At 36.6% G+C, this 144179-nt stretch overlaps 5 protein-coding genes across 10 annotated transcripts in view; 3 read left to right on the top strand and 2 right to left on the bottom strand.

Annotated features, from left to right (window-relative positions):
• Positions 1–1451: 1451 nt before the first annotated feature.
• hspa4a (heat shock protein 4a) lies at positions 1452–28467 on the bottom strand. The gene is made up of 19 exons (XM_048165698.1): positions 28148–28467; positions 23802–23859; positions 23569–23709; positions 23342–23464; positions 20954–21053; positions 20528–20661; positions 16737–16981; positions 16517–16593; positions 16271–16422; positions 12181–12287; positions 11964–12097; positions 11559–11740; positions 10820–10912; positions 9002–9154; positions 8793–8918; positions 8591–8698; positions 5837–5956; positions 5369–5530; positions 1452–2553 (listed from the first exon to the last, which is right to left on the bottom strand). The coding sequence occupies exons 1-19, from the start codon at positions 28252–28254 to the stop codon at positions 2356–2358; spliced, it is 2520 nt and encodes an 839-aa protein (XP_048021655.1). The 5' UTR covers positions 28255–28467; the 3' UTR covers positions 1452–2355.
• Positions 28468–29755: 1288 nt separating this feature from the next.
• zcchc10 (zinc finger, CCHC domain containing 10) lies at positions 29756–32831 on the top strand. 2 transcript variants are annotated; one of them, XM_048167130.1, is made up of 4 exons: positions 29756–29954; positions 30124–30285; positions 31854–31898; positions 32060–32831. In XM_048167130.1, exons 1-4 carry the CDS (start codon positions 29914–29916, stop codon positions 32283–32285), a joined length of 474 nt encoding a protein of 157 aa, XP_048023087.1. In that variant the 5' UTR covers positions 29756–29913; the 3' UTR covers positions 32286–32831. The 2 variants fall into 2 exon arrangements, with proteins under 2 accessions (XP_048023087.1, XP_048023086.1); XM_048167129.1 differs by having other exon boundaries at positions 29760–29954; positions 32048–32831.
• A 2045-nt stretch (positions 32832–34876) lies between these two features.
• On the top strand, positions 34877–87452 carry aff4 (AF4/FMR2 family, member 4). Of its 4 annotated transcripts, XM_048167340.1 has the most exons (22): positions 34877–35198; positions 51320–51496; positions 56472–56508; positions 56786–56912; positions 62099–62818; positions 65506–65550; positions 69316–69405; positions 69725–69755; positions 69844–69910; positions 70362–70454; positions 72216–72363; positions 73120–73941; positions 75111–75190; positions 77037–77256; positions 79400–79488; positions 79578–79641; positions 79989–80125; positions 80242–80313; positions 81365–81458; positions 81918–81961; positions 82871–83088; positions 86109–87452. In XM_048167340.1, the coding sequence occupies exons 4-22, from the start codon at positions 56790–56792 to the stop codon at positions 86234–86236; spliced, it is 3285 nt and encodes a 1094-aa protein (XP_048023297.1). In that variant the 5' UTR covers positions 34877–35198; positions 51320–51496; positions 56472–56508; positions 56786–56789; the 3' UTR covers positions 86237–87452. The 4 variants fall into 4 exon arrangements, with proteins under 4 accessions (XP_048023297.1, XP_048023295.1, XP_048023298.1 ...); XM_048167338.1 differs by lacking the exon at positions 56472–56508; XM_048167341.1 differs by lacking the exon at positions 51320–51496.
• A 6315-nt stretch (positions 87453–93767) lies between these two features.
• Positions 93768–140721, top strand: shroom1 (shroom family member 1). 2 transcript variants are annotated; one of them, XM_048166895.1, is made up of 8 exons: positions 93768–93922; positions 122921–125463; positions 125598–125650; positions 126903–127349; positions 128060–128566; positions 131569–131689; positions 133920–134192; positions 137490–140721. In XM_048166895.1, the coding sequence occupies exons 2-8, from the start codon at positions 123007–123009 to the stop codon at positions 137742–137744; spliced, it is 4113 nt and encodes a 1370-aa protein (XP_048022852.1). In that variant the 5' UTR covers positions 93768–93922; positions 122921–123006; the 3' UTR covers positions 137745–140721. The 2 variants fall into 2 exon arrangements, with proteins under 2 accessions (XP_048022852.1, XP_048022853.1); XM_048166896.1 differs by having other exon boundaries at positions 123002–125463.
• An 807-nt stretch (positions 140722–141528) lies between these two features.
• Positions 141529–144179, bottom strand: part of LOC125253115 (ankyrin repeat domain-containing protein SOWAHB-like) — a 3401-nt gene continuing 750 nt past the window's right edge. Inside the window, exon 1 of the mRNA XM_048166897.1 lies at positions 141529–144179. This exon is cut by the window's right edge and continues 750 nt beyond it. Coding sequence (XP_048022854.1) covers positions 143575–144179 — 605 coding nt within the window. The 3' untranslated portion in view covers positions 141529–143574.

Genomic DNA, 144179 nt, shown 5'->3' on the forward strand with positions numbered 1-144179 from the left:
CATTTTATCTCAACTTTTTTCTCAAAATGTAACGAGTTTTTTTCTCGTAATTTAACAAGTTTATTCTCAACATTTTATCTCGACTTTTTTCTCAAAATTTTATGTTTTTTTCTCGTAATTTAACGAGTTTATTCTCAACATTTTATCTCGACCTTTTTCTCGAAATTTTATGAGTTTTTTTCTCGTAATTTAACGAGTTTATTCTCAACATTTTATCTCGACTTTTTTCTCGAAATGTAACGAGTTTTTTTCTCGTAATTTAACAAGTTTATTCTCAACATTTTATCTTGACCTTTTTCTCGAAATTTAATGTTTTTTTCTCGTAATTTAACAAGTTTATTCTCAACATTTTATCTCGACTTTTTTCTCGAAATTTAACGCGTTTTTTTCTCGTAATTTAACGAGTTTATTCTCAACATTTTATCTCGACCTTGTTCTCGAAATTTAATGATTTTTCTCGTAATTTAACGAGTTTATTCTCGTAATTTAACGAGTTTATTCTCTTAACGAGTTTATTCTCGACTTTTTTCTCGAAATTTAATGAGTTTTTTTCTCGTAATTTAACGAGTTTATTCTCAACATTTTATCTCAACTTTTTTCTCAAAATGTAACGAGTTTTTTTCTCGTAATTTAACAAATTTATTCTAAACATTTTATTTCGAGTTTTTTCTCTAAATTTAACAACTTTAATCTCGAGATGGTTTTATTTTTTTATTATTGCTTGGCCCTAATCCTCTTTCATAATTCCATCATTTTGCGCATTGCAGTTTCTCCCATTTACAACTAATATGAGTGAACCATCTGTCCAAATCTGTATGATTTTCTTTCTGTTGAACACAAAAGATGATATTTTTTTAAAAATGTTGATAATACAGTTGACGGTAGCCATTGACTTCCACTGTATTTTTTTTCCTACAACAGAAATCAATGGCTGCCGTCAGGGCATCAACTGTTTGGATGACCAACATTTTTCAAAATATCTTGTTTCGTGTTCAGAAAAAAGAAACTCATACAGGTTTGGAACAACTTGAGATTGAGTAAATTATGACAATTTTCATTTTGGCGTGAACTATCCCTTTAAGACGCATCATTACCTGCAGCACTGCATGATGCCCAAGTCCAAAACAATCATTAAATAAATTTAAATTAAGTTTTTTTTTTTAAGAGAAATTTTCACAGAACTCCTCTAACATTGAATCTGCATTTACATTTGCATGTTATAAAAAAAAAAAAAAAAAAAAAAAAAATCACCATCATGTTTACATTATATACTGACAAGTTGGTCTTAAAGAGGATTTGGTGATACAGAACTTAATGTTTCAGAGGTCCTGCTCAACATGCATACTCTGCGTAAAGGAAGGACCAATAATTTCATACAATGTCTTAAAATTCAGTCGTTGACAGTATAAACACACATTTGACTGCTTTAAGACGCATACATTTGGACAGAGTTATAAATTGATTACAATTTTATTAATATAAATTAGTTTAGTTATTCAATATATGTCATGTATAATTACGTATTTGTACCTTTTGCATTTCCACTTCAGCAAACAGCTCAGCAGATGTGATGGTCAAAATACCCTCAAATGATTTTATTTCACCTCAGTAAACTGACACTATAATTACACTAACAGTAGACCAGTATGTACATCCAATATCTCACAAGAGTTACACATTCCAATAAATCCTTGTCTGTATACCAAAATGAATGGTTTATTTATAATTATCATCATCATTTATGACTGGATGGACACCAAATTAGTCTCCATCATTTCCACAGGTTGCAGAGTAGAAAAAGTAAAAGTAAAACAAACATGGCTAAACCCAAAAGCACCATGACGCACCTCTCACAACGAAATACTGCATAACAGTAGCTCAGCTCTACTTCCACATACAGTGACGCTCATTGCCTCTTCTGTCGGCGAATATTCAGTCTCTTCCTCCTCCGATTCGGTGCTTCTTCACCAACATCCGGCGGTTGGAAACTTTCAACAAGAATCTCACGTGTGAAGCAACTAATCTTCAATGCCAATTAACTCTCCAAATAGAACACAAATCCAGTAAACAGCACTAAACCAGTCCATCTCACTTTATAATCCCGTCAGGGGAAAAAGCAACAAAGACCAGGTTCTCTTCCTATACCTGTCACATGTTATTTCCCGGTTGAAGAAACAAACGAACAAACAAACAAAGTAGATTAGATCTCTATGTATCCTGTGAAACAGAAAGAAACATGCCACCAAGAGCAAGAGAACATTTGCTGAATTGAGTAATTTTTTGTGTGTGTTTTTAATCCGAACTCAGAGGCGTATAAGAGAGGCTGGTGCGGACACAGAAGAGCGCCAAGCTAAGTTAGTCAATGTCCATTTCAGGAAGTTTGGCCTCTGTGGTTTCTGGGGCGGCTCGGCCCTTCTCTGGACTGGCCGGTTGATCCTCTGAACCCTCCTGTCCGTTAACAGGCCCGTTCTGTTCGGCTGGCGTCTCCTCTTTTGGAGGCTCCACTTTGGGCTTAGGTTTGCTGACAACATGATTGCAAGCAGAATACAGCTCCTGTGATTAAATGGTAAAAAGTCGCAGTTAGAAGATTCATTTCTACTTTTTTTGGTTTTCAAGGACTACAATCAGAGATCTCACTTATATCTTTCAGATTCTAAAAAAGGTAAATAGATAAATAAAAATAAACTAATAAAACAAAATGGTACAAATAAAGTGCAGCACATGCAATGACTGTGGTAACTTTAACCACTGAAAGGATACTACGATAAAGATATCGCTTTCCTTATTTCAAACTGATTTCTCTTCATATATTCCCATGAATATATGATTGACCTGAAGAATGTAAGCTGGATTATATACTTGGATATTTGAGCAATATCACACACATAGCCATGCAAAATGGCTCTATATGTGTATCAGATGGGTTGTTTAATCGATAAAATACTAAACACTAACTTCAGATGTATTATCTTTCAATTATTCAAGCACTTTCCATCAGTGTTAATTTTGACAGCAAATTTTGATTTAGTTTTAGTCATAGGAAATTGTTTTAGTTTTAGTCTAGTTTTAGTCGACTAAATATCATAAGATTTTAGTCGACTAAATCTACAGTAGAAGTAGTCGACTAAAATCTAATTTAGTTAAATTGTAATGCATTAAGCATTTCCAATAAAAATGCTTCCATAGATCCAATACACTGATATAGGTACATCTGATATTCCCCAAACTGTTTATGTTCACCCAACTGTACTTTGCTCACCAAAGCGGACGGTTTTTGACCGTTCAAGTGCAAAAACACGTGAAAGAGCAAAATTCAGTACTTTTCAGGGATTGACACACTTATTATTGAGGTAGGCTACTATTATAGATTATTTAAAAATTTTTATTAGATTTGATTTTTAGTTTTTCCTGCTTTCATTTTAATTTTAGTTAAAACTTTTAGTAATTTTTTGTGTTTATGTCTTTTAGTTTTTGCTTTTAAATGTCTATAAGTTTTTAATTCTGTTTATTTTAATACCTCAGGTTAAGCTAAAGCTTAGAAACTATGAAATAAAATAAGTTTACATTTTTATATATTTATCTTTTATTTCAGTTAATGTTTATTTCAAGTAATGAAGATTTCTTTGGTTTAGGTTTAGTTAACTATAATAACCCTTATACTTGTAAAATATATTGAATAATGTGTCAAATAATGTTCTTAGTCTTGAAGTTCCTTCCTGTGACAGAAGATACAGTAGTTTACTATGAATTAAATAGAAATTAAATTAAATACAGTTTATTGTTTAAACAAAATAACAATAATGTCCAGGAAAAAATAATAATTATAAACCATCCCGAAATACACCGTGACTCTTATTCTGAAATGTCTGTGGTCTGCACTGTAGCAGGCTGCTCCTGAGGGTGATAAATATGCATTCTTACAACCGTCTAAAACATGCTACCATATAAACATCGTGTAGTAAACATTGTCATAATTCATCAACATTACAATCGCATGCCATAAATATGCGCTATTCATTAATTGCGCAGCAGTCAGATGTGCTGCTGCGCGAGCCTGTAGAGGGCGCAACAGCGCTGCGTTTCCCGCAGTTAGATAAGCACGTTACAATTCAAATGTGCGCATCTTCCACACAGGACAGCAGTTCTGACTGGATATCTTCCCAAATTGTCCCTCTCTTTCATTTTCATCTCGTTTTTATTTGTTGACAAAAATTAGTGTAGATTTTAGTCAGTTTTAGTCATTCAAAACGCATTTTTATTTAGTCATCGTCTCGTTTACGTCCCTGAAAAAAATGTCAATGAAATTAACACTGCTTTCCATAAATATGGCTGTTTTCAAGGTTACTCACCCCCATGTCATCCAAGATGTTCATGTCTTTCTTTCTTCAGTTGAAAAGAAATGAAGGTTTTTGATGAAATCATTCCAGGATTTTTCTCCATATAGTGGACTTCACTGGGGTTCAACGGGTTGAAGGTCCAAATGTCAGTTTCAGTGCAGCTTCAAAGAGCTCTACATGATCCCAGATGAGGAATAAGAGTCTTATCTAGAGAAACCATCGGCCATTTTCTAAAAAAATAAATAAAAATGTATGTACTTCTTAACCACAAATGCTCATCTTGCACTGCTCTGAGATGCGCCACGTATTACATAATCACGTTGGTCACGCGTGATGTAGGCGGAAGTATCGAGGTAGAGCGATTATCTTTTCCATGTTAATCTGAGTTTTTGCCCTAACAAGCCGCGGCGGCAACACGCGACGATTCTATTTTAGAAACATTTAATTTCCACTCACACTCTCTTCTGATTGGCTGTGGTTTTTGATTGATTTTAGCGCTTCGTGTCTAGTGTGGACAGTCAAATCGCTCATGGCTGGAATCTTATCGCATCGCATCTGGTTAGGACATGGTGTTAGTCTTTGCACGTTCGCTTTGTAGACACTGGATCGGTACTTCCGCCTACGTCACACGTGACCTTTCCAACATGATTACGTAATGCGTGGCGCATCACAGAGCAGTGCAAGATGAGCATTTGTGGTGAAAAAGTATATAATTTTTTATTTTTTTTAGAAAATGAGCGATGGTTTCTCTAGATAAGACTCTTATTCCTCGTCTGGGATCATGTAGAGCTCTTTGAAGCTGCACTGAAACTGACATTTGGACCTTCAACCCGTTGAACCCCAGTGAAGTCCACTATATGGAGAAAAATCCTGGAATGATTTCATCAAAAACCTTCATTTCTTTTCAACTGAAGAAAGAAAGACATGAACATCTTGGATGACATGGGGGTGAGTAAATTATCAGGACATTTTAATTCTGAAGTGAACCCTGATCTATAATCCAAGCATCAAGCATTTTGTGAAGTTTGTACCTTCGTTTTGGCCTGGATCTCTTGGGCTTTAACTGCTGGGTCCTGGCTGAGACTCTGTTTGCTCTGCAGGTTCATTTTGTTATTCATCCAGGTCATGGCTTCGTTCACCTGCTTCTCCACCTTCATGATCTCCAGCTCATCCAGATGATCATACAGCTCATCCTGAGTTTAGAGAAACGTGATCGATCCAAAAGTTACTTTGTGAATGAAACAACAACTGGGGTTTAAAAGACAATGAATATGCACTAACACTATAAGATGAGCTGAATGACACTAACTTTACAAGATCAACACTTTAGTTGAATCTATGTTGAGCTGAATCAATGACACTATTGTCTACTGTAGAGCTGCTTATAGTTTCATAACTGATGAATTCTGCAACATTAACACTTATTTTGCTGTTTATTACTGTGAAGCTGCTTTGAAATCAAGCGCTATATAAATAAAGTTGACTTGACAGCTGATTACCTTTGCCTTATAAGCTTCTACGACTTTCATGTACTGCTGGATTTGCCTTCCGAGCTCTTCGAACGCTTTTGGCCGCACCTCGTTCTCAATGTATCGGGCTTGAATAGGATCTCCCAGTTTCTAGGAGGAAAGGATTTTCATTGATTCATTCATTCTTTTCATTGCTTTGATGGCTAATGCCTGGTTCAGACCACATGATTTTAGCCCAATTCTGGCATGCTTTGCTTGACATAGGGTGTTGTGGGGATTTGTAAACTACAATGGGCATCAGGATGCAAGAATCATAGTTTTATCTCATAGGCTCTGTTTACGCCTGGTATTAAGATGCGTTTTGGTCGATCGAATCACAAATAGACGACACATTCCCGTTTACACCTGATATTTTAATCCGTCTACTTTCAACCTCTGATTTCTTCAAGGGGAGGGTCTATGGGAGGGTAAATGTATGGGCTTTTTCAGGTCTTTTGATCTAATGGACAAAATAAGCTCACGCAATTAACATATAAACGCACCTGAAGTCGATGGAATAACACACAGAGAGCATCAGCTTTGTTTCTGCTCTGACAGACCTCTGAAAGTGGTCGAAAGTGGACGAGCTCAAGACATTTCAGACCCCGTTTACACCTGTATTTAGTGTCATCCACTTGTGATCCGATCAATCAAAGACGTATAGTGTGTGATAGTGGACGACAACTGAAGCTGCGCCTGTGATGCTTCATGACAGAAAGACTAGCATGATTAATTATTTTCAGACTTCCACGAAGGGTTCCGTCACATCTGTGACACTGACCAATAGGAGCACAGAAGCTCTTCCGTACACCGCTTTCAAACATGCCATAACGAAAGAGAGATGCTAGTATTGGTGTAATGGTTTATGATGTTTCCTTTGTTTATGGAGGTGCTTCAGCAACCTGGTGAGAATATTTATTTTTACTAGTGACTAAAAATAAAAATAAACTATATATTTTACCTCAAGTTCACTTTGAAGGATTCCATACTCTCTTGGTGAATAATATTTTTTTTTCCAAATTATGTTTTTTGCGTTCAAATTTTTTTGGGACTATTTTAATGGTTAATTAAATTTTAGTAAACAAATGCATGTCTAATTAATTAAAATCATGAAACTTATACAATTTAACAAAAATTTATTAAAATTAATTTTTTTTAGGGCCCTATGAAATGTTTTTTTTTTTTCCCCTCAAAATCCATTTAATTTTTACCAAATTCTGTGTTTTCTGAATTCTGGATTCCATTTTAATGGTTTAATTAAATTGTAAAAAGCATATTTAATTAAGTCAAATTCATAAAAACAGCATTTATTAAATTTCATTTCAACAAAATGTTTTTTCAGAAATTCTGTAGTGTATTTTAATTTTTTGGCAATCAAATGAAGGTATTTATCTTTTAATCATATGACATTAAACAAACTTTTTTGTCAAACAAAGTGATGTACAAGAGCTTTACTGTTAAAATTAAAACATGGAAGAAAAATTGTGATTATTCCTTAAAATAAATTTAATAATAATCTATTATTATTATTAGTGTTAGTATTATTATTCAATTAAGACATGCTAAATTTCACTGTACAACAGTAATATATTTCTGTCACGATTTCTTCAAGTTAAACCGAACTTGTATTTTTGACGGGTTGCAGTGAAGACCTTTGTGTTTGTGTGTTTATGATATGACGGTAGTTTTTCTCAAATGAAATGGTAAAAGAGAGGATAGATTAAAACTAAAGGTTTAATGAAAGGAGCACGTTGCACATCATGGGACTTTTTGATTTTTGTCTATCAATTGGCTTAGCAAGTTGCAGTATCGTGACTAAGAAAACTGTGTTTTTGTATGAACAAGCATGTGGCGGTTCGACTCAAATGCATTAGTAAACTCTGCACCCTCTGACTAAGATCAGAACTGGTGAGTTTGTGATCGTGAAAGGCACTCAACGGCCGAAGTGACTTTTCTAAGCGATATGGGTCCGTAATGAAAGAATAATTGAAAATATGAGATACCCAGAATAATCAAATATGTAAATTAAAGGTGCCCTAGAATCAAAAATTGAATTTATCTTGGCATAGTTGAATAACAAGAGTTCAGTACATGGAAATGACATACAGTGAGTCTCAAACGCCATTGTTTCCTCCTTCTTATGTAAATGTCATTTTTTTAAAATGACCTCCAAGGAACAGGTGAATCTCAACATCTGGAGATGAAGTTCATGTGTTCATGTCCTCATATAGTGAGGCGGAAGAGGCTACAAAGACCGCAAGCATCACGCGTGCTTCAGTATGTGTGTGGTAAATGAAACCGCGCGTCTGTGCCATTCATTCACAGAGACACGCAGGATTCGTATTTAGATAGTCTTTTTGTGGTTTAATATTCACAGACAAGTCTTTATCACGATTTGATTTAAGTGTACTGACCTACTTTTTATCATAAATTTGACAAATTCCGGGTTCTACAGTAAATTCCGTTTTTATTACTGGATTCTGCGATGTCGTCCTTGTTTTCTGCATCATGGAAATCAGAGGGCCCTAAAATCACACCGCTTCGGGAGCCATTATTTTTTAACACCTGCTAGTCTTCTCGATATCATCACACGTCGTTAAAGACAGCAAGCAATAATTGGTCGGGTTTGTATAAGTTAAGATAAGTTTGATAAGTCCACGACAAGAACTTAGGAGTCAAAAATATTGTGCAGTCTGAACCCGGCATAACAGTTTCAAATTTCAACAAATCAGCATCCATGTTTACCTTCAACTCAGCCATTTTGTCAATGTATACTTGCTTCTGTTGGTCCTCTCCTTCTTCATACAGCCAGTTTTCAGTGTCCTCCAGTTTTAAGGAGAAAGAATCTCGATCCTGAATTGAAAAGCATTGCTTAATTAATAAAAATGCCACTTACTATTTGCATAGGTGTCTTTATGAACAAAACCAAACACATGCAGACACTCACAGCCTCACTGACAAAGTTCTCCAGCACTCCATGCAGTTTGTCTCTCATTTCATAAACATACTCCTCCACACAGTTCTTTGCATCATTCCTTTCCTTCTCCAGCTTATCCTGCATTATCATCTTCCCCTGTACGCGAGAACACAATGTCAGAACTCATTTCTAGAAGACAGAAGCTGAATACTGTGGTGTGGTTTGTACATTTCTGGTACCTCATTCTCCATGAACAGATTGAGCATGTCGCTGGCCAGCTGCCAGTGCAGACTGTTCTCGATGGGCAGATCCACCGTCTTTGTTTTCACTTTGGCTTTCTTGGCCTGTGGAGGCTCATTCTTCTTCTCCTGTTTGTTGTCCTCTGGTGAAGTCTAAAAGGGATTATGATCACAGTGAATTTCTAATTTTCCAAAGGAAACAGAGTGTTGTAGAGCAGCGGTTCTCAACAAGGATGGAAAATGTTCCCATATCTTTTGTCATTGACGTCAAATCGTACTTTTGTGGAAAGCAGTGTTAATTTTGACAGCAAATTTTGATTCAGTTTTATTCAGCGTTTTAACTAAAATGCCATTTAGTTTTAGGGCCCGTCCACACGGATACGCGTTTAGGTGTATACGCAAAAATTTTGTATCGTATTGGAGTTTTGTCCAGACAGATCCGGCGTTTTGGGAGCCTGAAACCGCTATTTTTTTGAAACCGGGTGCCAGAGTGGATAAATCTGAAATGTATACTACAAAGTTTTGAGTCAGTTTCAGTGGTTTCATGTGTACACAGATATTTCTTGAAACGAGGAAAAAAAGAAAAGATCGGATAGGGAAAGCTCTGGCTTCGTGTGGATGTGGCCTTGGTCATCTGAATTGTTTTAGTTTTGGTCTAGTTTTAGTCAACTTAATATAATAAGACTATAATAAGTAGATTTAGTTGACTCAAATCTAATGGGTTTAAACTGTAATGCATTAATTAAGAATCTCTCTAAAATGTCCAAACTCACTATATACTCCTGGAGAGAAAACATCTATTAACCTGTTAATATGAATGATATTAAAGTTTGAACATGCGATAAAGACACAGATTTAACTACTGTGATATATAACATGTCTTTATTTATCTTAAAATTAAATAAAACCACTTCTCCTAAAGAAGAACATGTGGTCTTTTTAATTAATGATTTATGCATTCATAACAGCTTGCATACAACATTATTATTTCAAGCAGACATTTTTATTTGTATAAATTAAATATCATTAATCCTTATTAAAGCTATTAAGGAGTAGTGAATGGATTTCTCTTCGTCTTTTGTGGTTTGATTAATATTAATGAGAAGACTGCAGCAGGTTTATTAGGCTGCTGTCACTTTAAGACCGAATGCTGGGATCCAATATACTGATACACATCCGATATTCTCACAGCTGTTCACGTTTTCTTAAGACATAAACGACTCTGGTTAAGTGAATACTCTCCAAAACAGACATTTTGACAAATGTTGTGTGTATTTTTTCATTCAGACAAAAAAGACAGCTTAATTCAGTAATTATTGAGAAGACAATATTAATGCCCATCAGGTAGATCAGCACGTTACAATATAAATGTGCTCATCTACCGCGCAGGACATCATTCTGACTGGATCTCTTCCCAAATCGTCTTTCCCTAACATCTTATTTTTATTTGTTGACAAAAAAAGTCTAGACTTTAGTCATAGTTTTTGTCAATTAAAACTGCTTATTTAGTTATAGTCTCATTTTCGTCTGTGAAAAAAATGTAGTTGATGAAAATAATGACGAAAATTATTCGTCAACGAAATTAACACAGGTGGAAAGTTATTACTCATTTTGTGTGTTCATATAAATTATCCGCAATTAATCTGCCATATTTTCCAATATTATTTATCTTATGGGCAAAATACTACAATCAATCGACCTCTACTGAATATGCAACAAGAAGCTGACAATGCGCTCAAAAGGAAATTTGAAATGCATGCTTCTGTATTTGTTGTGATTTTGTATATTTGGTGTTGGTGTGCAAGTGTATTCACACACCTCCATGTCTTCAGTGTCTGATTTCTTCTCAGCTTGTTCTTTCTGTTCATCACCTTGAGCCTTTTGTGCTTCTTGATCCACGTGCATCTTGTTCTTTAGGGGGCAAACACAACGAATGTTCGGTCACACTTTAAATTAGGGTCCAATTCTTATTATTAACTGTGACTTTTGCCTCAAACACATAATTACGGCTTATTAACAATTAGTAAGGTAGTTGTTAAGTTTAGGTATTGGTATGACTACAGGATTTAGAATAAGGTCATGCAGAATAAGGCATTAATATGTGCTTTATAAGTGCTAATAAACAGCCAATATCATAGTAATATTATTGCCAATAAACAACTAGTTAATAGTGAGAATTTGACCCTAAACTGAAGTGTTACCGAATGTTCTCATGGCTACCGTCACATACATGCTGAAGACTTTTAGGAGGCAAAAGTTATCGTTTAGCATGTATACAGAAACAAACGGTAGTTTCTACTTTCTACTAACCCAAGCTCGCAATGATTGACATTTAGATAACCTTAGAAACCTTTGTTTTTGCATTTCACGAGTGTAAAAGAGCTGAAAGACAGCAAAACATTGCTATGGTTATCACCATCAACTCAATATCAGGAGTGACTTCTGTATTCTGTACACACAGAACGATAATAAGGGGATTTAACTACACATTTATAATTAAATGTAAAGTTTTTTTTTGTTTTTTTTTTGGCAATCCCATCCGCAGTGATGTCTTTACCTCGTCCTCTTTGGCTGGCGTGTCCGTCTCCATGGGTTCTTCTCCCTCAGCAGTTTTCACGACCTCCACCAGAGAGGCGCTGGACACACTGAAGACCCCATGTACATTCACACGTACCTTCACCTTCACCTTAGCGCTTTCGCCTGACGGCTGAGGAACCACCTTCTGGACGTTAAACTGGCCTGTGGACAAGCAAACATTAGTCAATCTCATGATATACACTGCAGCATCACCTCAAAAAAATCTGAAAAGCGTTTGAAGATTCAGTGTCTCTAAACCTCTGATTGGTCAGATGGCCCAGTCTGTTGTGATTGGTCTACTTGCTTGTTTAAGGACATGTGTGGACTGTAAGGTATTTAATGAAATAGTACTGTGCTAAAATCCAGTTAAAGAAAGCCAACATACCTATGGTAGGATCGGGATACGGCAACTCCTTTGGATTGCTGTAGTAGGCCTCCAAAGTGAAGGGCTCTTTCCGGAAGAAAGTCAACACTTTAGAGAATGGTGCGGCATGGTTCTTTGGAAAAACTTCGCAATCACTGCAGAGTAAGAGAGAATGACTATTAAAACAGTGAACTAACAGAGTCAAAAATCCAGTGCGTGCCAAGAGACAAGAACACACCCGACGCCTTCATCCGCTGCTGAGGTCCACTTCAGAGAGACGGGGTACGGCACCACATCTGTGATGGAAAACTCGCGCACTTTAAAGGCGGGAGACAGGATTGCACACTGAGGAAAAACAAATATTCAAGTTTGTTGGAATTACTGGGAAACACAGTGGGTGGTCATTATGACAAGTGGAAAAATAAAATACAAATACGCTTTGTCTTATGTATAAAATACATAAGACAAAGCGAGCACAATAGTAGTCATAAGAATACAGTTTATAGTATTATATTGCGAATCAATCAGAAAAATGTGTCAACGGTCCAAAGCGATTTAAAAAACATCACTTTTCCAGAACCTAATGAGCTTCGCCCTTAACAGCAGCACCATCAGTGACAGACAGCCAGAGTCGTTATTTTCACAATGCTGTGGTGAAGACATTACACCCCAAAGCTGTAGATTATAAAACGATACAGTCTGATGGTTATACATCTGAAATGATACTGCCCTCTTGAATAGCTTTAACGTAGCTAGTTACTCTTTGTTAGTAGTGTAAGCCAGGAACCCCGCATTGGCCCAAAAACTGAATCCGACGGCCTGGGCAAAAGTTAATTTCACTCGTTTAATCTGACTCCAATTTCAAATGATTAATACTCTTGGGTTGTGTTTCCAATTAGAAATTAATCATTTGTTATGTATTAAAGGTGCCGAAGAACATGTTTTCAAAAGATGTAATATAAGTCTAAGGTGTCCCCTGAATGTGTCTGTGAAGTTTCAGCTCAAAATACCCTATAGTTTTTTTTTTTATTAATTTTTTTAACTGCCTATCGTTATAAATGCAACGATTCAGGGTACGCGGCCCCTTTAAATCTCGTGCTCCACGCCCCAAGAGCTCGCGCTTGCCTTAAACAGCATAAACAAAGTTCACACAGATAATATAACCCTCAAAATGGATCTTTACAAAGTGTTCGTCATGCAGCATGTCTAATCGCGTAAGTATGGTATTTATTTGGATGTTTACATTTGATTCTGAATGAGTTTGATGGTGCTCCGTGGCTAACGGCTAATGCTACACTGTTGGAGAGATTTATAAAGAATGAAGTTGTGTTTATGAATTATACAGACTGCAAGTGTTTATAATTAAAATAGCGACGGCTCTTGTCTCTGTGAATACAGTAAGAAACGATCGTAACTTTAACTGCGTTTAACAGTACATTAGCAACATGCTAACGAAACATTTAGAAAGACAATTTACAAATATCACTATATAATGATATCATGGATCATGTCAGTTATTATTGCTCCATCTGCCATTTTTCGCTATTGTTCTTGCTTGCTTACCTAGTCTGATGATTCAGCTGTGCACAGATCCAGATGTTAATACTGGCTGCCCTTGTGTAATGCCTTGAACATGGGCTGGCATATGCAAATATTGGGGGCGTACATATTAATGATCCCAACTGTTACGTAACAGTCGGTGTTATGTTGAGATTCGCCTGTTCTTCGGAGGTCTTTTAAACAAATGAGATTTATATAAGAAGGAGGAAACAATGGAGTTTGAGATTCACTGTATGTCATTTCCATGTACTGAACTCTTGTTATTCAACTATGCCGAGGTAAATTCAATTTTTGATTCAAGGGCACCTTTAATTTAGATATTTGATTATTCTGGGTATCTCATATTTTCAATTATTCTTTCATTACGGACCCATATCATTTAGAAAAGTCACTTCGGCCGTTGAGTGCCTTTCACGATCACAAACTCACCAGTTCTGATCGTAGTCAGAGGGTGCAGAGTTTACTAATGCATTTGAGTCGAACCGCCACATGCTTGTTCATACAAAAACACAGTTTTCTTCACTGTACTGCAACCTGCCAGTTGACTCCAATAATCTACTGGTCATAATGACTTCAGAAGAATCCAGAGTAAATCAAATAAAGTTAAAATGTATCATGTCAATTTCATAGTTGGACAATTAGAAGCCAATTCAGAAATAATAAATGCATAACATCCGTTGAAATGCACATGCACACAGTGGTGGATTAGTGTTTGAAGACACTTGTCCATCTCTGTGTGGGGGTCTCTGACTACAGAAAATCCCTCATGACTGCTTTGCAATTTACCTTATATACAGACCAGAACAAAAGGGTTATAAATATTTACTACACCAACACCTGTTTTGGGGGAGAGGAGTGGGTTTTCACAACACCACCCAAAAAGAGGACAGAATTTTCCTTAGTTCTTCTTCATAATACCAGTGACTGCTGTGAAATTGAGACCATTTTACCAATCGCACTGAGACATTTAAAATGATACCAAACATAAAAAGGGAAAAACAATAGATACACAAGTTACATTATACGCCTTGAAGAGCTTTCAGTGACTTGCGTCAGGGGGAAGGGAAGGTGTGTGTGTGTGGTCGGGGAGGCGTTGTCCTTTTGGGGTTAGGGCAAGGCGTCGTCCTTTGCTACTTCTTTGAGATCTTCTTTCCAGATGAGTTTTATTACTTTATTGCAGGATGCTTGATCTCAGTTTTTGTCAGAGCAGGAAAATCAAGTCTTACAGTAGTTTATAGGGCTGCACGATATATTGAAAATATTGAAATATCACAAATGGACATATTGCGATGGCTTGCTTTGGGCAGTTTTGGGCAACTTTTCATGCAACAGTTACTTGCGCATGACTTGCTTGATGTTAAAAACAGTTATTAGGCTGTTGGAAAACAACTCATTGCTGTACTCATTGAAAGACGCCTCTTAGAGACAGCGTACAATTCCAAACTCAGTTTTCTTTCATGGCTTATTGCACTGGAACGGTCAAATACACACACGGTTATGTCAGAATGTCGTTTTGTCATTTATAGAAATAAAAATTATAAATTTTCATTCGATTCAGTTGAATAACGGTCACTTCAATTCCACACCGGATGTGTATTTTTACATTTGATTATTGCATTTCTGTACTAATTCTAACTAAATAAACCTACTGTACCTGAAAAACTTAATTTGTTTAATCAATATTTTTGTTACATTGTATGTGTCCAATTTTTTGCAATTTGCTTTTAAAAATGTGCTTTAATTTTTTTTTTTTTTTTTTTTCCTCATTTAAAAAAAAAAAAAAAAGAAAGAAAAAAAAAAAGATAAAATAACACAAACTAACTATATCGTGATATATGGGTCAATGACGTGACGCTATTTTTTGTGTCCACATGGTTTAGTTAAATTTAAAAGGGTTAAAATTTCTAAATAAATTTGCAAATTACCTGCATACATTCTCTTTTTTGCGGACAAAGTCTAAAATTTCAGGTTTTAATTCATTTTGAGAGAATATTTGGGGGATGATTGCAAAAATGTCAATGTGGTGTAACTGAAAACTTTGTAGCAAATAATTGATCTTATTTAAAAAAGATGAAATTCTCAAATACATTTCTGAATAATAATTCTCAGTAAATAAAAGTAAATTTAACACCATTGTTCTGGATATTATTATTAATTTGGGGAATCATGTGAGACAAGTCAAGTTCCTGAAGTGTCAAGGTGGTGTAACCACCTTTCAAAGAGCCATTTTGTTAAAATTGTGCAAGAAGATCATGTGACATGACAATATTCCCACCGAGGCCAAGATCAAAGTTTTTACGGTTACACCGCATTGACATTTTTTAAATCATCCTCCACAAATGAATTAAAACAGATCCTCAAAAAAAAAGAATGTATGCAAGTAATTTGTTAATTTATTTAGAAATTTTAACCCTTTTAAATTTAATTAAACCATATGGGCACAAAAAAAATTGTCACGTCATTGAACCATATATCGTTATTGTGAAATAAAATATGATTACACTTTATTTCAAAGGTGTCTTTGTTACATTGTAATTATACATTTAAGTACTGAGTAATATCAAGTAACTACATGTACTTATTATAGGGTTAGGATTATGGTTTGGTTTAGGTTTAGCTGTATGTAATTATGCATAATTTATATTTACAACCATTGTAACTACATGCAAATCTTACCTAAAAGTTCTCATATCGTGAAATAAGAATTTGGACATATCGCCCACCCCTACACCCATCCCATAGAGTGACAAAATGGCTGAAGCACTAACCTGCAGCGCACATCCTCTGGCCACAGCTTCATCTGCATTCAACGTCGTGCTCAGCTCCTTCCCGAAGAATTTGCTGATTTTGTCTTTGATGGCTGGAATCCTGGAGGCGCCGCCAATGATCTCCACCGCATAGATGTCCTCTTTCTTCAGTCCTGGTTGTAGGAGGAAATAAACAACAATAGAGTTCCATCAATGCTTTGCGGGCGGGACAGCCGAGGTGCAAGAAGGAAAAGTGTTTACACTCACTGGTCTGTTCCATGATGCTGCGCAGAGGACCCTCCACCTTGGCCAACAGCCCTGCACAGAGCTCCTCAAACTTGGCTCTGGAACACAAGAGTCATCAAGATATTATTAGACGTGGTATTTTAACAAATTAACCTCACATTTCCCCGTCACTGCCTATTTTACGCCGCTGACATCGAGCACCCAGTTTAGCTATTGGCATGCTGTCAGTGTGGATACTGACCTGTTGAGTGTGCTGCTGACATCGATGTCATTCATGAAGCATTCAATGTTGAGCGGCAAGTCCGAGGAGTTGGCACTCATGAGCTTTTTCAGCTTCTCGCACTCCTGGTAGAGTCGCACCAGAGCGCGGGGCTTCGATCGCACGTCCAGCTTGTACTTCTGAGCAAAGTCCTCACAGAAGTACTGGACCAGCACCTCATCAAAGTCTTTACCGCCCAGCTCAGGGTCAAACGCAGAACCCAGAACCTGCGTTAATCGGGTATTAGAGGGCCAAACAGAACAATCGTTAGAGGCATTCACACAGCATGTGTACTGTACACAGATCAGAATGAAGCGGTCTCTCAAGCAACTTTGTAATTATAAGATTACAAAGTCATAAAAATCCAATACTCATGGGACTACAGAAAAAACAACAACAGCAAGACACTAGAGCTGCACGATTAATACTTAAAATATCGCAATCTCGATTCAAACACCCACGAGATGGGATTCACCTGCGTCTATTCAACCTTTGACAAGTACGATCACAGCGAACATTCAGATCTTTGTTGGCGATGCTGCTGATCGGGAGAGAGCAGTTATCATGTATAGGCATGAAACAGCTTCACAAACAGTCTTTTCAACCACACATTATCACTATTTCTGTGTAATTACAGTTCGCATATAAACACTGTCTACAATAGCGATATAAATAGAGCAGATCAGCTTTAGAAAGTAACTTGATGCTTCAAATAAAGATCAACATCAGTATCAATTACATCGTTACACCAGTAGGAGGCGACAAGTGACTGTCAAATAATGTATTTGTCATTGAATCATTGTTTCAAGAGATTTGTTCAAAAACGCTGATTCATGCAGTAATGAAACAAGTGAAGTCTTTATGAGTGAGTCACTGAATCATTCATTCAAGAAATTCGTTCAAAACACTGATTCATCCAGTAATGAAACAAGTGAAATATTTATGAATGAGTCATTGAATCATTCATTCAAGAAATTTGTTCAAAAACACTGCTTCATGCAGTAATAAAACAAGTGAAGTCTTTATGAGTGAGTCACTGAATCATTCATTCAAGAGATTCATTCAAAACACTGATTCATGCAGTAATAAAACAAGTGAAGTCTTTATGAGTGAGTCACTGAATCATTCATTCAAGAGATTCGTTCAAAACACTGATTCATGCAGTAATAAAACAAGTGAAATATTTATGAGTGAGTCATTGAATCATTCATTCAAGAGATTTGTTCAAAAACACCGATTCATGCAGTAATAAAACAAGTGAAGTCTTTATGAGTGAGTCACTGAATCATTCATTCAAGAGATTTGTTCAAAAACGCTGCTTCATGCAGTAATAAAACAAGTGAAGTCTTTATGAGTGAGTCACTGAATCATTCATTCAAGAGATTTGTTCAAAACACTGATTCATGCAGTAATAAAACAAGTGAAATATTTATGAGTGAGTCATTGAATCATTCATTCAAGAGATTTGTTCAAAAAAACTGCTTCATGCAGTAATAAAACAAGTGAAATATTTATGAGTGAGTCATTGAATCATTCATTCAAGAGATTCTTTCAAAACACTGATTCATGCAGTAATAAAACAAGTGAAATATTTATGAGTGAGTCATTGAATCATTCATTCAAGAGATTTGTTCAAAAAAACTGCTTCATGCAGTAATAAAACAAGTGAAATATTTATGAGTGAGTCATTGAATCATTCATTCAAGAGATTTGTTAAAAAAAACTGCTTCATGCAGTAATAAAACAAGTGAAATATTTATGAGTGAGTCATTGAATCATTCATTCAAGAGATTCTTTCAAAACTGATTCATGCAGTAATAAAACAAGTGAAATATTTATGAGTGAGTCATTGAATCATTCATTCAAGAGATTTGTTAAAAAAAACTGCTTCATGCAGTAATAAAACAAGTGAAATATTTATGAGTGAGTCACTGAATCATTCATTCAAGAGATTCTTTCAAAACACTGATTCATGCAGTAATAAAACAAGTGAAATATTTATGAGTGAGTCATTGAATCATTCATTCAAGAGATTTGTTCAAAAAAACTGCTTCATGCAGTAATAAAACAAGTGAAATATTTATGAGTGAGTCATTGAATCATTCATTCAAGAGATTTGTTAAAAAAAACTGCTTCATGCAGTAATAAAACAAGTGAAATATTTATGAGTGAGTCATTGAATCATTAATTCAAGAGATTTGTTCAAAAACACAGATTCATGCAGTAATAAAACAAGTGAAGTCTTTATGAGTGAGTCATTGAATCATTCATTCAAGAGATTTGTTCAAAACACTGATTCATCCAGTAATAAAACAATTTAAGTATTTATGAGTCAATAGGCTTGTTCGACTTGATGCAGCGCCGCACAGACCGATCGGTGGCTGACTTGAAGCAGTGCATGCCAGTAAGAAATGTTGTCCGACTTGAGACAGCGCTGACGTGATGTGACTGTGACGTGTGGCTTTAAAGTACCGCGAGAGCGATACGAGATCAGCCGCCTGAGTTAGCCAGCGCAGTTTCTTAAGAGGAGCTGCACGAGTGCTGATGACGACACAGCTGTTTCATGATTGGCCGGATTCACCGCATGACAACGATCACGTGTGTTTCGTGTTTATTGTTGCCTTCAGCTCCACTAATGCTCAAAAATCTGTTTTTATTACAGTTAAAGCTCTTTTCATGTAGTCGCGATGTTGTATTGTGTCATGTTTATCAAAATAAAAAGGATAAAAAAAACGTAGATCCCACTACATTGTTATTTAAATAATATATGCTTATGTTGAACTTTATTCTTGCAAAAACAGACGCTGTAAGCAGTACTTAAAGTTTTGAATGAAAAGGTCTCTGAAACATCAGTGTATTAGTCAAATATTGCATTTATTTCACTTCAGCTGTGATAAAGTATGCAAACCGATGCAAACGCAGCGCGAGCGTCACTACGGGAAGCAGAAAGTGTCCGACTTCACGTCTCCGTTTTCAGATCCTCCCCGCCTGCACGCGGCTAATCTCGCCGATCGGTTACATCCAGCCGCAGCCGATGTCGAACACACCTAATGAATCATTTATTCAAGAGATTCATTTTTCAAAACGCTGACTCATCCAAGTTTCATCCAAGTATCCAAGATTCATTCAAACAGGTGAAGTATTTATGAGTGAGTCACTGAATCGTTGTGAGAACCTCTAGTAAATTTCATCTTAGTGAAATAAGATGAAATTTGAAAGATGAAAAATAAGGTGAAATTTACTAGAGGTTCTGACAAAATGTTAATTTAAAACATTTAAACTGAATGATTTTTTTTTTAAACTGTGAAATTAGTTATCTGTTCAGAATAGTGGAAGAATTGTGATCTCTTTTTGAAACCAAAAAAAACAAACAAATGTGATTCATCAATTCATCCAGATTTGTGCAGCTGTGTAAATTGGTTAACGATCTGGAGTCAGAAAATACTTCTTTTTTTTTTAAATACACTGCTGAGTTTGATACAGAACCAGTTTTAATGGCTGCAGCAACAGTGTTTTTAAAAAAGAAACTGAGATGCAACTTCTCACAGAGTCCAACAATTACTTTTACACATTAAAAAAAAAATGACATTCACATTCATTCAAATGAACTGAACTAACAGAGCAATCGCACCAGAGTTCATTTTAATCGAACCAAACCCGCCAATAGAGAACACACCCTTAGTTAACAATGCTCTGATTATAAACATGTTGTGATCGGTTAAAAACTACCACTAAAATGTGTATTTTAAAGTACGTGGACAAAAAACCCTTACCTTCAACTTCCCCTTGTTAAAGGCACACGCAGAGACCTGGTAACTAGCATGACCAATATCCACAAACACCACAGTCCTGGGCTTCTCCTCAGGAGCGGGCAGGTCCTGTTTGTAGATCCCATATGCCAGTGCAACTATAATTACACATGAACGCAATAAACTGTTAGAAGGAACAGTGCTTTTTCTGTCACTCTTGATGGTTCACCTAAAATTACAATTTTGTCATCATTTCACACCCTTGCTCGTGTTGAACCACTAGGCAAATTGGATGTATGAGTCATACGGAAATACTTAAATGCAGTTGTATTTTTGAACTTTTTGGGGGTCTGACCGTGTACAATCCATTATGTAGGTCAGGCGTAATTGGAAGGGGAGCAAGCAATGACAGGTGGCTCATTTTTGGGTGAACTGATCCCATTATTTTACCTGCTGTGGTGTCATTCATGAGTCTGAGACAGTTAAGGCCTGCGATCTGTGCAGCATCAATGACTGATCTTCTCTCAGCATCAGTGAAGAAGCTGGGGACCTATGTGAGAGCATGAGAAAAACAAGAAAGCTTTAACTAGTCTGATTATTCTCATTCATTACGTACTAACTACAACAGCCACACACACACACACACACACACACACACACACACACACAAAACAGGTAAAACAATGCAATATTCTGAAAATAACACAAGTGATGTTACTGAGGCGAGAGTTTGTGGAACTGACAATGAAGAAGCATGAGAATTAAAAAAAAAAATGACAACTTAAAATCAAATCTTAGGCCAAAAATGCCAATGTGACGTGAAGGCATTGAGGTCTGTCATAAGTATTCAAAAATCTGCCAATAGTGCGGGAGTTTCAGTAAACTCAGTGCACTTTCACTGTGGTTAGATTATGTGTATTAAACAGATGCCATACGATTACGTTGGGTATTCTGGGTCCAACTGCAATTGTGCATTTATATATTAGGGTTGCACAATAGTGGGAAAAACATGATGATATTACCCCAATGTCATCCAAGATGTTCATGTCTTTCTTTTTTTTTCAGTCGAAAAGAAATTAAGATTTTTGAGGAAAACATTCCAGGATTTTTGTCCATATAGTGGACTTGAATGGGCATCAAACAGTTGAAGGTCCAAATTACAGTTTCACTGCAGCTACAAATTGTTCTACACGATCCCAGATGAGAAATAAGGGTCTTATCTAGTGAAACCATCGCTCATTTTCTGAAAAAAAAATTTAAAATTATAATCATCATTTTAATCATAAATGCTCATCTTGAACTAGCTCTCTTCTTCTTCTTCTCTATTTGAATTCCGGAAGTGTAGACACTGCTAAGTGTATTACTGCCCTCCACAGGTCAAAATTTGAACTAATTGTTATATACTGGCTTATTGCATATAAAATTTAGTTCAAACTTTGACCTGTGGAGGGCAGTAATACACTTAGCAGTGTCTACACTTCCGGAATTCAAATAGAGAAGAAGAAGAGAGCTAGTTCAAGATGAGCATTTATGGTTAAAACTTACGAATACTTTAGCCATCAACCGTATAAAATGCACAACACCACTGTATTCTGCGTCAAAAGAACACGCGCTCAGATGTGAACAAGCCCAGCATGCATGAGAAGCACATGGCGGAACGAGTGAAGGAGACGCACTGAATGAAAGTGCACGTTCACTCTCTGACAGCAGAGGGCGCTGATGGAACAGCAGAAATGCAGCGGTTACCCCGGAAACCACGCAAACAAAGCAGCTGCGCTAGTGAAGTTTTTAAAATGCCTCAAACATATATTTTAATCTGGACTACAACATGCCCTAATGATTAGAAATGTTCTGATTATGTGTTATTGTTCAGTAAAACTTTGAGACATACGGCTTCATTAGTTAACATGTTAATTCATTATTACCAAACTGACAATGAAAAATACTTATAAAGCATTAATTATTCTTAGTTAAAGTTAATTTCTTAGTTACTGTTTAATAACATTACTAAAATCAAAAGAACTTTAAAATTTAATGGACCTGAGATAAAACTAACAATGATCAGTTGTGTTTCTTAACATTAACAAAAAAATAATACTTTCTGTAACAAATGTAGCTGTTGCTTAATCTTAGTTAATGCATTAAATAATGAGACCTTATTGTAAAGTGTTTCCTGTTGTTCTTTATAGCCTAATATTATATAATTTTCAATTTTTTTCAGAAAATGAGCGATGGTTTCTCTAGATAAGACTCTTATTCCTCGTCTGGGATCATGTAGAGCTCTTTGAAGCTGCACTGAAACTGACATTTGGACCTTCAACCCGTTGAACCCCAGTGAAGTCCACTATATGGAGAAAATCCTGGAATGTTTTCCTCAAAAACCTTCATTTCTTTTTGACTGAAGAAAGAAAGACATGAACATCTTGGATGACATGGGGGTGAGTAAATTATCAGGAAAAGTTTATTTAAAAGTGAACTAATCCTTTAAACTTTGCAATTAATCTTTGAATCACATGCTTTTTGAACAGCTCATGGATCAACTACGATCCCTATGACATCTCACAACCTGCGATGTGACTATCACGGATGCGTACATCATGCAGCCCTAATATATATATGATGACTTTATTGACTGTGTCATTCTTCATAGCTCTTACTGAAGATGACTACACTGCTCTTTGCATTTTGCAGACACATCACTCGAATTTCATCTATGAAGAGAATTTCTTTGCACCAAGGGCCACAGACAGTAACAATACAGTGAGCATAAATGATTACGCCAGTGAACTATATTTTAAGTACGTTTAGAAATGGGTATGTAAAAGAGAAAGGGCGTACAGAGATGACGCAGTCCGCCACAGGTTTTTTGAGCGCAGCTTCAGCGGTCTCTTTCAGTTTGGTCAGCAGCATGCCAGTGACCTGCTCAATGCCGAACACCTTCTCTTCCTCCATATACATGACCTGTGGGGACGGACAGCATAAAGACCAGTGATTTAACAACATCTGATTCACAGAACAGAATAAAGCAGCTTTTAAAACATACTCGATTATTACTGCTGTCTTACCTTAATGCCAGTGGTTCCAGTCGGCATCTGAGCAAGATCATAGACCAGGCCGGACTTTGCCGCCTGGACATAAGGGTCACTGAACGCCCTGCCATGGAATCGCTTAAAACCCTGCACAGTGTTCTTGCAGTTTGTGACCACCTTGTTGTGAGAGCAGAAATTATAATTAGAACTTCCATCCATCCATCCATCCAACATGTTATCCTGCTTATTCAAACTCATCTAATGTTTACCTGGCTTTTGGCGGCTGCCCCAATCGAACGATTCCGAGGACCGAATGATACAAATGACCTGAAAAGAGATACTACATCATTAGATACTACAATACTAACCAGATTCGCACATTTTCTTCGAGCTCTTGTGCTAGACTGACGTAATACATTCATGCATAAAACTAATACTAATACAATGTCTATGGCAGTGGTTCCCAAACCTTTTCTGCCGGACCCTCTTTTGTATATTTTTCATATTTTCAATTTTCAATTTAAAATTGGATAATATTTAGAGCTGGAAAAAGTATGAAGCACTTCAATAAGTGCTTGAATTTCACACTCAAAAGTTTGCATGAAACCTGAAATTAATAATGTAAAAGCATTCAAGTAAGCAATTTCAGTAAGCGTTACTACATTAAATCCATGGTGATTTGTGGACTGGAGATTAGACTTGTGCCGATATTCGGTAATGCAATATATCACGATAATGAATATGCACGGTATTGTTATCGTGGGCATTTCAAAATACCGTAAATAATAATTTATTACCAATTATTAAAATTTTAATAATGCATATACGAATACTTTAGCCATCAACCGTATAAAATGCACAACACCGCTGTATTCTGCGTCAAAAGAACATGCGCTCAGATGTGAACAAGCCCAGCATGCATGAGAAGCACATGGCGGAACGAGTGAAGGAGACGCACTGAATGAAAGTGCACGTTCACTCTCTGACAGCAGAGGGCGCTGATGGAACAGCAGAAATGCAGCGGTTACCCCGGAAACCACGCAAACAAAGCAGCTGCGCTAGTGAAGTTTTTAAAATGCCTCAAACATATATTTTAATCTGGACTACAACATGCCCTAATGATTAGAAATGTTCTGATTATGTGTTATTGTTCAGTAAAACTTTGAGACATACGGCTTCATTAGTTAACATGTTAATTCATTATTACCAAACTGACAATGAAAAATACTTATAAAGCATTAATTATTCTTAGTTAAAGTTAATTTCTTAGTTACTGTTTAATAACATTACTAAAATCAAAAGAACTTTAAAATTTAATGGACCTGAGATAAAACTAACAATGATCAGTTGTGTTTCTTAACATTAACAAAAAACAAATACTTTCTGTAACAAATGTAGCTGTTGCTCAATCTTAGTTAATGCATTAAATAATGAGACCTTATTGTAAAGTGTTTCCTGTTGTTCTTTATAGCCTAATTCTTTTGCACTTTAATCTGTTTGAAAATTTGACTTTATATTTTTTATGTATTGTATTTAAACATTCAGTTCTTTTTGTTATTACTAAAAGAGTTCTTAAACCTGTTATACTATGACAACACTTTTTTTTGCAACTTATTTCAATATCGTGATAACACCGTATACCGTGACAAAAGCTTCAGCAATTAATCGCAACATGAAAATTTGATATCGTCACATGCCTACTGGAGAGCCTTAACTTCTTGTTCATGACGCAGTGTTTCTCCTGGTTTTCACACCAGCACTATTTGATCTGATATCTGTGGTCTAAAGCAGAGAATTCTGAATTTGAATATGCTTCCCACTAGATCTCACAGCGATGTTATTAATTTTGTGGTGAATTCGAACACTTTCTCACTGGATCTCCCAGCAGTGTGTAGTAAGAAGTGTCACGTGATCGAGATCGGCGCGTACTGAGCTTACGTTGTCTATTATTGCTCAGTGCTGATAAATGGTCTGTGCTGCACAGCTCAAATGAGTAGCGCCGTTTCATTTCACTTTCGTTTTGTTTGCCGGTTTGCTATTTCTCATATGAAACAGAAATGGCAGCTCTTATCAGCTCTAACAAAATTTAGTCGCACTGGCAGAAAAAAGCTTTGGAGAGTTATGAATCTTTTGTGTCGAATCAGCGGTTCGGAGCGCCAAAGTCACATGATTTCAGCAGTTTGACAGTTTGACACGCGATCCGATTCATGATTCGACACAAAAGATTCATAACGCTCTGAAGCTTCCTGAAGCAGTGTTTTGAAATCGGCCATCACTATATAAGTCGCTATTTTGTTTTTTTTGGTGCACCAAAAATATTCTTGTCGCTTTATAATATTAATATTGAACCACTGTACTCACATGAACCGATTTAAATATGTTTTTAGTACCTTTATGGATCTTGAGAGAGGAAATGTCATTGCTCCCTATGCAGGCTTCACTGAGCCATCGGATTTCATCAAAAATATCTTAATTTGTGTTCTGAAGATGAACGAAGGTCTTACGGGTGTGGAACGACATGAGGGTGAGTAATTAATGACATTATTTTCATTTTTGAGTGAACTAATCCTTTAAGTTTCCACAATTTGGTCTTTATACCAGAAACCCCATTGATTGAACTTCTTAGGATGTTGGTCCCTCACACAAGGATGGTTCATGGCATCCAAACAACTGAAAAGCCCAAGGGCTGGATGCATGTACTGAGAAGACTAGTTTTACAAGTTAATCATCATTTTGTTCATTACTGTAAGTTTCCACACACACACACACACACACACACACACACAAAAAACCAAAAAAACGTAGATTTGTCTAATTTGATAACGAAATAAGATTACCCATAACTAACTACTATTTGGTCATTCCCATTCATAACTGGCCACTGGACTAACAAATTAACCTTAATTTGGCTTATTTTAGATTGATTTCTGTTATCTCATTTCTTCAGTGATGCATCAGAAACTACTAACTTCTATTAAAAGGTACAATATGTAAGATTTCTGTCCGCTAGAGGTCTCTAGAAGCCTATTCAAAACAAAGGCGTAGCTTGATGACGCCAAGTTTGAGAGCGGAATCTTGGGACATGTGGTCTCCACCTCAACGGACGGTGCAAAAGAATAGGGATTGGACTTGGGAAGAAATCATGTTCATGGATGTGATTATTAACGTTACTGTAGTATGAAGCAGAGCAGGAGCGAGTGTTGTGGAGCTGAACGAGGAGCTGGAGCGATTGATCAACACACGCCTCACGAGCAGCGGGACTTTTATTATGACACAGTCGCCGGCGCCGCTTCCGCTTTTCCAGTCATGAGTATGAGGTAACACAGCTCTGTTTATCATATTAGATACATTTGAAAGTGTTGAAAATGATGTTTTAACGTAACTCTGTGCGTTCACTCGGCGGCTGCTGTGAGACACTGTTACACACTGCAGTAAGATAGACCGCTTTTACAATATCATATTAAATGCTGGATGGCTTGTGTTGATAAATGGCATGCAATTAATTTTAAAACGTATTGTATGATGGCGAAAATGCTGTATTACTGTTACTAAAAATAAAGCTGCATCTGATTATGCTATGTTAGCTACTTCACAAAATAGTGTTTTTCTCTGAGGCATGGTAAAGCATGATACTCGCAAAAAAAAAAAAAAATCAAGAAAATTAGATTTAAACAATAAGACTAAATGTGTTGAGCTATATAACAATAATTAGTTTTCTGTCTATAAATATATCAAAACAGTTGTTCCCTTTTCTATTAAAATGTGTAATATTTTAAAGCGTCTCTGGTGTTTCCATGGTTTCTACAAAATAAAACCGGAAACCGAGGGTAACGCAGGTATGACGCAATTGAGAGGCGACTCCTCACACGTCCCGGAGCCTTGGTTAAAATTGCAATTTTCTCACGATTTACAAATAGTTGGAAACATTTGAGATATTGTCAGTACTCAAGTGAAAAAAATATATAACACTGGCCTAGTGGTTTTTGGATATTTCACTGCAAAAATATTACATATTGTACCTTTAACAGCAGCCAATTTTTTATTTTTTATTTTTTTTTTTTTTTTTTAAACACGCTAAAAGTCATTTTTCATCGTTAAAGAAAAATACGAGCATTCCTCAATAAATAGTTATGTAGTCCGAGTTAAAGAGAGACTGTCAGTTTTCCGATCGGCCTTAAACATGCTAGAATGTTCCTGCGGCCGCCGGTGTGACGTCACGGCAGAAGCAGCAGCAGCGCGAGCCACGCTGTAGCATGCGGCTAACTGTCCGTTCATCAAAACACTCTCCGCAAAATTAAGTCATAGATATATATATATAATCTAAAGACTTTGATATCATACTAGTCTGGCGTGAAAATAGATCGTCACAATATTAACTGTCAATCAAGGCAAGGGAACAAAGAGCACGTGTGAACTAATTTTACATTAATATTTACATCAAATGAAATGACATGAAATGAAGAGAAAGAAAACACACTCCACACTTCTTAATTTTGCTGTCATTGTGTGAATTGGTTGTGACACGTCAATTTTACAGCAGAGAGAGAGAGAAATACACGCAGTCCCTAAAGATCGGTGAATAGTCAGTGTAAAGCAGAAGTAAAGTTTGACTTACGGTGTACATCTGTCGCTGTATTCGTTCGCCACGGTCTCTATTCCGCCGGCGCGAGCGACAGCAACATAACAGCTCTGGAAGCCCACATCAAACCCCACCACTGACATCTTCACTGGAGATCACAAGCACAGCCCTGCTAAAATACTCGATACCAGAAACAAGCGTCCTTTTAAAACATATATGACAGTCACGGAGAGGTTTAATTCATAAAACTCGGGTTTAACGCGATTTCATAGTTCTCGAATGACTGTAAGTTGATGCAGACCGGCTGACTGCTGGATGTAATGGGTAAGCCGGAGTTCACGCTGGAGTCAACGGTTTTATCGCGAGAGTTCCGGAGTTCTAGATGGCTCTGGAGCTTTCCTTGTGTGACGTAACCATGACGACAAATCCATCCAATCGATGAAGAGCGATAGATGAATGTTTAGGAAAAAAGATGTTAAAGTCTTAAAATATATACAATTTGTAGATTTTAATTAGAATATAATTTTAGAAGAATTCTCTATTCATTTCACACGATTAAATAGTAAAATCTGCTTACATTCAAAAATTAGAAAGGCAAAGAAAACTGTTTTTCGATTATTTAATTCTAAAAAAAAAATATATGTAATGGAATATGTTCAGTTTCTGTTTTGGTACAGGCTTTTTTCATACTTTCATTATTGTCTAATTTGTTTTTATTGTGCTCAGTTTGCTCAAATTTATCCAAATAATGGATACGGGTACTTCCTGGTTGTCGTTAAAGGGTTAGTTCACCCAAAAATGAAAATAATGTCATACTCTCCCTCGTGCCGTTCCACACCCGTAAGACCTTCTTTCATCTTCAGAACACAAATTAAGATATTTTAGTTGAAATCTGATGGCTCAATGACATTTCCTCTCTCAAGATCCATTAATGTACTAAAAACATATTTAAATCAGTTCATGTGAGTACAGTGGTTCAATATTAATATTATAAAGCGACAAGAATATTTTTGGTGCGCCAAAAAAACAAAATAACGACTTACATAGTGATGGGAAGCTTCGGAGCGTTATGAATCAGTGTGTCGAATCATGATTCGGATCGCGTATCAACCCGCCAAACTGCTGAAATCACGTGACTTTGGTGCTCCGAACCGCTGATTCTTTATTTATTTATTATTTTATGCTGTCTTACGTTTGAATAACTAAATTAATGCTCTTCCTGACTATTTAAGTGACTATATTCTGATTATAAACTAAGTATTACACTACTGATGCTCAACACACACCAGCAAATGACATTTTACCGGAAGTTTTCGAGCTGGCTTATATTATTGCTGAAGTTCTAAAGAACGCTCCATTGATAATACTGTAATTTTTAGAATGGAATTCACAAACATTATTCTAATCTGAGTGAAGTAGAGGTGTATGGAAACCACAGCCTTAGAAGTGTTTGCGTATTTGGACCTTAAAGGGACAGTTCACTACAAACATTCTTCCAAATATCTTTCTTTGTGTTCAGCCGAACAAAGAAATTTATACAGGTTTGGAACAACTTGAAGGTGAGTAAATGATTACAGAATTTTTATTTTTGGGTGAACTGTCCCTTTAAATTTTATAAGTTTCGCGGTTTATTAACGTATTACGTGCTGTACTCTAATTCACATGAACAGATAGATAAATAGACAAACAAATTAAACGGAATAAATCAGAAACTGAAGCCTCTCCCAAGCTTTAGATGGCACACTTTATTCTTCCAGGCTGGACGTTAAACCGGACCACAGACGCACACGATCGCATTCAAAATGGCGACTCCCATGCATAGACTGATCGCACGAAGACAAGCGTGAGTTATTTGGCACATTAAACGATTTTGGACTTGTAAATTATATTTGTTATGTCTTCATTGTATTTTGTTTATCTCATCAGTCGTCTGTTTGAGTTTTTGTTGTTTCAAGTCGTCTAGTTATACTATGTATTGTTGAATATTAGTATGTGGCTTCACGTTTCCACAGGGAGGCAAACAAACAACATGTTCGCTGTCAGAAATGCCTGGAATATGGACACTGGTCCTATGAATGCACTGGGAAAAGAAAGTATCTTTATAGACCTTCCAGGACAGCTGAGTTAAAAAAGAAGCTGAAAGACAAGGAGAACAAACCTTCAGATGATTTGGGGTAAGAAACACAACAACACATTCACATACATGAGTTGTGTTATTGAATGAACGGATTACTGGTTATTAAGTATATTTCAAGTTCAGTAATCTAGTTGTGTTGCTTTAATATTAATAATAGCATTTCAATAGAGCTTTTTAAGTAGTGATGGGCGATTTCGAAACACTGCTTCATCAAGCTTCGAAACCTGTACGAATCTTTTGATTCGAATATTTGATTCGGAGCGTGTGTCAAACTGCCAAAGTCACGTTTTTCTTTTAATTAATCTTTATTATTAATGTTTGAACAATTACAAAACCGAAAACAATGCCAGAGTTAATGATACAAAAATATAAAATACAATATCAACCAAACAAAGTCTGCCAAAGTCAAGTGATTTGAGTAAACGAGGCTTCGTTACGTCATAACTGAATCGAATAGTTTCGAATTGAACAAGAGTCTGATCTCTGATCAGTTTTACACTTTAGATGTATACATTTTAATTAGACATTAGTATAATTAGTAGTTAGTCTCTTATTGGGCTGTTTAGCTGAGCCATCCATGGAACAAACAAAACAATCCCTTAAAATTGATAAAAGGACACATTATACAGACACTTGGTATATAGTCTAATTAGATGATTAGTTAATTGAATTCTATAGATTTTACTTTGCAATCGGTTTGTAAAAGTTTTTTTTGTTTCATTTCCACTGTTCTGACCAGCAGGGGTCACCAGCGTGTCGCGTTTCGAACGCTTCGAACGGTGAATCATTTTGCAAAGCAATTGATTCGAATCTTTGGTTCGGAGCGTGTATCAAACTGCCAAAGCCACGTTTTTCTTTTAATTAATTTTTTTTTATTAATGTTTGAACAACAATTACAAAACAGAGAACAAATGCAGGGTTAAAGATACAAAAATATAAAATACAGTATCAACCAAAGAAAGTCTGCCAAAGTCTAAACGAGGCTTCGTTACGTCATAACTGACTCATAAGGGTCTATGGGTTTTACCTGATCTCTGATCAGCTTTGCACATTAAATGTAGATGTTTTAATGATACATTAGTATAATGAATAATAGTTGCTAATAGTCTCTTATTTGCCTGTTTAGCTGAGCCATCCATGGAACAAACAAAACAAGCCCTTAAAATTGATAAAATAACACATATTATACAGACACTTGGTATATAGTCTTATTAGATGATCAATAAATAGATTTTACTTTTAGTAAAACATTTGCAATGTGTTTGTAAAAGGTTTTTTGTTGCTTTACACTGTTCTGACCAGCAGGTGTCACCAGCGTGTCGCGTTTCGAACGCTTCGAACAGTGAATCATTTTGCGAAGCAATTGATTCGAATCTTTGAAAAGCTTCGTTTCTCCTATCACTATTTTTAAGGCAGACAACGCCATCTAAAGGCGAAAGAGCAGAATGCAGAACTGGACACTGCATGTGTTGATAGTATAGATTGGACAACCACATTATAGACAACTTCATTACTTGTTTGTCGATCATTCATTCTCATTTCAATTATCATGTTAAACACTGGAAAGTCACATGATGTAAACTGTACTTTCTTTACCTGTTTTAGACCTGGAATAACACAGCGCACCGAGAAAAAAGCTAAGAAAAAAAGGTGAGTCATTGCCTTTCTGGGAATGCTCATGTTACCAGTATAAACATGTTATTATGACCAATATGCACTAAGATAAAACATCCTAATATTTCACTTTATTATTACATAATTACAGTGAGGAAATGTGTTCATGTGCTGTTTTCTTTGAGGTCCTCCTCCAGCTCCAGCAGCAGTGATTCGTCGAGCTCTTCCAGCGACTCTTCCTCAGACAGCAGCGACTCCTCCAGCTCCTCATCCTCGTCTGAAGACAGCAGCAGTGACAGCGAGGACAGCTCCAGCCCTTCCTCCTCGTCCTCCTCCTCGTCTTCCTCCAGCTCTGACTCAGACTCTGATTCCTCAAGCAGTTCTGATCAAGGCCCTCCGAAGAAGAGAAAAAAGAAGAAATGAGGGTCCAGCTGAATGATTCAAACACAGAACTTGTATCGTACGTCGACAGTACGTGTGTGAGAAGGCTGGGAAGTGATGAATGTGAAGAAACGGAGATATATTGTCATCCTGTTTTGTAAAATGTAAAATCACACACATCCTCTGTCACATTCACTTTTTTTACCTTGAAACAAATGCAACTTTTTGTTTTCCCTTCCTGCCAGAGTGTAGTGGCGTCTCAAACCTATGAATTAAAATACTATAACGATTTATTCATTCATACTGATATTTTCCGTCTTTTTTAATGTAAAGATCCATTTTTGCTTCTTTAGTTTGATTTTGAATTGTTTTGTTTTTTTTAAAGTAGGGATGATGGCATAAAAAAGAGGCTGTTTTTACATTTTAAGATGTAATAAACTGATTTCTTACAGAGAGAAATGTAGCTTCTGTCAGATAATAATGTTAATACTGCATTTAAATCTTTTGAAAGGAAGCATGTCTCATTCGTCACATTCGATTCACAGCCATATATTTGTACACATCGCTTCATAAAATATTTATAAAGCGTATCGTGTTTGTAGTTTTTTTTTTATTTTATGATTTGTGCTGAAATTAAATAATATATTATTATTTAGATACACTACTGGTCACTGTAATATGAAATATTTCAACAATTTAAAATGTTTCTATGTGAATATATAGTGAAAAATAATTTATTCCTGTGATCAAAGCATTGTTACTCAGTCTTCAGTGTCACATGATCCTTCAGAAATCATTCTAATATGATGATTTGATGTTTAAGAAACATTTCTGATTATTATCAGTGTTGAAAACAGTTTCATATTTTTGTGGAAACTGATTTTTCAGGATTATTTGATGAATAGAAAGTTCAAAAGAACAGCATTTATTTGAAAATGAATCTTTTGTAACATTATAAATGTCTTTACTGTCACTTTTGATCAAATTAATGCATAATTGAAGAATAAAAGTATTTAATTATTAAAAAATATATATTTTCAACACTATTAATGATCAGAAATGTTTCTTAAAGGGACAGTTCACCCAAAAATGAAACTTCTGTCATCATTTACTCACCCTCAAGCTGTTCAAAACCTGTATAATTTTCTTTGTTCTGTTGAACACAAAGGAAGATATTTTGAAGAATGTGTTAAACTGAACAGTTTTGGGGCACCATTGACTTCCATAGTGTTTTTTTCCTACTATGTAAGTCAATGGTGCCCCAAAGTGGCCTGGTTACAAACTTTCTTCAAAATATCTTCCTTTGTGTTCAACAGAAGAAATGTATACAAATTTGGAACAACTTGAGGGTGAGTAAATGATGACAGAAGTTTCATTTTTGGGTGAACTGTCCCTTTAAGCAGCAAATCAGCCTATTAGAATGACTTCTGAAGGATCATGTGACACTGAAGACCGGAGTAATGATGCTGAAAATTCAGCTTTTTTTTATATAAAAAATGTAATTATTCTAGAAATTTTGACTAGTAGTGTAATATAAAATTAATAAACTAATAAAATATTGAATTACATAACAAATATTGGCCTGGGCAGGGCTTAGATTAAGCCAGGATTAGGCTTTAGTTTAATTAGGACATTTAAGTAGCTTTTATAAACGCATCTTGAGACAAAACAATAACACTAACATATTTTAAGCTAAGTTGGTGGATAAAATTCATCCTCAAAATCAACATTATTGAAAAACTTATTTTTTTTTAGTACAAACAAATGCTAAACTTTGAAAAAAAGTAATTTTTATTGTTATAATTGTGATTTCATAATATTTAGATATGAATCCAACTGAAAAATACTTGTGAAAAGATGTCTTTAAGTTAGTAAAACAGCAAATAGTGGAGCTCAGCAGCATCTACTGGTAAAAGTGATTGTTTTTTACTTTTAAAACTGCGTTTTCCAAAAGATTGGGAAAAATCTCACACTAAACCATGTCAAATTATCCATGTTATCCCCATGAATGAAAGTTAGAAATATGGGTCTTTTATAAAGTGAATTTTACATAAAAAGCTGTTTTTGTATAAAAACCTATTTAAAAAATGTTTTTTAAATGTATTTATATAAATTTTAAAAATATGATAAACACTCTAAAAACTGCACAAATGTGGAGTAAAAACATTAATAAACAGAGTAAAATTACATTAGTTTTTTAAAAAACATTTATTTTGTTACAAAATTATATTTTGTTGCCTGGGGTCTCTGGAGACCCCAAAGACCCTGAGTGCGACTTTTTTCGACACTAACATAAAAACAAGATATCACTCCAATTTTTTTTTTATTTGTAGATCTAGAAAGTGTTAACCACTGTACAAAGTTTCATGTCATTTGGACAAAGAGAACGTTTTTTTTTTTATTACTTTTACGTACTTTAGGGTCTAAAAATACCCTATAAGGGTTAAAACAGCTCAAACATGTATTGTAACAAGCGAAACCGGAGGATAATTTCGTAGAAATAAGCCATAATTAAAGTAGATATCTGCGTATCAGTTATTAGACACATAAAACTGCAAAATCATGAAAAAGTCTACTTCTGAGTTGCCTGAGAGCGCTAAAGACGCTGTCTATCTAGGCTGCGCGCTCGCATTGAGACACCACCGCGCTGAGAGGACGCGCACTCGTCACGTGACCACGTTAGTTTACGAAGCCGAAAGCAGCCAGATCCGCGATGATCTCCTAACAAAATGACCGTGATCTGCTGGAAAAATCTGTCCGACACCATCATGACGAGCAGACGAGCCTCGGCGGCATGGCTCACCTAAACGAGCGGTGTCTTTCAGAGCAGGTACGCGTTTCTCGCCGGCGGCTGACACATTTATTGGGACGCGACAGCAGATCAGTGGACGCGGACAGAGACAAAGGGAAAGGCTTTCATAGCTAGAATGCTTCGGGCCTAAAAGAAGCCAAGAGGTAAGTGGGCCACAAATCGGGCGATTACATAATTGAAATGATCTGTGTACGCACGCATACAGTAATGTTTGATTATTTATTCACGAGATAAATCGTTACAAGTTGTTAATGTTGGAGAGCTAGCATTGTTTAGCCAACATGCGAACTGATATCTCACACTCACATGCCATCGACTAGACAGCGCATTATTAGGAATTAACTATCAATTTTATACTTTCGATCGGAATCGATCGTGGACAGTTTATTGTTGCTAACGTGTCGTTTGAAACATCCCCCCCCCCATGTCTACCCCCTTTCAGATGCAGAGTTCATATTTAATGCCATTTTTTGGCACCTTAATTATTAGAAGTGGACATTTCTGCTGATGGACAATTAAACGACGTTCAAATTCAGTTGGCGTTTGAGTTTTAACTTCCAAATATCGTTAAATGCTAATGGGAGAGTCACGTGAACACATTACTGACCGTTTCAGGAGCTCAACTGCTTGTTTATTTTAATTAATTTATATATTTTTTTAAAAATAATTCATATTTTATATATATATATATATATATATATATATATATATATATATATATATATATATATATGCTAGTGACGTCACGACGTAAAAACGTTGAAGTATCTTTGCGTCACCAACTTGACAAAATGTAAACACGGTCAAAATGGCAGTTGCTTGGCGAGTTCAATTCGGTTCAGACTAGTTACAGTCGAGAATACGTCGCACATTTGGTTGTAATTTAGCCATTTTAATCGGAATTAACTAGAGCAAAAGAAAACAAGTGATATTTTTAAGATTTTGAGCTTGACAGTTGTCAGTATTCTTGTTTCAAACATGTTTTTGTTAATGTATCAACATGTAGGCCTTAATTTTAGGGCAGATCTACTGTTCAATCATAATAACACTTACTCCATCATGTCTTCCTTGCAGTTTGCATGTTTGGAGGCCATTTTAAAGTCAGCTAGAGCAGGAACAGGGCTTTGTTTGGAGTTGCATACTACTATACTATTCCTTACTGTGGTGTATAGTTTGTGTGCTCTGCGTAGTGTGCAAATTTGCTTTGTGTTTGCACCATTGCATGTGTGGCCCTGAAAAGTAGACTTCATAGGGTGTTTGGTTATCTTAAGTGATTAGGGAGTGTGTATTCTCAGTCCGAAGGGCAATGCAAATGGCATGGGAAACAAGTGTGCATCGGTATATCACGTTACAGGAAGTAGAGAGGCACCAGTGCTGCACAAAGTTGGGTGAGAATCAATTTTCAGCTTTGTAGTGGCTACTAGGCTGTAGTGTGCGAGTATAAAGTGCACATGAAAAGTGAATGATCTCTGTGAGTCAAGCCCATTCTTTTTAAATAAAACTGAAGTAAACTTCTACAGATGTCCCCTAGTTAGTGAACACTGTGAAACGGAACAGAATGCACTGTGCTGACTACTGTATCCCATAATGCAATTGTTTAATCTCACCTTCCAGAGTGCAAGAGTCACGTTAAAGTAATAATTCTGTTCTTTTTCTCCATAGAAGTACTGCTTTTATCACTAACTTATAAACCTTTAAAGATAAATCCACTGTGAGCTTTGAAGATAATGATATTTGCTTTTTTATATATATAATAATCGTGTTTCAGAGCAGAATTTCTGGTGAAAACTACATTACCCATGATTCTGCAAAGAAATCTCCACCAATCAGAGATTCTAAACAAGCTAATTGCACCAACTAACTTTTTAGTACCAGTCCACTCCCTTTTCTTCGCTATTGTGACATATAACTGCGTAAAACAGCTTTTGGAACAAGAACAAATGTAGGGCGGGGCTTAATTTTGTCCATAGGGAATTGATTGGATGGTTGTGGTTTGCTATTGGTGGATCTCATGTGAGTGACAGGTTGCCCCGCCCTCGTCATCAGAGTTTAGATGTCGCTGAAAGAGGGAGGGAAAGATATTCTGATTCAAGATTACAAGGGACATGAATTTAACAAAATGATGTGCTCAGAACGATATTGAAGAAAAATGCGATAACTTGTTAATAATGCTATATTCGATATGCGATACAGTTATGCTTTAAATTATATTTAAATATATGAGATTTGTGATCGCACGCTGTCTGAGAGGCGGCTTTCTGTGCATGTGCTTCAGGTGTGTGTCAGACAGTTCAGAGCTGATTTCCGCAGCTCATTGTGCTTAATATCTCTTTTTAACATCAAGAAAGTTAGACGCAAGTAACAGTCTTTTATCTGCTATATGCGTCGATCTTAAACTTTGACTTTTTGCCACCTTTTGAAGTAGCCTGTTAGCACCATTCAGATAATCATGTGTGTATCGCAATTTGTACATTTGCAATATTTCGATAATTCCTCTTCATCGTTCAGCCTTAGCCCAGATAAATCATTTATAATAGATACTGCAATATTCTATTAAAAAAACACTGTCCCTTTTGATTTCATGGTGACTTTAAATATTAGAGTGTATATAAATATATGCATATTCTTTAATAAACTTTTAATGTTGTTTGTTTCTATATAGATGATCAACATCTATGAATTAATGTTTATATGTAGATGTCATTTTTTTAATTCGCTAGTCATTTGCAATGCTTCATGGGATTGTAGATCTTTCCCTCACTAAAGTTGTTAAAGGATTAGTTTACTGTAGCATTAAAATGTCCTGATAATTTATTCTCCTCCATGTCATCCAAGATGTTCATGTCTTTCTTTCTTCAGTTGAAAAGAAATGAAGGTTTTTGAGGAAAACATTCCAGGATTTTTCTCCATATGGTGGACTTCACTGGGGTTCAACGGGTTGAAGGTCCAAATGTCAGTTTCAGTGCAGCTTCAAAGAGCTCTACATGATCCCAGACGAGGAATAAGGGTCTTATCTAGAGAAAGATGGGTCATTTTCTTAAAAAAAATAAACATTTATATACTTTTTAACCACAAATGCTCATCTTGCACTGCTCTGAGATGCGCCACGCATGGCGTAATCATGTTGGAAAGGTCACGCGTGACGTAGGCGGAAGTACCGATCCAGTGTCTACAAAAGCGAACGTGCAAAGACTAAGTCAGACGCCCTTTACAAAAAAAGGTAAAACAACGATGTTGGGCGATTTTGAAGTTGGAGGAGAAAATGAGATGGAGTTTTTCACTCTATCGCGGTACTTCCGCCTACATCACACATGACCTTTCCAACATGATTACGTCATGCGTGGCACATCGAATAGCAGTGCAAGATGAGCATTTGTGGTTATAAAGTATATATTTTTTATTTTTTTAGAAAATGAGCGATGGTTTCTCTAGATTAGACTCTTATTCCTCGTCTGGGATCATGTAGAGCTCTTTGAAGCTGCACTGAAACATTTGGACCTTCAACCCGTTGAACCCCAGTGAAGTCCACTATATGGAGAAAAATCCTGGAATGTTTTCCTCAAAAACCTTCATTTCTTTTCAACTGAAGAAAGAAAGACATGAACATCTTAGATGACATGGGGGTGAGTAAATTATCAGGAAATTTGAATTCTGAACTGAACTAATCCTTTAAGTTCACAGTCTTATATCTTTGTCTATTTGTCTCAAATGGCTTCAAATCAAAGGTTGTAATGTTGTGGTTCTCATCGTGGCTGGTTGGTTTGGTTCCTGGTTTATAACTCTCTGTAATGAAGACTTTTTAAAAAATCCCTATGGGAAAAATGAATGGAAAAAATAGCTCTGGAACCAACACCACTGAATTAGTGTGCAGAGATGCTCTATTTTCAGAGTGATGGATTAAAAGCCTTCATGTCTTTGACTTATTATTCGATCGAACAGTCTAAACTAAAGATGTCACAAAGTTTTACAAACCTGGATTAAGAATGTAAAATATCTGCCGAGTTCACTGTTTTCACATACATTTTTAATGGGTAGTAGTAGGCAGTTTATAGTATATACCGTGTAGTATGCCATAAAATGCCACCCAAACGTTAGCTGCTCTATTGCTTAAATGAAATGAATAATTACCCAGCTAACTCATGCATGCCTCCAGGCTCCTGGCACAGATGTAAATCTTGAGCCGGGACAGACCTTGTGCTGCTTATGTAACCAAACTAAACGCACACACTCTCACACGGTCTCTGACTCCTGCCCCGTACACTGGGATCAGAAGATGAAGCGCACAGAAGACCACGTTCCTACCCAGAGTTCATGATGTTCATTGATAATCCAGTGGCAAACTTGATCCCAACACCGCTCGTGTGTGTAAATAACATGATAGGTCTTGACACTTCCTGTTTTAGTTGTGGTCCGTGGCTTGAGTTGACTATTTCCTCTGTCTGTGTTTATGACTAGAAAGAATGCGGCTGACACTTGTTTGCCTTTGTTAGTTCATAAAAGCTTCTACAGCTTGTTGGCAAGGGCTCTAACAGGCCGTGCAACTTGTTCTTCTCTAATTTTGAGGACAACTTTTGTTGTTGTTGTACTTGCAACTTCAGCAGGGCTGGATGAGGTCAGAGCTGCTCGAGGCATTCATTTACTGCAACAAATTCCTAGTCAGTTAAAGGAGTAAAAGCCTGTTTTCCAAGATACAATTGACCATTTTTGTTGCTGTGCCTAAATACGGTTCATATTACTCACGGTTCGGTTTTTTATCACAGTTTTAGGGTCACAGTTTCGGTACGGTTCGGTATGTGCTATGTTCAGGGGGAAAAGAACTACTGTCAAATACAAATAAAGAAAATAAGAACAAATAATTGAACTTCAAGCACAAATAAAATAAAGAGTGCTTTTCAGGTAGTTCTAACAGCAGTTTTGAATTAAGTAATCAAATGTAAAGTTGCATTGCATATAATCTTCACTGTATAAATTAAATAACGATGAATTGTTATTATTAAAGTTAAAGAGGAGTTATTAAGCCCCCATAGATCCCCATAGAAAGCAACATAATTAACACTTTCGAGGCCCGGAAAGCTACTAAAGACATCTTTAAAATAGTCCATGTGACTACAGCGGTTCAACCTTAATGTTAAGCGACGAGAATACTTTTTCTATGGAAAAAACAAAACAAAAATGATGTCTCTCATGCAGAAGATCAACGCTTACTTCTACATCATCACGTCTTTGGCCCCGCCCACTGGCACATTAGTGAGATGAGACAACAAGGAGAGAAGAGACATGCAGGATCACTGGATTAAAAATATCCAAAGAGTGAAGCCAGATTTTGATGTTTTCAGAGAAAATATCATATCAAGATCGTGAAGGGAAAAAAAAAATAAAAAATTACATTAACGATAAGCTCGATGGACATATTCACTCTATATGGATTGATCTAACAGCATATCACACAGCAGAAACAGCCAGTCAGTGCATGTCGTGATTTCTGCGTGTCTCTGTGTGAATGAACAGCGTGGTTTCGTCTGATACACAAACGTGACGCTCACTGTGATTTCAGCGTCTGCCGTGTCTATATATGAGGACGTGAACACATGAACTTCATCTCCAGAGCTGTTCTGAGAGTCACTTTACAAGATTTGTTTAACTTCAAGAAATTATGACTGAAAAATATCACTAATGTATACTAAAATATACTTCTCAAAGTAATAATAATATTATTACTATTTCTAAGTCATATCATACAACCAAGATATGTTTTTATTAGGGCTGGGTAAAAAAATATTGATTTCTCGATTTTAATCGATTTTCATTTTTACGAACCGATATCAATTCTTAAATCCCAAGAATCGATTAGTCTAGTCTGTTTTCAGTTGATGAATGAGCAGAATATGTAGCGCCTCCCATCCAATAAATCGCAATAATCTTTGTGCTTTGTTACTTTTGATATGAATCAAAGTCTCAGATTTCAAATGACGTCCATCTTATTATGAGATTCAAAAAAAAAAAAAAAAAAAATACAGTTTTGGCGCTGTTTAATGTGGCGTGACGGATCGCTTTAGCGCCTCAGTTAAAGAGAAGCATGTGATCATCCTCTCCTCCGCTTTAATACCAGTTACAGCGAAATAAACATGCATGAACATCTGAAGGTATGTTAAAATATACAGTACAACTTACTGAAATCCGTATCATGTCTCGTGTAATCGCTCAATCAGTGCTTCAACCTCGGAAAGACGTCAATAAAACAGCTTTAACGTCACATTTACCTCAGAAAAACATATTCAGTGACCATAAACTCATTAGTCAGCTAGAAAAATGAACTCTAGAAAGCATCATTCTGATAAATATAGATATGCACCGTTACATATTCATTATAGTTTTTAATGTTCTTAAATATTTAATGCATGTTTGAATAAATCAGTTATGACAGCCACGATTTAAATGTTTATATTTCAAAAAAATGAATTGGAGTAGAAATATGATTATGTAATTCTAAACTTTATCATTGAGTGTAATTTAAGTGTTTGTATATAAATGGGTTAATTTCAACCTTCAATATTATTATAGTAGTACCAACTGACTCCATGTGTAGTTTACAGCATTAGTTGAGATTTTTTTTCTTCTAGAAAATTTGCCATGTACTGCAACTGAAATACTACATCCAAAATAATCGATATCAAATCGAAATTGTAATCGAATCGAAAGCATGTGAATAGTAATCGAATCGAATCATGAAAATTGTCAATACCCAGCCCTATTTTTATCCATGTTTTAAATGTATACAGTTCTCTTGAGCAGCATCTTATTTGACAAAAAATAAAAATGTTTACATTCAATAGAGAATGGTTTAGTATATGTGAATAAGTAAAGCTGGGGACACACTTAACAATTATGCTGATTATGAATGTGATTTGATACTTAAGACTGATCATGCCCAGGGTCTGTGCCAGTTGTGTTTAGTCGGTGTTTACAGTCAGTATTTAAAATCATATAGGCCTAGTTTCACAGACAGGGCTCAGCCTAAGCCAGGATTAGGACATATTAGTTTTCATAAACGTTCACTAGAAAAAAACATTACTGGTGTTCATCTTGAGACAAAACAATGGCTGTGACGTATTTTAAGATATATCAGTGCAAGTTGCTTTCAGTTAAAGCAGCTCAAACATGCATTTTACTCTAGGACTAGTTTAAGCCTTGTCTGTGAAACTGGAGGAACGTGTTTTTCAGTTCAGTCTTAGAATGTTTCAGCTACTCGTTAAGTGTGTCCCTGCCTTAAAAGTAGCTATAATTGCTTTCTCTTCCCTTCAAATAAATTTTTTTTTTTTTTTACCAAGAGGCATTTTTGTACTACAGTTTTTTGCAAAAATGTCTCTAGTCAGAGAGGAAGCCATGCAGGATACTAATTTTGTCATTATATCATCATCAAATTAGAAACATTATTTCTTTACATGTAATTATTTAGCGTCAACGCCTGGTTAATCCAGATTTGAGGTAAATCACTCGAGTGATCGCTTCTCGCTCTTTGTTTGACCGAGGCAGTACAAGCGCAGGCAGGTGTGCTACAGGTAAACGTGACAGCGGGGCACGGCCGAGGGTTCGTTCCACATAACCATTCAGAAATCGTGAGCCTTCAGTACACAAAAAGAACCATCACTGAATGGACATGAACCTGCGGTTCATTAAGTGAGTCAGATGTTGATTCAGTGAAGAAATGATCTAGCTGATTCAACCCAATAACTTAAATAAATCATTAAAAAAAAGCTGCCCAAATGAATCCTTAGTTTGTGAATTGGACTGTTTGTTTTTGTGTGCAAAGACAGGACAACTTTTTTACTTCGTATTTATCAATATCCATATAACTGGAGAAAAATGCTTTATGCCGTGGGACTGTAGCTTTGCAATAAATACTGGCATAACTAGTGTTGTCAAATATTGATATTTCGATGTGTATCTGAAACTGTTCCAATACTCCTTTTCTGCAGTATCAATACACTGATACCAGCTGCGCGTTCTCGCTCTCTCTTCTCTCCGACGGTGAATTGACACACCCGCCTCCTCTCACTCACTCGTCTTATTCACTCTGTTTGAATAGTGCTTGTATTGCGCATAATTTTACTCATTCCCGCAGTTTTCGTGCTCACGACAATAGCATGCGCACCACTGATCTATAGAAGTGCTGCGCACATAAAGCCGCTTCTCAAACAGCGTTCATGAGTACCAAATTAACTTCCTTTTTCCTGGCTTATTGCGCATAAATGGTCAAATGCGTACTAAATGATGTCAAAATGGCCGTCTTGCCGAGTATTCAGGAAGATACAGTCAGTTTTGTAGAGTAGTTGAGAGAATACGCATGTTGTGTAACACAGGGTTCGTACGGTCATGAAAAACCTGGAAAAGTCATGGAATTTTAAAATGGCTATTTCCAGGCCTGGAAAAGTTTTGGAAAAATTAATTAACCCACAAAGTTTTGGAAAAGTCATGGAAATTTGTTTCACAATCTCCGTATATTCGAATATAGTTGATAATATTAGTTAAATTACAATAGTTAACGTTCGCACTATCCGTCACGTGATGTTCTCTGCGTGGGGTAACGCAGTTTCAGCTAATAGTATTGTGTAGCAATGCCAGGGAAATGCAGATTTAAAAATGTATGGCTTCATGATGAAAAGTATGCAGCTGCGTGCTCGACTGCTTCCAACCCAATCGCTGGCTTTTTCACCCGTGCGACTGACGTGACACCCGCTCCCAGCTGCGGTGCTTCCCTCTCATCCACTGTAAAACAAGGGACCATTTTGAGTGCTTTATCCCGAAACGAAACCCTAACTGCAGAGGTAGGCTACTGTGCAGGAACAGTGTTGCTGGACACTTTTATTTATTTTTTAGTTTAACATTGTTGCTTCCCCTTGATTTATGTTAATTTTCTCCCATGGATTACGTTAATCCATTTCTAAGCGGTTCTCAGGGTTTTATGTAGCCTATGTTATGAAACTTTGTTGGGGCCGTTCACACAGAATGCGTTTTTCTATTCCAATGCGCTACTTTCCTATTGTTTTTCTATGTAAACACGCGCTTGACGGACGTGCATGCGTCTTTTGCAGCGCCTCTCACATGAGCGCCGCGTTTTTAAGACGCCATGTCAAGTTAAAAGAATTTCAACTTTTACACGCAGCGCCGCTCATCAATGTCAGTTCCAAAACAGTGGGCCAATCAGAAGAACTCGGAGGCAGGGCAAGCGTTGCGAGTTGGCATGACAACTGTTTTATATAACGGCAACATGGAGGAGGCGCTCATTATTATCTTATTTTCTTTTTTTCCATGTCAAAACTTGTATCTGTAAATTCTGCAGTTTGCCTATTTCTATTATTTCCATTATTGCATCACGTCTCAAAGGCTCTCGCGTTCTATGCTGCGCTTTTTTAAAAACCACTCCTGAGCGCCGCGTCTCACGTTTTTAGACGCAAAGACGCGTTCTGTGTGCAAGCGTTATTTAAATAAATATTTCATATTCTACTGTACACTACAAAGCTTGTCATTTATTTTAGTAAAAATATGCTGGGTGTAACATGGATTTTCTTCTTATTTAACATGTATACATAGACATTTCATGAAACATTAGGTCATGAAATTTTACTTAAAGTCATGGAAAAGTCATGGAAAAGTCATGGAATTTTATTGGTAAAAATGTGTACGAACCCTGGTAACGGTATATTGGATCCGTGCATCAACTCTTAAAGTGACAGCAGCCTAATAAACCTGCTGAGAAAATCACTCGCTGCTCTTGACTGAATAACTTTCGTAACTTTAATTGTAAGCATTGATCTGTATTTAATTTTCACAAATAAAACTATCCAGTGTTATTTTACATTTAATTACTTTCATTTCTGTAGTATTTCTTACCTGAAAACTACTGTTAGACCCACCTGAAAAACTATTTCATTTGTCTCTTTATTCTGTTGTATTTATTTGTGCTATCGTTTGCAATTTTTTTTTGTTCATATTTTATTACTGACTGTTTACTTGTCTTTTTTATGTAAATGTAGTTCAACGATTCTAATAAAGCCTTCCTGTGCTGTGTGTAAGCTATTAAAACAAAATTAGCTCAAATTATCAAAACAATTATGAGAACAAATTATCTGTATGGCAGTATCTCCATGGTATCTACGGAAGAGGATTAGGGCCAAGCGATAATAAAAAATAAAAAACATCTCGAGATTAAAGTTGTTACATTTCGAGAAAAAATTCAAAATAAAGTGTTGAGAATAAAGTCATTAAATTACGAGAAACTCATTACATTTCAAGAAAAAAGTCGAGATAAAATGTTGAGAATAAAGTCATTAAATTATGAGAAAAAAGACGTTAAATTACAAGAACAAATTCGTTAAATTGCTTTTGCTTTGAAATCTGTTTTAGGTTGATGTTTTGGTTTCTAGTTTGTTTCATTTGTTATCGTCATGCATTGACGGGGACTTGATATGTTGAATATTTTTTTTTTTTTTTTTTTTTTTTATTGTTGAGGGGGCAGGAAATATAAGATATTCTTCACCCTGCCTCCTTTTCATCATGGTTTTATAAATTATATATATGAAGATGATGAAGTAAGATTTGTTGGGAAAAAAAAATATCCATGAATGAAATAAACATTTATCTATCTATCTATCTATAATTTAACTTTTTTCTCGTAAATTAACGACTTTTTTTCTCATAATTTAACGAATTTGTTCTCAATCTAACGACTTTTTTCTTGTAATTTAACAACTTTAATCTCGAGATGGTTTTATTTTTTTATTATTGCTTGGCCCTAATACTCTTCCGTAGGTATCGAATATCGATATTTTTCAAGATATCAAAGTTGGAAATTCCAGGATTTTGACAACATTTCTGCCAGTTTGTTGTTTTAATATATTGCCCTCCTCTATTTTTAGGTTTCTTTCATGTTATGGTTTACTATCAACATTAGATTGAGTTTGCTCTGGGAAATGAGCAGTTCACAGATTTCCTTTTCCTCATGCTGTGTGACAAGCAACAATCGTAAATAACGGGAAAAGAATCGCACCGTGACCCAGGCTTTATTTTGGTTGCTTGTGTTCGTGACTGAGCACACAATCCTGAGAGATACTGTCAAAGTGAAAAAATCCCTCGCTGTCTTTTTACTTCATATTAATTCACAAATACAGGGTGGAATAAACATGGAATGACCAGTGCCTTCTGAAAAATTGTTAATTTTTTACAGTTGATTACATTTTTTTTTTTTTTTTTTTTTGAGTTCAAAGGGCTTCTTTAAGAAAGTTAATATTGCACCAAGGCAAGCTTGTTTTAGACATGTTGCGTGTGTGTGTGTGTGTGTGTGTGTGTGTGTGTGTGTGTGTGTGTGTGTGTGTGTGTGTGTGTGTGTGTGTGTGTGTGTGTGTTAGAGATGAAACAGTACTATGAACATTTGATATCACGATTATAGTGACCAAAATGATCATGTTATTGTTAAAATGGGCTTTAAATGTTTAAAAGGTACTGATACATGCATTGAAATCATTTCAACAAACAGCAAATCTAGCAGCACTTTTTTGTTAGCAAAAAACATTAACAATGATGGCTAGATTTTAAATGAACAAAAACATGTTAGTTTGGTGACTTACAGCATAACGTCATCTACTAACATAATAATAATAAATAAAGTTTTGACATATATGATCAACCCCACATTTCAGCCTTTTAACCATTTTTTTTTTTAAGAAGGGATGAATCAACATGGTAAATTACAGGTATTTTATTTGCTCCATTAATGATTATAGATGCATTATTATTTAAATCGTTTACAATGAATCTAATGCATTTTAGAATGCATATTAAATATACAACAGTTCATAATTCAGTCCAATTTTCGCTTTGGTCTGAACAAAAACAGCAGATGGGCTGAATGAAAATGTAAATCCACTCTCTGACAGTAGGTGGCGCTTATGAAAGACAATCAGTTTCAGAGATTTATTAATATAATTCATTCATTCATAAAATTTCCCTCTGCACTCTGTTGTAAAAGTTGAAGAGGTTGTAAAGTGGCTACCCCCTTGTTTTCACACAAAACAAAACCTTAAACTTTGCTTTGAGCTCGAAACTATTAACAGTGAGTTTTTCATATCATGCTAATAAAATATGGTTTTAATGATAAATTAAAATATGAAGCAATAATACTAACTGTGGGGAGTTATGGTTTATCAAAAACTCCATTCATTTTCTCCATAGGGGATTTTGAACGATAACTTAACCTTTATAGACCTACTGTGAGCCACGAGGTTGTTAATCGATAGTATTTGATTCTATTGAAGCCGTCATTATTTCAACTTGGTTTTAAAATTAATGCGTTTTAGCAGAATTCCTGGTGAAAAACTACATTACCCATGATGCTGTACAGGAAATTCCACCAATCAGAGCTGAAACCAGCAAAACGCACCAAGAGCTCCACCCACTCCCATGAAGCACTGCGAATAACATAGTCGATTTTTAAAATGTATAATCAACATTTGTAAAGGAGTTGTTTTGTTATTTGATTATGCTGTTCTCAATGCTTCATGGGATTGTAGTTCTTTCAGTCCACAGTCTTGTACTTTTTGTCATTTTGTCCAATTTTTGAATACTTTTTTGCTTTAAATCAGAGTTTGTAGTGTTGTGATTCACCTCGTTGCTGGTTGGTTTTGTTCATGCATGGCTTATAGCTTATTAATGAAGGCTTTAAAAAAAAAATCCCTGTGGGAAAAATGAATGGAAAATATACCTTCAGGACTAACTCATATTTACATAAAATGTGGGGTAGAATATTTCCCAGTATAAGAGAATATTGCTTTACATCATCTAAAACACGATCAAGTCATCTCATCGACTTGAATGTATTTGCATTTTAACAAAGAAATGAAAAAACATACAAATTGGTTATACCCTTAAACCTTTATTTGCATGTTACATAGCCATGCATGTCCCAATATAAAAGCTCAAGGAGCCGGTTAACCTCGCTACAGCAGAAGATGGAAGCTTGAAGTGTTTTAATATATTAAAGGAATTAGGGATCTTATGTATTGCCTCTGATTGACTGACTAATCATTATGTGTCCGGTAACTTATTTTTTGTGTTTACTGCAGTTCGTATTCTGTTTTCACAGCCTTTTAATTTTCACAACCATTAATTCACTGAATCCATAACAGCATTTCTTCAGCATTTTGACTTTTTTTTTTTTTAGGCGGATAGATTTGAAAGTGAGCCCCTCCAGTTGTTTGGGATTCATACTTATCTGCAGATTGATCAAATACAAAGTAAAAGTGTAGTCACATTAATGACATTTCACGAGCAAAAAAAGATCTTGATACTTGAAGCCAAAATAAAGAAGAGGGATGTATTATTATTATTATTATTATTATTATTAGTCCTTCTAAGACATATGGTAACGTGTAACAGAAGACTTGGATTTTGATTAGACCACTCGATTGATTATTTTTGATGCCTTTATTTATGCTTTTAGAGGAATGGACTTTCAGGAGGGACTGAAATCTCTCAGATTTCATAAAAATATCTTCATTTGTGTTTGGACGTTGAACGAAAGTCGTATAGGTTTAAAACGACATGAGGGTGAGTACATGATGACAGAATTGAAATATACTTTATAAATACAGTAAGAGCTGAGTCTTGGATAAAACTAACTCTATATCGTGAATTGTATCGTTTACATCAACAATGCGTGTCGTCGCATTTCTATATCACGATATAATGATGTATCGTTACACCCCTACTAAAAATGGAAAAGTTTTTCCTTTGCATTGTCAAAACGATCCCTGTTCACATGGATCCACGAAAACAACCAAAAACGCTGTGTTCTGCGGCCAGGCCAGTAGATGGCGATGTCACTTTGCAAAGAAACGCTACATGCCTATAGACTGAACATGTCACTATTTTTACAAGTTCACGTTTTTGTGGTTTACGCGGCGATAACTGTATCGTTTTCTAAAATTTGCACTTTGAAACCCGTTTTCACAAGTTTGCATTTTAAGGCCCCCAAAACGCCGTTGTCATGTAAATGAACGGCCAAAACGCATACAAAATTTTCTGTTTTTAGTTGAAAATGTGTAAATTCATTCCTCAAACATATTCATAAAAGTACATAGATTTTTCTAGCAAATGTTTTAGTTAAAAAAACAGCCATGCTTAGTTTGTTGCCTTAAAATAAAAACACAATAATCATATAGAATTATGATGAAGGGTCAAAGGATATGGTTGATTTAATGTGACGCATCAGGGCAGTTTAAAATTGTGATTTCCAGACCTGGAAAAGTCATGATTGATTTTTGCAGTTAAAGGTGCCATAGAATTTAAAATTTAATTTATCTTGGCATAGTTGAATAACAAGAGTTCAGTACATGGAAATGACATACATTGAGTTTCAAACGCCATTGTTTCCTCCTTCTTATGTAAATCTCATTAGTTTAAAAGACCTCCAAAGAACAGGCGAATCTCAACATAACACTGACTGTTACGTAACAGTCGGGATCATTAATATGTACGCCCCCAATATTTGCATATGCCAGCTCATGTTCAAGGCATTAGACAAGGGCAGCCAGTATTAACGTCTGGATCTGTGCACAGCTGAATCATCAGACTAGGTAAGCAAGCAAAGACAATAGCGAAAAATGGCAGATGGAGCGATAATAACTGACATGATCCATGATAACATGATATTTTTTTAGTGATATTTGTAAATTGTCTTTATAAATGTTTCGTTAGCATGTTGCTAATGTACTGTTAAACGTGGTTAAAGTTACTATCGTTTATTAGTATATTCACGGAGACAAGAGAGCGGTCGCTATTTTCATTTTTAAACACTTGCAGTCTGTATAATGCACAAACACAGCTTCATTCTTTATAAATCTCTCCTTTAGCCACAGAGCACCATCAAACTCATTCAGAATCAAATGTAAACATCCAAATAAATACTATACTCACATGATCCGACGCATGCATGCAGTATGCATGACGAACATTTTGTGAAGATCCATTTTGAGGGTTATATTAGCTGTGTGAGCTTTGTTTTATAGTCGAGAGCTGGGGGGCGGGGAGCGCGAGGATTTAAAGGGGCCGCAGCCTGAATCGGCGCATATTTAATGATGCCCCAAAATAGGCAGTTAAAAAAGTTTATTAAAAAAAGTCTATGGTGTATTTTGAGCTGAAATTTCACACACATTCAGGGGACACCTTAGACTTATATTACATCTTTTGAAAACACGTTCCAGGGCACCTTTAATATAATTTCCTTTTTACGCTCTGGCCTAAAATAATTTAATCACTTTTTTTTCTGTTGCACTGAATTAAAAACATGTTTAAGAGTTAAAAAAAAATGTTGACCAAAAAGAGATGTCGTGCCGCTAATCCCTGCCTATTTTGGGAAACATGTTTACAGGCTAATTGCTATTTACCCACATGGTTCAGTGATCTATGTTAAAGATCACTTATTGTAATAACTATTTTTTATTTATAATCATAATTATCCCCTAGTAATATAGCTATATAAAATTAAATGACTTTGGTTGAATATACATGTATATAAAACACCAGGATGGTTAGTCAAATGTTTTTGGTGATTCCCATATTGCATCTAATTGCCTCATCACCACCTGGGTGTACTAATGTTTTTAACGTGCTCTCCCTGTAGACTTGGAGAAAAAGTGCATCTGGCCCTTTAAGGAAACTGACGCTGATGGTGTTGGCTCAGGCCCAAGTGGGGGAGGGCATGTGTTTACTGAGCGACAGCAGCTGATTGGTTGCTGTAAGTCTTCACATCACAGAGGGGAGTGGCTGACTGGCATAAAATAACATGTCCTTATAAGGGCGGTGGTGGACTGCACCATTCTCCTCAGCACACCGAGGGGAGTTCCCTTTTAGAGAAGCAGGGTTTTAAAGGATTTATGTAGATAAACTTTATATTTCTTTAGTTCATATTGGAGGTATTATTGATAAACTATAGAAGGATGAATTTTGTCATTAGTGTAGGCTATGTGAAACGAAGCATTTTGTTTAGTTAGATAGATTTATTATCTGTTTTTTCACTTGATGGTCAAATAGTTACTCTGCCAAACTGCAAATTTAGTACAGAGCGTCTAATATGACATACTTGAGTCTTTTATTGTGACATCCTCACGTCTGTATGTTGAAGCTGTGCCTCCTCTCTTCAGCTGAGTGGTTTGTTCGGCAGACAGACTATAACCTCCCCTCCCTAAGTCAGATTTATCTCAACTCCCAGGAAATACAGCAGCGACGATTGAAGTGTGAAAGCTGCCGATCAAGAAACTGTGCCTCAAAGTGGACGGTACTAAACGAGAGGGAGCCGTAGCTGAGGAAGAGCCATCGAGTTGTCTGGAATTTTCTCTCAATCCTCTTCCAATGGTTCATTGGTTGAGGCCATGGCCTCTCAGTCAGGGTAAGCAATAGCACCAGCCATGTTTTCAGTGACTAACTCCTGTAGTAGTCACCGCAAAGTTTTAGGCCTTCTCTCAACGCATACCATTTCTTTAACTTGGTTTTATTTCATAGACTTGTCTTTTAAGTTGGTCTTAAAATGAGCAATGCACTTTAGGCAGCTTTGCCAAAGAATGAGAATATTCTAGATGGATAATAATCTGGATTATATTACTGTCTGAAGTGCCCTTCGAATATATATTGATATTGAAGCACTTTAGAACGTGTGCTTTATTCTGAAACGATTGTAGAAACGATTGAATTAATGTGGAAAAATATTGGACAGCTATACCTATATGTTTTTTTGCTCTGATTAAAGTAATTCCCATCCACTTTTCTTCATTTGGCACTCGCTCCATGGAAGTTGAAGCATTCCAGTCAATTTCCCATCAATACTTTCTTATTGTACATTTGCATCATAGGATGTAAGCGCCGTCGTGTCATATGAGGAAAGTTTGTGTTGGTGAAACTTCAAAGTATATTCCGCTTGCATAAATCCCAATATTTTATGGCAACCATGTATATTCAAGTGACTTAATGATCTAAAAGAAGTGTCCACTAAGTAGTGCACATACACGCTGTGAAAAATTAAAGTTGAGAAAACTTAAAAGTTTAAGGCAACCAGCTGCAGGAGATTGAGTTTTCTCAACTTGTGAATTGAATTTGTTATACAAACTCAAAAATCTCCCAGCTGGTTGTCTTAAACTTTTAAGTTTTCTCAACTTAAATTTTTTACAGTGCATCAAACCCACCTATCTGCACTGTGGAGTAAATACGGCCCTATGATTTTTGGAACGCAAAAATGTGGACGGAATCATGGAATCCAGTCATAATAGTGTTTACAGCGTAACATGGAATGTCACGGAACACGGAATTTTGAACCCGTTCACGCCAAAGACAATGTAGTTCTAAAAATCATTCTAAATATAAAAGAATAGCACAGTTCACATCATAACGATAACGGCAATATCATTGGAATCACGATTTTTATCCCAGCTGATGAACGATAAAAACCATGACAGCCAATCAGAATTCATCCTGCTTTAAAGAGCTCGAGCATTTAGGCCGTGTCCACCCAAGCATTTTTTTTTTTTTCCAAGGCTAGCGTACATTTCCAATTGTCAATTTTCAATTGGAGCGGCACGTTTTTTTCAGCATAACAAGACACTGAGCGTCTTTTTCATGCTCAAGCGCTCACGCTTACCAGTCGTATCGAGTTGAAAAATGTTCAACTTTGAGTAAAACGTTGCGCTCATCACTGTCACTTTTTAGCCAGGCATCCAATCACATTGGAGGAGGGGCGGGACGAATACAACACCGACCAACCGCCACATTCAGCTTGTACAACGTCCAACAGATGACGACAAGCATAATAATGGAACAAAATAATTTAAAACAAGAGCCAGAGCAAATACTTTACATTTGTATCGACATTTTTATATATAAACATGACAGAAACTGTGAAATGAGATGCTAGTAACACTTCCATATCATAGCAAGTTAAGCATCTCAACTGAAAAAAATGCTCAAGCGCTCACAGCTAGGCATTTAAAATGGCCTTACACCGTGTCTACGCCGTTATCGTGCATGTAAAAGCTGGCTGCGACAGTCCAAGTGCTTTTCAACGGTCGGTTTATGTCAGAAATTGAACAGGGAATCCATGTCGACAATATCACTTATGATGGGTTCTGTTGTTTTTTGACGCCGCTCGCGTCCGGTGTAGACACGGTGTTAAAGTGACAGACCAAATAAACTTAGAATAAACCGAACAGTATCGTTTGCTGGTGTTGACGCTAATATAGTTACAGTTATCGTTCTTGCCATGAACGGGCCTTGAATCTAAACCGTACATTTAAATCGTGATATGGGCTAGTAATTTGAATATTAAAGCTCCTAATTAAATATGAAGTCTGCATTTCTCGGTGTCTACTACAGATGCTCAAGTAATAGTTAAATTGTATACACAAGACATGCCTTTCAATGACTAAAATTGAATTTAACCATTAAAATGCAAAAAAGAAAAACTAATTTTCTAGCATACTTGAAAGACTTGTACGCTAAACTGCGTGGGACCGAGTGTATACATCTTGCTCTTGAGCAGTGGTGAAGCTAAAATCCAGGTTTGAAACAATATAAAGTTGAGTACATTATCACAATTATAATTTTTGGCTGAACTAATCCTTTTGCTGTTCACAAATTGTTTGCAAACCCTGAACATTATTGCCTGTTGACAGACTGGAGGCCTTTAGTTTTGACACGCTTTTAATAAGCAGTGTGAGGAGAGAGAGAGAGGTTCAGGTGTACACCAGTTCATCAGCAAAGGTCATTAATGCTTTGACTAATTGGATTTGGTGCAGCGTGTCAAGCGACTACACGTCACGTCGGCCGTTTGAGTGGTTTTGTCGTGCAAACGCTCTCCCATTAGCACACTCATTCCTTGAGCTTTCTCGACGCGGCTATCAACCCAAACAAAACCTTTCAGTTACCTTGACATGATCTAATGCATCAAAAGCGACTCCCCTCGAAACCGCATCTGAAAACACCCCACGAATCACATCCTCCCCCGCCGTGATGTCACACTCTTCAGCGTTTACTGATCTAATCACTGAGCTTTGTTGATGTTTGTTGTGAGATTTAATTAATTGGTCTGTAATATCAAGGTTTTTATAACAGTTTAATTAGTGATTTGTTTACAATCTAAGAATAGGTTTTGTGAAGATTTAATGCAGTTTAGTTAAAACATCCTTTAACTTTCTTTCTTGCATCCATCTTTTGTTTGCTCTTTCTTCTGACTCGCTCTCTTTCTGTCACTTGCTCTTTGCTTTCCCATTCTTTTCCCATTTGTTTTTTTTTTTTTTTTGCTTTCTCCTACTGTTTTTTTCCTCCATTATTTTCACTGTTTTGTTCCCCCCCCCCCACTCTTTCTTTTGCTCACGTAATTTTTGTCGTGCTTTTCATTTTGAAATGAAACCATAGGCATACTGAGCCTGTAGTTTTGGCATTGTTATGAAGTTACAGTGAGTATAACTACTAATTCATTGCCAACTTGCTGTTCCTTGACTTGAGAAACGAGTAGAAACCTGCATTTTATGATCCATGTAGTCCTGAGCTTTATTTTTAAGCCTCTATACAACATTACCAATGTTTCCTTGAGAGAGTAGATTTCATCCTGTTGTGGTTTTGAATGACATTTTAGAAAACGTTCTGAACCGATAAGTGTTTCATCTTAATGATTCGAAAGTAAAAATCTGCCTTTTTGATTGACATCCTCAAAGATGGTTTACTGAACTATGTACGTCAAAGACTGGCCGTTTTTAGGAAGTTTCATTGGCTGATAGCTGTCATTTCATCAGAATTTCCATTGTGGTAAACGTTGGCCGAATATGTAACTGTCATTATTAGGCCACATGTAGTCATTCAGTGATGTATAGAGGATAATGATGGCGTGTGTGAAACGTAATATAATGTTTGGTTAGCCGAAGCACACAGCGTAAAACATATATGGACAGACTCAAAGTTAGTGTTACCAATAATTGTCTAATTTAAAGGGATAGTTCACCCAAAAAATGAAAAGGATTAGTTCATTTCAGAATTAAAATTTCCTGATAATTTACTCACCTCCATGTCATCCAAGATGTTCATGTCTTTCTTTCTTCAGTCGAAATGAAATGTTTTTTGAGGAAAACATTCCAGGATTTTTCTCCATATAGTGGACTTCACTGGGGTTCAACGGGTTGAAGGTCCAAATGTCAGTTTCAGTGCAGCTTCAAAGAGCTCTACATGATCCCAGACGAGGAATAAGAGTCTTATCTAGAGAAACCATTGGTCATTTTCTAAAAATAAATAAAAATGATGTACTCTTTAACCACAAATGCTCATCTTGAGATGTGCCACGCATTACGTAATCATGTTGAAAAGGTCACACATGATGAAGCGGAAGTACCGCAGTAGGGCAAAAAACTTTTCATTTTCTCCTCCAACTTCGTCTGACATCATTGTTTTACCTTTTTGTAAAGAACATTTGACTTAGTCTTTGCCTACGTCACGCGCAACCTTTCCAACATGATTACGTAATGTGTGGCACATCACAGAGCAGTGCAAGATGAGCATTTGTGGTTAAAAAGTACATCATTTTTATATATTTTTAGAAAATGAGCGATGGTTTCTCTAGATGGGACTCTTATTCCTCATCTGGGATCATGTAGAGCTCTTTGAAGCTGCACTGAAACTGACATTTGGACCTTCAACCCGTTGAACCCCAGTGAAGTCCACTATATGGAGAAAAATCCTGGAATGTTTTCCTCAAAAACCTTCATTTCATTTCGACTGAAGAAAGAAAGACATGAACATATTGGAAGACATGGGGGTGAGTAAATTAGTGAATTAGTGAACTGATCCTTTAATAATTCACCTTCGTGTCGCTCCATATCCATAAGACCTTCATTCATCTTCGGAACACAAATGATATTTTTTTTTTTTTTTTTTGAATGAAACCTGAGAGGTTTCTGTTCCTCCATAGACATCCAACACAACTACCACTTTCAAGGTCCAGAAAGGTAGTAAAGACATCATTAAAGTAATCCATGTGACTCCAGTGGTTAAATCTCAGTTTTATGAAGTGACGGAAGTCACAAATTACCACTTTATTTATGAAAATATTGACCTGCAACACGTGTTCACGAGAACACCACAACGCATGCGTTTTGTGTTCAAGCGAGAGCTGACATTCTTGGATAATATTATTTTGTGAATAAAGTGGTAAATTTATGTTTTCTCGCACAAACAAAGCACTCGCGTCACTTCATAAAATTGAGGTTAAACCACTGAAGTCACTTTAATGATGTCTTTGCTACCTTTCTGGTAGTTGTGTTGGATCTCTATGGAGGGACAGAATCCTCTCGGATTTCATTAAAAATATCTTCGTTTGTTTTCCGTAGATGAACGAAGGTCTTACGGATGTGGAACAACATGAAGGTGAGTAATTAATGACAGAATGTTCATTTTTGGTTGAACTAACCCTTTAATTCTCGCATTGAGCTCTCCTAAGTGACTGCTGTCTTTTATTCTGTGAAAAAGCTCAGCCTTGTTATAAACGAGAGCAGGGAAATGCCTGAATCCAGTTATCCTGTTTTATTTTTCCATTTGTTGTTCAAATGTGTAACTTTGTCTTGGATTAAATGTAGCTCAAGGTGTCAGGAAGCTATTTTTCTTTTGATTCTTCACTGCTTAGTGACTCTGTCTCTGTTGTTAGCAACATGAACCGTGAAGACCGGAATGTGCTCCGTATGAAAGAAAGGGAAAGGAGAAATCAAGAAATCCAGCAGGGAGGAGAGGCCTTTCCAGCTAACTCCCCCCTCTTTCCTGAACCTTATAAAGTTGTAAGTTCATTTTGTTTCTTCTTTTTTTCATTTTATTTATTTATTCATTTATTTTTTTTGCCCTGTAGACCTCATTTCATCTTGGATGGTTGTTCCTTTTTGGTTTTTACATTCTGATAATATTCTCTATTAATCTTGCTCCTTAGAGGAGAACCCATCACTGATAAAAGCTTTGTGGCGATACAGTTGTACAGTGACCGTAATTACAGAATGATTACAAAATTATGCACCGAGCTAATTGGTGTTTATTAACTAGAGCTGCACGATTCTGGATAAATTGAGAATTACAGTTTTTGTTTCAAACAGAGATGACGATTTTCCCATGATTTTCAACAGACTACTAAACCAAATATCATGTAATTTACTAATGTTAATTAAATTGTTTAATAAATCGTGAATTATTTTAAAAAATCAGTTTGAATGAATGATTCAATGACTCACTCATAAACACTTCACTCGTTTCATTACTGGATAAATCAGCATTTTTGAACAAATCTCTTGAATGAATGATTCAACGACTCCCTCATAAATACTTGACTCATTTCATTACTGGATGAATCAGCATTTTTGAATGAATCTCTTGAATGAATGACTCAATAACGAATGCATTTTTTGAGTCTTTTTTACTTGTTGCCACCTACTGGCTTAACGGTGTAATTGATACAATCTTTATTTAAAGCAACAAGTTACTTTCTAAAGGTGATTTGCTCTATTTTGATCACTACCATAGACATCGGTGTTTATATCCAAACTATAAACTTTTATCCCAGTACTTCTGTAATAATATGAATGATTGTAGCACAGAAATAACGAATTGTGTGGTTTCATACCTATACATGACAATGGCTCTCTCTGGCTCAGATCTGAATGTTCGCTGTGATCGTACTTATCAAAGGTTTAATAGACATAGACGAATCACTGTCATTTAGGAATGAGATTCTTTTAACGATTAATCGTGCAGCTCTAATATCAACTATTAACATTTCTAAAGATATTGGCTCAATAATATGTAATGAAAGCAAAAAAGATGCTCCAGTTGCTGGATTTAAACACTGCTTGTAAGCTAAATTATGCAAGATCAACTTAATTTAGCCAATGGTTATCAAACAATCCTGTTAAAATCAAAATGGTCAAATCTCACCTTAATACTCGAGCATATCATTAATGGTACATGCTGCTCTTTTGTGCTTCAAACAATACCATGGTATGTGTCCCAGAAACCATGCATTGTATTGTTTTTATTGGCATCAGGTCTCATTTGATAGTTGAACCCTTACGGTTATTGCAGGGCATGTTATGGGTAAGTACTTGCATTGTTAGATGTGTCAGTTGTCAGCCATTTCTTGTTAACAGTATGTTCCTGGTTGGTAAAAAAATGTCTGTCGGTTAGTGCCCGGTTAACTTCCGTTCCTTAATCTGGGGTAAGTGCTTGGCAAATCTCCTGTTGTCCACTTTCTAGTTATACATGGATAAATATTGTGTAAAGAACACTGAGAACCCTTTTTCATTGCCATGCTCAAAGGAGTTTCATAACTTTTCATCAGATAATATCATTTGAGCTGTGAGTTTGCAGTCTAAATTCAGTGTGATAAGTGTGTTGTGCCATGAAATATAGTATGCAGACAATACATTTAGCATTATGTCTTTAGTTAATGGAATAGGTAAGTGCAATTTTTAATTGTTACATTTATCTTGACTTCCACCCAAATTCATAGTTCAACAAATTACATTTTATTGGTGAAATGTGGATATACAATATGAGTCAAAATCTGCTTTAAATGTAACAAATCATGGAAAAATGCAATGTTTTATTGGAAAATGAAACATTTGATCAAACTTCGATAATTGCCTCAATCTTTTAAACAACTGAGAAGAAACTAAGTTTTATAAAAATCACCTGTCAAGTTAATAATATAACATCAGCATATGAGAGTCAAACTGGACGACTAGAGGGAGGGACTCATCTCAAGATCACGATCAAATTATTGAAACTTTTCAATCAATGCGTAGTTCATGCATAAATAAATGTCCATCAAAACCAACATGTTAAACGATGTTCACTAACCTGGCAAAGTTTATTTTAGTTGGATTGGTGTTTGTTCTGTTTAGCGTGCAGTGTGAAGTGTTTCACTCAGTTCCCCGATTGTTCCCATTCAATTTCAGTGAGTTAAAGAACAAATTTATCCTCGCATGCTTTATGTATTACGCACATTATCGTCTTTGACAGACAGCATGTTAAAGTCGCTCAGGCCTTGGAAAGTGATGACGAAGTCCAAACATCCAGTAGTTTTGGGTTTTTTACATTGATGTTGTGATATTCAAATGATGTGGTTTTGAAAACAGATGGATCGTAAGGTAATAATTGTTTATTTCTTAGCCGCAAGAAAGTGAAGTGATTGTTTTTAGTTCTAATATTCCAACAGCCTAAGTTTTTGACGGACGTTATAACATGCTTGAGGGGTGAACTGTGTTTGATTTTTGGGTAATTATAAAACACGCATTCTGGAGACATTTAAAATGCTTTGTGTAGTTCATTATATATATTTTATGGAAGTTTATTTCGTGGCTTAAATTACGTTACTCAGACTGACATGTTTGGCTAGTTCGTTTTTTACAAGGATTGGTTTTGATGCACAAAGTTGTTTTTATTGACTCAAAAAATCTGATGCTGTTGTAAAATAACTGTTCAAAACTGTTTTCATTATTACCCCTTAGCAGATTCTGACTCATATCTATTTTGTTGTGAAACTCACCGGATTATAATACGTACAAACCTCATCATGAAGTTGCTCACGCACAGTGTCTTTGCTGTGTTGACACATTTCCCTTTGAAACAGGAAGTTTTGGCTGGACGTGCGGAAGGAATTAATTTGTTTTTGTTTTGTAGCGTGTTCTGCTATTCCTTCTGTAGACAAAAGTTTGGAGTACAAGATGTTTCCAATGTTCACTAAAAAAGTTGCCAGCATTTTTGATCATTTTCACAAAAGTTTCATGAATAATTTGTTGTGTGAATATCTGAACATGCAATATATCAAAAGAAAGAACAGAGCCTCTGCTTTTAAACAAAACGCAACCCCAAAAAAAACTTTAAACTTAGCTTCATGCATTCTTTATTCATAAACATTTAAATGTGGAAAGTTTCATAAAAAAGCAGATTGATCAAAACACAGATGGAGTAGATCGAAAGCTTCACAGTCCTGTAGCTCATCCTGGGTCGACGTTTCATTCGGTAACGTTAGGCGTTTTAGATTTATATGCTGTTTAATGTTGTTATTTTACATATTCTATCACTTGTTTCTGCTGCTTCTTCACCTGTGTTTTGATCAGGAGATTCAGTACTCTTTCAGAAGATGTAATAGCGCCCCCTACCGTATAACATTGAAAACACAGAAAGCTGGAAAATTCCATCAACGGCGGGGAAAGAGTTCATTCTTAGGACTCTAATTGGGCTGATATAAACGCTGAAAAGGGACAGAGGGATTATAGTCACATACGTTAGAGTAAAGAAGATTACAGTCTCTCTCTGTCTAATCTTTGCCGCTAACCAGCTTTGCACGGCGGTAAGTGCTTTACATTGGCGGTGAACCTGTCAGGTAGAGAATACTGTGAGCTGCAGTCCCGTTCTTTCCTTCATATTCCCTGGAGGATCAGATGAAGTGTTTTATACTAACAGTGGAAAACCCCTGCTCTGACATTTCCTCCGGTCGGGCTAGGACACGACGCATTACTTGTTTATTTTGGATGAACTCATTGGGGGTAGTAGTGCAAAAAAATATTTCACATAACAATCTGCTCCTGCTGTGTGCTTGACATTCTGGACAGATCCAGTTATAAAACAAGATGAGGAATATCGAGTCCTGGTGTCTTATGTTTGTCATGTGATTCTGCGTTGTCTCTAAATCATGTTTGATTGTTGCGGGGATCAAACAACAAATGGGGAAACTGCCAAAAACGTCCAGAGTGTCCTTGCAATGACATTACTAGCTTTACGCAAACTCAGTGCAACGTGCAAATGATTTATGAATCGTTTCTTTTGCCAGCAGTCATGTTTTTCTTTTCACTGGCCTCATAAGAAGCGGCTGATATGGTGTTGACACATCTTTTTGACATTTACTTTACATTTCAAATCTATACATTTGAGATTTACAAAAAGAAGGGAGGGGACAAAGAAATGAATAATAGCTTGTTGAGAGTATTAGAAATAGACAGATTTTTCACAGAAGAAATAATTATAGCTAGATAGATGTTAAAGCTATTCGATTCTACATTGTATTTGCACTAATATGCCCAAATTTACAATAGTAACTTCCATAGTATCCTTGGTTTTACCATATTCTTATAACAAACACCACTGTTAAAACGAAGTATTTCTTTTTACTACCAAGGTTAGATGCAACTGTGGTTTCTAACCAGTTAACTAAAACTAAAACCACAATACTTGAATTTAAACAGCCATTTCAGCTAGTTTGCAAGGAAACATAATTATAATTTGATTTAACTTAATGTACTAAAAGACTAGAACTGAAATAAAAATGATTAAAAACTATATAGGCATTAAATGATGACACAACCAAATTTCTAAAACCTTAACTAAAACTAAAATGAATTAAAATATTGCTAAATTTAAAATATATTAGTAATGTATTAGTACTTATTAGGGATGCACGATATATCACCCACTATATCGATATCAGCCGATATATATGTTCAAAAATTTGACTGGTATATTAAAGCCGATAAATAATGGATTATTTCCTTCAGATGTGCACTGTCCGCCATTATGGTTTTTAATTGCTTGAAAAATGATTGAAGTCACTTCAAAAAGCGCAAGTCGGTCATATAGACTACATAATATTATAATGAGAACATTATAATTTTGTGCTTGTGACACGGTGAGACTTTTGTTTTTGTAATCAGGCTCTCAAAAATTAAACATTTGGATTTAGATCGGCTAATATATCAGTTATCGGATTTCAAATATAAAGAATTATCGGTGTCTGCCAATTTTCATATCCGTACGTCCCTATTAAAGTCCTATCCCTAGTTTTATCACAGTAAATCCAATCAAAGAGAGCTGGCAAACTTTTGTAGTGGCACCAGTTTGACAAGGTCGCAAAATGCGACCGTTAACTGATCTCTGTTGACGTTCTCATGCTCATCTCAAGTCTGTCCTTTTCTCCCAACAGTCCTGCAAGGAAGATAAACTCTCAAGTCGCATCCAGAGCATGCTGGGAAATTACGACGAGATGAAGGAGACCATCGGTGAACCCCCAATGTCCAAGCTCATTCCCAAAGCCTCCAGCTCTTCCTCCGACGATAAATCTGGTCAATACGGTGACCAGCGCGGAGGCACCCAGAGTCAGAACAGTAAATGGACTCCAGTCGGCCCGGCTCCTGGCGGCGGCATCTCTTCCACGTCCTGCTCTTCCTCCTCCTCACAGAAGCGTTCGTCCGTGCAGGGCAGCAGCCAGCGGTCTAGCAGCGGCGGTCAGCGGCACGAGCGAGACTACAGCGGTAGCGGCAGCAGCAAGAAGTCCAGCAAGCACGGCTCCGAGCACAAGTCCCACTCCACCTCCAGCCCGGCCAAGGGCTCCATGAGCTCCGTCAGGGACAGACGACAAAAGTCGCCCAGAGACAGAGAAGCCAACTGGGACTCGCCCTCAAGAGTTCATTCCTTCTCCAGCGGACAACATCCCAGCCAGACCTTCCCACCCTCACTCATTAAACCCAGCTCCATGCTCCAGAAACCCACCGCCTACGTGCGGCCCATGGACGGCCAGGAAACGGCGGAGCCCAAGACCTCTTCGGAGTCGTACGGCCAGTCGCACAGCAGTGCCGTTGGAGAAATGAAGCCCAATGGCAAGGCTTCTCTCACCAAGCTCAAGATTCCCACGCAGCCTGTCGACGTAAGTCATCCATTTTTTCATTATTGAATGATTCATATCATTAGGAATCAAGTTTTCTTTGATCTTTTGAGATAAAACAGTCAGAGCAAATCAGAGGAGTCTTCGGAAAAGTTTCAGACCAATAGTATACATAATTATTTATTAGGCTGATCTTAGAGGTTTATCATTTTATAATCATACAGTGGTTCAACCTTAATGTTATAAAGCGACTAGAATACTTCTTCTGCACTAAAAATAACAAAATAACGACTTTATTCAACAATATCTAGTGATGGACAATTTCAAAACACTTCTTCATGAAGCTTTGAAGCTTTACAAATCTTTTGTTTCAAATCAGTGGTTCGGAGCGCCGAAATCACATGATTTCAGTAAACGAGGCTTCGTTACGTCACAAGTGTTTTGAAACTTCAATAGTTCATGTGACATTGGCAGTTTGATGCACGCTCTGAACCACTGATTCGAAACAAAAGATTCGTAAAGCTTCGAAGCTTCATGAAGCAGTGATTTGAAATCACCCATCACTAGTAGTGTTTTCACGGTACCAAAATTCCAGTAGTCGGTACCAATACCATAAAAATGTTATGGTTCTCGGAACCAATTTCGGTTTTACTTTTTTATATAGCCTATTTTAAAAATATATTAAATATGGTAATCATACATATAAATATTTGGAGTGTTTGTGTGTGTGTAGGATAACATAACAGCTAGGATATTTCACCTTAATGAAATAAATTTTGAAATATAAAAAAATAAATAAATAAATGTTCAAACATCCATTTTGTAACAGACGGGCGTGTTTATTTTAGCTATTCCGTCAGTGAAACGACAGACTACAGCCTGTAAACCTATTAAATAAATATCAGTAAATAATGGTAACCTAAATAAGAAAGTTAAATACTAAAATTTTTTTTTATTTATTTTTTTATTTCACTGCTCTTTGAGATGGATGAGGGACACGAGCAGGAAAGAGACAGTTTCTCTTTAATAATATCTTCGTTATCTCCTGATGTTACGAGCAACTGACACTTGAGGTCTGAAGAGCGGGTTTTATCCTCCGCAGGAGCAAGACATTCAGGCTATGTTTGATTTTTGTGCTGCCAGAGAAACGAAAGTAAAAATCACCAGCGTGTGTGAAACGCGCTATACAAATAAACTTGACGCGCCTTTATCAAGTCTAATAACAAGCACAAACTCTGTTAAATAGAAATTGACATGCAGACAAAAAGGTTTCTGTCCTACTGTGTTTTTTCTACTTTACCACAGTAAATAATGCAAATAGCATTCTAAAAGCGAAAGAAAGAAACTTTTATAATCCCTGCGTGAGTGAAGATTTGGGAAAAGAAACAGAGATTCCATGTTCAGTGGAATAACTAATGGAATATTGTTAAATTCTCTGGTAGTCAGGTGACCAGATCGCGATTCGCAAAACAGGATACAAAGTCAACAAAGCTTAAATTTAATTGTGAACCTATTATTTCTTCATAAACAAAGCCTTGTGCTTCACTCGTGTCACATTCAAGTAAATACTGGCACAGCCCTATCAGTGGGTACCGAATATACCCGGATTCTCAGTACTACCGGTTCTACAGAAATGCTATTTCAACAATATAAAAGATATCTAAAAAGACATTGTTGAATAAAGTTGCTATTTTGTTATTTTTAGCGCACAAAAAGTATTCTCGTCGCTTTAAGGTTGAACCACTGTAGTCACATGAACTGTTTTAAATACTTTTTTAGTAGCTTTCTGGGCATTTGAAAAAGGGAGTGTTATTGCTGTCAATGCAGGCCTCACTGAGCCATTGGATTTTATCAAAAATATCTTAATTTTTGTTGTGAAGATATACAAAGGCTTTACGGGTGTTGGACATAATTAATGACGTAATTTTCATTTTTGGGTGAACTAACCCTTTAACATAAAGAAGATTAAATATTTCAACAAATATTTATGTAAAGTTATTACTTAACAAATTTCATTAACGTATTTGTGGAGGTGCACTACATGACATTTTACAACCTAAACTGGCCTTGCCTTGTCATTGAAATATCACTGTATGTAAATTAAATTTTTTTTAACTTAAAATAAGAGGTCTGGACAAAAACAAACAAAAAAAAAAAAACATAATTGACCCACATTGCATTCTTGTGCTTCTTGTACCTCAAATACACACAAATGCAAAAATGTTTATGAGATGCCATAAGACACTCCAAATGTGTCCATAAATAACATAATTACAAATATTGAGACTTTTACGCCTTCAGTTTTTTATTTGTGTATATGCAGTGAATTTGTTGTATAAATTTGGCCATTTGGTTGGATCACACACCCACTCACAGCATGGAAGGAAAAACGTAATCAGGCAGTTTTGTTTAGTCAGAAAGTGTCACTTCATGATTCATTGCAACGTTTTGGCTAGCCAGCGTGCAACACAGCAAGACTTTACTGGCTTTGTGCCACCACTTAGCATGAACCATTGGGGAAACAAGGACCTGTTATGAGAATAATAATAATATAATTAAATAAATGATATGGCCTATTTAAAATAACATGGCTGGCTGCATGTATTATAGCTCTACTGAGGGTTTTACAACTTATACTTGACCTGTAGTCATAAACAATCATGTACGTTTGATTATTCGTATGTGCTGCTCTGTAAGCAAAGATCTGCATGATTCGTTCGTTCTTGCAGGGTTCAATGGGAGGAGATGCGAGCTGTGTTGATGAAATTTTAAAGGTAAGAACCATTTTATTATTATATAGTAGTAAACGAACACTGAAATTAAAGTTGTTATAACTATAACTCGACTTTGCAATATTTAAATGCTACCAACATGTTAAAACATGCTAACAGTGCCTAGCAACATGTTAAAATATCTTGAGAAAAGACTAGCACTGCTTAGCATGTTAGCAACACTTAACAATATGTTACATGTTAAAATGCTAACAGTGCCTAATATGTTAAAATGTTGATAACAGACTAACAATGCCCCGCAACATGTAGCAATATGCTAAATGCTAACATGCTAAAACATGTTAACAATGACTAGCAACATGTTAAAATATACAGATAACAGACTAACAATGCTACATGTTAACATGTAACAATATGTTAAATGCTAACAACATGGTAACAATGCCTAGCAGTATATTGAAATGTTGACAACGGTCTAGCAGTGTTTAGTAACATGTTAGCAATGCTTAGCAATATGTTACATGTTAACAGACTAACAATGCCCTGTTACATGTACCAATATGTTAAATGCTAACAAAATGCTAAAAATGCTAACAGTGCCTAGCAGCATGTTAAAGGCTGACAACGGATTAACAATACTTGGCAACACTTAACAATATGCTATGTCAACAACGTAAAATATGCTGACAACAGATTAGCAATGCCTTGCAACATGTTAGCAACACTTAACAATATGGTAATTGTTAAAATGCTAACAATGTCTAGCAGTATGTTGAAATGTTGACAAAGGACTAGCAGTGTTTAGTAACATGTTAGCAATGCTTAGCAATATGCTACATGTTAACATGCTAACAGTGCCTAGCAATGTAGCAATATGTTAAATGCTGACAATGGACCAACAATGGTTAGCAACACTTAGCAATATGGTAAATGTTAACAGGCTAACAGTGCCTAACAACATGTTAAAATATACTGCCATCAGACTAACAATGCCTTGCAGCATGTAGCAATATGTTAAATGCTAACAACATGGTAACAATGCCTAGCAGTATATTGAAATGTTGACAACGGTCTAGCAGTGTTTAGTAACATGTTAGCAACACTTAGCAATATGGTAAATGTTAACATGTTAACAGTGCCTAGCAACATGTTTTAATATATATTGACATCAGACTAACAATGCATTGCAGCATGTAGCAATATGTTAAATGCTAACAACACGGTAACAATGCCTAGCAGTATATTGAAATGTTGACAACGGTCTAGCAGTGTTTAATAACATGTTAGCAATGCTTAGCAATATGGTAAATGTTAACATGTTAACAGTGCCTAACAATATGTTAAATGTTAAAAACATGCTAACAATGCCTAGCATTATGTTGAAATGTTGGCAAAAGACTAGCAGTGTTTAACAACATGTTAGCAATGCTTAGCAATATGTTAAATGTTAACATGTTAAAACATGTTAAAAATGAATGGCAACATGTTAAAATGTGTTGACGACAGACTAGCAATGCTTAACATGTTAGCAACACTTAGCAATATGGTAAATGTTAACATGCTAACAGTGCCTAGCAACATGTTAAAATATACTGACATCAAACTAACAATGCCTTGCAGCATGTAGCAATATGTTAAATGCTAACAACATGTTAAGACATGTTAACAATGCCTAGCAGCATGTTAAATGCTGACAACGGATTAACAATGCTTGGCAACACAACAATATGCCATGTTAACGACATGTTAGCAATGTTTATATGTCCTGCAATATGTAAAATATACTGACAACAGACTAGCAATGCTTAACATCATGTAGCAATGTGTTAAATACTAACAACATGCTAACAGTTCCAAGCAGTATGTTGAAATTTTGACAACAGACTAGCAGTGTTTAGTTACATGTTAGCAATGTTTATATGTCCTGCAATATGTAAAATATGCTGACAACAGACTAACAATGCCCTGTTACATGTAGCTATATGTTAAATGCTAAGAACATGCTAAAACATGCTAACAATGCCTAGCAGCATGTTAAATGCTGACAACAGATTAACAATGCTTGGCAACACTTAACAATATGCTACGTTAACAACATGTTGACAACAGATTAGCAATGCCTTGTGACATGTTAGCAACACTTAATATGATAATTGTTAACATGTTAACAATTACTTGCAGTATGTTGAAATGTTGACAGGACTAGCAGTGTTTAGTAACATGTTAGCAATGCTTAGCAATATATGCTACATGTTAACATGCTAACAGTGCCTAGCAATATGTTCAATGCTGACAATGGACTAACAATGTTTGGCAGCACTTAACAATATGCTACGTTAACAACGTAAAATATGCTGACGACACAATGGTTAGCAGCACTTAACAATATGCTTAGCAATATATGCTACATGTTAACATGCTACCAATGCCTTGCAACATGTAGCAATATGTTAAATGCTAACAACATGCTAAGGGGCCATTCTTTGCGACTAAAATCGTGAGACGCAGCACTCAGGAATGTTTTTTTTTTTTTTTTAAAAAAGCGCAGCATAGAAATTTCAGCATGTTGAAATGTTTATAACATACTAACAGTGTTTATCAACATGTTAGCAACGCTTGGCAATATGCTACATGTTAACATGTTAAAACATGCTAACAATGACTAGCTACATGTTAGCAACACTTATATAACAATATGTTGAATGTTTAAAACATGCTAACAATGCCAACCAATATGTTAACATGTTAACAATTACTAGCAGTATGTTGAAATGTTGACAAAGGTCTAGCAGTGTTTAGTAACATGTTAGCAATGCTTAGCAATATGCTACATGTTAACATGCTAACAGTGCCTAGCAATGTAGCAATATGTTAAATGCTGACAATGGACTAACAATGTTTGGCAAAACTTAACAATATGCTATGTTAACAACGTAAAATATGCTGTTATCGTAAAATATGCTGACGATACAATGGTTAGCAGCACTTAGCAATATGGTAAATGTTAACATGTTAACAATGCCTCGCAACGTAGCAATATGTTAAATGCTAACAACATGCTAAAACATGCTAAAGGGCTATTCTTTGCAACTAAAAACGCAAGACGCAGCACTCGTGAATGGTTTTTAAAAAAAAGCGCAGCATAGAAATTTCAGTATGTTGAAATGTTTATAACATACTAGCAGTGTTTAGCGACATGTTAGCAACACTTGACAATATGCTACATGTTAAAACATGCTAACAATGACTAGCTACATGTTAGCAACACTTGCTTAGCAATATGTTGAATGTTTAAAACATGCTAACAATGCCAACCAATATGGTAAAACATACTTGGAGCATATGAAAACATGCTAATGTGGTTTCTTAGCACTCTGATGGGAGAGGTTTTGTGATCTTTATCAGTTTAAAAGCCTTGAAGTTTAAGGTTTTACTTCATTTTAAACTTTTAGACTAGTCAAGCCAACCTCAAAGTTTGTCATCTCTCTAGTTTCTCTCATTACTGTCCCCGAAGATAGGAACTTTTTCTCCCATTTTCTTCTCTTCTAATCCTTAATGTCCTTCATGATGTGGTTTGTAAAGAAAGAAACCACAAAAAATGACAAAGCACTTTGAATTAAATGTCAATATTTTTAACATATGATAAGTCTTGGAAATGTTTCGGTTAACTCTCATGTAATATGTAAGTATTGCTGATAGAAAAAAATCAGAGAGAGAGAAAAAATGACGTCAAAATGCAGAAGGAAAATTTGTTCAAAACTAGCTTCATCTCTGGTTTCTGCAATTCAATTGCATTTTCTTCACCAGGAAATGACTCAGGTCTGGCCTCCTCCACTGACAGCCATTCACACCCCCTGCAAGACGGAACCTTCCAAATTCCCCTTTTCCACCTCTAAGGTCAGATATGAAAGGGTCTCTTTGGTCACACAGCAGCAGCACACCTGTCACATGCTTGCATCAGGCCATTTTTATCATGTTTGCAGGATATTGAGTTATTCAATACAGAAAGTATGCATTTGTACTCATAAGCTGCACTACAAAATGTATGATTTTCATTGCATTCATTCAGCAAGCAAGCAATTAATGCTTTACTTTCAGAAAGGCTTTAGATTAATTTTGAACATTTATATCTACTGTTTTAGCATTTAAAACCAGTGGAAGTCTTTTGTGATTTTTATGTGTGTTTAATTTGTAATTGATACCTTCTTTGTTGTAGGATGCCCAGCACCTGTCTTTTGGGGCACAAAGTAAGTTCTAGCTATCATTTTATGAGACTATAGTGCCTCTTCAGGTCTTTGTAGTAATGCAGTTTTGTGTGCTGATTTCCCCCCTTAGAAAAAATCTCAGGGAAGAGCGCATCCACCAGTCATCCATCAAAGCCATGCGACAGCGACCAGTCCAAGTGAGTCTCTGATATGCTGAAGTAAATCTACCTGTTCTGTCAGAAGCTCTGGAGCTCTTTCTGTTTACTAAATATTTGATCTGTTTGAATATTTCAACCCAACACAATCTAGATTAGACTGTAGATCAATATGAGATTCATTTTAGATTTGCAATTGTCTTAAACCTTTCCTTTCCTGTGGCCTGTAGTGTTACTATTAATTTTTTTTTTAAGTTATTATTTTTATTATTTTATTTATTTTTTAGCTGTAGCATGCCATAGATTCTGTACATAAATGACTTGCATTTATCTTGGGATATTCCTTTTAATAGAAATTGGAAATGTCATAAAGGAATGTATCCTATATTGTCATTTTACAGTAGTTTATTAAAGCTTTTTATCTCTGTGAAATCAACACATCTCAGTATCTCTAGAGTTTAACTGACGTCCTGTTGTCCTGCTCTCATTTCAGCACGCTGCAGGACGATCTGAAGCTCAGCACCAGCGAAGACAGTGATGGAGAGCAAGATCCTGCCAAAAACCCTTCCCGAAACGCCTCAGCAAGGTGACACAGTCATGTTTGTTTTCACTCAAACTGATATTTAGAGAGATGGTATACTGAATTTGTTTGATTTCATGGGATAGCGTGACAAAATAAAACATTTCTCCCATGCACAGGTAGTTTAGCCTTAAAGGGTTAGTTCACCCTAAAATGAAAAAAAAAAAAGTCATTTACTCACCCTCATGTCGTTCCAAACCCGTGAAAGACTTTTGTTCATATTCAAAACACAAATGAAGATATTGTAATGAAAATGAAAATGAAAAATTAAATTGATCTGAGAGATTTCTGTCCCTCCATTGACAGCCTACGCAACTACCACTTTGACAATTCAAAAAGTTCATAAAGAGATCGTAAAACTAATCCATATGAATTGAGCGGTTTAGTCCAAATTTTCTGAATAGACTCGATCACTTTATATGATGAACAGATTGAATTTAGGCTTTTATTCACATATAAACATTTATCAACGCACACATCAGTTATAGTAAACAGAAGCTCAGGCATGATTGCTTGACGTGCAAGAACCAATGAGGTTCATTCTCATGTGTTATGAAGCTCATGAACCTCATTGGTTCTTGCGGAAGCTCAAATGTGCTTCGTAACACGAAAATGAACCTCATTGGTTCTTGCAGAAGTTCAAATATGCTGCGTAACACGAGAATGAACCTCATTGGTTCTTGCAGAAGTTCAAATATGCGGCGTAACACGAGAATGAACCTCATTGGTTCTTGCAGAAGTTCAAATGTGCGGCGTAACACGAGAATGAACCTCATTGGTTCTTGCGGAAGCTCAAACATGTTGCGTAACTCACGAGAATGAACCTCATTGGTTCTTGCAGAAGCTCAAACGTGCTGCGTAACACGAGAATGAACCTCATTGGTTCTTGCTGAAGCTCGAACGTGCTGCGTAACACGAGAATGAACCTCATTGGTTCTTGCTGAAGCTCGAACGTGCTGCATAACACACGAGAATGAACCTCATTGGTTCTTGCGGAAGCTCAAATGTGCTTCGTAACACGAGAATGAACCTCATTGGTTCTTGCGGAAGCTCAAACGTGCTGCGTAACACACAAGAATGAACCTCATTGGTTCTTGCTGAAGCTCGAACGTGCTGCGTAACACGAGAATGAACCTCATTGGTTCTTGCTGAAGCTCGAACGTGCTGCATAACACACGAGAATGAACCTCATTGGTTCTTGCGGAAGCTCAAATGTGCTTCGTAACACGAGAATGAACCTCATTGGTTCTTGCGGAAGCTCAAACGTGCTGCGTAACATGAGAATGAACCTCATTGGTTCTTGCGGAAGCTCAAACGTGCTGCGTAACACGAGAATGAACCTCATTGGTTCTTGTGGAAGCTCAAATGTGCTTCGTATCACGAGAATGAACCTCATTGGTTCTTGCGGAAGCTCAAATGTGCTTCGTAACATGAGAATGAACCTCATTGGTTCTTGCAGAAGCTCAAACATGCTTCGTAACACGAGAATTAACCTCATTGGTTAATTGATTTTCAATTTTGGCTGAACTAACCCTTTAATGTTGCAATTTTTTTGTAGTGCGTAAGTTACAACTGCATCCCTTTACATCAAAACTGAGCTAAGTTATAACTTACACACAGCTGGTGCAACAAGGCCATAGGTAAATCCTGCTTTAGATGAGTAAACATTGGGATTTGTGCCTTTGCAATGTTGCATTCTTGGTAATTGATGCATAAGGAATCATGTAGCCAACAACTTGGGTAATCAAATTTGTATGTCTCCCTCAGTAACAACAGTAATAACAGCGAGGGTGCTGAACGAGAGGACACCAGCAGTCACAGCGGTTCGGAGAGCAGCTCCGGTTCTGACAGCGAGAGCGAGAGCAGCTCTACAGACAGTGAGACCAACGAACCGCCTCGTACTGCGTCACCTGAGGTGAATCGCTGGCACAACCACACATGAACACACTGATTTCCTACACAGCAAAATCCCCAGAGTTAAATTTAAATCAACTCTCTACATAGAGTTAAAATAACACCGAAGCAGAGTTAAAATTAATGAGATAATGTGGTGTTTGTGGAGTTGTTTAATCAGATCTTGAGAGATTTAATGTCTTTTATCTTCAGTTGATTTAATCTAAGGCTGTGGCTGGAAGTCCTTTGTAGTTATTGTGTTTCTCTTCAGTGATTATGCTTGTTAACAGCAGGTGTTCATCAATAATGCTCAATCATACTTAAGTCAACTTAATCACTTAATTATTTCTTTAATTATTTTTACTTTAATTATCACTTAATTATTACTGTAACACTATATAGAGAGGGACTGTATGTAATCTGAGCAGTGTTGATTTAACTCTGGGGATTTTGCTGTGTACAGAGTAGCAATATGATGTGAATAGTATTTTTTTCCTCAACATTGTTAGTAAAAGTTGGTTTATATCGCACATTTTACTAGGGATGAGACAAAGTACGAGTACTGATACTGTTTCTTTATATGTTTCTGTAATGTTGCAACCTATAATGACCAGTTGTGGAATGCGTTGTGATTCGTTTTTGTGATATAGCGCTTTATACAATATGGTTTGATCAATAATGATCAGTGATGCAACATTGAATCCATAACAAGAATTGTTTTAAGTTTAACTAAGTTTGATGTCGCGCTCAATGCAAGTTTCCCCATTTGATATCACAGCGGGAACAGCCCACTGCTAACAAATGGCAGCTGGACAACTGGATCAAGAAAGACAACAAGTGGTCCCCAGCTTCTCCGGTGGAAAACAGCAGCACGACGCCAACCAAGTATAAGAGAGATGGGCGAGAAACCAACTCGAACAGGGTCTACAGTGGCCCGGGATCTAAAGACCCGACACCCTCCTCCGGACGAGATCTTCGGCCCAACCAGAAGGGGTCAGACAGCTGCCAAAGGCGAAGTCAGAAGTCTCCTGCTCAGAGTGAGGGCGGAAGTCAGGGTGGGCGGCGAGTTGTGGGCAAGAAGCAGCCCAAAAAGCCTGAGAAGCCGCCTGTGGTAGAGGAGCCAAAGGGTGGGCTGAAGGTGGAGACCGAACCCTCGCCCGAAATCCCATCGCACAGAGCCCGCGCGGCCAACAAAGGCCCCCGCAAGCCCAACATCAAAAAAGAGCCCAAAACCTCCTCTCCTCGACCGGCACCAGACAAACGCAAGAAAGCGCCCAAAAAGTCCCGCGAGATCGTAGATTCGTCATCATCGGACTCAGAGGGCAACATAAGCGTTCCCTCTTCTTCGCAGACGCCGAGAGAGCAGTATGCCGAGAACCCGTCCGTCCTGTTCTCGCCCATGCTTTCCCCACTGAGTGACCCAGAAGGGAGGCCGCCGCCCAGACTGCTGGTGCAGATAGACCTCAGCCTGCTGACCAGAGTACCTGGACGACTGTACAAGGAAGAGGTAAAAGTGGGGAGGAGCTCCCCTGCCGACGGGAAAGAATTCCAGAAGCAGCCGGGAGAGAAGGGAGCCAGCAAGGGGAAGAGAAAACACAAGGTTGGTGGGAGCTGTTTTGTGGGTAGCATTTAAAAAAACCCATATTGTGCTTATTTACATTGTGTTTTTGGGGTCTGCTAATACATTTACATGATTTAAAGTTCAAAAAAGACATTATTTTTCTCATACTTAGAATTCACCCTCTGCCTGAAATGCTCTGTTTCAGTTCCTGCCTCTTTAAAGGATTAGTCCACTTTTAAATAAACTTTTCCTGATAATTTACTCACCCCCATGTCATCCAAGATGTCTTTCTTTCTTCAGTCGAAAAGAAATGAAGGTTTTTGATGAAAACATTCCAGGATTTTTCTCCTTTATAGTGGACTTTAATGTCCTCCAAACGGTTGAAGGTCCAAATGTCAGTTTCAGTGCAGCTTCAAAGAGCTTTAAATGATACCAGATGAGGAATAAGAGTCTTATCTAGAGAAACCATCACTCATTTTCAGAAAAAAATACAACTGTATATGCTTTATAAACACAAATGATTGCCTTGCACATGCTTCCGCTTTCCGCATTTTTCAAAAAGCTTACGCCGTATGTCCTACACCTTCCCTATTCTACTTAAGGAAAAAAACGAAACTGGCGCATAGTAGAATCGTAAGTAGAATAAACTGATGAAAGAAAGACATGAACATCTTGGATGACATGGGGGTGAGTAAATTATCGGGAACATTTTATTTGAAAGTGGACTAATCCTTTAAATGCTCAAGCCCTTGGGTGGATATATTGGGCAGAAAGTGAACATTTTGTCCTCAAAGTTGATGTGTTAGAAGCAGGAAAAATGGGCAAGCGTAAGGATTTGAATGAGTTTGACGAGCCAAATTGTGATGGCTAGACGTGGTAGACGTAGTGGTCAGTATCTGTTAAAAGAGATCCAAGGAAGGAACAGTGGTAAACCAGTGACAGGGTCATGGGCGGCCAAGATCATTGAGCGAAGGCTGGTCCGTGTGGTCTGATCCATCAGACGAGCTACTGCAGCTCAAATTGCTCAAGAAGTTAATGCTGGATCTGATAGAAAGGTGTCAGAATACACAGTGCATCACAGTTTGTTGTGTATGGAGCTGCATAGACCAGTCAGGGTGTTCATGCTGAATAAGTGCTTTTTTTTGTTTTTACTGACCCCAAACTTTTGAACTGTAGTGTACCTTTTTATTATTATGTTTCTCCCACAGAATGATGACGACAGTCTCAAACCTGACAGTAAGAAGTCCAAACCGGATGAGAAGTCTTCACACAAATCGAGCAGTAAAGAGTAAGTTCATTCTGCTTAAATGGAACTTAAAATGATAAAGGTAACCTCTACATTAATCAGTGTGAAGTCTTGTAAAGCAGTGATGGGAAATGAGAAAGATGCTTATTTTACCCATCTTACAATGTTTTTGTATAATGTAAAAATGCAAATAGCAAATTTATCGGTGAACATTCTATCAGTGCTTTATTTTAAATTTGAAACCACCAAGGTTAACACTTAATCCATTGTATTCATAAACTGATGTTTCCCACTGTACAGTCCTTATTTGCATGTTTGCGGTGTCAGTGTCACTGATTGGACGCCGCTCGCTATATGTTTACATAAAGGCTCAAGCATTACACATCCTCAGATTATATATTGCCGACTGCACTATTAAGTTTATACTTCTCTCCAACTGTTGTGTTTTCTGTCACCATTTGACATTTTTCCCTCCAAACACTGCAACTATTGTTTATATAACGTGCAATGTTTCTGTGACTGTCCAAAACATGTGAATATGAGGCACATGATTGGTTGTTGGTTACTAAGCATCTAGTCATAACATTCTAACACTGCATCGTTTCACACTGTACAAGCAAAAGCGGTTTTAATCCTGCTCTGGAGCCAGGTTTCATAACCCTGGGTAAAAAGAGGTGCTAACCCTGCTTCTAAATTACTGTTACACTGTTAGTGTGAAATGTTCTTTACCCAGGATTGAAAGCAGTTTTAGAGCGAAGCTAAAACCGGGGTTAAATTACTATTACTGTTAGTGTGAAATGTTCTCCACCTGGAGTTAAAAGTGGGATTTAGAGTGCTGATAATCTGGGGTTAAATTACTGTCACATTGTTAGTGTGAAATGTTCTCCACCTGGAGTTAAAAGTGGGATTTAGAGTGCTGATAATCTGGGGTTGAATTACTGTCACACTGTTAGTGTGAAACGTTCTTTGCCCAGGATTGAAAGCGGAGTTTAGAGCGAAACCAAACCCGGGGTTAAATTACTGTCACATTGTTAGTGTGAAACATTCTTTACCCAGGGTTAAAAGTCGGATTTAGAGTGAAACCAAACCCGGGGCTAAATTACTGTCACATTGTTAGTGTGAAACGTTCTTTGCCCGGGATTAAAAGTAGGATTTAGAGTGAAACTAAACCCAGGGTTAAATTACTGTCACATTGTTAGTGTGAAACGTTCTTTACCCAGGGTTAAAAGCGGGATTTAGAGTGAAACTAAACCCAGGGTTAAATTACTGTCACATTGTTAGTGTGAAACATTCTTTACCTGTGGTTAAAAGTGGGCTTTAGAGTGAAACTAAACCCAGGGTTAAATTACTGTCACACTGTTAGTGTGAAACGTTCTTTACCCAGGGTTAAAAGTCGGATTTAGAGTGAAACTAAACCCAGGGTTAAATTACTGTCACATTGTTAGTGTGAAACGTTCTTTACCCAGGGTTAAAAGCGGGATTTAGAGTGAAACTAAACCCAGGGTTAAATTACTGCCACATTGTTAGTGTGAAACATTCTTTACCCAGGGTTAAAAGCGGGATTTAGAGTGAAACTAAACCCAGGGTTAAATTACTGTCACACTGTTAGTGTGAAACGTTCTTTACCCAGGGTTAAAAGTCGGATTTAGAGTGAAACTAAACCCAGGGCTAAATTACTGTTACATTGTTAGTGTGAAACGTCTTTACCCAGGATTGAAAGCGGGGTTTAGAGCGACGATAACCTGGGGGTTAAGCACGGTGTGAAAAGCCCAATTGTGTTAAATCGAACAGCATTAATTAAGATCAGATTCTTCAGAGCAGTGAGAATATTTGTAACTTTTCCTCTGATCTGTTGATTAATCATGTTAAACCCAAATCTTTTCTGTAGCTCATCTAAGCGTGCTCAGGATAAAGACAAGGAGTCTGCGCCCTCTCCTTCCATAACTCTGCAGCCGACAGCCAAATCAGACCACCAGGGACGCAAGCGGACTCTGAGCCAATCCTCCAACTCTGTACCCAGCAGCGCCAGCAGCAAAGACAGCGGCAAGAGCAGCTCCACCTCCAGACACCGCAAGGGCGACGACAAGCAGTTACGCAAGGAAGCCAAGGTGTGTTTGCGTTTGTCGCCCTTATCCGTTTTACACTTGCACACGAGCAAACACAGGTACGATGAACGTGAGAAAACCTCAGGCTGTTCCAGTGGCTTGTCGCTTCACACAGTGTGCATGCTGCCAGTGTTTACTGTCTCCACCTTTTACACAACACATCCTGTATTGGGTATGTACAGTATCGCAGGAGTGTCTGGAGGTTTTTACAACAGCTCACACAGTTAATAACACAGTGCTGCATAAAAGCATAACTATCCCAGTTCTGTCCCATCAGCCTCAAAGCATCAATATTTTTCATTCATTCATGCTTTTATATTCCTGTGTAAATGTTAGGGCTGTCAGTTTAACACATTAATTTAATTAATTAGTTATGGGGAAAAATAACGCATTAAAATTAACACATTTAACGCACCTGCTACAGACCTACGCAGTTCATCTTTCGTTTCTTACAGTTGATGGTGATGAACGTGAAGCAGGGCAACAACTCACTGCGTGATGGAGCCTATAGAATGCAGTTAGATGCCCCAAAAATACAAGATGTCAGGGCAAAAATGACCCTGTATGAGTTTTTGTCTCATATTTATATCATGATATAGTTAAGCTCTATCACACGAGTGACAAGCGCAATTTTTTGCCAATGAAATATTACGTGTAAATCCAGAGCAGAACGATTGTGCATCTCCGACTAACACAGCTGTGTTTCTGAATGAATCAGTGTTTTGAGCGAATCAATTGGGTGAACCAATGATTCAGTGACAATGATTTATAAAGAGTCATTTACTTCATTTCTTGAATGAATCAGCTGTTTGAACGAATCGAATTTATGCATGACTCACTCGTTTAGACATTTATCGCCACCTACTGGCAGTTATAGTTTATTTAGAGTATAATTTCATTTTTTAAAAAAAACAACACATTTCCATATTAATAAAAAACATTAAAGTTATAATTCACCCAAAAATGAAAATTAATTTGATTTAATTTTTGATTAGATTAATTAATCGCCCCATTGTGTAATTATTTAAAAAATGTAATCGCTTAACAGCCCTAGTAAATGCACTTATGCCACCTTTACACTGTATATGCAGCTTCGGATTCAGCTTCTGTCCTGCCTTCACTTAGAGTGCAACATCTTATCTAACTGTTTAGACTTGCAGTTTTCCCATAGCGAACGATAAAAAAACATAAAGAAGTTTCTGAAGTGTGCATGTGATGGACACTTTACTATCCCATGAGGCCAAGGGAGAGGAATTGTGAATGGCAGTGAAGCGTCGCAACTGACGCTGATTGGTCACATGAAACTGTAACTGTATCGCTATTTTCCATCCACCTATTTTTATCGCATTTAAAAACTGCTGGATGGAAATGGCAAGATAGGCATCAATTCTAAAAACGTACATCATTTTTTTAGACATGCACAAAAACTCATGTGACTTTGCCTCAGTAGAGGATGTGATTGGATAACTAGACTAACAAGTGAACCAGTCGCATCAAAGCATCTGAAATGTTGGTTTGGTGTTTCTGAAACGCCAAAGTCTGTCATTAGAATGATTTGGTTTAATTCCCTCCCAGAAGCGTCTCTCACATCCGAGCGCAAGAGAGCATGAGTTGCATTTTGTCTGCAACTCATTTATGATGGGAGAAAATAGAGCCACGGTTTCTTTCCTGATTGCAGCAACTTCCATTTTTATTACAGATACTTTGCACCACTTTTGTGATGGTTTTGTTCTCTTGAACACACAGGATGGAAATGGTGCTTTATTCTCAAATGTTTTATGGAATATTCCAGTTTTGCACAAGTTACGTTGGATTGAAACAGCTAGTGCCACAACATGGCAAATGTTATACATCCGGATTACATTCATACTATCAAGAATGGACGTTTTTAGTCGTGGTTAAGGAATTACTTGTTCAAAGAAGTATCTACGAGTTTGGGTATGAGATTTTGGACCGTGTCATTGTCTAACTTGCTCAGTAAGATTCTGTCTAAGTTGTTGCTGTGCCATGAGAGTAGTTGAGCTGTGACTGAGACACATTTCAGAACACAAGACTCACTAACACATTATTTCAGCGAAGTCCAACATCAAAGTTTGTCTTGACAAATTTTCAGTTTCTCATTTCTCAATGTTATTTTTTTAACCAGGAGAAAATCTCTAAAACGGACAATACCATCGCAGTGCCGCACCTCTCTGATGGCTCTAAATCTAGATCCAAACTCCTGTTTGAGGACCGGTATGAAGACTTTGATATCATGTCTGACTATATAATTTGTTTATTCCTTAAGATGCTTTTAAACAGCCAATCCTCCGTCTGAATTGCAGGGTTCATTCGGCTGACCATTACCTGCAAGAAGCGAAGAAACTGAAACACAACGCGGATGCTCTGGTGAGGATTGGTTTTCTGGCCTACGGTTCTCGACGTCCGTGTCAGTTAATCTGCTTGATATTTCTGTAACCCCTGACCTTTTGTGTTAGTCCTCCATTGAGAGCGACACAACAGGTGCTCTCCTCACATGAAGCCAATGTAATACATGGTTTAAAACTCATGAGTCAGTGCTGTTTGTGCCAATGGCAAGATTGTTGAGTTTCTGTGCGCTAGTGCCAAATTTGACTTGTCAGTCCTGTGTCCTCAGTCTCAAATGCGCCCCATAATTCCTAAACATGAGCTTGCTTGGGGTAGAAGTGTCCGTGTAGAGTTTGTTTTCGTCCTCACATGCATCGTCCTTTCCACAGATGGACCGGTTTGAGAAGGCGGTGTACTACCTGGACGCTGTGGTGTCTTTCATCGAGTGTGGAAACGCCCTGGAGAAAAGCGCCCAGGAGGCAAAGTCCCCCTTCCCCATGTATGCAGAAACCGTGGAACTCATCAAGTAAGACTAGAGTATTTGAGAAAACTTCCACTCTCTTCATATAATGCTTTGGGAGTCATGAGTTTGCTCACCAATGTGCATTTTGCTCACCAATGTGCATTTTGCTTGTTGGGTAGGTACACTATGAAGCTGAAGAGCTACATGGCGCCAGATGCAACCTCTGCAGACAAAAGGCTTGCAGTGCTGTGGTACGTATCAGAGACGCATTGATTCTGCACATTTCATGTCAACAGCTTTTGGTTCACAAGGCTATCAGTCATCTTTTGGATTGCGTTTGAAACCATTTGAAGTGCATGTTTATGAGGACTGAATGTTTGGTAATACTTTATTTTGATACTTAATTTTTTTACTTAATTGAAAAAGTAACTCATAAATTTTGTTGTAAATTTAAAAGTAGTGTTACTTTACTAGTTACTTAACGTAATCTGATTATGTACTTCACATTACTTGTAATGTTACTTTACTAGTAACAATGTAATCTCACTACGTAATTCACGTTACGTGTAATGTGTTACTTTACTAGTAACGCAAGTAAACTGACCACGTACTTCACGTTATTTGTAATGTGTTACTTTACTAGTTACTCAAAGTAATCTGATTACATACTTCACGTTACTTTTAATGCATTATTGTGCTAGTTAAAGAAAGTAATCTGATTACATCACGTTACTTTTAATGCATTACTTGTTAAAGTAATCTCACTACGTAATTCACGTTACTTGTAATGCGTTACTTTAATAGTTACTCAACAAAGTAATCTCACTACGTAATTCATAAAGTAATCTGATTACGTACTTCACGTTACTTGTAATGCATTATTGTGCTAGTTAAAGAAAGTAATCTGATTACATACTTCACGTTACTTGTAATGCATTTTTACTAGTTAAAGTAATCTCACTATGTAATTCACGTTACTTGTAATGCGTTACTTTAATAGTTACTCAAGAAAGTAAACTTATTACTTCACATTACTTGTAATGCGTTACCCCCAACACTGCTAATTTACTTTCACAATCATTATTAAACGTAATGGCATAAAAACGATCAATGCATTTTTTTGCACTACAGAATTTTTTCTGTTTTCAACAGAATGGTATTAAATGTATTATGAATGTACCAACCATCTTTATTTTACTCTAACTTCACAATAAAGTAAATGGTGTTAAAGCTATTTATGTGTAATCTGTTTGGTAAAGCAGTGGCAAATGTAACCAATGATCTGTCTGTGTCTCTCTTCAGCCTGAGGTGCCAAGCGCTCCTGTATTTGAGGCTGTTCAAGCTACGGAAAGAAAGTGCACTGAAATACTCTAAAACGCTCACTGAACACTTGAAGGTAATGTGATTTTCTGTCCTATTAAGTTATGACTATAAGGTTGGTGTGCTCATGAAAACAGTTGTGCTGCTGCTTATTTTTGTGGAAACTGTGATACATTTTTTAGGATTCTTAAATTAAATGCTGTTTATAAACTTTCTATTATCTGAAATAGAATCTTTTGTAACATTATAAATGTCTTTACTGTCACTTTTGATCAATTTAATGTGTACTTGATGAATAAAAGCATTCATTTTTTTCAGAAAACAAACTTTTTAACTAATGTCGGTTTGAAAAGTCAAGTCTGACAAAATTCCCCAAAAAAACATAAAAAATGTAGTTTGTTTGTAAAAAGATGACCAAATTATAATTTGTTTGTTTTATTATTATTATTATTATTGCTGTTGTTAATGTGTCTTGTAAAAAAAACGTATTGTATACAAAAGTATTAATTTTTTTTTTTTTTTTTTTTTTCTCCAGAATTCGTTGAGTAATACCCAAGCTCCGTCTCCTGGAGTAGCAAAGTAAGTTCCTTTTATATTGATTTATATGAGAGATGTATGTAGATGGTGTAAATAGAGAAACATCTGGGTAGGTCAGTAAGCAACCACCAGTGCGCAACAACACTCGGAACATGTTAGCAACCACATAGCAACACCCTGGCAGCCACATGTTTAAAACTATTCTAGTAGCAAAAAAATGCACCAATGGGTAATATCGCTCCATTGTTGTAGACTGGATCACATTTATGTGCAGATTGTCATTAACTTAGCATAAGGTAAATTATAAATATATCGCAAAATGACAAAATTGATCAAAAACAAACCTTGTTTTGAAGTTCAGAAGTGTTAAACACATGAGGTTGTGCTGGATCCTGTTCTGGAAATGTAAGCTCAGTTTTATCTAAAGCTGCCAGTAAAATTTAAGTGTTTTCAAAGTTTAAAGTTACAATTAAACACATGATGACATTCTTTTTTTAGTTTTCATAGTTAATCATAGTAGTTAGTCTCTTAAAGCTGCCATGAAATCAAAATGTATTTTTATTTTTTTTTTACTTTTAGTATGAATATGTTAGGTCATCTATAAGCTAGTGTGCTTCAAAACAATGACAAAATTCACATTTAGGAGATAAAAGCATTCAAAACTTATTCTCTCACTTCCGCCAATATGGATCAATGGTGACATCACCCTGCACTTGAGGTTCTCATCAGATTCTGTCCAATGAAATGCTCTCTAGAATCTAAACTATGAATAGACGCTGAAAATCGGTCACTTGTTCACACAATTACCATTTTCTACGTGGTGAATGGCACATAGTGCACTATATAGGGGATAGGGAACGACTCAGACAGTGTCATATATTTTCCATTGGGGAGAGATGGCTTGAAGCCCTTCATGCATAGACTCTTATCACGTCTCCTCTCCGTCTACAGCAAAACGGCAGGAATGCCGTCTCCGGTCTCTCCCAAGCTTTCTCCTGGCAGTGCGGGCAGCTACTCCTCCAGCAGCTCCAGCCAGAGCGCCAGCTCCTCCGTCACCATCCCTCAGCGCATCCACCAGATGGCAGCCAGCTACGTACAGGTCACCTCTAACTTCCTCTACGCCATGGAGGTGTGGGATCAGGCCGAACAGCTCGCCAAAGAGCAGAGAGGTACTTCTGCCTTCTTCCTGACAATCTAAAAGTGTATTGTGGTGCTTTTGTTTCCTTTGCACACCTTTTCTGACTCTTCTAACATTTCAAAATATTTTCATACCAAGCACGAATTTCCATGGAAATCATTGCATTGTCCAAGTTGGATTATTTGCATAGAGAATAGATATATTAAAATTTGGATCCTACTTTACCCACACACAATACAGTACGCTCACAAAAAGAAATATGTACTATATAGCAAATCTCAGCTGTGTTTGTTTGTTTATATCATTGAAAAAAATGTAAAACGTATTATTGTTTGGATATATATTATATCAGCTTAATTCACATACTTTAGTGGCCAAAAGTGATGTCTGGAGAATATATTTTTTTTTTTAATGATTTAACCATCAAAATATAAGGAAAATATTTTAGATTTTTGAAATACGAGGGAAGAACAAAACACTAAAATTGGTATTAGTGTTTATCTTACAAAATTATTTGGCAGAAAAGGCAATCTACAGCTACAGGTTTTATTTTACTATGCAAAAAAAAAAGCATACATTGACTACAACATAATCAGTTATTAAAGGGGTCATGAACTGTGTTGTTTTATTGTTTTATAATGTTTCCTGGGGTGCACTTATGATGCTAGTATTCTGTTTACATCAAAAATGGTCCAAATTTAGAAATAAAAGGCATTTTTGCTACCCTGATTTTAGCCTCTGATTTGAACGCTCTGTTTTAAGGGGCGTGTCTCTGTGAGACTTCAGTGTAAACGCCCACTGCTGTGATTGGCTAACATCTTGCATATGAAATAGCTAAGAATTGCTCTCTCTTTTAGCACGTTTTTACTATGACAGCTCTCAAGGTTGACTAATCGTGAAAAGTGTTGCATTACATTTAGATCTGTGGCATCATATTTGGATCGTGGCATGAAAGGTTGCAGTGATGAACATTGTAGTCGATCACAGACATGTTGTTGATCTCATGAAAGCAGTGATCCCGTCATAGCAACTCAATTTCTGCACACTAACGAATGCTTTCATCATAACTAACAGTGCAAACTTGATATAACTAAGAGATTCGCTGAATATAACGGGAGTTTTGGTGCGAGTCCAGAACTCAGTGACTCAGAACTCGCTCTGTTTGATTGACAGCTCCAGTGATTGTAAACGGAACGTTCTTTGATCGCGTTCTATATATAATTTAATCACCGTTTAAATAACAGATTATTTTCTTCCTACTGAGAGAAACAACATGAAGTTGAGCGTTAAGTCACTGGTTTGATTTACTGACACACAGACAAAGAACATCTGACTGTACATGAATCATTAATATCAGATCAGGCATTAGAATGAACACAGTTACTGACATGTTGTTGCATTACTGTCGAGTCCATATCGTAAAAGTCTGTTTGCAAAGCCTGCGCTGAAATGCGATTGATTTACCAAAGAATCCACAGTGAAATGTACCGAATACAAATAAATAAAGCTCAAATGAGACATTCACATTGTTGAAAATAAATAATCATATTCCTGCATTAGGATCCTTTGAAAGCTAATGTTATTTTAGTCCTGTATCGCTCTTTTCTCGTCATTTCACGAACACACCAGTGGGCGGAGCTAACGTTGCAATGATGTAGGTGTTGATTTCTTCTGTGGAGGCGGAGTTTCACCTATCTATAGGCACATTCCAGGATCAGTCGTTCACTCAACAAAAGCTTTTATTGGACTAACAAGGAAGTTTTCAGTTCTGAAACTTCAGTGCTTCCCACACATAGACTTAACTTGGGCGGGGCGCCCACATATAAAAAGTATATTCGGAGACACATTTTTGCTTTTATTATTTTTATCCTCTTATACTTTTATATCCGCACAAGATAATGAAACCATCCGTGATCGATTAACTAGTCGTTTCGTACCTGCTCGTTATGTGTGCATCAGAACTGTTTACTCCCGCTAACATTCCCACGGGCGCTGCATTTTGCGAAGTCACAAGGGGGCGCTGTTGCGCGTTCTACAAGCTCGCGCAAAACTGCTTCAAAGTGATTCTCAATCAATGAAAAGCGCAGATTTATGCCAAGCTATTGATAATGAACTCAAGATGATGAATTATTACAATGTCCTTTATATAAAATGTTTTAGACGGTTGTAAGAATCTGAAGGAACAGCCTGCAATAGTACAGACATTTCAAAATAAGAGTACCTGTGTATTTATGGGCTTGTTTATAATTAAAAGTCACACGCTAAGTTTTTTCTTTTTCTTTTGGGCATTATTGGTATTTTGGTTACACAATAAATTGTATTTAATTTGATTTCCATTTAATTCATAGTAAATTATTGTAGTCTCCCCCACAGGAAGAAAAGACTAAGAACATTATTTGACACATATATTATTCATTTTATAAATTTTACTAGTAAAATCTGTGTCCCATTCACTGAGAGAGACACTATATGACAGCAAGGAGAACATAGGAAAATGTGAACCATTTAAATGCTTTAATTTTGCATAATTTACAATGCATAATAATGCATAATATTAGTATGTAATTAAATGTAATTAAAATTAATTTCAATAAATAAAAAATACTGTTAAAAATCACACATTATTTGTTTGTCACATGTAGTAGACCATTTTTTGTGCCGTGGGTAATAGGAGGATTTTATGCCCGGCTACCACCACAAGTATATTTCAAACCTGTGGGAAGCACTGAACTTACAGAATATTCTTATTGTATGGTGACCTCTTAAAAAAAAAAAACCTTCTTATTCCTATCCTTTCACTTCCTCTAATCCCTCTCTATTGTAGTTTAGGATAATCTGAGCACTGCCTATAACTTGTATTATGAGCACTTCTTGTCTATTTGCCTCGTCATGAAGACTCGCTTGTTGTATTCCTCACTTGTAAGTCGCTTTGGATAAAAGTGTCTGCCAAATGAATAAATGTAAAAAAAAAATGTAAATGTCAAAAGCTGAAGGAAAAGTTGAAAAAAAACTTTAAACTGATCATCTTCTTCTTTTTGCTCTTTTCCACAGAGTTCTTCGCTGAACTGGACAAAGCAATGGGCCCGCTCATCTTCAACACCAGCAGCATGACTGACCTGGTGCGGTTCACGCGGCAGGGCCTCCACTGGCTGCGGCTCGACGCCAAGCTCGTCCAGTAGAGCGGCCCGCTCTTTCTCCGTAGCCCCCCCCCCCCCCCTATGCCTACGCAAAACACTCACACACTCGATCTGCCTCAGACATCTCTGTGACACTGTGTTCATTTCTACACCAGCTTGCCAAAAAAAAAAAAAAAAACGAAACACTCAGCGCCCCGCTCCTCCACCACAGACCCTATAAGTGAGGAGGCGGCCGGATCGCACGTCTGTCTGCAGAGCCTTCATACACTGCATTGTCCCGCTCATATCATTGGCTCGTTTGGGTAAAAAAAAGCCTCTTTTCTTACTTTGACTGTAATGGGTTTTGTTGTTTTGCTAGCTGTAAGCAAACATGAATAATAATTGGATGTTTATAGCTTTTTATTTCAACCAAAGTACCTCCCTTTAACCAAAGGTGCTTTAAAATTGAGGTTTTATCATTTTATTGTGCCTTGTATTTGATATACAGGAAACTAAGAGACACAATATCTTGAAATACACATCTAGAGAGGTTGAGGTGAGGGTGTGGATTGCCAAAGGCTTGTGAAACGAGAATAATGGCATGAGAGCGCATCTCCACTGATCAGATGTGCAGGCTTTCCTTCTTTCGTCTTGTTGCATACCAGACCAAAAGACTGTTCGGCACCATATCAAGGCATTATTATTATTATTATTAATCTGTTTTGTTTTGTTTGGCCTGGCTCATCCGCAGAAGCCACTTGGTAAGATGCAGTTCTAGCCTGTCAGGTTTGTATACGTCACTACTGCAAAAACCCAGGCCGAGATTATTTTTTTTTTATATATACGAAATGTAGCGCTCGCATAGGTGTCACTTTCTCACCGTCGGTTTTCTGGTATTAAACGCAGGAGTATTTTATTACTGTGGCTGACGCACCTGGCCTAATATAGATTTTATTTAGATAACAACTTGGATTTCACTCTTGGATTTTCGGCATGGATACAGGGTTGCAATACGAGATGATAGACGTATTTCTATTGTATATGAAAATATCATATTTAAATATTTAATGTGAGTCTTGAGGTTGCCTTTATAGTGTCATAGTCACCTGTGTGTTGCAGTTCTTTTTAAAAGAAATCAGTCATGCGAGGATATATTTATGAAGTGTTCTGTTGAGAATAGCGGTTTATATATGTACATATGACATAGTTACTTCAGTGCAGACCGGCTCCCGCTGTCCATGCGCGTGGAAAATCGGATCAGAGAAGAGGAAGGTGAAAAGTCAATCCACAATATATGAAATGCTGGAAACATATCGTCTCTTGCACTAGGATCTTTCCACTGATTGGCTCCCGAACGGTTTCATTTTTATCGCATTTGTTTCCGTCTATGCAGATGTCTCTTGATCGTCCTCGTGAGTAGTTCAAATGGAAACTTCTTCTAGAGGTTCAACATTTAATGGCTTGTCATGTTATTGGGCCACATTTTTTCAGAGATTTGGTTTGGAGGAGTCAATAAATACATTCTCTTATAGGGGTGAAGTTTGTTATGGAAGCATGTTTCCGCCATGGAATAAAAAATATAAAAGGTGATTGTGACTTTTTATCTCACAATTCTGACTTTTTTTTCTTGCAATTGTGAGTTTATATATCAGAATGGAAAAAGTCAGAATTGCGACTTTATATCTCGCATTTCTGCCTTTATAACTCACAATTCTGAGTAAAAAAAATTCATAAGATGTATTTGTGAGTTTACATCTTGCATTTCTGAGGAAAAAGTCAGAATTGCGTGATAAACTCACAATTGCAAGAAAAAAAGTTAGAATTGTGACTATATCCAACATTTCTGACTTTAACTCGCAATTCTGAGGAAAAAAGTCCAAATTATGAGTTATAGAGTCACAACTATGAGTTCAAGTCAGATTTGCGTGAAACTCGTGATTGCAAGAAAAAGTCAGAATTGCGACTTTATATCTCGCATTTCTGACTTTATAACTCACAATTCTGAATAAAAAAAATTCATAAGATGTATTTGTGAGTTTACATCTCGCATTTCTGAGGAAAAAAGTCAGAATTGCGTGATAAACTCTCAATTGCAAGAAAAAAAGATGGAATTGTGACTATATCCAACATTTCTGACTTTATAACTCGCAATTCTGACTTTATAACTCGCAATTCTGACTTTAACTCGCAATTCTGAGGAAAAAAAGTCCAAATTATGAGTTATAGAGTCACAATTATGACTGAGTTCAAGTCAGAATTGCGTGAAACTCGTGATTGCAAGAAAAAGTCAGAATTGCGACTTTTATATCTCAAAGAATTCTGACTTTATAAGATGCAATTGCAGGTTTTTATCTCACAATTCTGACTTTTTTTCTTGCAATTGTGAGTTTATTTCTCAGAATTTAAAAAGTCAGAATTGTGAGATAAACTCGCAATTGCAAGGGAAAAAAGTCAGAATTGTGACTTTATCCCACATTCTGACTTTATAACTCACAATTCTGACTTTAACTCGCAATTCTGAGGTAAAAAGTCCAAATTATGAGTTCAAGTCAGAATTGCGTGAAACTCGTAATTGCAAGAAAAAGTCAGAATTGAAGAATTCTGACTATATAAGATGCATTTGCAAGTTTATATCTCACAATTCTGAGAAAAAAGTGAGAATTGCGTGATAAACTCACAATTGCGACTTTATATCTCACATTTGACTTTATAACTCACATTTCTGACTTTTTATCACACAATTCTGACTTTATAACTTGCATTTCTGACTTTATAACACAATTCTGACTTTATCACACATTTCTGACTTTATAATGCAATTCTGATTTTTATAACGCAGTTCTGACTTTATATGACACAATTGCGAGGGAAAAAAAGTCTGAATTATGAGATAAAAAGTCGCAATTACCTTTTTTACTTCTTTTTTTTTTTTTTTTTTTTTGTGATGCAAACAAGCTTCCATAGTTTATTAATTGTGCTTTTATGTAAATGAACTCATGCACTAATGTGGTTTATGTACCAGATTCATGAACAGAAAGTAACTGCATATGAATATGGTTGGCTAAAATGATATTCCCATGGCCTTTTTGCTTCTCAAGACATGAAGTTGTTGCTGTGTCTTTTTTTTTTTTTTCCTCCTGTTTTTACTGGTTTTATCTTTTCTACTAGACTTCATGATAGTGCTTTTAGAGGATTAGATTGATTTGATTTAAATTCGTCTTTTATTTTCTTGCTGATCATAACTTTACCCAGGGTGAGATACCTTTTTTATTTTATAATTATTATTATTATTATTATTATTATTCTTTCATCCGATTGAAAAATAACACTCGCATGTTTCTATTTAAATACTAAGCTGTACAGATGTACATAAAATTCTCTTTTAGGGTAAATTTTTACAACGATTTAACATTTGTATTAATTGTACATAGAATGTGAATATATTAAATGCACATTTTTTCGTTTTTCAACAGAACACTGTATGTTGGTAATGTCAGTACGATTGTTCCAGTTTCCTGTGCTATATGAATACAGCTTTCTGTCATTCAAATGTGATGTTGGTCAGGTTGAAATGGGCTATAGATGCAGTGGAGGATGAGGAAGATCTGCTGTCGCCCGTCTAAAGTCACCAGATCTCCAGCTGTTCTAGATGTCTGTATGTACTTCATTTGATAGTGATCTCAAAGCATTCATTGGCAAACAGTATAAGATCAATTTAGTTTTAAAAGTATTGAGAAGAAAGAGATTGACAAAAAGAAATCTACATATATATATTCGTATATGGATGCAATATGATCTATGATTTAAAGGTACTCTTATGAGCCTCGATTATCCAAACTTGTAATAACTTGTAATTTAAACACTTTTTTTTTTTTTTTGGTGAAGTAAGTATTACTAATGGATTTTCTGAGTCTGTTGCGAATCATCTTTGTATTTTGCTGTATTGAGAATAAAACATATATGATTAAAAAAAACTGACTGTTTTGCATTACTTTCAATTTTACTAGCATCAAGATTTTAGTGTTTTATATAACACACTATGAATTTCATGCATAAGTTGGGCCAGATAGTGAAAGAAATGCAGCAACAAGAATCTGGCATTCATAGGAACTCCTTCAGTAATTTTTTCATCCTTCTTATTCAACTTTTTACAGCTCACTTGATTCTGCTATCTGATAAATGGATGTTTAAAAGTAAGAAACCTGGTTGCCTGAAGGTTGCCCAGGCGGTGATGTAAAGTTGATATATGTAAGAAAAAGTATGTGAATCACTTGCAGAATCTGTGAAAATGAACAGAGCTCAGTTTAACTGCTCAGGACAAACAAGAGACTCATTAACAACCATCACAAAACACACAAACAGTCGTGGATCATCAGGTGACCACACAGTATTGAGAATCAATGGTTCATATACTTATGCATGGGGTTATTTTAATAAATTCAGCTATTTTGCTTTCTGGATTATATGTAAACATCTTTTATGTAAAATATCTTACTCAGGACTGTACTAAATAAAAAATAACATGCATTTTATATTATCTCTTTTATTTTGTTATGCTTATTTTTGTTGATTCTGCAAGTGGTTCACATACTTTTTCTTGCATATATATATGGGTTGTTGCAACATGCTATGTTCTGTAGAAATAATTTACGGTTATTTTTTCACAATATAATTGAGTAAAATATTACTATAATATTTTTTTAATAAATTAATTGTCATACTAAGTACACACAAACATTAATTTGAAATATGTAATTGGTAACTATATTAGAAGCAAAAAAAACATATAAGCTAAGCTAGCAGGCTAATCGGGTAGATATGCTATGCTAGTACTAAAAATACTACCTAAAATAAGCTAACTAAAAACAGCAAGAACAAGAAATGCTTTACCTTGGCCTTCACGTCACGTCAGTACAAATTCAAAAGATTGGTGAGTTGTTTTTCCCGCCTCTTCCCCTCAGACTCGACGCCGGTTGCCAGATTGAAGACACGAAACAGGAAACAGGACGAGTCTTAAGTTGATTAGTTTATTTATCCGCGTTTTATATATGAATAGGAATATGCCTCTAATAGAGATTTTTAGATGGATTCTGAGGCATTTTAGGTCTTGTAGAATCTGTGATCTCTGACTCAGTTCTTCCGCTGGTTTCCATGGCTGCAATACGCGGTGTTTTCCGTCAACTGGCAACCCGGGATGCTGAAATACTATTGGGTATATTGTCAGTGGGCGGGATCACACAGACCAAAACAAAAACAGACATTCTGACACGGAACGCACATTTCAAAGGAGAATATCTGGCTGTAGCATAGTTTTTCAGAGAAACAAATACGTGAACTTAGCATGTTTCCAAATATCTGCAAACATGGTATTTTTATGCTTTAGTACAGTCAAAAAAATTACATACAGCACCTTTAAAGTAGGCTAAATGTAAGTACTGGAACCAATTGCAAATTCAACCTTATATCTAGGCTAATGAAAGCATGAGAAGTACTGTGAAAATATCACAAATAAATGTACAAAGTTCTGGACTTCTGGTAAAGTGAGAACCTGAGCTCTAATAGTTTAATTATGATCACAATCCCATTGGCATTTAGATCTCGCATAGCTGGGTCATGCATAGCATTACTGAAAGCACTTAAATCAGATTGGGGAAAAAATACAATAAGTTTCAGTTCACATTGTGCCCATTGAACTAATAACACTTTTCATCTTATAAGCAAGGCTTAGATTACTTTCCATTTGTAGTGTTTGAACAAAATGCATTAAACTTTGCAATAATTAAAGTCCCCCTTTGGTGAAAATCAAGTTTTTAATGTTGTTTATGTCTGTGATGTTTTTAATATGCTTTAAGACAAACCATGTGCAAATTCATATAAGTCAACAACTGATCTCACATTTGCTGAACAAAACAGATCTCACCCCCATTTCCCAGGTTATCCATTTTTCTGTTGATATGAAATCGTGTAGATTTAGCAATATGACTCTTAGCGAATGGGAACATGGTTTAGCAACACATTATTAACTGTTTGATAACATAGTCAAGCAAAAGGCTAATCATATTAATTACCGTAATGTGTCCGATCGATGTTGTATAGAGTGAAACAATTGTGCATAGTTCACCTCAGTAAGTTTACCGAGTGGAGGCGGAGCTAATTTGCATATTCATAGATCCGTGTATAATAAATGAGGCAAGGGTGTAGCCTTAAATTCAAGCTATTTTAAAGGTGCCCTAGATTCAAAAAATGAATTTACCTCAGCATAGTCAAATAACAAGAGTTCAATACATGGAAATGACATACACTCTCAAACTCCATTGTTTCCTCCTCCTTATATAAATCTCATTTGTTTAAAAGACCTCCGAAGAACAGGCGAATCTCAACATAACACCTGACTGTTACGTAACAGTCGGGCTCATTAATATGTACGCCCCCAATATTTGCATATGCCAGCCCATGTTCCCAACATTATGAAAGGCATTAGACAAGGGCAGGATGGATCTGTCCAGAGCTGAATCAACAGACTACGTAAGCAAGCAAGGACAATAGCAAAAAATGGCAGATGGAGCAATAATAACTGACATTCATGATAACATGATATTTTTAGTGATATTTGTAAATTGTCTTACTAAATGTTTCGTTAGCATGTTGCTAATGTACTGTTAAATGTGGTTAAAGTTACCATCGTTTCTTACTGTATTCACGGAGACAAGAGAGCCGTCGCTATTTTCATTTTTAAACACTTGCAGTCTGTATAATGCATAAACACAACTTCATTCTTTATAAATCTCTCCAACAGCGTAGCATTAGCCGTTAGCCACAGAGCATAGCCTCAAACTCATTCAGAATCAATGTAAACATAAAAATAAACACTGTACTTACGCGATTAGACATGCTAACACTTTGTAAAGATCCATTTTGAGGGTTATATTAGCTGTGTGAACTTTTTTTTATGTTGTTTAAGGCAAGCGCGAGCTCTTGGGGCGTGGAGCACCAGATTTAAAGGGCCACACACCCTGAATCGGCTCTAATTCTAATTATGCCCCAAAATAGGCAGTTAAAAAAATGAATAAAAAAAAAAATCTATGGGGTATTTTGAGCTGAAACTTCACAGACACATTCAGGGGACACCTTAGACTTATATTACATCTTTTAAAAAAAAGTTCTAGGGCACCTTTAAGGCGTGATTAAATTTTTTTTCACAGGAAAAAACATTTCATTTTGGTGATCAAAGATGAGTTTTAAGGGATAATATAATCACTTTAAGATTGTTTTCATGTTTGAAATGATTGAGAAGGATCATGTGACACTGAAGACTGGAATAATGATGCTGAAAATTCAGCTTTGATCACAGGAATTAATTACATTTTACTATATTTCAAGTAAAAAACAGTTCTTTTAAATCGTAATGATGTTTCAAATAAATGCAACCTGGTGTGCATAAGAGACTTCTTTCAAAAACATTTAACTCTAGACTTCCTATTCATATTACATGTTTATAGTTAATGCAGCGTTAGCTTTTACATAAACAAATCTTCATTGTTGACTGACAGTTCAGTTCGCCCCGCCCCTTTCTGGCCCCGCCCTCTGCTCGCTGATTAGCTCTCGAGACAGAGGTGGCAGCAGCCAGCCTCACTTTCCCTGAAGACACTCGGAAATATGTTTATAACTCTCAGTTTAGGACATTAACCCGACAGCTGGTGTGATGAAACACAGTGGAGTCGAGCAGTGAACGCATCCTGACAGAAGCAGGTGAGCAGCTCCAGGCGGAGTTTCCGAAAAGTGCTGGTATCGTTTTGTAAATGTGATAGTTTCGGTCAACAGGTGGATAAAATCACGTCTCTGGATAGACGGTAAATATTTGGACTGGTTTTACTTGAGAAGTAACCTGATGTTCATTTAAAAGTGTGTAGGCTACTTTAAATAGGAGGTAAGTGTAACGCTATTACACAAGAGGTGTTTTGTGTTGAAGTGCATTATGTTCGGGGACTTTGTCCCACCAGGGAAAGAGGTAATCACGCAAAACAGACTCCCCTCACTATGCTGAGAAAATAAAACATATTAAAACAGCCTTAGAAAGCTTGACCAGACTGGAAGACCATGTTGAAAACAGCAGGCATTTGTTCATAACAGGTCATAAAATTGGTCACAGTCCAGTTTAGATGAATTATTCAGTGTCCCTTTGACCTAGTAATATGTGCAAGATGAATTAAGAGTGGTGAAAATGTGACATTGTTCTTAGGAAACCAGACACTGGCGTTTTATCCAGTTGCTGAAACTCTATATCAGTCTTGAGTTGCAAACTGCCTCCCCATGTTCTCTGGATCTAGGAATAACACATAAAAACACAAACACACCTGCAACACACAATGCTCTTGTCAATAAGACACACCTTCAGAGAATGCATTTTTAAGCAAGTTTGCTGTTCTTTAACAAAAACAAAGAAGCTTTCAGAGTACCTGAAAACCATACTTGAGTAAAAGTACAGATACCTTACAGTGAAAATGACTCGACAAAAGTTACAAGTCACCAATTCCAATAGGACTTGAGTAAAAGTCTTAAAGTATCTGATTTTAACAGTACTTTTACTCGTGCTGAATGTAGGCTCAGAGATGCACTAGTCCTGAGAGACATGCCAGTGAAAATAAGAAACAATTGATTTGTAAGATGAGAAATCAAGTTTATTTTCTAAAATCAAAATAAAACTCAAAATTGCAATAAATCAACACAACAACCTTTTAAACGTCCACAAACTCTCAAGTCTCATCTGAGCTCAAGTGCACAGAAAAACCATAAGTAAACCGATATCTTTCAAAAAGGTCTTGTCTATATAGCGGATAAATAAAACAATGTTAAGTAAAATTAAATAGTCAAAGTCTACTGTATGTGCTGGTTTGAGCCTCATCACCAGCTGCAGTCATTTCCTCATCTAATAAATCAAACACATGCGATCAGAAACTACCTGCTAATGCGCTCACATTCACGTAAAGTTTCCTTGTTGACAAGTTTGGGCGAGTAAAGGCAAAACGCACAAGATATAGTACCTTCAATGACCTTAGATGGCGATATCGCTTCTTTATATCAGAAACAAACTGCTGCAGAAAAAGTTAGGTGTCATGCAAAATGTAATCTGTAATTGCATTATTCATCACAAATGTAGTGGAGGAAAAAGTACATTTACTTGTTCAAAAATGTAGTCAAGTAGAGAGTAAAAGTTGCCAATATCTTTGATACTCTGTACAACTACAAAGTAGCCAAAAAGATACTCAAGTACAGTAACTAATTGCATTTACTCAAGTACTTTACACCTCTGGAAGCTTTGCATGCTTGCATTGTCGTTAAAAAACACCTGTGTCTGTGACGGGGTCAATTATGCGTGCATGCTGTAAAACATCACTTATATAACTCGAGGAATTTTTCAGTAGCAATGTTGTTTTGCATAAAGACAATCCATTTATTGTTTGGATGTTACTTTAATGTGCAGTACATCCTCACTATAAACTGGTTTATCCAGACAACAAACTTGTTTATCTGTTAAATGCATCTGGAACTGTTGTTTTTGACATTGATGTTCTGGGGTTTAAAAAAGCCTAACTTATTGTTTGAAATCAGGTGTCGTTTCAAACGCTTTAAATGCTGTCACTCTCATTTGGAAACTGCCATATGGCTCTGTTACACGCATTAAAAATGCCATTATCGGAGGGGCAGGTGTAAGCCAGGCGTGATGAAGGTAAACCGATCTGGTGCACGGTCATCTGAGCTCTTGCTGTAATAAATATTGTCAAACAGTTCTTAGTGTGGTAAGATGTACTTGTTTCAGCTGCTGCTCACCTGTTGAGTTAATAGTTCATTTTAAAAGTGAAAATTCATTCATCATTTAGATTTTTATGAGAAAGAGAAGTGGTAAAGAATGTATCTGCCTTTTTTTGTTTAATGAAAGTGAATGAGGACTATGATCAAATAACAACGACGACAAAAAAGCTTTATAAAATATAAAAAAAATACATTTTTTTTTTAATGTGAGATCTACATTGAAGGGGAAAATGATCACTTTCCAAAACAACAACAACACTTGCCCATGCAAAATGATATGGCTTTACTTGCAACAAGTCTATGGATATTTGTAATTATTTTTTTTTTGCTTGCTTATTTTTATTGCAATAATAGCCATGATATATCATTTTAGCATCAATATCGCGATGTGCGCATCCACAATAGTCACATTACAGGATGTGTGATGTCAAGTATAGGGATCATAGTTGATCCATGATCCACAGACGAGACCAAGAAGATGCAAAAGAGAACTCAATTCGGTACTCGTGCGTAACAAAGTTTATATTTAATTTATACAGTGAAGACTTTACAGTGTTATTTTACATTTGAGTATTCGATTTCTATACCTCAATACTGTTACTTACCTGAAGAAGAAGAAGAAAAAAATCTTTAAATTTTGAGAAAAAAGTCGAGATAAAATGTTGAGAATAAAGTCATTAAATTACGAGAACAAATTCGTTAAATTATGAGAAAAATGTCATTAAATTTCGAGAAAAAAGTCGAGATAAAATGCTGAGAATAAAGTCATTAAATTACGAGAACAAATTCGTTAAATTATGAGAAAAATGTTGTTACATTTCGAGAAAAAAGTTGAGATAAAATGCTGAGAATAAAGTCATTAAATTACGAGAAAAAAGTCATTAAATTACGAGAACAAATTCGTTAAATTTTGAGAAAAATGTTGTTACATTTCGAGAAAAAAGTCGAGATAAAATGCTGAGAATAAAGTCATTAAATTACGAGAAAAGTCATTAAATTACGAGAACAAATTCGTTAAATTATGAGAAAAATGTAGTTAAATTTCGAGGAAAAAAGTCGAGATAAAATGCTGAGAAAAAAAATCATTAAATTACGAGAAAAAAGTCATTAAATTACGAGAACAATTTCGTTAAATTATGAGAAAAATGTTGTTACATTTCGAGAAAAAAGTCGAGATAAAATGCTGAGAATAAACTCATTAAATTACGAGAACAAATTCGTTAAATTATGAGAAAAATGTCGTTCAATTTCGAGAAAAAAGTCGAGATAAAATGTTGAGAATAAATGCATTAAATTATGAGAATAAAGTCATTAAATTATGAGAAAAATGTCGTTAAATTTCGAGGAAAAAAGTCGAGATAAAATGTCGTAATTTAACGAGTTTATTCTCAACATTTTATCTCGACTTTTTTCTCAATTTAACAAGTTTTTTTCTCGTAATTTAACAAGTTTATTCTCAACATTTTATCTTGACTTTTTTTCTTGAAATTTAACACGTTTTTTCTTGAAATTTAACAACTTTAATCTCGAGATGGTTTTATTTTTTTATTATTGCTTGTCCCTAATCCTCTTCCGTACTGAAGAGACGAGCGTTCCCACAGAATTAAAATGTTTGTGTGTGATTTCTGTTTTGGTGACAACAATGCTACGGGACGAACCCTTTTAAACAAACACTCCCATTCTGGCCGTCATTTCATTGTGTCACATGTTGTTTTAATGAAAGTGATCGATACTTTTATCAAAACAACATGTGACGGGATGAACTAGAATAAAATTATAGCTGGTATGGAAGCTTTTGTTTAAAATAAAGCATTAACTCATTTTAAATAGGCCTACGCGTTTAATTTCTGTATCTTAAAAATATATATTATTGCATGTGTGAACTCAAAATGTTGAGTGTTTATGTAAAATTATTTTCACTTCCCTCGTACACTGTTTTTCGGCACACTTCAGAAGAATGTAAAACATTTTAAACAAAACAAAAACATTCTGTTATGAATAATGAGGAACTTCCTCTCTCAGGAAGAAAGCTGGATAATGTGTTAGCCTAATTGTCCTAAACAGTGTAAAGGTGGCAAATGTAATAGTGAAGTTTGCCTCAGTGCAACTAAATATTCCAGCATTTAGTTCATGTCGTCCTTTCATTATTCTAGCATTCACAATCATGTGACCCACTTGTAATTTATTAAATGAGAGAGCTGTCTATTAACTTGTGTAACTCATAAAGAGGAATCAGCATGATCCAAACGGCTCAACCTGGAATTCCAGTAGAATGTGACAGATTGCTTCAGCGTCTCCGAGTGATCAGGCAGGACAAAAGCCCACTGTCAGACAATGAAACGTCTGACATTATAATACACTCAGTTGGGTGCATTTTGGATAATCTACTGAAAATGCCACTCTGTCTGTTCAGCAAAAGTTGTACCACTTTTTAATGGCAATAAACCAGACTCTGCTTTGGCATGCATGGAGTTCAAGATCATGTTAATAAAAATAAGACATCCCCAACTGGGCTCCAGACTGTGACTAAAACGGTCACATTTGCGACCAAAAATATTGATTTGTGAGTAATATTTTTTTTTTTTGGCTGAGATCGCCACTGACAACAATATAAATTTTCATGTTATGATTAAAAAATGTTGCTTTTTTTTCTTGCATGTTCTGTGATGAGTAGCCCATCACATCTTTTGTTGTGTAGACGACACAAAGCAAAGTTGCGGTGGAAAAAACCTCACTGAGTTTGAGCGCCAAAATATGAACTGGAACAGTGAGGATCAGCTTTCCATGTCAGAAATGCATGTCAAAACTAGGACAAATATCAGTCTTTTTTAAAGCCCTCATCTTTATTGAGCAACAACGCTGACGGCTGTGCCAGCATGAGAGAGAAAACGATGGAGACGTGTCAATGATTGAACATCCAAGTATTGTAAAAGTGCAGGAAGGCAGTCTATTTCATACACACAATGTGGATAAACTACAGCAGATAATTGTTATCTGAGTGGACACGGACTAATTGACCTGCCCCTTTTCACAAGATGTAATATAAGTCTCTGGTTTCCCCAGAATGTGTGTGTGAAGTTTCAGCTCAAAATACCCCACAGATCATTTATTATAGCTTGTCAAATTTGTCCCTATTTGGGTGTGAGCAAAAACACGCTGTTTGTGTGTGTCCCTTTAAATGCAAATGAGCTGCTGCTCCAGAAGAGGGCGGAGCTTTAACAGCTCAACAGCAACAAAGCTGGAGAATCTCACGCAGCCAAAATGAGGATTGTCAGTAACGGTGTTCAGCCTTACATTGTTCAAACCGGAGTCGACACTGATGGAGAGACTCAGGAAGAAGTTACAACTTTTAGACGTTTCTGAATGGTTAGTGGATAAATTTATGTAGTTGCTGTGGAGTTGATTCAACTCATCCACTAGCATGTGCCGTCATGTTCATCTTTTGTGTTGAATTGACCCTCGTTTGTGAAGCAGTCCGGCGTAAAATGACGGCATGACAACAACACTCTACTACAACAACTCTTCCTCTTCTCTAAAGCAGCACAACATGGCCCCGCCCCCTTTGTTGCGTGTTCTCGGGGGCGGGGTTTATGTAAATTTTATGGTTTGTGATGTCACCAACCGTGGCGCTCTTTAATGTGACAGATTGCTCAATCAGCATTTCGACCTTTACTCAGAAAAGCCATTCAATGCTTATAAACTCGTTAGTCAGCTAGAAAAATCACTGTAGAAAGGGACATTTGCTAAATATATGCACTATATCACATGATCCTTAGAAGGAGCTAAAAAAAAAGCTTCATCACACTGTGCCTCGTTTACAAAACGATATGCTCCGAACAAACATAATGCTGCGATGTGAACAGGGACGCCATTAAAATAAATCATCCACTTGTTTCTGACACTGGGATCCTTGCATGGAGTATGTCAGAAACTGAACGCTGTATACTGTGTCAGTGTAGACAGCATCAGTGATTTATAATGATTTCTATAGACCCCTTAATCGCCTACGTCACTGTGACGTCACCGCTCTAGCTGGAGGCAGAACATAAATAAGAACTAATAGCGGGCCCGCGCTAAAAGTTTGAGGTTTTGACTTTAAAATGTCGTCTTGTTGTGTTTTTGGCTGCCAGAATAGAAGGAACAGGACTTTTGGTTCAAAACTAAAGTTTTACCAGATCCCGGCAGACATTCCTTCACAGAAATCAAATAGATAATTGTGGTTGAATGCAATACGGCGTACAGACTGGATGGAAACGATCATAAATAATGCTCGTGTTTGCAGTGCACTCTTCATATCAGGTAAAATAATCGATGCATATGTAATGGTGTGTTGGTTTTATCTAGTACAAATCAGCAAGTTTCTGTTTTATAGGTGAAAAGTCACCAACTTTCAGCGCACTAGCTAGCTTAAATGTTAAACAAACATACAGCGATAGATGAGTGTGCCATCCTTTGAATGGTCTCTTAAAATAATCCACATTGCTAGCCATAATCATAGTTAGCCAAGCATTAGGTTACATTAGACAATAAGCCTTCCCTGAACCACCCGAAAGTAATTCATATGTTGTCTAGGAAATATCCAAAACTTAAGTTAATTTACAAAAATAGCTGTCACGGTCCCGCAGAGTCAGTGACTGTACATATTCGGACAGTTCTGAACCTTCTTCTGCATCTATGTTTAATAAATCCCTCCTAAAACATGCTAGCTTACGCTTGTCAACATTGAGTCCAGCGTCTCTTTTTGCCTCCAGCTAAGCCCCGCCCACCAGGAAACGTTGCAATGTTTACAAACTTTTAAGGGGTCTATTCAGTGTAGGCAAATGTCAGCCATTAAGCCACTGAACGCCAGTGGGCGGAGCCTATGGAGTGACGATGTATAACTATTGGTCGATGTCTTGCTCTGGAGGCGGTCATATGCAAATGTATTTCCCCATGTGACATCACAGATGCTACAATATCAAATTAAATAAATGTTTTGTTTATAATGAGGAGTGCGTTTTAAACTGTGAAACTTTGCAGTACGTTTTACTGCTATAAAGACCTCTTATATGACAAAAGATCATGGCAAATTTTATTTCTTATGTCATGTCGCCTTTAAATTTTGCTACTGACAATGTTTATAATGTCACAATCTGAAGCTGTGCAGTCAGTTTGAGGTCGTTTGTCGCTGAGCTGTTTACAGATCACTGTCTGCGCTCTCATTGGTAGTCTTCGAATCTTGTCGCTGCTCATTTGCATAAAGTCCACCTTTCCTCAACTTTGTCACATCACCAGTATTCTCTGTCTCTCATGCATCTTCCTTGAAGCCATTGTCATTTTATCTCATAAAAAAGGTATTCAGACTGTGGTAGACGTGGTTTTTATCCCATAATTACTTTGCATTTCAGGCATATTTCAAACAGCAAGATGTCTGACTTAGCAGATTGGATTCATTGCATGCCTCTTCCATCTCTCCACTTTCTATGATTGTCTTTTTTTCCCTCTCTATAGTCCTTCACCTCTGAATTAATGCAAGCTAACAAAGTTCAAAGTGCTAAACTGAGGCAATGCAACGGGCAGAAGTTTAATCTGTTTTGTTCCAACGCAACTCTCTCTCTCTTCTACTGTAAAGGCTGGTCTTTGTCATCTGCTGTAATTAACAAAAGTGCAGGGATTGAACACATTTGTCACATTCCTTCCATATTAAGATTTTAATAGCAGCTATTATCATATATTAGTTTATTTTTACCTTAAAGGTCTTTGTGTTGAGCTTCAAGCGTCCTACGCAGTGTAGCAGCTCTGAAAGCTGAACTTTCCATTAGTTGTAGTTGTAAGTAAGAGTGTCTTTGTTTCTGAGATCTTCTTTCAGTACGATTAGAATTCCGTTCCATTCCTTTCAAATGTTGCATTTTGTTTTGGTGTTCCAGAAAGAATAAAGTGCCCCTATTATGCTTTTTTTGAATATTACCTTTCATGTGTGTAATATACACCGATCAGGCAAAACATCATGAGCACTGACAGCTGAAGTGAATAACACTGATCATCTCTTCATCACGGCACCTGTTAGTGGGAGGATATGTTAGGCAGCAAGTGAACATTTTTCCTCAAAGTTGATGTTAGAAGCAGGAAAAATGGGCAAGCGTAAGGATTTGAGTGAGTTTGACAAGAGCCAAATTGTGATGGCTAGACGACTGTCTTTGCCGTCTGACCAAAGTAATGAACACATAATGTCACAGAGTAATGAAGTCGTTGAACAGAAAACACAGCAGAAATCATGACAAAAAGCAGCTATATACTTTTAAAGGGTTAGTTCACCCAAAAAAATGACTCTGCCTCATGTCGTTCCACACCCGACTTTCGTTCATCTTCAGAACACAAATTAAGATATTTTTGATGAAGTCTGAGAGGTTTCTGTCCCTTCATAGAGATCCGACGCAATTATCAAGGTCCAGAAAGGTAGATGTCATTAAAGTAATCAATGGTACTCCAGTGGCTTAAACTCAATTTTATGAAGTGACGCAGATCAATATTTTTGTAAGTAAAGTGGTTAATTATTTTGTGTAAAGCACTTCCGTCGCTTCATGAAATTGTGTTTAAACCACTGGAGTCACATGGAGTACTTTAATGATGTCTTTACTACCTTTCTAGACCTTGAAAGTGGTAGTTGTGTTGGATCTCTATGGAAGACAGAAACCTCATATTTCATCAAAAAGATCTTAATTTGTGTTCTGAAGATGAACAAAGGACTTATGGATGTGGAACGAGAGTAATAATTTTTGGTTATTTTTGGGTGAACTAACTAGAGATTGACCGATAAATCGATTTACCAATATTTTCCCCCGATATTTAAGCATTTTACCAATTGGATATCGGTTTTGTAATATCGGATTTACCGATAAATGCCGCCATATTGTGGGTGTTTTGAGAATTGCGCGCCGGATCGCCATTACAGCGTATCTAAGGGGAGACGAGACAACGGCGTGCACAGGTCAAGTATTCTTACCTGCTTTAACATCACAGCCATTAATGCACAAATTAGATGTTACATAAATGCCTGAAATGTAGCTAGTTTATGCAGCTTATCTCTGAGAAATAGAGACAAGCTCACGGAGTCACGTAAGATAATCCGTAAAGGCCTGTCCCAATAAAGATGTAACTTTGCATGAATTTAAACTATGCAGCATGAATGAGCACATGTTGGAAATAAAAGCGCTGAATTTAATTCTCTCTGTTGTCTGTGCTCATCATTAGTCTCATGAAGTCGTCTGTATTTTGCTGTTCATTCAGCGGGTTGATGCTCAGAAAATGCTCCACGGCCACCGCATGTAACTTTGAACAAGATTCACTTGTTTAAAACACCGTAATTATATAAACATTTACTATAATTCGCTAATAAACATCCAAGTAAACACAACTCTATGGAAATTAATTATTTATTATCTCCATGAGCGATCGCAGTTTGAATTCTGTGTAAATGCAGAGATAAACAGCGCTTTGTCAGCAGATATTTCATATTCTAGAACGAAGTATTACATTTCTGCAAAGTTGATATGACTCTTGTCTTTAATTTATTTTCTCCATTTGAAAACATTAGACATTCTACATTTTATTTATTTATTTTAAACCACATCGAAGATTTTATTTTTTAAGCAAAAACAGTTTAGTAACAGTGCACTTTTTTTTATTTTTGCACTTTCAGACCTCTTAATATACACTACCGCTCAAAAGTTTGGGATCAGTAAGATTTTTAATGTTTTTAAAAGAAGTTTCGTCTGCTCACCAAGGCTGCATTTATTTGATTAAAAATACAAACAAAAACAGTAATATTGTGAAATATTATTCCAATTTAAAACGGCTGTTTTCTATGTACAATATACATTAAAGTGTAATTTATTCCTGTGATGCAAAGCTGAATTTTCAGCATCATTACTCCAGTCTTCAGTGTCACATGATCCTTCAGAAATCAATCTAATATGATGATGTGATGCTCAAGAAACATTTATTATTATTATCAATGTTGAAAACGGTTGTGTACAATTTTTTTTTCAAAATTCTTCGATGAATAGAAAGTTCAAAAGAACAGCATTTATTTAAAATAGAATATTTTCTAACATTATAATTGTCTTTACTGTAACTTTTGATCAGTTTAACTCATCCTTGATGAATAAAAGTATTGATTAATTTTATTTCTATCCCCCAAAAATAAAATTTAAATTCTGACTGACCCCAAACTTTTGAACGGTAGTGTTTAATGCTACAAAAGATTTAGATTTCAGACAAATGCTGTTCTTTTGAACTTTCTATTCATCATAGCATCATGAAATAAAAATGTAAATAACTGTTTTCAACATTGATAATAATCATAAATGTTTCTTGAGCATCAAATCATCATATTAGAATGATTTCTGAAGGATCATGTGACACTGAAGACTGAAGTAATGATGCTGAAAATTCAGCTTTGATCACAGGAATAAATGACACTTTACTGTATATTGACATAGAAAACAGCTGTTTTAAATTGTAATAATATTTCACAATATTACTGTTTTGTTTGTATTTTTAATCAAATAAATGCAGGCTAGGTGAGCAGACGAAACTTCTTTTAAAAACATTAAAAATCTTACCGATCCCAAACTTTTGAGCGGTAGTGTATATAATTGGTGTATAAATAAGGTTTGTTTTGTTTTCTATGCAGGAGGGAGTGATTGTTATAAATAAAATGGTTTGTTCAGTTCAGTGGTGTTGTAATCGTGTCAAAAACAGACGTATAACAGTAAATAAATATCGGTTATCGGGCACATAAACACACAAATTATCGGTATCGGTTTTAAAAAATCAATATCAGTCAATCACTAGAACTAATTCATACTAATGTGCGAAAAACAGCAAATGTGACGTTATAAATCATGAATGAAATATAATGCAATTTACATTGTCATTGTACTTAACACTTTTTCATTATTTGTTTGATATAATGGTTACAAAACACTACTTTAAAAATCTCATCAAACTGGAATAATAGTTTCACAGAATAATCCTTATATCTTAAGATCTCTAATTCTCAGAAGACTTTACAGATTGTTTTTTTGTTTTTTAATTTTTTTTTGCAGCGCAAGGGGAAAAATGTGGACAAATTTAACTTCCAACGTAGATGTGCAGGTATGTGCTAGTGACTCCTGTCAATGTCAACAAGTGGGAAGATGTTCTTCACTGGTTTGATCTGGCTGAGATAACATTTCTCAGTGGTGTCAGCATGTACAGGTGGCTAAAATGGTTTCTCAGTGCTTTTGCAAACCAATCACAGGATATGAACGTGATCTCTCGGGTTAATCAAACTGTTATTATTTGCAAGTCAAATTTGAGAGGAACAAATGCAAATGTTAGTGTATGCTGTAGGTTGTCATGGTCTCTTAATGTTGGCACAGTTACATTACTTCATTAATTCACCTTTGCTCAGTTGAATGATTGTCAGCAATCTCAAGGTCAGTGAAGAGGAATCCAGAAAGGAATGTTCGAGTCATTAAGGTTATTTCTTCACATGACTATCCTTATAAAGACCTGGCAGCAGTAAAGAGAAAACACACTAGGGAAATGTCCAGACTACATTTCACCCCCTGAAAATCAAAAGAAGTTAAAATTTTATTTTACTGCAAAGTCATTCTCATTACTGTAATGCAAAAATGCACCCTGCATGACAATAATAAACTCCTAAAATAAGCTCCTAAATATATTCTTTTGATTATTTTCAGGTAAAATATGATCTGCATTTCTTGGCAGATTTGATGACAGTCATGTTGGTGTTAAATAGACCTCATTTAATGAAATTAAAGCACTTTTTATTTGTGTTACTTATAAGTAATAAAGTATCATGATAAGTGATCCTGCCTGAAAAAAATGTTACGTGATATTTTTGCTATATCGCCCGCTCGGATGTGTATTGTAAACATACTCGGCTCTATGTGGAGTTATCTTGTCACAGCTAGTTAGTATTCAGCTGAACTGTTTGTTACTGTGCCGAGTGTGATTGACAGCTAGCAGTCACCTGATGCCACCTCTACCTGGCCAATGTAATGTGAGAATTTAAGCAATTTCCACTGCCCAGGTAGGATTACTTATCTGTTTTTCTGCTTATTTTCCAACTGAGTTGCAAAAGTAGAAAAAAGTGCACCGGGCGGATTTTTGTCTTTTAGCGATCTTGAAATACTTTACCATCCCAGGGGTTTGGAGATATGTGAGACTGCCTATAAAGCATTTGGCTTCGCCATTAGATGACTTGCAGTATTTTCTTGTAGAGAGTTCCTCTATGAGGCTTACATATTATGTAAGGGAGAATAAAAGTGAAACTTTGTCCTTATAGGCTGTAAACAGAACATTTCTGCAATCCACCGTGTTACGTGATGAGTCCTAGGCAGTGCGTTACAGCAACTACTGAAACTGAATCATCAGTGAAAGCCTTGAGTCATGAGTATCTATGTCTGAATCTTTACAATCAAGTGCTGTGAAACACATGACATAATACCATGTGTGCTTCGTATGTGTGAGCTTATCTTGCACATTCCCATCCCATGTAATCACCTTGCCACTGACAAGGACTGCTATACAAACACTGAAGGTCTGAGGATCAAACTCATGCAGAAACGCACATCGATCAGGCATAACATTATGAGCACTGACAGCTGAAGTGAATAACACTGATCATCTCTTCATCACGGCACCTGTTAGTGGGTGGATATATTAGGCAGCAAGTGAACGTTTTGTCCTCAAAGTTGATGTTAGAAGCAGGAAAAATGGGCAAGCGTAAGGATTTGAGAGAGTTTGACAAGGACCAAATTGTGATGGCTAGACAACTGGGTCAGAGCATCTCCAAAACTGCAGCTCTTGTGGGTGTTCCTGATTTGATTTAGTTTTAGTCATATTTTAGTCATTGGAAATTGTTTTAGTTTTAGTCGACTAAATCTACAGTAGATTTAGTCGACTAAAATCTAATTTAGGTAAACTGTAATGCATTAAGCATTTCTCTAACAATACACAGATCCAAAACGCTGATATACATCTGATGTACTCTCTAAACTGTTTGTTCACTTAAGACAACCAACTGTACTTTACTCGCCAAAGCGGACGGTTTTTGACCGTTAAAGTGCAAAAACACAGGAAGGAGCTCAATTCAGTACTTGTCAGGGACTGACACACTTATCATTGAGCTAATATTATAGTTTTTGTTTAAAATTTTGATTAGATTTGATTTTTAGTTTTTCTGCTTTCATTGTAATTTTAGTTAAAAGTTTTTGTAATTTTTTGTGTTTTTGTCTTTTAGTTTTTGCTTTTAAACGTATATATATATATATATATATATAAAATAATATTTTTTTTTCTGTTTTAGTTATTTTAGTACATCAGGTTAAGCTAAAGTTGGGAACTAGATGAAATAAGTTCACATTTTTTATATATTTATTTTATTTCAGTTAACATTTATTTCAAGTAATGAAGATTTTTTTTTTTTATGGTTTTAGGTTTAGTTAACTATTTTATATATTATATTATATATACAGTACAGTCCAAAAGTTTGGAACCACTAAGATTTTTAATGTTTTTAAAAGAAGTTTCGTCTGCTCACCAAGGCTACATTTATTTCATTAAAAATACAGTAAAAAACAGTAATATTGTGAAATATTATTACAATTTAAAATGACTGTTTTCTATTTGAATATATTTCACAAAGTAATTTATTCCTGTGATGCAAAGCTGAATTTTCAGCATCGTTACTCCAGTCTTCAGTGTCACATGATCCTTCAGAAATCATTCTAATATGCTGATCTGCTGCTCAAGAAACATTTAATGTGTACAATTGTACAAAATATTTGTGTACAATATTGTTTTTCAGGATTATTTGATGAATAGAAAGTTCAAAAGAACAGTGTTTATCTGAAATCTAATCTTTTGTAACATTATAAATGTCTTTACTGCCACTTTTGATTGATTTAATGCATCCTTGCTGAATAAAAGTATTCATTTCTTTAATTTCTTTTCAAAAAAATAAAAATAAAAATTCTTACTGACCCCAAACTTTTGAACGGTAGTGTATAATGCTACAGAAGCTTTGTATTTCAGATAAATGCTGTTCTTTTGAACTTTCTATTCATCAAGGAATCCTGAAAAAAAAAGTACACAACTGTTTTCAACATTGAAAATAATCATAAATGTTTATTGAGCAGCAAATCAGCATATTAGAATGATTTCTGAAGGATCATGTGACACTGAAGACTGGAGTAACGATGCTGAAAATTCAGCTTTGCATCACAGGAATAAATTACTTTGTCAAATATATTTAAATAGTACACAGTTATTTTAAATTGTAATAATATTTCACAATATTACTGTTTTTTACTGTATTTTTAATTAAATAAATGTATCCTTGGTGAGCAGACGAAACTTCTTTTAAAAACATTAAAAATCTTAGTGGTTCCAAACTTTTGGACTGTACTGTATATATAATATAATATAATATAATATAATATAATATAATATAATATAATATAATATAATATAATATAATATAATTAATATAATATAATATAATATAATATCCACCAGTACTCAATAAATAATATTTATTATTATTAATGATCAGAATAAGCAATTCTCCACTGAGTAATATAGTTCAGTAGTCCATTAAAATGTAACATTGTAACTTGAATTTAATATAAAATTCAACACCTGGGAAATGAACACTTGAGCTGGGTGCATCCCATCTACGGATCGCATATAGAAACTGGAAAATGGAAACCAAGCTTCATCTTTTTGATGTGATGCGAAAGAACAAAACAGGCCTGATTATAGTCATTCTAGAACAGGAAATAGACGCTTTGTGACGTCATTGAATTGTACAGCGAGTTCGATCTCTGGAACGCCCCTGAGAAAAGATTACGTCAAGGTTCATCACCCTTTTCTTATCCTGACACCTTTTGTGTCCTTCCTCAAAGGACCATACCTTCCTTTACCTACTCCATTTCCCTGGTTTTGTATTGCAGTGGCTTCTTTGAGTTTTTAGGTAATGAAAGCCCACAAAAAAGTATTCATGACAATTATTTCTAAAGTTGTTGTTGTTTTAGCACAGGTTCCCATTAGTAAGTTCCCTCTGCTTTTTTTGTTCTGTTGTTTTCCAGCTATTAAGGATGGACAGAATGGAACAGGAAGGGCAACATGTAGAATCTCAAAAGTGTGGCATTTCCTCACCGATGCTCCTTCACGTCCTTTTACTGTCTTTTGTTACACTTGTTCATTCGCTTTGTCCTGTTACCTAAGAGAGGCAATGTTAAGAATGTCGTAATTTGGCACAAACATTTCCCTGGTTAAAGTTCAGTTGTCTCTTCGTTGGTTTTCAGTTGCATCTGTAAAATTTCACCTCCACCTTTCTGGAGAGGTTTGACAGGTGGTAATGCTTCAAACGTTGTGTTCTTATGAAATGTTGGTGTTAGTGACATGCCTGTCATGCAATGCTCATTTTTATGTTCTAATCAAACAAAAAAAAAGTAAATATATTTAAAACTATTGCATTTGAATGCTTGATAGACTTTTCTCCTCGCACAATTTTTTTTTTCAGTCACTTGGACTTGACTTGGCTTTACTCGGCTGTGTTTACTTGACCTCATTGTTTCTTCGAGACGAATGACTTTCAGGATTTGGATACAATCACATTTTACCCTAAATTCCATTTCAACCTACACAAAAAGAAAGGAACAAATCTGATTTATAAAGGCGGAAACTGACATGAAAGTGTTCTTATATTCTATATGGCCAAATTAATGGGTTTGTTTTATTATGTACTAACAATAAATATCTAGAACACTATGGATTTACTGTGCAACTGCATGTCATTCTGTTAAATTCCCTGAGATTGATTAGGGTTTATAGGGGTTAGAGATCGGTTTTTGGGATAAGGGTTGGGTTATGAGGTTAGGTTCATGTGAGTACAGTGGTTGTACCTTAATATTATAAAGCAATGTTTTTGTGTGCCAAAAAAACAAAATAACTTTTCAACAATATCTAGTGATGGACAATTTCAAAACACTGCTTCATGAAGCTTTACGAATTTTTTGTTTTCGAATCAGTGCTTCAGAGCACCAAAGTCACGTGATTTCATTAAACAAGGCTTTGTTTACGCGATCCAAACCACTGATTCGAAACAAAAGATTTGTAAAGCTTCATGAAGCAGTGTTTTGAAATCGCCCATCACTAGATATTGTTGAAAAGTCATTATTTTTGGCACACAAAAAGTATTCTCATCGCTTTTTAATATTAAGGTACAACCACTGTACTCAGATGAACTGTTTTAAATATGTCTTTAGTAGCTTTCTGGATCTTGAGAGGTTCAGAGACATTGCTGGCAATAGAGTCCTCACTGAGCCATCGGATTTCATCAAAAATATCTTAATTTGCGTTCTGAAGATGAACGAAGGTCTTACGGGTGTGGAACAACATGAGGGCGAGTAATTAATGGCAGAATGTTCATTATTGGGTGAACTAACCCTTTAAGAATTGTCATTCTACAAGTATTGCAATTCAATATTGCTAAGTGTTGCACTTTTTGTTTACGTTTTTAACTCCAGATCAAGTTAAACGATACACTTGCACATGATGGTGCAGGTCATTTATCCGTAGATGTATCTCCGTCCAATATAACAGACTATATTTACTAGGATACTCACCAAGACCGGCATTTTTTTTTTTTGCCATAATTTTGTGCGAATATGTCCCGGGTGTGCCTCATACATCCTGAAAAGTGAAGCTGCGGGCTCTTTGATCACCCCCTGGTGGCTGGATGCAGTACAGGTCATAAACCCCGCCCTCTCCATGCACACGAACAGGAATGAATCAAAATTAAAAAAAATATTACGCTTCAAATAAAATTTTCCAAAAGATGGTTTTGGTCATTTAAGGTAGTTGTTATCATGCTGATATATATTCAATTGGGCGTTTTTGTGATAAGTTTGATTTTGCTACACAAATGGGGCGTGTCGTCATGATTGACAGTTGTGATTGACAGCTTCTCTGAGGACTGTTGGAGCTTCGAGGGGAGATTGAAGATATAACTCACTATTAATTTTCGATTTCTGTGTTATTTCACACCGACAAAATGAGTTGTTCAGCAGTAAACTGTACTAACTGACCTACAGGATCTGACGGATCACTGAGCTTTTCTCAGTAACGTTAAATGTGGACTTCATAAGCTAATTAATAAACGTTATTAGTTAAGATAACACACCTAAAGTTAACCATGTTGGGAAAAAGCAGGTGATCATTATCTGGCAGTTATAATTATTTTTATGGGTATAAAATAATAAAACTAATGATAGCCTACTCTAATTAATTATAGAGCACTGTCTACAGCAATCGATCTCCTGTAACGTTAGTTCAACTTAATTTAAAATGGCAGGACAGTTTCTGATGGTTTCTTTCTAGTGGCATATTATATTGAGTTTATCTACTGAATTTGCAATTTCAAAAATTTCTTCAAGCGTAAGAAGATGTGAAAGAGAACTCAATTCAGTATTCGCACGCTGTCTGAGAAGTGGCTTTCTGTGTGCGCGCTTCAGATGGATATAGCAGGAGTTCTGCAGGTAGAATGTGTGCATTCCTTATTTGTGCTGAATAAAGTAGGAGGAACATTTTTACAAACATATATCATTTTTATTAATTAATGTTATTATTACTATTATTAGACTCGGATTCAGAGAAAAAAGTGAAAAACTGTCCGGTTTGGTGTTGGTAAAGTTACCGCATTATAAATGAGGCCCCTGGATTTTCACTCATGACTACAAATTCAGTCATTTTACAAGTGTATTTGAGGAAAAAAGTTGTGCATAACCAAAAAAAGTTTGGTTAGACACGTTTCTAAAGGGTATTACTTCTTCAAATTACTTTTTTGGAGCATTGCCATAGACTTAGCATTTATTTTGCATTGCTAAATTGCTTTTTAACAAATAACCTACTTCTGTAAGTGTTTTCATAATTTGCATTGATCCTGCTTGTTAACTGCATTAAAAGTCTGGGTCAGAACCACTGAATGTAATCCCAGACAACAATCCCAGCGAGACTGGGTCGAAAATGCTATTGTGGCATAGATCTGTTGTAAGACTTATAAAAGTCACAACGTTCACAATCCATTTTACTTCCAAAACATGACATTTCTGAGAGAAACAGAATATTCAAAGTAAGAAATGTAGGGCAGGACTTTATAATCCCGCTGTAAAGGATGCTTATTTCAGAGAGCTTTAGAAAACACCCTCGAGTTCAAGACAGAGAAAAGTAGTCTTAAAGTATTTAAACTTCTCTGCAGGAATATCCTGGAAAGCATTCTCCTGAGGAGTTCACAAAATAAGTCAATGTTGATTCCCTGTTGACTTCACATATCAGACAGCTAAATATTAATGACAAAACCCAAAGATATATGTGGCCTGATCAATGTATGTAATATTTGGTATTTATGTATTGTGTTTGAAACTCAAGCCTCACATTTTCAATGACCCATTAAGGTGATTAAGATGCAATGACATCATCCTGGAGGAGAGCGCATGATAATCCCCCGCTGGTCTTGGTCTCGTGGCACTATGGAAATGGAAGTCATGCTGTAAAGTACCTCTTAATCCTCATGGAATTCCACCCATCCGTGCTCAAAAATCCCCTTGTCACATTAGGCAACCGCATCTCAGGTTATGTTCCATTCTGTGGTCAAAATGACACTTACTGTACAAGAATGCAAATAATTTTTCAGTGCTAAGGCTAAATTCGTAGTATTCAAATGACACATTTGGCATGATTTGACAGGTGATTTGGAAATGACAAGGAAATTATCACATTTGAGACGACAATTCAATTCATTGAAAGTCTTTGGGATTTACTCACCCTAAGGCCATCCTAGGTGTGTATGACTATCTACTTTCAGACAAATACAGTCAAAGTGATATTTAAATGTATGACGCAGGATGTAGGAGTAACGTAAACTTAGACGCCTCTCGCGGCGTGAACAAATAGTGTTGGGCAACAAACTCGAGCTCTTCTTCTCTTAAGTTTCAAGTTTCAAGTTTAATTCATTTCTAAAGCACATTTAAAAACAACAGTAGTTGGCCAAAGTGCTGTACATATAAAAAGGGACATAAAACAAACAACAACAATAAAAAGGGCAATATACAAAACATTACGAATTAGGAAACAAACTAAAAACCCCACAGCTCTTAGACTGTATTAAATGCCAAAGAATAAAAATATGTTTTAAGACTAGTTTTAAAAGCAGTTAAATTAGGGGCCATCCTCACAGAGAAAGGTAGTGAGTTCCAGAGTTTAGGGGCAGCTACTGCAAAGGCACGATCACCCCTGTGCTTTAGTCGTGCTCTAGGAACTGTCAGCAGCATATGATCAGCAGACCTCAGAGACCTTGATGGGATGTGCAATTGTATAAGGTCAGAAAGGTAAGTTGGTGCTAGGCCATTTAAAGATTTATAAGCAAGCATTAAAACCTTAAAATCAATCCTAAAACGAACCGGAAGCCAATGTAGCGAGGACAATATGGGCGAAATATGTTCCCGTTTACGTGTCCGTGTTAAAAGTCGAGCTGCTGCATTTTGCACTAACTGCAAGCGTGAGAGAGAGGCCTGGCTGACACCAACATAGAGAGCATTACAATAGTCTAAACGTGATGAAATAAAAACATGTATAAGCCTTTCAAAATCATTAAATGACAAAAACGGTTTAACTTTAGATAAAAGCCTTAACTGACAAAAACTTGACCTGACTACCGAGTTTATCTGTTTATCAAGTTTAAAATCTGTATCCATTATTACCCCCAGATTTTTAACAGTGGATTTGACATAAGGAAGCAAGGGGCCCAAATCAATGTTAGAGGTCTTATTAGTACAGTTTGGACCAAATATAATGATTTCAGTCTTGCTCTCATTAAAGTGTAAAAAATTTAAGGCCATCCAATCCTTAATGTCTTTGAGACAGTCAAAAAGATGTTTTAAAGGACTGGCATTTTTCTGGCACTTATACTGAAATCCTCTGACATTTCTCTTTAAAAATTCTCGTTTTAGACTTCTAATTTGTGACTGGTGTTTTGTTTTGCTCTATCCTCTGTGCTTTCGCCAATACGTCATGCATGTGTCGGGTCAGAGGTCACTCTTCTTGCACTTTTCTGGGCTTCAAAATCTGGCCCCCAATTCAATAAAGCTTGGAAGAGCCAGGATATATTTTGATATAACTCTGAAAGAGGATAGTCATATACACCTAGAATGGCTTGAGGGTGAGTAAATAATGGGGCAATTTTCATTTTTGGGTGAACTATCCCTTTAAGAGACTCATTGACCTTCATGAGGAGCTGCAGGTGTCCTCCTTACAGTATAATTTCCTGTTTATGTACGTTTATGCCAAAATACTCGATGAGGTTTTTTTTTTTTTCCAAGAATTTTTCCAAGAACTGCATTTTTTTTCGTCATTTATTTCTCGTGTCAGTAATTGCTAGTATTATCTGGTTTTGTCTGTTTATGAGAACTGATGACAGATGGATGATACTTAGAGTCTGAGTAAGGTTAAGAATAGCTCACCTTTGTTAGTCAAAGGCTTTTGTGAATTCAGAAGTTCAACTGTCAGGTGGGAGTGGCAGAAGCAATTACAGCTCGGGATTCCTCACAATGAAGAAAACACATTAGGCAATAGTTTGCATGAATGTGAACGCCTGCTGAGAGGTGCAAAGGTGTTCGGTTGTTTAACTGTTTGATCCTGTGAGCTAGTAGAACCAGCATGAAGTACTTGTTGGACAGATTAGCTTAATTTAAGAGAATATGGCCAAGGAAGAATTGTATAAGATCCATTTAGTTTCAAATTGGAGTGTCTGACTTCAGATTGCAGATCTGAGCACAGTTTGAGACTGTCGAGAGGAAACATGGAAGATGACTGAAAGATCTGAGAAAGCATGCTGATATGAACAAAATATCATTTGGGATTTTTCTTTCCTGGGCGGGCGATATGACCAAAATCTTATTTCATGATGAAGATTATTAAAAATAATCATGTGTATTAAAACACTGCATACTCTTTACTGAATGAATCAATTATGAGCCGATTCTTATTAAAGATGCAAGTGATTCAGTCAAGAGCAGTGAGTGATTTTCTCTTTGTCTTTTGTTTTGTGATTAACATTATTGAGACAGACAGCAGTTTATTATGTTGCTGTCCCTTTAAGACCGAATGCACTGATCCAATATACTGACACACCGGTTTACATTCATATAAATCATAACCGACTATGGGCCTGTTTACACCTGGTCCTTTTACTTATCGGATAGCTATCTGATTTATCAAAATGATTCCATTTACACTTGGCCACAAATGTGTCTCCGCAAAACGATATAAATCCAGTCTTCATATATGCAGATTTAATGGAGTTCACGTCACTGAAAGCAACAAATATGAGCTGCATTTTATTGATCATCAGCTAATTACAAAATCAAATACCGCGATCGGAAAGAGCACGGCAACAGCACTGGTAAGATCATGTAGTCTCATTACTTTTAATGAAGATGATTGTGTTTTGAGCATCTTAGGCCTACTTTCAGTTTCTTTTGCGGCAGTTTGCGCGTCGGCTTGCTGAAGAGATCCTCATCTGCGGTGATGCGTGTTGCAGTAGCGCTGTCATATCTGGCAATAACACGCTCTAAAACTTTATTTTTTAGTATTTTTGGGAGGAGTAAAATTTACATGTGTGGTTTCAACAACCAGATGCATTTAGACTTGTTCAGTTTTGACTGCAATGCATCCTAGACCACCTCCTGAAGTGGTTTGAGCGATCGGATTTAAATCCGTTTCGAATGCGTTTCGGAGGGCATTTGCACCTGGTGTTTTCACGATCGGATAGCTATCCAATCAGAGAAAATGCATGAAGTGACCAGGTGTAAACAGGCCCTGTGTTTACATGAGTACTCCACACAATGGTCATTTTGACATTATTGTGCATCTATCTGACTATTCAAGCGCAATAAGACTCAAAAGAGAACTGAATTCACGATCGAATGCTGTCTCAGAGAGGAGACTTTCTGTGTGCGCACTTCATGTGTGTCAGTCAGTGCAAGCGCCAACTGAGTTCTTTTTCACAGCTTATTGCGCTTAATAACTCTCAACTACAGCTGCACGATTAATCGAAATTAAACCGCACAGCTCTGTGATCAGTAGTAAATGCTGCTCCTTCTGACAGCCAGAGGGCGCTCTCGTGCAGAAACTCCAAATATGCCCTGCAAAAGTACAATATAACGCACGTCGTTCCAGGAAATCCCTATGGGCATCATACTATCGCTGTAGCTGAATTAACAGAAGATTGAAACGCTTTGATTGATTAAACATGGCTAATAAACATATGGTTTATCTGAGTTCTTCAAGCCTTCTCTGGTATTCTCATGATAATAAAGTATATTTATAATGCAATGTTAATCGCCTTTATTACCGTATAGAATACTATGAAATATGTTGTGTGCCTTATTCTGTGTAAGAAGCCACATCATCTTATAGAAGGATGTTTTCAAACACTCAACTGATGTTATGAAGGGAGTTTGGAGTAAAAACATGCTATTACATGTTTTGTTTGTTAGACAAGAGCATAAATGCTTCTTATGTTCTCTCAAAATCAAGCATGTCCTACTCTTTATTTTCCCATTCATGCATGTTTTTATATATTTTTATATTTATATACTGCAAAATAAATGATAGTAAAATCTTGAATGATACACAATAACATTTCCTACAACAACGGCTGTACATCAGTTCTACTTGTTCTGCCAGCTCGAATGATTTTGAATGGGATAATGTGCTGGATGATGAAGCCATTACAGTGCTAAAGGGAGGGCTGGCCCATCTCTGAGAGGGTCTGTGCTGAAAAAATCTGCCTCTCCTGCTTGGCAGCTCTCTCTGTGCAGAGGATTCTGGGAATAAATGGCACCGGGGCCCTCTTTATTCTGAAGCTGGCCCGGAATGCAAGGCCTTTTTTTCACTCTTCAGACACCATTATCAGCGGTGAAATATTCACTATGCTGCACCCATTGTGCACTTGCAGGGTGGACGTCACAAACTGGGAGGCCCATCCTGTCGGCGTTTGTCTGAGGAGAGATTTGCTGCGCTGACCCAACAGCCAATCAGACTGAGCTCCCCAGGATGTGCCTGCAGAGAAGTTTAAAGAGTTTAAGACTACTCTCTGTCTCTTGAGTTTCTAAACTATTACACTCTTAAAAGTACTGGGTTAAAAGTTGGATTGAAAATGGACACTGAGCAACTGGGTTGTTTTAACCAAGTGATTGGGTTGTTTTAACCCAATGATTGGGTTGTTTTTAATGCGTTGTTTTAACCCAGCAAATGGGTTGTTTTTAATGCATTGTTTTAACCTAGCGAATGGGTTGTTTTAACCCAGCGAATGGGTTATTTTTAATGCGTTGTTTTAACCCAGCAAATGGGTTGTTTTTAATGCATTGTTTTAACCTAGCAAATGGGTTGTTTTAACCCAGCGAATGGGTTATTTTTAATGCGTTGTTTTAACCCAGCGATTGGGTTGTTTTTACCCAGCGATTGGTTTTTTTTTACTGCATTGTTTTAACCCAGTGAATGGGTTATTTTTAATGCGTTGTTTTAACCCAGCGATTGGGTTGTTTTAACGCAGCGATTGGGTTGTTTTTAATGTATTGTTTTAACCCAGCTAATGGGTTGTTTTAACCCAGCGATTGGGTTGTTTTTAATGTGGTGTTTTAACCCAGCAAATGGGTTGTTTTTAATGCATTGTTTTAACCCAGTGAATGGGTTGTTTTTAATGCATTGTTTTAACCCAGCTAATGGGTTGTTTTAACCCAGCGATTGGGTTGTTTTTAATGTGGTGTTTTAACCCAGCAAATGGGTTGTTTTTAATGCATTGTTTTAACCCAGTGAATGGGTTGTTTTTAATGCGTTGTTTTAACCCAGCGAATGGGTTGTTTTTAATGCATTGTTTTAACCCAGCGAATGGGTTGTTTTTAATGCGTTGTTTTAACCCAGCGAATGGGTTGTTTTTAATGCATTGTTTTAACCCAGCGAATGGGTTGTTTTTAATGCATTGTTTTAACCCAGCTAATGGGTTGTTTTAACCCAGTGAATGGGTTGTTTTTAATGCATTGTTTTAACCCAGCTAATGGGTTGTTTTAACCCAGCGATTGGGTTGTTTTTAATGTGTTGTTTTAACCCAGCGAATGGGTTGTTTTTAATTTGTTTTTTTTAACCCAGCGATTGGGCTGTTTTAACCCAGTGAATGGGTTGTTTTTAATGCATTGTTTTAACCCAGCGAATGGGTTGTTTTTAATGCGTTGTTTTAACCCAGCGAATGGGTTGTTTTTAATATGTTTTTTTTAACCCAGCGATTGGGCTGTTTTAACCCAGCGATTGGGTTGTTTTTAATGCGGTGTTTTAACCCAGCGAATGGGTTGTTTTTAATGCATTGTTTTAACCCAGCGAATGGGTTGTTTTAAATGCGTTGTTTTAACCCAGCGAATGGGTTGTTTTTAATGTGTTTTTTTAACCCAGCGATTGGGCTGTTTTAACCCAGCGATTGGGTTGTTTTTAATGCGGTGTTTTAACCCAGCGAATGGGTTGTTTAGTTTTATGTAACTCAACTATTGTTTCAAAATGACTGTATTGCTTGCTAAAAATGAACCAAAAGTATTTTGGAAATTAACATTTATTAATATGTTTAAAACAATTGAACATTTATTAATAAGCTTAATGAATAATAATTAAACAATAAACATTTATTAAATTGCTTATTAATAAATGTTCACCTTTTGATGATTATTGTTGCCTCTGTTGTGTCTGATTTTTAATTTCCAACCTATTTTGGGTTCATTTTAAGCCAGACATATAATAGTTACAATAGTTGGGTTAAATAAAACTGCCCAGCATGCTGGGTCAAACATTTAACCCAACAGCTGGGTTAAAACAATCGAATCGCTGGGTTTGTCCATTTCAACCTAACCTGGGTTGTTTTTAACCCAACATTTTTTTTTTTTTTGAGTGTACTCTGCTAAGAGAAGCTTGGCAGCATTTCTTACTTCCTGCAGTTAGCATATAGTAAACATCTATTAACTCACAGTGACATTAAACATCAGAGAGAGGTAAACAGTATGATACTGATGCAGCCTAGCATTTGTTACTGACTCTGCATGAATTCAAACTGAATGGGGATCAAAAACGTCGGTCTTGCATATACAGAACCTCTGTTGTTTCCTGTAGTTCTTCCTGTAGCAATTTCGTCACTAGCCTGCATTGCCTTCCTTCCACTTGAATGTTTCTCTGTACTTGTGCCCAGATCATTATGTAGCATTTCCTGCACATGAACACTCATGTTTCTATACAGCAAAATGTAATTAGGGCATAATGTTCTCATTGTCAGTCAAAAACAGTGTTTTTGTAGGGTATAATGGCTAAATCTGAGAGCATTTCTGAAGCTTACTACGTTAGTGATGTTTGTTGTATGATGAAAGAAGAATCACCATGGTTCAAACATGCTCTGTTATGTCTACGGACCAAAGACCTACAGATATAAATTTAAGATAGGATGTTTCATAAAGTTGGCATTCATTGAATGTCTCGAAAGTACATAATCCATCTAAGAGTTCTCACATGATTACTGCCGAAATGTTTTAGCTCTGTTAAAATTGCATTCCAGACATTTTCGATCACTCCCCCATCCACCCGTCCTTCTTCAGGACTCTTACTAAGGTTGTCCTCATTGATCTCTATGCTGCTGCTCATTATTTTATATCGCTCTTCTTTTAGATTATCTAAGAACCACCATTTAGAATAATAAGACACTATATAAAGCTGTTACCAATCAAATGTAATCACTAACAACAAAATTCATCACATGACAGGAAGTAAGAAGATTTTAATTTTAAAATAAAATTTTATTTATTGAACAAACAGCTTAATTATATCATATGGTATAATATATAAAAAACAAGATCTCATACAAGTACTTTTTTCTTTAATTTTGTGGGCATTTCTCTTAATCTTAGTGACAACCCCTCGTTGATTTCTGATCTGGCGTCACAATCAATAACTTATTTGTAATTTGATTTCTTTTGTTACGGTTGTGTCGGGTCAGAAATCAAGTTAGAAATAAGTTATTGGTTGCTTTTGAAGCAGGATATTTTACATTCAATCACATAAATGATGTTAACAAATAAATCAGTCGTTGCATCGACAATTTAGTTGTGGTCTTGACTCATTTTGAAATAAAATCCTGAGTCCTCTTAGTCTGAGACAGGGTCGAGACCCTCGAACGACCTTCGCAAAATGCTCTCGAGTACTACAACACTACTAAGTGCACACTACTTCCATGAGACTTGACTGTCTAAAAGTATGCAGTTTAAGCTTTTTTTGTTGCATACTTTACATGCTTTACCAACCAGCTTCATCGGTTTCCTTGTTAACAAAAAAAAACAAAAAAAAAAAAAAAAAAAATTCCCCATTATAAGTCGTCAAGCTTTCTTTAAAGGACTTCATCCTGACAGTGAGCTGGTAAATAGGGCTCAAGGAAATAACTTGGAATTAAAAGAATTTTGCACATGAAGGCTGAAATCAGATTGCTTGGTAATTATCTCAGGGGACTTTTGGAGTACTGCACTGTACCAAGCACTACACTTCAGTGGAGACTGAAGACGTCTGAGGTGAAATGGAGATGAAATGGTCTGAAAACATTTGATCACAGTTATCAGTATTATTACAGCATTGTTAAACTGTGCTGGAAATGTTCAAAAAATACTGGTACACAAACTGAAATCATTTCCATGTTATATTGAAAACCAACAAACACCAAATGATTTTTGTTGTTAAATAACGGATTTTAAATTAAAAAATGTTGGTTTGATGACTTACAACATTTATTCATACATTCATTCATATAAACCCCCACAGCACTTTGTTGCAACGGTTGTCTTCCGCCTAGGGGTGTGCAATATTGACAACAAAAAAAAGCATTTTCTGGGATTTTGTTGATCACAATATTTATTTTGCCCAGTGTGTTTTGTGCTGCTGCTTCTTTGGTCAGTTTAGGCCTGTCGTGGACAGCTGACTCCCAAAGCTTTTTGTGTTCTTCATGGTCAGTCACAGCAGTGACAGGAATGAACTCTTTCTTTAAGGGGTGACATTTGTAACCTTGATTTGAATAATTTGAAAATTGATTTCCAGGGGCATTTTTTTACCTTTTATAAGGACAATTGTTTAGTTATGATGCTAACAATTTACATACCAATGGAATTTCACAATTCAATTACAATTCTTATACCACAACAACTAAAACAACTAATATAAAGTTCAAACATTTGTAAAGACAGGTAAAATAAGAACAAATAAACAAAGTACAAATGTAACAGTAGCATTCATGTAAGAAATACTACAGAAATTAAATAAAGTAATAAATTACTGCATAAATAACACGGTACAGTCTTCACTACTTAAATTAAAAATTGAATGTAGATTAATCTTTATTAAAGCTACAAAAGTTATTCAGTTAAGAGCAGTGAGTGATTTTTCTCTTTGTCTTTTGTTCTTTGATTAAAATTGAAGTTTTGATTGTGTTTATAGTGTGCAATATAACGTGTTCATGTTTCGCGTGTAAAAACACAGTATTTTTCACATAATTTACTTATCTGTATACCGCTGTTTCCACTGTCATAAAAACGGGCTGATGACTTCCTTGTTCTATGAAGTCCCTCCTTCAGAAATACGTAACGAGTTCTGATTGTGCCAGCGGTTCCTGTGTTGTGATTCGACAGCAGTTTAGCGCATCTTGCCCGGAAAGGTCACGCCTCTTACCATAACGTGGAGATGCACGCGCTCAGTGTTATTGTAAACATGTCTTTAATTTTACCCTATCAATTTGAGCCGGAATCAGACCCGGTGATTGGACTGCGGGATGAAAATAACAGCGTTTCGACGACATGGCGACAAACACACTCTACAAACGCAACTCTTGCTCTTCTCTGTGGGAGCGCAACAAGACCACGCCCCCTTTTTTGTGTATTCCTGTGGGCGGAGGTTAGTCAAAAAACTGTTTTAGTGACGTCATTAAAGAAGGAAGTAGAGGGATGTAGTCCAAACTGGCCGTTCGATGTAGGCGACTTCTGTTAAATAAAATATCTCGCTTGGCATTGAACTTTGAGCTTTAAAATTTTACAGATTTTATTTATACTCTAACAACAACATTACACACTAACTAAAGTTTGAAACATGGGATCACGAAGAACGGGACCTTTAACATTAATGACAGACAGCAGCAGGTTTATTAGGCTGCTGTCACTTTAAGACAGTACACGGATCTGACACATCCTATTTTCTTCCAACTCTTTGTTCATTTAAGACTTTTTAACTCCATTAAGATGGCGCTTATGATGATACTTTCCAAAAACAAGCATTTTGACTATTTTTTTTTTTATTATTTGTTCAAGCACAATAAGACACAAAAGAGAACTCAAATTGGTAGGCACTGTACAAGAAGTGTCTTTCTGTGATCGACAGACCGACAGCATGTCAGTACCGAATTGAGTTCTCTTTTGTGTCTTATTGTGCTTGAATGAATACATACAGTCAAAGCTTGCACCCTCAAAGCATGTTTTGTTTGTTTTTTGCAAAGTGAGTGACATACCCAATAATGTCAGCTTTCAGTTACGATATTATCGTAGACAATACATATCGCACACCCCTACTTCCGCCATATTTACACCTGTGTGAGACTGTTGCTTACTTTGCTTAATGCTAGACAACATTTACCATTTTAGCAGTGCTGTAAAAACATTCCAAAACAGAGCCATAATAAAATGTAGAGGTGTGTATTGTGTCCAGTGTTTTTTCCCCCTAAATGGCAGTTTTACAAATGTTTTTTTTTCTTTTTTTTTCTCGCAGGTAATGCTAGATTCTTGTGGCTTCTGTTTTGTAACTATAGCGAGGAAATATTTCACCTCTGTCCATAATTCCACTTCATAGCCTAAATGGATTCCTATCATTTCCACTTCGAGAGAATGAGTAACCTTGACCTACACCCTCTGAGTCTTCCGGTCAGTCGACTCTCACCAGCCAGATCCACTAGCAGTATTGATAAGTATACCCACCACCACGGCAAAGGGGACTCAGCCTATAGCTCATTCTCTGGTGGCTCCACGGTCCCTGATTACCCTTCTCCTTTTCTACTGGACGAACTCCAGTCGCAAAGCTTGCACTACTCCGATCTGAAATGCGTGAAAGCTAAATATAGCCCAACCGGTCTTGATTCAGATTCCAAGAGCATGGACCACATTTACCGTTCCATGGAAACAGTTGCACAGCAGCATCACAGGAGCAGCGGTGACTTTTCTAACGTTGAAAATCCGTCAGTTCATATGCATCCATTACCACCACCCCCACCACCTCCTACGCGTCTAAACAGTTTTGTAGCAACCAGGAACCTTGAAAACTCAAGGGCACGTCAGAGTCCAGAAGGACAACTTGCTGACATTTCTACTTCACAACAGACCAGTACTCCAGAGGTCTCTAGTGTCCGGACTGATGGTCGCACATTTTCACAGCTTAAAGATCACCTCAAGCAAGACCCAGGGGACAAGATTCTTGATCCACCAAAGCCTACAGAAGCTTTAAATAGATCACCCCTGCTAGCCTGTCAACCAGAGCACTTACAGCAGTCTTGGAGTGGCCATTCAGAAAATCAACGTAAGAGGTCTCATTCAGCTTACGGTGGACCTGTTTCTGAGCATCAGTGTTTCGTCAGCTCCTGCCATATGCCACAGAACATGATCAGTGGGAGTATTCAGCACAAAGGACAATTTTATTTTGTTACTGGTGTCTTCAAGTCCTCCGAGCCCAGTGTCACGCAAGGTGTTGATGACAGTGCATGCATGGAAACCTCTAGTGAGTGGTCATATAAAGCTCAACGTAGAAGGCAGAGCTGTCCTGATGGTCCGAGTGGTAAGCTGTTTTTTCAAGAGGAACACAAATTCAGCATTCAGAATGAAGTTGTGGAGCATCCCAATAACAAGGCAATAAAGTCCGAGCAGACTTCTGAAGGTGTAGAGGACCAGAGGGTCATGAGTAGAGAAACTGGAAGGCATCACTCCAGCAGCCACCCTATCTTCTACTGTGGTCCTGAGGACAATTCAGTTGGTACAATAATGACCCCTGCTCTAATTAAGGAAGACCATTCCAGTCATCCCAAGAAAGAAGAAGAGATGACTAGAGTTTCAAAATGGCCCCAACTGAATATTCCAAATGACAAGATCAGCAAGGAGACTACCCCACTTTTGTATCACCTCACAGGAGCGAACAGGGCAACATATACCGGCAAGTTCAAAAACAATAATGATTGTGGTACAGTGATCAAGAATCCGGACTCTGTCAAAGATAAACAGAAAGTTGAAAACAATGGGCAAACCTCTCCCAGCAGCGAATATCGGCAGAGTGAAATGCCTAAAGAACAACCAAATCAATTCTTCTACCCATGTAGTACGTTAGATGACTCCTACAAAAAGTATTACAAGGAGAAACTGAAAGATGCCCAATCCAAGGTTTTGAGGGAGACTTCTTTTAAAAGGAGAGATTTGCAACTTTCTCGTCCACACAGGATCAAGCAACAGACAGACAAAACTCTTGCTGTTGTACCTGCTGGTTCTCCATCACTAGCTATACAGTCCAACTTGGACAGTCCCACCCCGCAACTACACAACCATCAAGCAGCAGACAAGGAGGACATGAAAGAGCTTGGTCAGGAGATTGAGAAGATGACAGTTGAAAAAGAAACCGAGAAGCCACAGAATGTTGCTCAACCACAGGTGCCTCGGTTAGGGTGTAGGAAGCGTTTGACAGCAGATCAGAAAAAGCTGTCTCGCTCTGAGCCTGAGAAGCTGCACCAGCTGGCAGATGGACCTGCTCATATGACCTGCCGCTCTCTTGGCAATGAATCTGAAGGTCTTCTCTTAGAGGGTGATCACGGTCTAGTGGCTTCTAGGCGGAAGATGTTTGAAACACGGGGCCGTGCTATGTCTGCCTCCAACTTCTCAAAATCAACTCTGAAGCACCTTCAGCATAAAGCCTTGGTAGCATACATGGAACGTAAAACTGGTCAGAAGGTAGCTGAGCCCCAGTGTCCAGTTCCACAAGTTCCCAGCCACAGAAATTCAACTGCAGAGAGGCAGTCTGAGTCGAGCTCCAGACGCAATTCTGGTTCCAAGAAGCTCCACAGGCCTCTCTCTGCAGGGCAGATTCTTGACTCCGTGTCAAGTTCTGTTAAATACACCCAGTTCATCACTGCCCAGCCCAGCCATCACTCAAGGCAGTCCAGCTGGAGAGAGGAGTCCTCTACCGCAGGGAATTCAGCCTCCATGGAGAGTCTCCTGGACCAGCCTGAACAACCCAAGTTCTTACGGACTCGCAGCACCTCCACTCCCCATGCTTTCCAGGTACCTTTATAAAAATTTATAAAACAAAATTACAGTTTTACTTTACTTTAATTCCAGTTAAGTTTTTTAGTATTCACCACTAATGTTTTGTTTTTCATATTGCTGTATTTGTATCTATTATTTTTGTTCGGTAGGTTCGGAAACATCCAGATGAGTTCTCAGCCATTCATAACATTGCTATTTCAAGGTGAGCTGCTATTACTCTTATTGCTAATTACAACCCTCTACGCACACCTTGGCAGTAGAATCGCCATTGAATTTTTTTTGTTTACTTGCCAGACTGATATACTATTTTATATACAGTATATATGTATTAAAAGACAATAATACTACTACTAATTGTACTACTAATAACATTATGCAATACATTAGGGATTGATTAAGCTGCTGGGTTCATGAATAATAATCATGTTGTCTTCACGTGACATGTCATTCGCTTGAAGTGATTTGCTGAAATCAAAACGGGAACGGTAGTAGATGAGCGCCAGCCAATGAGATTGCCGGTTGCGCATTAGTTCCGCCCACTACCGGAGAAACCGGCATCTCCTCTGCATGTTCTTAAAAGCTGAATAATTCCAAATGAATGTTATTTTGACAGGAAAATACAACAAAAAATATTGTTCACATGTAGCGCGTCGATTCTGTGTGGTATGTAAGACTCTTGCGCCAATGTTGTCAAGTCTGCGGTTTTCCCATGGAATTTGGCTACTTTAACACTGTTGCCGCTGGTTGTTTTTCATGTCCACGGGTTGAAGCGACCTTCAGTAACATGATATTTAGCCCCTGGAATGCAAAATTTACCAGGGGAACACCGCCAAAAAAAACGCGTATTTCCCCCCGGAACGCGATTTTTACCGGGGTACCCCCTGAAACGTGATTAGGCTAGTTTTGAGTAGCAATTGGGCGTTTTGTCGTGAGAACCTGGCAACCCTGTCTTGCTCTCTCTTTGAGAAACACAATGGTCTCAGCAAAGCGATTGCGAGTCGTGTGCCTTCACACTAGAATTTGCGGTACCTGTATTTGACATACCGTAAATTGTATCGCAAATTCATACCGCATCCATTGAGCTGACTTGAAATAGTACAGATCGCTTGACAGAGAGCGAAACTCTTGAGTGCTTAGTCAGAGTGTTCAGCAAGTGAAAATATGTCTATGCTAAACTTATACTTTGCCTCTAACACACACACACACACACACACACACACAGGCGAGTAAAATCTAAGAATTTATTAGCCAATGGTGAAGAGTGAACCCAGAGTGAAGATTAAGTTGCATATGCATGTGATTTACTCACATTGTAGAGGGTAACAAGTCGGATAACAGAGATTAGAACGTCTATCCTGTATTCATTATTACCACAGTTTGAACAGGATTAAGTTTGACTACATATGTAAACATTTTGGTGCCTAATTTTATTGAACAAAAACATTATTTTTCAGTGTTCAAAGAAAAGTAGAGGAAGATACAGTAGTGCATCATAGTCGTACATCTTCTGTCCATGATGAGCGGCGGACACAAATCAGAGCTTCCAGAGGGAAATCTATGGAGGAACTTGGTGTGTCCGTTGTCACGAGACCTGAAGTTCTCAGCAAAAGTTCAGAGCAGCTTGACCAACTTCAGGGCAAGCAGGCCATGCCCGGTGCAGAGAAGAGAACTGTGTCATTTCTTGCTGAAGGAAGGCACACACAGAAGAAGATTCTCAATGCTGGAGAACATGCGGATAACTCTCAGGCTGGCCCTGAGAACCTTCTCTTAACCAGTTCTGTAAAGCATTTATCCTCCAATGATGATGAAATCCATAAAGCTTCACACAATGGATGTAAACATAAAGTTCTGTCTGTGCCTGGTCATTCCACTGAACCTGGGGGAATCAAGCTGGAAGTCAGGTATATCTAAATCCAAATATGCTGTAAATGCACTTATTTGTGGTACTTGCCAAGGCAAGTCTCTGCAAGGAGTTACTTTTGCTTATACTTGGTTAGCAGTTTACAGTCCTCATGAAATCAAAATTGACCATTTTACTTTGCTAGTGCACATTGCTAGTCTTGTGGTGAACAATTCCTCCATGCAAGTCAGTTCACAAAAAAGTTAATGTTAATATGGGTTAATGTTCTTATTTGCACATTTGCATGTCAGTAACCATTAACATTGCACAGACACAACATAAACCTGTTTAAATAACCGCTTGTTTGACTCTTGTGCATCAGAGATCATCATAAGTATGGAGAAACTGGTGTTTAGAGTAGCATGCAGTGCATGAAAGTTTCTGTGACAAAGTGCATGAATATTTAATGAGGCAAACTGCATCTGCATCTTTCACACTAAACTTTGAGTAATAGCTTTAACAGAGCAGGGTTTTGAGGGGGAGGGGAGGTTAACCATTTTGATTTAAGGATTACAAGTGCACATGAATTAAATAATAATAATGTGCACAGATAAATTATTTATAATTAACACTGCAACATTCTGTAAAAAAAAAATAAGAATTGTCCATTTTGATTTCACGGTGACTTTAAAATCTAGTTATCACGTTCATTTCTTTGTGTGGCTGTATTGAATGTATATTTTAATTTACGTTTATTTTGATATATTACAGCAAGGAGCAGGAGGTTAAGAGTGAAACATCTGTCTCTAGTCAAGAGTTTTCTCTCAGTCATGGAGTCAGAACAGATCCTAGTCAATGGATCTCGACTTCTGAGACTTCTGAAACGCCAACGTTTGCTGAACCCCAAAATGCACCACCTGCCCCATATGGTAAGAATGAAATCTTACCCAACACAACACTACCTGGCCTTCAAGAGTCCAGCCTGGCACTTAATAGAGAACAAGACCCAAATATAAAGAAGGAAGACGGCCCTCTTGTGACTGAAATCAGGGTGCCAGAAGGGAACGGCCCATTGGACAAACTGAAGTGGGAGGTGCTGGTTCAGGAAGTGGTCTCAGCTGACCAATCATTAGCTCGCACTCTTTACCCTATAACCAATAGGAAGACAGCACTCATGCTGATGGAGCAGCTGTTATCTGAAGATAATCTTCTAATGGAGGAACACTATAAGAAAAAACAGGAGCAGAAGGTTAATAACCCAGAAACAGCTGCACACAGGTGACTACTGCATATCAAATTCATCCGTAACACTTTACTTAAAGCCTTTATGTATAATGCATTATTCATGATGTACATCATAATGCATTATATATTTTTTATAAATAAATGTAATCAAAGTTAAAATGCATTTCTCAGAACATTGAAAGAAAAATGTCGGCACTAACTATTGGGTATAAATTGATAGAGAAGGCAATCTCAACAAGCTGATTGAAATAAATCATCCAAGATAGTTTATGGTGGTGTTTTATTTTGCACTGCTGAAAACAGTTTAGGACTATTTTACCCAATATTTTTAATATGAATTTAAATGCTTATCTTAGCAACATGCTAATGTAAAATTGTAACCAACAGCAATTCAAGGGTGTGTTCATACTTGGCAGGTTTGGTTCCCTATAAAGAGCAGAATGCTCAAGCTTGCTTCGCGATGTTGCCCACTATAGTTTGGTGCAAGCATCAAAACTGTGTCTCTTTGCAGCAGATCATCGTTTGTGTGTAACGGAGGAATTCCTGCCATTGTTTTGATATTTTCAAAGCTCTTTGTTAGTTCTGAGCTTGTAAAAATACCATCAGATGTACACACACAGAACGAGCGGATTTAGTCCAGAATTGTTTTGGATGTTGAGTAAGTTCTGTTGCAAAATAGACTTAAATCTTTTTTTTTTTGTATCTTTAGGTTCGGTGTTAAAAATGATAGCGTGAATCAGTGTTAATTTCATTGAAATAATTTTCATCATTTTCGTCAACAATATTTTTCCTGGTGAAAACAAGACTCTGGGCCCTATCATACACCCAGTGCAATGAGGCGCCAGGCAAGTGTTTTTTGCTAGTCAGACGCATTTTCACGTCATGTGCCACGTTGTTTAAATAGCAAATACATTTGCACCTGTCTGTTCGCCCATGGGCATGCTGGTCTGAAAACAAGGTGCATTGTTGGCGTGTTGCTATTTTAAGGAAAATGAAATAGACTGCGCCATTGACCAACAAAAACCTGGTCTAAAGTCAATGGCACAATATTTTTTTGTTATTCAAAGAGCGCATTAGTAATATACGCCTATATGCGGGTGCACAACACACGTACACTCTGCTTGTTACACACACTGGGACGCGCAGCAGTACACAAACATGCCAAATATTAAAAATAAAAGAATTACAATGTAAATCAGATGTTTCAGTATATTGGATCCGTGCATTCGGCCTTAAAGTGACAGCAGCCTAATAAACCTGCTGCTGTCCGTCGTTAATGTTAATCAAACAACAAAAGAACAAGAAAATCACTTAATGTTCTTGACTAAATTACTTTAATAGTTTTTAATAAGGATTAATCTATATTTAACTTATACAAATAAATATGTCTGCTTGAAAGAATGAAGAATGTTTTATGCAAGAAGAATGCATATATAATTAATTAAATAGATGACCGTGATCTTGTTTCTTTGTGGGAAGTGGCTTTATTTAATTTTAAGATAAATAAAGACATATGTCACAGCAGTTAAATCTGCATGTATTGCATTTTTTTAACCTTAATATCAACAGGTTAATAGATGTTTTCTCCAGGAGTTTATAATGAGTTTGGACATTTTAGAGAAATGCCTAATTGATGCATTACAGTTTAACTAAACGCATTCGATTTTAGTCAACTAAATCTACTGTAGATTTACTAAAACAACCAGATGACTAAAACTAAATTCAAGATTTGCTGTCAAAATTAAGACTGGTTTAAAGGTGCCATCGAATGAGAAATTGAATTTACCTCGGCATAGTTGAATAACAAAAGTTCAGTACATGGAAATGACATACAGTGAGTCTCAAACTCCATTGTTTCCTCCTTCTTATGTAAATCTCATTTGTTTAAAAGACCTCCGGAGAACAGGCAAATCTCAACATAACACCAACTGTTATGTAACAGTCGGGATCATTAATATGTACGCCCCCAATATTTGCATATGCCAGCTCATGTTCAAGGCATTAGACAAGGGCAGCCAGTATTAACGTCTGGATCTGCACAGCTGAATCATCAGACTAGGTAAGCAAGCAAGAACAATAGCGAAAAATGGCAGATGGAGCAATAATAACTGACATGATCCATGATATCATGATATTTTTAGTGATATTTGTAAATTGTCTTTCTAAATGTTTCGTTAGCATGTTGCTAATGTACTGTTAAATGTAGTTAAAGTTACCATCGTTTCTTACTGTATTCACAGAGACAAGAGCCGTCGCTATTTTCATTATTAAACACCTGCAGTCTGTATAATTCATAAACAACTTCATTCTTTATAAATCTCTCCAACAGTGTAGCATTAGCCGTTAGCCACGGAGCACTATCAAACTCATTCAGAATCAAATGTAAACATCCAAATAAATACTATACTCACATGATCCGACACATGCATGCAGTATCCATGACGAACATTTGGTAAAGATCCATTTGAGGGTTATATTAGCTGTGTGAAATTTGTAAATGCACTGTATAAGAGTCGAGAGCTCGAGGGGCGGGGGAGCATGAGGATTTAAAGGGGCCGCACATGCTGAATCAGTGCATAGTTAATGATGCTTCAAAATAGGCAGTTAAAAAAATGAATTAAAAAAAAATCTATGGGGTATTTTGAGCTGAAACTTCACAGACACATTCAGGAGACACCTTAGACTTATATTACATCTTGTAAAAACTGGTTCTAGGGCACCTTTAAATGTTAAGCGAACCAGGACTGTGTATAATTTTCTTTTTTGGTCCTGATCAAAAGAATCAAGAAAACCGAACTAAAAGTGTGAACACACCCTGAGTCTCCTGTGAGCTTCACATGAGGAATGTTATTTGTGTGTCTATGTACAGAATTTCATAACAACCACATTTGCCAAGTCAAATTGGCTCATTATGCATTGGAACAGAACAAATTTTTAGCCTGATACAAAGTACTCCGTGTTCCACTCAAATCAAATATTAAAAAGGCTAGACTTTCATTTGTATTTTCACGGTATGTTTGTTTTTGTTTCTGAAGCACTGCGATGCCAGTTTGTGACAAACCGCCGAACCTTCCGTCATCTGTGAACAATGAGTCTGTTCTCTCAAACCAAAGAGAAGAACTGTGCAGCGCAGAAATGGATATCACCGACAAGAAGGTACTGAAAGTATTATAATGCTGTTGTTCCATGTCTTATTTTCCCACAGATATCAATGTGCCAAACAATCTGTTGACTTTGCCAGTAACGCTGTGCAAGATCCAGGTGCAAACTTGAGACATGCAGCTCTGTTTTTAGAAACGGCAGTGGCTTCCTCTGACCTCAATTGAACACTGTGTTTTATGAGTTACACTCATCAGTACAGAGTCTACAGGCTCTTGAAAAGTTTGATTTCAGTCAGACAAAAGCAGCAATGCATCTTTTTTTAAGATGAAAATGTCTTGGTCAAGTAACTGGATTAACAAACTTAGTTAAGGTGATTGTAACCTGGCTTCATCCAGACAATCAGACTACAGCGGTGTGCACATGCTCTGAAAAGGAGCTGATGCGTGATATGTTTTTAAGCCCTCAAATATTTGATTTAGCATTTACATTATGTGTACAGACAAATAAAGACTGTAGATCTACTACTCAAAAAAACTAAGAAGTCATTAGCCTAGGGATTCACATATTCTCTCCACGTTGATATTATAATAATGTAGAATAATGAATAATGTAGAAATCTGTTTGTATATTGTGATGGACCATTTTATGCAGATAAATCCAAAGGGTTCACAGCCTTTTTTCCTGCCACAATACATTTGAACACAAACAACACTTTACAATAAGATGCCATTTATGAAAATGAATTCTAAAACATTTAATAATCTTAGTTAAAGCGGTCATGACATGAGAACATATTTTTACCATTAAAACATCCTGCAAGTTTCACAGCTTAAAGGGTTAGTTCACCCAAAAATGAAATTTCTGTCATTAATTACTGACCCTCATGTCGTTCCACACCCGTAAGACCTTCGTTCATATTCAGAACACAAATTAAGATATTTTTGATAAAATCCAATGGCTCAGTGAGGCCTGCATTGACAGCAAGATAATTAACACTTTCAGATGCCCAGAAAGCTACTAAAGACATATTTAAAACAGATCATGTGACTGCAGTGGTTCAACCTTAATTTTATGAAGCAACGAGAATACTTTTTATGCGCTAAAAATAACAAAATATTGACTTTATTCAACAATATCTAGTGTTGGGCGATTTCAAAACACTGCTTCATGAAGCTTTACGAATCTTTTGTTTCGAATCAGTGGTTCAGAGCGCCGAAATCACATGATTTTCAGTAAACGAGGCTTCGTTACGTCATTAGTGTTTTGAAACTTCAATAGCTTTTCGAACCAATGATTCAAAACAAAAGATTCGTAAAGCTTCATGAAGCAGTGTTTTGAAATTGCCCATCACTAGATATTGTTGAATAAAGTCGTTATTTAGTTTTTTTGGTGCACAAAAGTATTCTCGTCGCTTCATAAGATTAAGGTTGAACCACTGTAGTCACATGAACTGATTTAAATATGTCTTTAGTAGCTTTTTGGGCATTGAAAAAGGGAGTGTTATTGTTGGCTATGCAGGCCTCACTGAGCCATCGGATTTTATCAAAAATATCTTAATTTGTGTTCTGAAGATGGTCTTACGGGTGTGGAACGACATGAGGGAGAGTAATTAATGACAGAATTTTCATTTATGAGTGAACTAACCCTTTAAAACATCCTCCTCATTATAAACAAAACATTTATTTAATCAAGCTCCAAAAGCAGCTCGTTTTGATATTGTGGGATCTGTGATGTCACACGGGCAAATGCATATGACTGCCTCCAGAGCAAGACATCGACCAATAGTTATATATCATCTCACCATAGGCTCCGCCCACTGGCCTTCAGCTTCTTAAGTGATCAGCCGCTTTAGCGTTGTCAAAAGAACTGACTTCGATACCAAGTCGGTACTGAAATGTAATAAAATGTGAGCGCTGTTGGCCGGATTTGTAAAGGCTCTAATTGGCCATTTTGGCTCATCAGATATGTCTGTGATTGGCTACAAATGCTCCCACTTTCAAACACTTGTGTGCTTTCAAACACTGCATTGATCATTGTAGCCAATTACAGACATATATGTTGAGCACATGAACAAAATGGCCGATCAGAGGTGTTTACGAATCCACTCAACAGCGCTCAAAGCGCCACATTTTTAATATTTCAGTATCGACTTGCTATAGTAGTCGGTACTTCTGACAACACTCGCCTGTTGCACCTCTGGAACCTATTATTTACTATCCTATAATTATTGGGTTATTACTAATAAACATCTTGTGTATGCTTCTTTGCATCTTCTCATGTATAGAGACTGCTGATGGCACATATTGAGGAGCGCTTGAAGTATCTGGAGGAAGTCCGATCCACCGTCCAGGGCGAGGTGAAGGAGAATGGGGTGCGGGGCGACGCTATGGAGGCCCTGGTGCGGGAGAGCTGTGTCCCAGCCGAGCTGGAGCGCTACACACAGTTTATAGGAGACCTGGAGCGGGTGGTTAGTCTGCTGCTCTGCCTGTCAGCCCGTCTGGCCCGTGTGCAGAACGCCCTCAGCACGGCAGATGACAGCATGGACACGGAGGAGAAAGTGAGTTTATTAACCCAACAAAGCTAGGTGTTTAAATGAGGTGTGTCTTTGTGTAGATAGCTGGGAGCGGCCCTAAACACACTAAAGGTGTGCAGGGAAAACACACACTTTCTGAATCGCTTTAAGATTGACAGTTCTTTCTCTTTTCTGGATCGGCTGTTGATGGTGTCAACACTGCCTGACCGAAACCACTATTGAGTTTCGATGGGTTTTGCGATTTGCACTGCCCTCTTGTGACAAACATTTGAAGTGCAGTCATTATTACAAAGCACCACTGTGAGGAGGTCAAATATCAAATAATCTATCATGTTTTATGACTGTTGTTGTTCATGTATTTTTATTTGTTGACTTTTTCACGTTATATTATTCAAATATAAACTACCATTCAAAAGTTCAGGGTCAGTAAGATTTTAAAGAATTTAATACTTTCATTCAGCAAGGACACAACATTTATAAAAAACAGTAAAAAATAAATAAATATATATATATATATATATATATATATATATATATATATATATATATATATATATATATATATATACAGTACAGTCCAAAAGTTTGGAACCACTAAGATTTTTAATGTTTTTAAAAGAAGTTTCGTCTGCTCACCAAGGCTACATTTATTTAATTAAAAATACAGTAAAAAACAGTAATATTGTGAAATATTATTACAATTTAAAATAACTGTGTACTATTTAAATATATTTGACAAAGTAATTTATTTATTATCAAAGCTGAATTTTCAGCATCGTTACTCCAGTCTTCAGTGTCACATGATCCTTCAGAAATCATTCTAATATGCTGATCTGCTGCTCAAGAAACATTTATGATTATTTTCAATGTTGAAAACAGTTGTGTACTTTTTTTTTTCAGGATTCCTTGATGAATAGAAAGTTCAAAAGAACAGCATTTATCTGAAATACAAAGCTTCTGTAGCATTATACACTACCGTTCAAAAGTTTGGGGTCAGTAAGAATTTTTATTTTTATTTTTTTGAAAAGAAATTAAAGAAATGAATACTTTTATTCAGCAAGGATGCATTAAATCAATCAAAAGTGGCAGTAAAGACATTTATAATGTTACAAAAGATTAGATTTCAGATAAACACTGTTCTTTTGAACTTTCTATTCATCAAATAATCCTGAAAAAAAATATTGTACACATTAAATGTTTCTTGAGCAGCAGATCAGCATATTAGAATGATTTCTGAAGGATCATGTGACACTGAAGACTGGAGTAACGATGCTGAAAATTCAGCTTTGCATCACAGGAATAAATTACTTTGTGAAATATATTCAAATAGAAAACAGTTATTTTAAATTGTAATAATATTTCACAATAATACTGTTTTTTACTGTATTTTTAATTAAATAAATGTAGCCTTGGTGAGCAGACGAAACTTCTTTTAAAAACATTAAAAATCTTAGTGGTTTCAAACTTTTGGACTGTACTGTGTATATATATATATATATAATAGCTGCGAGCAATTATCGGGGTTCAAACGCTTTAAACGTATTATGTTTTCATTAGCACGCCTGTAACCATTTCAATCATAGATGGAGAGACCATTTACAGGCAATTTATCACAGGAAATATATTTTTATTTAAAGCTTTTTAACAGTTATGGAGGTTGAGCCAAAAACCTAGGACTAATTCACCAAAGTTGATTATTTTTGAAATAATGTCCAATATTTAACGAGCGATTCGATGGACAGCGACGGTCCTAGAGGCAAAGTTGATCAGAGTGAGGAGTTCTACCATGTGGTCGTGGCCGTGTGCGAAAATTTATGATAATCCTTTACATTTGTGAAAAATGTGAAGGTGAAGTTCTCACAGGCCTCTAGGGTGGTGAGTCAAACAGGCCCAGTGGCCATGCTTTTTTTTTTTTTTGATACGCCAAGTCATGGTACCTTGGAAAAAGACACTGCATGCCAATTTTCAAGTCAGTCGGACCAACAGTTAAAGATGCCATAGAACGTCTTTTCAAAATATGTAATATAAGTCTAAGGTGTCCCCTGAATGTGTCTGTGAAGTTTCAGCTCAAAATACCCCATAGATTTTTTTTTTAATTCATTTTTTTAACTGCCTATTTTGGGGCATCATTAAATATGCACCGATTCAGGCTGCGGCCCCTTTAATTCTCGTGCTCCCGTCCCCGAACTCTCGACTATAAAACAGTGCATAAACAAAGTTCACACAGCTAATATAACCCTCAAAATGGATCTTTACAAAGTGTTTGTCATGCAGCATGTCTAATCGCGTAAGTATGGTATTTATTTGGATGTTTACATTTGATTCTGAATGAGTTTGATAGTGCTCCGTGGCTAAAGCTAACATTTATATACTGTTGGAGAGATTTATAAAGAATGAAGTTGTGTTTATGAATTATACAGACTGCAAGTGTTTAAAAATGAAAATAGCGACGGCTCTTGTCTCCGTGAATACAGTAAGAAACGATGGTAACTTTAACCACATTTAACAGTACATTAGCATCATGCTAACGAAACATTTAGAAAGACAATTTACAAATATCACAAAAAATATCATGATATCATGGATCATGTCAGTTATTATCGCTCCATCTGCTATTTTTTGCTATTGTTCTTGCTTGCTTACCTAGTCTGATGATTCAGCTGTGCACAGATCCAGACGTTAATACTGGCTGCCCTTGTCTAATGCCTTGAACATGGGCTGGCATATGCAAATATTGGGGGCGTACATATTAATGATCCCGACTGTTACGTAACAGTCAGTGTTATGTTGAGATTCGCCTGTTCTTCGGAGGTCTTTTAAACAAATGAGATTTATATAAGGAGGAGGAAACAATGGAGTTTGAGACTCACTGTATGTCATTTCCATGTACTGAACTCTTGTTATTCAACTATGCCGAGGTAAATTCAATTTTAAATTCTAGGGCACCTTTAAGTAGTTATAGCCATTTTCCTGTTTTTTTTTTTCCTCTTATAGCTCCACCAAGTGGCCAATCGCTGCGATTCTTTTCACGTGACCAAAGATTGAGCACATACACAAGTGTTCCAAATTTGGTTAAAATATCTCATTCCGTTCACAAGTTATAGCCATTTTAGTAAAAGTGGCCTTGCCCATTTCAAACGTTTTGGTGGCTCTTAGAGACCGTGAATCGAAATTTCAACTTTTTTTTTTTGATAATTATTGACTATAAGACTCCAGAGAATCTTCCTGCACTGATTTGGTTCCAATCAGGCCTAGAATATAACCTAGAAATTATATTAAAATTATATTCATAAAATAATTCCCACTTTCCTCAATCCACAGCAATCTCTGGACAACCGCTACCGTCTTCTGTGCAAACAGAGGGACGACGCCAAAGACTTGAAGGACAACCTGGACCGTCGGGAGCGCATGGTCTCCACCTTCCTCTCCAGGCAGCTGACGGACGCACAGCTGCAGGAGTACCGGCGCTTCATTCAGACCAAGGCCTCCTTACTCATTCGCCAGAAAGACCTTGATGAGAAGCAGCGTTTAGGAGAGGAGCAGCTCGAGGCTTTACTCAGCAGTATTCCTCCATGAAACTGCACTGCCTGAAAGTGTCTGTCCAGCATGGACCGTACTTACTTCGAGACTCTTGATATCTGCGCTCTGTAGTCGAGTTACGTCTTGAGTTGACTAATGAAACCATGGAAAGCTTTATTTAAGAGCCCAGGAATGGTTTATCAGATGCATCACTCTAAAATGATGACCAAAAAAAGGACGAAAGAAGCACTTTTGAAAAAAACCTGCACATACTCATATTCATAATTGATTTCAGGGCTTCATTACTGCTTTGATGAACTTTTCATTCATTCCTTTTTGTCCTGTAATTTCATTTGACACTATCATGTTGAATGTGTTTCATGTTCGAGTACTTTACAAGATTCTCTTTAAAGATGCGTTTTGAAAGTCTGTGTTATTGTACTGCTGTCGTTGCATGTGTAGTGAGAGCACGATTCAGCAGCAAAGCCCTTGATGATAACTTGCACACATTTTCATTTATGCATATGGCAGACGCTTTAATCCAAAGTGATTTGCATTGCATTGAACCCATGACTTAGGTGTTGCTAGCGCCTTGTTCTGCTGTTTGAGCTACAGAAATGACTGATGACGCATACATGTGAGCAAATTGTGCTGTTTTCAGTGAGATCAAACAATTGTCCAGGAATTTACCAGCAGTAAAACCATGGTAAAATCACTGAAATGTTCTGCCACGAGTACCTTATAAACCAGCAACAACAGCAATATGATAATTGTAAGAAACCAATGTTCAATTAATATTTACATTTATTAATAATAGTAATAATTGGAACTAGATTTGCATTACCGATGGAAATAACATGCTTACAAAGCAGTAAAAATACAACAGTGTTAAAGTTTTAGGTTAAATGACAGTAAAACTAAATAAACCTAATGCATAAATTAAAGCAATATGAAAAGTTGATCGATACAACAAAAAATAAAATACCCAAATCACAATTGACCCTTCGCCGGGAGTTTGATTGACAGGCGATCTAACCAATCATAATGCTGAATCCGTCTTTTTGAAATCTACAGTTAGTAGATTTAAGTCGGTGGACTTAAACTTGAAAAATGGTGTACTGACGTCTTTCCGCGGTTGAAACAACATTCCTTCTGATGTTCATTCATGTTTTATTTGATGCAATAGAGATGATCCGTTCACGAGCCGCTTGAACTGAGGCGCTACAGCATTAAAGAGCCACAAAACGGTATTTATTGTTTAAATTTCTTTAAAAATGATCAAATTTGAGACTTTGTTTCATATCAAAAGTAACCTGCTCTGTCTTGTCTGTCGATACGTTGTTAGTTTGATCTTTGCTCTTGAATGTATTTTTCACTGCGCGAGATCAGCCTGGCTTGTCGGACAGAGCAACGGTCAATTCAGTATGCAAATGGTCTTAAAATGTATTTTTTAAAACTTTACACAAGGTGGAAATTATCTACAGAACAAAGTTTGAATATAATCTGCACATTAAATGGATTGATCTGAACCGGTTTCCCGATGTATTAAACATTCAATATTAAGATAATGTTTGTTTGTTTGTTTGTTTAAAGTTATCTGGTCTTTAATAACATTCTCAAAACATTAGCACAAAAACATTATTTATTCATTCAGAGAACATTCAAAAGTAACTTTCCCATAATGTTTTCTCTAAGCGTAACCACGAGAAAAAAAAAGTTTTTATACGTTAGAGGTGCTGTGTAAGTTTTTGGACTGTATTACAGCATAAAAAATACCATTATGTGTGCAGATATTTTGGAAACATGCTACATTAACACACTTGAAATGTGCGTTCCGTGTCGGAATGTCTGTCTTTGTTTTGGTTTGTGTGATCCCGCCCACTGCTAATTTACCCAATAGTATTTCAGCACCCCGGGTTGCCAGTTGGCGGAAAACACCGCGTATTGCAGCCATGGAAGCCAGCGGAAGAACTGGGTCAGAGATCGCAGATTCTACAAGACCTAAAAAGCATCAGAAGAATCCATCTAAAAATCTCTGAGAGGCATATTAAAACACAGATATATTAGCTGATCAACTTAGTGTAAAGCTTGTCTCCTTGCATTGTCAACTGTGCTCGTTCCTGTTGCGTGTCCTCAATCTGGCAACCCGCGTGAGAGTCGAGTCTGAGGAGGAACGGCGGAAAAAAACAACTCTCCAATATTTTGAATTTGGACTGCAGTACCCATTTCAACCACTAGCTGTCAATATTACATATTGCACTTTTAATGAAAATATTTTTGTTGGCTACACAGAAACTACTAATCTGTGTTCATGAATCCACAACTGATTCAGATTAGCTGCTTTGTTAGATGCTTCCCTCAATCAAGTGTTTCAAAAACGTAAATGTTTTGAACTGATCAGGGTTAAAGTGTATTAAGGGGTTAAAGTGTAGGCCTACTTTGCACTTTGACTGGGAACATCCATTACTTCCGTCTATTACAGTACTTATTGTTGACACGTTCACATTGCAGATTCATGTCAGTGTGTGTTGTGCACTTTACAGTCATTCAGTGCTTTAAAATTGAACATTGTCAAGGAAATGGAACTCTCAGAAATGTTTTCTCGGCTCTAGATCCACATTTTCATTAGCTTTTCTTGTGGAATACATGAACATTTGGCTTCTCGGTTGGTTAAACAAATTAAAGTTTGTTTTGGCCTTTGGGCAGAGGGCGATTCCTAGTCTTTTCTGTCAAGAGCTCATGTTTAAATGGCTTGAAGAAATGTGTAAGTCACATGAAAACATGGATGCGTTCTTGATCATCAGAAACTGTCCTGTCATTAATACCACCATTATCCATTTCATCTGGAATTGATCGATCAGATTGTGCTTTGAATGCTGGATGTGGATTTAGAGACTGTAAATAAGCGTTTGTCCACTATCGGTGTGCTGTGAATGTTAGTTCATCAGTTTTGCTGCCATCTTGTGGTTTTGTTAATGTGGGATGCATGAGTTCCAATTACTTTTGGTTTAATGAATAAAGTGTGTAAATGGAATTTTCTCGCTGTGCATCTTAAGTGTTTCATTACAACTAGGCACAATTTTCTGTAAAAATGCTTTGAAATAACATTAATTGTGAAAAGTGAATAAAAAATAACGTGATTTGTTTGATGTGTAGCCTAAAAAATTCAAATGGGTGAATCTCTAAGACAATTATATATGTAAATGTTTATATATTTTAGCCTATTTTAGGTGTTTTCATGATGCATATAAAAAATTAGGGCGAAATGTCATGTAACTATCGTGTAAATAAGGCCACCAAACGGTTAAATATGCTTAAAACATCATATTTGCTTCTCCATGGAAGGTCAAACACATCCATCTTGTTTTTTCTACAACTGAAGCGTCTAAGCTCTTAAGACACCAGAGTGAAGTTCTGTCACACATGCCGAATCATGCACATGCGTGTCTTAAGGCATTTTGTTTCTCTTCTAATGAATACAGACGGAGGAACACGTGCTCCATCTCAAGGGCAGAGGGTCAGAGTTTAATACAGCCGCTGCATCATGGGAACAACAAGAGATGCAGCTGTAAGCTAAATTGTTCAGGTCTTATCTTGTCAACCCATGTTGGCGTAAACTCACAGGACTGGTTTCCAATTGTGGCTATTTCATCATCCACCGCTGATCTGAGGTCAGCAGTAAAGAGTGATCTCTGTAACCAAGCTCACACTGTCAGCAAGACTCAGTTGAGCGTGAATTAGCTCATATGAGCAGAGAACTCAAAGGAAACAAACACATTGCGAGCCTGAGCCTGTTTCTCCCACAGACACTTATTCATCACAGATGCACAGCGAAACTGAGTCAAAGTTCAAGCACAAGATTAAGTTCTGTTTAATAATATTTGCATAATAATGACGCTTTTGAATAAGAAAATGCATTTGTCGTAAGATAAGATACAATTCATAATTACAGGTTTTTCACGACAGTGGGAATCCTGGGATATGGATGACTAAAGATAAGCATGTTGATCAGCATTAAACTTGAGATAAAAAGTATGACTTGAATGTGTTCTGAAGGCTTGGTTCACGCAAAAATGAAAATTATGTCATCATTTCCTCGCCCTCAAGTTGTTCTAAACCGGTTTGAGTTTGAGATATTTTTGAAGAATGTTGGTAATCATTAGTCAGTTGACGGTACTCATTTACTTCTATAATTTTTTTTGGAAGTCAATGGGATCCATCAACTGTTTGGTGTCCGACATTCTTCAAAATATCTTCTTTTGTGTTCGACAGGAGAAAGAAACTCATACAGGTTTGGAACAAAATGAGGGTGAGCAAATGATGACAAATGTTAATTTTTTGGGTGAACTGTCCCTTTAACATCTAGAACAAAATAATTCTCAAAAATGTTTCCCAACACCTCAAACATGTGATGCATAAACCGTCAGAAAAGAACAATTAGAGAGATTTTGTCCACTCCCAGTGAGTAACACTGCCTGAGACAAAGAGCTCGAATATTTCATATGTATATCATGTGTAATTTCTCAATTTAAATCTGTTGACTTGAGGAAAAAAACAAAAACATTATATTAGACTATAATAGAATACATAAAGTCTCTTTTGCTCATCAAAGCTGCATTTATTTAATCACAAATACAGAAAAGCCATAATATTGTGAAATATTTTCTATTTAAATATATTTTTAAATTATTAGTTGTCATTATTTCAGTCTTTGGTGTCACATGACCATTCAGAAATCATTCTAATATGCTGATTATTTATCATCAATATTATTATATAATGTTGAAAACAGTTATTTTTTGTGGAAACTGTGATGAAGAAAAAGTTCATTTATTTATAGTCACTTTTGATCAATTTAATGTGTTCTTGCTGAATAAAACTATTAATTTCTTTAACCCTTGTGCGTCAATTAAAAAAGTTACACATAGGTGCATTATAGAGGACAAAAATGTCTTTGTCAAAAAATTTGAAGTTTGGGAGCACAGACTTAAGTTTGGTCTCATTTTAAAGAAGTACCTTGGCAGAAAAAAGTTTGAAAAGTGAAACAAAAAAAGTTATAGAGGTTTAAGTTTATGAACAATATTTTATATAAAATATATATTTTATTAAACATGTTGAACTCTAAAACTGCTAGAAAATGAAAGCCATAAATCTAAACAAGTTGTGTTCCAAATTTCAGGTTGATATCTCAAAAAATGAGCTTTCAGTAAGATTTTGTTTGGGCGCAGTACCAAATCTTCCCCATTAGATGACAGCAAAACTCTTTTCTCTCTCAAACATTACCTGCACACACATAATTTTTTTATTACGCACACATACAAAACACACTCTGACATCCACACCAACACACCCACACAATTAACGCTGCATAATTTATCTAATTGACTCATAATATGCATAAGCAGAAAAAAAAGAATAAAGCGAGTGTTTGCTTTATAGGCCAAACCTGAAAAAATGGCACCATCTGGTAAAAAATAAATAAATTTTGAAGCCTTGACAACAAAATGAAAGCCTATTAACAAAGACTGCATCATTTTATAGTTAAATGGCCCTGGGATTAAACATTGCACTTTTAATGGGTTTCAATGGGGACATTTTTGTCCAAAAGGTCCTGAGAGGAACTATTTTGTGTTACTAGTGTAAAATAGATTTTTTAAAGGAAATGAGGGTGAAATAGTAAAATTCCAATAAAAATACACACATGTACCAAAATCCATCCAGTTGGCATTAACACAGGCAAAATGATAAAAAAAAACAAAACTGAAAAAGGCATAAATGTCGCACAAGGGTGAATGATTAGAATAGTATTGCATGTCATCATTGATAGTCAAAATCAGAACAGAATTCTTCTGGAATCTCAGATAAAGATTGATTCACATTAATATGGTTATGGAAAGACGTCCGACACCAGCCTCTGTTTATGCGACACCGGCTCGTCCCTCTCAGCTCTGACGTCTTCAGCCAAAGACATGAACTGGATTCTCCCCTTGTTCTTTTTCTTGATCCCCACCGGATGAGTCGGGAAGAGCCGACTTTTAGGGTATCTATGCGGGTCAACCTCCTCCCTGACCTGTTGAACCTCCTGCTGGACGGCCTTTGGGTCTCCAAGGAGCTCCCTCAGCTGTACCGAAACCCCTTTGCGCAGATAGTGGTAGGGTTTCTTTCCGCAGTTGTCCCTTAGATTCCCATTGGCGCAATACTTTCGGACTAGAAGGTCAATTAGAGAGTCGTGATTGTGGATGGCGGCGATGTGTAGTGGCGTGTAGCCACCATTGGACTTGGCGTCGACGTCCACCCCGTGACCGCTCTTCCTAGACACGTCAATAATCTTACAGACCATGTCAATGTTTCCACACTTGACGGCCCAGTGTAGGGCCGTGAACCCAGACATGAAGTCTTTCTTCTCTGCGAGCTCAGCGTCCTTCAATAGAAGGCCGTACACTTGATTCCACTGTCCAGACGCGGACTTCACCATCCACTCGTGCTCCGCAG

The sequence above is a fragment of the Megalobrama amblycephala genome, linkage group LG18 (genome assembly GCF_018812025.1).
Source record: "Megalobrama amblycephala isolate DHTTF-2021 linkage group LG18, ASM1881202v1, whole genome shotgun sequence".
In the NCBI taxonomy this organism is placed as follows: domain Eukaryota; kingdom Metazoa; phylum Chordata; class Actinopteri; order Cypriniformes; family Xenocyprididae; genus Megalobrama; species Megalobrama amblycephala.

What these genes read in the sequence shown, in the direction of transcription:
- hspa4a (XM_048165698.1), bottom strand. Translation starts at nt 28,254, where the DNA reads ATGTCAGTGGTGGGGTTTGATGTGGGCTTCCAGAGCTGTTATGTTGCT. An exon ending in GGGCAGCCGCCAAAAGCCAG is followed by an intron (nt 23,710 to 23,801) that starts GTAAACATTAGA and finishes TCTCACAACAAG; the next exon opens with GTGGTCACAAACTGCAAGAA. An exon ending in AGAACTTTGTCAGTGAGGCT is followed by an intron (nt 8,699 to 8,792) that starts GTGAGTGTCTGC and finishes TTTTCAATTCAG; the next exon opens with GATCGAGATTCTTTCTCCTT.
- zcchc10 (XM_048167129.1), top strand. Translation starts at nt 29,914, where the DNA reads ATGGCGACTCCCATGCATAGACTGATCGCACGAAGACAAGC. An exon ending in CTGATCGCACGAAGACAAGC is followed by an intron (nt 29,955 to 30,123) that starts GTGAGTTATTTG and finishes ACGTTTCCACAG; the next exon opens with GGAGGCAAACAAACAACATG. An exon ending in AAAAAAGCTAAGAAAAAAAG is followed by an intron (nt 31,899 to 32,047) that starts GTGAGTCATTGC and finishes GTTTTCTTTGAG; the next exon opens with GTCCTCCTCCAGCTCCAGCA.
- aff4 (XM_048167338.1), top strand. An exon ending in CCTGTCTTTTGGGGCACAAA is followed by an intron (nt 69,756 to 69,843) that starts GTAAGTTCTAGC and finishes TTCCCCCCTTAG; the next exon opens with AAAAAATCTCAGGGAAGAGC. An exon ending in CGCTCACTGAACACTTGAAG is followed by an intron (nt 81,459 to 81,917) that starts GTAATGTGATTT and finishes TTTTTTCTCCAG; the next exon opens with AATTCGTTGAGTAATACCCA.
- shroom1 (XM_048166895.1), top strand. Translation starts at nt 123,007, where the DNA reads ATGGATTCCTATCATTTCCACTTCGAGAGAATGAGTAACCTTGACCTA. An exon ending in TGGATATCACCGACAAGAAG is followed by an intron (nt 131,690 to 133,919) that starts GTACTGAAAGTA and finishes TCTCATGTATAG; the next exon opens with AGACTGCTGATGGCACATAT. An exon ending in GCATGGACACGGAGGAGAAA is followed by an intron (nt 134,193 to 137,489) that starts GTGAGTTTATTA and finishes CTCAATCCACAG; the next exon opens with CAATCTCTGGACAACCGCTA.